Below are 121579 nucleotides of genomic sequence, written 5' to 3'. Positions count from 1 at the left end.
ATGAGGACGATGAGCATGCAGATGAGCTTCCTTGAGATGGTTTCTGACAGTTTGTGCAGAAACGCTTTGGTTATGCAAACTAGGGATCGCCCGATTATCGGCAAGGCCGATATATCGAGGGCTGATATGCACTTTCCCCGATATATCGGAATCGGCCCCAGAGGTTACCGATATTGCCGTGATACCATTGCGTATGTTTCGCCACGCGCCTCCGCGCACTGGGACAGCTTCTGCCTTCTCAGGCTGCCTCCCTCAGCCTCGTCTGGAGTCGGTGAGTCTTGAGACAGTTAATGAGTGCACACAGTGTGTTTAACACAGCCACCATACATACACCCACCCACAGCTGCCCAGTGCCAGCCAGCCAGCCACCCACAAGCCTGTACCAGCTAGCAAGACACAGGCCCTGCCTGTACCACCTAGCCAGCCACCCACCACACAGGGTTCCAGCCAGCCACCCACCAAAGGGTGCCAGCCACCCACCACAGGGTGCCAGCCAGCCACTCACCACAGGGTGCCAGCCAGCCACCCACCAAAGGGTGCCAGCCAGCCATCCACCCACCAAAGGGTGCAAGCCAGCCACCCACCACAGGGTGCCAGCCAGCCACCCACCACAGGGTGCCAGCCAGCCAGTCACCAACCACAGTGTGCCAGCCAACCAGTCATCCACCACAGGGTGCCCTCCAGCCACCCACCAAAGGGTGCCAGCCAGCCACCCACCACAGGGAGCCAGCCAGCAAGCCAGCCACCCACCCACCCACCAAAAGGTGCCAGCCAGCCACCCACAAATGGGTGCCAGCCACCCACCACAGGGGGCCAGCCAGCCACCCACCAAAGGGTGCCAGCCAGCCACCCACCCACCACAGGGTGCCAGCCAGCCACCCACCCACCAATGGGTGCCAGCCAGCCACCCACCAAAGGGTGCCAGCCACTCATCACCACAGTCAGTGCAAAACTGCTAGAAAAACGCTAGACAGTGGATTGCAGTCAGTGGACTACTGCTGCAGTAGTGCGCCACTCACTGCTGCAATAATTTTAAATCACTACTGCAGTGCATGTATAGTAGCATGTTCAGTAACAGATTTGTGTCGAAAATTGTGTTTATTTTGCAAAACATTAAATGGTCAAAATATCGGCCCCTATCGCCCGATACCGATATGCAATGCCCAAAATATCGGTATCGGTAACGAAAAAACGATATCGGTCGATCCCTAATGCAAACCTATTGTTGCAGCAGCTGTTCGGGTGGCTGGTTTCAGACGATCTTTGAGGTGAAGATGCTGGGTTGGTGTGGTTACACGTGGTCTGCGGTTGTGAGGCCGGTTGGATGTACTGTCAAATTCTCTGAAATGCCTTTGGAGACGACTTATGGTAGAGAAATGGTCATGGTCATAACACCCCAATCCTGGGATTTCCCACCATTCATTCAATTTTATGGGTTCTCATACTTGCACCACCTGGACATACTTTGATACACATTATCCTCTGATTATGTCATTACTCTTGCTACTAGCACATACAATTTTATACTCTGACATATCAGTTATATAGTTCTCAGTTGCAATGGTAGAACCCAGTGAAATACATTTCCTTCCCCTACCTTTTCATCTTTCATACATTGTTGTTGCCCCTCTTTCATTATTCGATCACATTAAGACAAGCACATTTTGTCACCTTTTTCTAGGTTTGGACTGGCTATTACTAATTGATACATTGTATCTCCCACACTCTGATACTCTTCCACACTTTGCTGTCATCCCTCTTGGATCACTCTGATCACATTCAGACAAGCACACTCTGCGATTTTAGTTTACCTTCTTTTGGGTTTGGCTTGATCTTTATACTAGCCTTGTGCTATACTTTCATATCCTTTCTGACTACTAGCCTTGTGCTATACATTCTGTGACGAGACCAATCTCGCCACTGGGCGTTGGAGAAGCCTGGATGCTCGCCTCCTGCAATGTGACTATGGACCCTTTCATCAGCCCATGCTAAACGTAAACCCCATGGCGATTTGACTGTGTTTGTGGCATCCGAGCGCTGTTTGGATATGTTGAGCGCTCAGATCCAGGCTATCTGGGGATGTGTTGAATGTGGGGGTTCTGTTCAGTAGACTGGGAGTTATGCATTTTTGTGTCTTTTTGTGTTTCTTTAACCATGTGGCTAATGGAGTCTTGCCTCTATCCTGGAAGCTAAACCTTATTCCTGTAAACTGTAAGGCACAGGAAGTACACACCTAATATGGTCATTCCAGGAAGTTCTGAGGAGACGGACTGTCTAAGGGGGCTCTTCATTCACCTATTGTCAGGTGTGCTAATGACCTCACCTGTTGTCTGCTAAGGGATGTATTGACACTCTGAGTAATGTGTATTGAGGGCTCGTTAGGGAACCATTGTTCTGTGTCTGACTATTGTGTACATTGATTGCCCCCTGGGGCTTCTGTCTCCTTGCACTTGGCAGCCCTTCTGGTCAAGCTATCTGACCAATCACTGTTGACTCATTTTCAAGTCCTCATTTGCATGGCAGTCCTTCTGGTCAAGTTATCTGACCAATCACTGCTGACTCCTTTTCAATTCCTCATTTGCATGGCTGGAGAGGACCTTATTGGGAACTGCAGGTACTGTGCAATTGACCAATGGGAAAGCGGTTGTTGGGGGAAGGATGTTCCAATTTCTGTATAAAAGTGTGCTGTGTTCTTCCAATAAATGTTGTTCCTGTCTTACCCTCAACTCGGAGCTTTGTCTCCTTATTGGGGGAATCTGCTGCAGGGATTGCTATGGTCTTCCATACTCCCTTAGAGAATCACTAAGCTCTTGTAAGAGCTTGTTCTGCTGGACTCTCTGGGGAAAGAGAGGTTCACACACAGGAACCTGGAGCCTTGTCGTTGTTCCAGGGTGGGTAGGAGATGCCAAGACCCTAACCAAGCTGCGGCGGTTCATGGAGTCTGAAGTGCTTACGGTGTCTGGTGGAGTGCTTGGAGCCCTCGGGAAGCACTAGGAGCATCTGTCAAGGGAGGTACCTGCTCAGGGGTGCCCTGTTCCGTAACAATTGGTGGCAAGCGGCGGGATCGTTCCCACAGCCAGAAGGACAGCTACAGGAGACACCATTCCGTGGATTTACAAGTTGGGGGCAACGCATGTCTCAGTACAGCAACCCTTAAAGCAACAGGATGGAACCAGCAGTGGAGTACAGATATTCTCTGAAAGAATATGACCGTATGGTGTGGTTACGGCTGAGCTTCTTCGGACCCAATCCACTGGAGAGATCCAATCGGTTCGTGAAGAACTTAGTGTTCGGGACTCTGCTAGACAGGGCAGAGAGAGGAACTCCAGCGGCAATTACAGTTAAGGGAAGAGGAGAACCCAGTCTCCATTCCCCAGCGGCATCCTGATTTATTGGGAATTGGGAGCCCAGTCTCCATTCTCCAGCGGCAGGCTGAGTTACAGGGGGCAGAGACAGTCGGTCCTGTCGCCCAGCAGCAGATTGATTTGTTGGGAAATGGGAGCCCAGTCTCCATCCCACAGCAGCAGAGTGTCCTGCGGGAAACAGAGAGCCTAGTCTCCTTTCCCCAGCAACAGGACACTGTATTGGGAGCAGAGACAGTCGGTCTCCCTCCCCAGGGGCTGGAAGTATATTTGGGAGAGGAGCTTGTTACCCCCTCTCCCCATGGACAGTTTGATTTGTTGGGAATTGGGAGCCCAGTCTCCATCCCACAGCAGCCGAGTGAAGTGCAGGGAATTGGGAGCCCAGTCTCCATTCCCCAGCGGCAGGCTGAGTTACAGGGGGCAGACACAGTTGGTCCTGTCCCCCAGCAGCAGATGGATTCATTGGGAATTTGGAGCCCAGTCTCCATTCCACAGCGGCAGAGTATTTTATTGGGAATTGGGAGCCCAGTCTCCATCCCACAGCGGCAGAATATTTCATTGGGAATTGGGAGCCCAGTCTCCATCCCACAGCAACAGGGCTGTTTAGCCAAAGGGGAGACAGTCGGTCTCTTCCTACCGCAGTATGGTGGTGTATCTAAAGGGGAGACAGTCGGTCTCCCCCTCCAACAACCAGGCTCCAACCAGGCTACTTCCGTGGTAGCGCTTGCAACAGGGCAGAGTACCGCTGGTCTCTGCCCACTCAGCAACCCACCAAGGCAGTCTACCAGTCCCCCACACAGCCAAGGTGAGGCACCTGCACATGGACAAATTTCTCTTCTATCCAGGTGTAGTAACCAGTTATTTTGGGTGGGCTGTATTGCTGTTTCTGTTTTGTGGGTGGGCTGCTGGACTAACAAGGGCACTGACCGGCAGAAGGTCAGATACCCTGTTAGTCTGTTTGGAAAAGGGGAGAAATGTGACAAGACCAATCTCGCCACTGGGCATTGGAGAAGCCTGGTTGCTCGCCTCCTGCAATGTGACTATGGACCCATGCTAAACGTAAACCCCATGGCGATTTGACTGTGTTTGTGGCATCCGAGCGCTGTTTGGATATGTTGAGCGCTCAGATCCAGGCTATCTGGGGATGGGTTGAATGTGGGGGTTCTGTTCAGTAGACAGATTTTTGTGTCTTTTTGTGTTTCTTTAACCATGTGGCTAATGGAGTCTTGCCTCTATCCTGGAAGCTAAACCTTATTCCTGTAAACTGTAAGGCACAGGAAGTACACACCTAATATGGTCATTCCAGGAAGTTCTGAGGAGACGGACTGTTTAAGGGGGCTCTTCATTCACCTATTGTCAGGTGTGCTAATGACCTCACCTGTTGTCTGCTAAGGGATGTATTGACACTCTGAGTAATGTGTATTGAGGGCTCGTTAGGGAACCATTGTTCTGTGTCTGACTATTGTGTACATTGATTGCCCCCTGGGGCTTCTGTCTCCTTGCACCTGGCAGCCCTTCTGGTCAAGCTATCTGACCAATCACTGTTGACTCATTTTCAAGTCCTCATTTGCATGGCAGTCCTTCTGGTCAAGTTATCTGACCAATCACTGCTGACTCCTTTTCAATTCCTCATTTGCATGGCTGGAGAGGACCTTATTGGGAACTGCAGGTACTGTGCAATTGACCAATGGGAAAGCGGTTGTTGGGGGAAGGATGTTCCAATTTCTGTATAAAAGTGTGCTGTGTTCTTCCAATAAATGTTGTTCCTGCTTTAACCTCAACACGGAGCTTTGTCTCGTTCTTGGGGGGATTCACTGTATGCTGTTGGAGACTGATTGCTAGGAGTGTAAGCTGATGTATGCTTTTCCTGTTCGTCTGCTAGCAGCTATTCGTGAGGTTTCCAGGATGGAGTGCTATTTTGTATCCAGTTCGGGAGTTTGGTGTTCTGCAGTAGCTGTGCCTGTCTCTCAGAAAGGGGCATATCGCCTAAACGGATTTTAACCCCTTGTCTGCTGAAACGGTCCATAACACATTCATATTATCCTTTCTGACTACTAGCATTGTGCTATACATTCATATCCTTTCTCACTACTACTAAGTGATACATTGTACTTCTTATACTCTGATACAAAATATCTACATCTTTCTATTCAGTGTTGCGTTATCAAACATGCTCAGACATTATTTACCACAAGTGTCCTCGCCTGGCTTCCCGTCTCATTGCTGTGGACTCATGTTCCTTCAGCTCCGGGTCAGACAATTCGCGCCCCCACCATATGGCAATGTCGCTTTCACCAGTGAAATATGGCTCCATGTAAGTATGGTTTCCCCACTTGGGTCATACAATTGGTTTTTGACATTACATACAAGTCTTTTATTCCTTTGACAGGTTTACCTGTACATACTCCTGATGAGTGGTCTACAGACCCACGAAACGCGTTGAGTTTTCTACTATGTTGTACATTATATTTAAGACAATTTTGTGTGTATCCTGCTCACTCCATGTTATATGATTTTTTATACTAAGATTGCTGTTGAAATCTTGCCATGCCATATTTTGTACTCCATCTGTTGGTCAATGCATGTTTTTGCTTACATGTTTTTTACTCATTAAAATCTACTTTTATGCATGTGCGACTCATGCATCCATTTCAATTAAAGTCCCATCTGGGCCATTTCTCTCCTTCCTATGGTAGAGAAATGAACGTTCAATTCATGGGCAAGAGCTCTGGTGGACGTTCCTGCAGTCAGTATGCCAATTGCACGCTCCCTGAAAATGTGCAAAATCTGTGGCATTGTGCTATGTGATAAAACTGCACATTTTAGAGTGGCCTTTTATTGTGACCAGCCTAAGGCACCTCTGTGCAATAATCATGCTGTCTAATCAGCATCTTGATATGCCACACCTGTGAGGTGGATGGATTATCTCAGCAAAGGAGAAGTGCTCACTAACACAGATTTACACAGATTTGTGAACAATATTTGAGAGAAATAGGCCTTTTGTGTACATTGAAAAAGTCTTAAATCTTTGAGTTCAGCTCATGAAAAATGGGGGCAAAAACAAGTGTTGTGCTTATAATTGTTTTCAGTTTATTTATGTGAATGTGGCACCGACTGTCTGTGGCCCCCTTAAGCCACTTGGAAAAAGGTTGCACTCTGCTCTGCTCAGCTCGTCTCTCCTCCCTGATGCAAAGCTCAGCGAGAGGAGGAACAGGAATAGATACTAACTGGCTGCTGCCACAGCCTAGCCTGCCCCTAGCAATAGGGCCAAAAAGAAATCAGATTGGCTATTATCATGGCTGTGCTGTGGATTTGCTCCCACCAACCTATTGGAAGAGGAGATCTGCCAGAACCCAAGACAACAGTGAGTGTGAGGCTCAGGGACTGCACTACAGTGAGACTTCTCGTTGCATTGGGTGAGAATGGTTGGATAAGTGCCCCACCATAAGATATTTTACATTGTTCTGTTGTACTGCCTATCCAATTTCCTTTTACAGGGCTTTCATCTGTTTAAAAAAGCTAATGAATGAAAGAATAGTAGCGCAGAAACAAAGTTGAAATGTCTCGTAAAATAAACTGCAGATATCACCCAAAATGAAGTGTGGTTACTGGTTACTGGGGGCCCCCAGTTGAATTCAGGAAGTGACGAAACGCGTCGGGGCGTGGCCAGATGACACATCCAATCAAGGCTTACGGCCGTGGAGGACTTCCGGGACTACCCAATTTGGCGTGGAGCCACATCCGTGTAGCAGTGGATGCCCACCGCAGTGGCCGCATACGAGTGTTGAGCTTACCGATGTTTTACTACAAGTGAGTGCAATGTATTTTGTTTTACTTCAATAAAATCTGTATCAGACGTATTGCACTAGTGGAGGTATATTCTTTATTTTCCACATACATGGGAGGACTAGTGAAAGATCATAACTGAATTGGACCACGGACCATCCCTTGCCGGTGCCTGTCTAATCCTGTGGCTACGTGCTACTACGGGTGGATATACATATGCGAGGTGGGCTCATTTATGAGAGTAAATGGGCATGGTGATCCGGTGAGTGGCCATTTCTTACTTTCCCCCTGCACTTGGTGGTGGAATAGAGGTGACCCTACCAGACTACACGGGACATTGGTGATCCAGTAAAGTGTATCTACATGATCATATGAGGAAGGCTTTAACCTTTTGGTGTCATCGGTGATCTGGTGGTCAATGGGACTGGTGTTATCATACCACACTGTTAATAAGCTTGTGGGATTAGTCACTTAATGTTTTGAGGACTGTTTTCAGTAACCACACTTCATTTTGGGTGATATCTGCAGTTTATTTTACGAGACATTTCAACTTTGTTTCTGCACTACTATTCTTTCATTCATTTACTATCATCAAATATATTCGTTATTTGTGCAAGTAGCAGCAATATTGGTATATACCTTCACCAGCAGTTTTCTGGTGTTTCCTAAAGCGCGGAGATAATTCTACAGTTTGGGCGTGAGGCTGAGGATTATTATTCATTGTTTAAAAAAGCTAATAGAAATAATTTCAGGTGTGTTGGCAGTTGCTCAGTGGTAGAGAGAAGGTCATCGCTGGTGCAGGACAGAGAGACCCAAACAATCTAGCAGCAGCGTAGTGCTACAAGTGGGTGCTCATCTGGGATTTCTTCTGACCCCTTTGACCACACCACTGGGTTAAAGTGTGATTAAACCCACATCATTAAAAACTATTAATAAATGCTATATTACATGCTGTTCATTCTCACTTATGGGATTCTTTTCTGTATTCTGCAAAAAAAACTGGTTGATCCTGTAGTTCTCTTATCTCCCCCTCCTCCCCACTGCATTTGGTGATTTTGCAGAGCAGTGTTGGCAGCTAGTGCACATGCTCAGTTTTCAGTGTATTTTCTACCCCGAGCATTTCCCCTGTATCACATCTGGGCAGCTCATATGACTATAGAGTCAAATATGTGGGTGTATACACAGTGGTAAATGACAGCCCACTCCCCCTTCATTCTTCATGCCCACTAAGCAGCTAAACGCAATGGAATGGGATATTACATCTTGATTGATGCAGGCTTCACCCCCCTGTTATTCTAAGACACAGCCTGGAGGAGCGTGACACAGCCCGTGACAGGCAGAAATCCGCCCACACCATGTTATTACCAACAAATAATGATTTCACTTCTATTGTATATTTGTATGACAATTTAAAATTGTTTATTGATATTCATTATTCATTTTTACTGTTTTTTTTCTTTTTTTTTTAACATGTAACCAGTAGCAGAGGACTAGAAGCTCCCCCTGCCACTGTTTCCCCACAGACAGCCTGGAAAAGAGCTGGGTTATGTGACAGCTGTGTATATTGCTTAGGAAAGAATGTACTTAGATTTTTTTTTTTATAAAATCATTACAGTGCCATCATCCACATACAGAATGAGAAGGTATAATGTAAATTAAACAGTGTGTGCTTAGTATTACTTTAAGTAACCTTCACCCCGCCCGCTCCACAAAGTGGTGGGAAGAATGAAATGGCAAGCCAGAGTTAAGCGTGATGATAGACATCCCTGGTGATTGCTTGATCCAAGAATTAGGCTCCTTTCACACAGGCGGATCGTTCAGATCCGCCTGTCCATTTTTCAGGCGGATCTGAACGGATGCCCCATGCATCTCTATGGGGCATCAGATGTCAGCGGAGACATGTCCACTGACATCCAATCCGATCCGTCAAATCTGGACGGATGGAAAATAGGGTCTGTTCCCATCCAATTCCCCCATAGAGAACAGCGGGGACACAACTGCCATCCCCCCGCTCAGCGGGGAATCGGCGTATCGATTCCCTGCTGAGAAAAACTGAGTCCGCCGACGGACTCCTATGTGTGAAAGGGGCCTTCGATTTGCAAGGCAGCATTCCTGACAGATCACCAAGTAGTCATCTTAGACATACAAACAGACTCCTAGTCTGGGATAGATACCTACCTACTATCGCAACGTAATTTGTCAAATTACTGTTGATAGATGACATTGCAGTGTACATAATCTAACTATGGCAGTCCACTCCTGACCCTGAAATAGCTTCCACAAACTTCCCATCTTCCCCAGAAAATTCTTCTGTCTCCTTTTCCATTGATGTGGAAAGATTAATTGAACATGCTTTAAAGAATCCAATTGCAATATGTGTGCAACATGTGTGCAACATGTAAATTGTGCATATGCATGGAAGTCACTGTTTACGGTACAGGGCTCTGAAAGACAGGCATGGTTCCTTCAGAGCGCATGTGCAGATGACGTCACTGGCGGCTACACAAGTAAACATTTCTTAAACAGTGCACATTTATGAGATATATACAGTACCTACATGTAAGCCTTATTATAGGCTTACCTGTAGGTAAAACATAAACAGACTTTACTACCACTTTAAAACTGTCCCTTCCCCCCTCTTAACACCTGTGCTAACCTGTGAAAGAAAGATGTATATACTTATTCATTTTCAGCCTGGTCCAGTCACATGACCCTCTGTGCCAGCTGCAGGGCAGAGAAGGGAATGCTCCAACAATGACTAGTAAAGCCTGGAGCTGTGATGTTACTCATAGGTTCCAATGGCCAATATGTTGTCGGCACTCCCTCCTCTCCCCTGTGCGCTTTTTGACACAGGGGAGTTGGATTTTGTGACCAGACCAGAGCAGCCTAAAACTAGATAAGCATAGTTGCCAACATTTAAAAAAATTTTCCAGGGACACTTTACAGCACATCTATCAATTACTTACCACACCCACTTCCCTGAAGCTCCGCCCACTCTGCATAATTAATCTCGCCTACTTATCAGATTATAGAGTCTACTCAATATAGAGAGAATTACAGGAAATTAAAAAGGGAATTTCAAATTTAAGGCCAAAGTAGCAGAGTTGGAATAATTCTCCCATTCAGCTGCACTACTCCTGTGTAACATTTATGGGCAGCCCGGTTAACGGCGCTTCCAGGGACAATATAAATTACCTGGGACAGGCTCCTATTTCCAGGGACAATATAAATTACCTGGGACAGGCTCCTATTTCCAGGGACAATATAAATTACCTGGGACAGGCATAAGTATTGTATAAGTATTGTATAATAATATACAATAAGTATTGTATAATGGAAACTCAGGATCACCAGCCAGCTGCTTGTAAAAGTGAATAGTTTTTTAATGGTCTCTCAAAACAAGCAACCAAAAACAGCTTACTTCAGCAAAAGTAAAGCAAACATTTGTGATGTCATTCTGTTAAAATGTACCATCTTTATTAAGGCCTCGTGCACACAAAATGTTTTTGCAGCTACTTTTAGGGGCGTTTGGCAATTTTCTTACTGCCTCTGAACTCTCCTTCTTGTTAGCCTTTGTTTCCATGCACACATAAACTTTTAGAGGAGTTTGGAGGCATAAGCATTTAGGGGCAGTAAAAAAAAAAAAAGACGACTGCCTGTGCGTCCTGGAGCAGAGAATATTTGGCTGTAAAAAAACACAAAACTCCTATGAACGCGGCTAAATGAGGCTAAAAGCTTGGGACATTTAGCATTTATAGGCCTTTTTACAGTACAAAATAGCAAGAGGAGTGTTTTTATGGTAAAAATAGTTAAAAATCCTAACGCTCCAAAACGTGCTTAAGTGCTCATGAATCTTATTTTAAAAATGCGCCTAAAAAGTACATTTTTAGCGCTGCTTTTTCCTGACAGCAGCGCTGGTGTTTTTTTCAAATGTCCTGTGTGCATGAAGCCCAAGTCTGAAAAAAAAGCAACAATTTCTTATTTCCAACTGTAATCATGTTGCTCTCCCTCAGAAATAGCAATCTGTTAGAAAAGGAGTAAAAACTCTGCAGTAAATGTATGAAATTTGTCATTCTTCAGTCCATGTAAACAGTACCCAATATTTTTTACATTGCAAACGCAATCTGCTTAGGCTCTCACTCATAAATTACAGCCTATCCAGTCAGGGCTTCAAAGGTGTTTTGTAAATCTGAATAATATCTATCTTTTCAGTAAAAACAAGTTTTTTTCTAATTTTATATATAAAATATTCCAACTCGTTTGCGTGGAAATTGTGTTATCTATCTTTTCAGTAAAAACAAGTTTTTTTCTAATTTTATATATAAAATATTCCAACTCGTTTGCGTGGAAATTGTGTTAAAAAGACTTAAGCTCCGTACACACGTACGGATTGTTGGCCGACCGATCGGTCGTCTTTTGTCCAGTGTTTTGTTGGTTGAAATGTGCTCTAGACTGCACACGAATTTTGTCGGCCAACAACAACCAACTTCAGAAGTGATGTCATGTTCTGGTCTACTTTCTGTGTGTTTTTTCTTCTCTGAGCATGCCCAGTCTTGCTCATCTGGCTTTTGTTGGCCGAAATCTGTACTGACTGACGAACAATCGGCCGTTCTTTGTTGGCCAACAAAAATTTTATAGCCTGCACACCAGATTTTGTTCGGCCAAAAAGTCGCAGTCGGTTGTCAGAAGCATCATACTAACAAGCCGACAATCGGCCGATCGGAAGTTGGCCGAATATTTAAGGCCGACAATCGGTACGTGTGTACGGGGCTTTAATAGCTGTGCTGAAAATGCATGACTTTTTTATTTTTTCAATTTCAAATAAAAAAAATGTGTATTTCTGGATATAAAATATCTGCTCAATAAATCTGAAATTGTGGATTGGCCCAAAAGGCCTAATGGCTGTGATGCAAATGTTTAACATTTTTTATCTTCAGTCCCACAAAAAAAGATTCAAACTGCTTCATCTCTCCCTCAAAAATTGATATCTATGCAATAATGGCTTACAATGGTGCTTCAAACCCCTACAATTGTTCGGACTTCAGTTTTATATATATTAAAAAAAAAAAACTGAATAATTGATTTTTTTTTTATACATGAAACTTGCCTGCTCTCTCCCTCTGAAATAGCAGTCTATCAAGAAGGCTTAAAAAACGGAAAATTGTATCATACTTACCGTAATTTTCCTTTCCTGACAGACTCCATGGCAGCACACGTATGGGTAGGCTCCGCCTCCTCTCCTACCCTATAGGACCCCACTCCCATAAATCTTTGCTCCATACCAGGAGCCGTGTTCCTTTTTCGTCTTCCTCCTGCGAGAAGGAAGTCTTACCTTATAGGACGTCTATCGGTTTTCAGGCGAGCTGGTGGCGTGTGGACCTTACTGATGTCGGATGCCTCCTGTTTTATGTCCAGCAATCTCGATATTTATCGGGTGGACCCGGGCAATATTATTTTAAATGCTGAAGATGCCGTAAATCCTGAATGAGAGGTGGGCTGCATTGATGGCCAATACGTCCTTGCTATTGAGCGGATAGGCCCTGATGCCCTGTCGCACACGCATGAATTCATCGTGGCCTGAGACCGTTTGGTTATCGTCATGGTGGTAAAGTATAAAACTTTCTTTGGTTTCATTGCATTTCCTGTTTGTGCGGTGGAGCGCTCCTGCGTTCCAGATCGTCGCTTAGGCTCCTCCCCCTGCCTCGCTGGACCTCCAATTGGTTGTCCAGGATGAGGCTTGGCCCTGGTGTCGTCTGCGCATGCGCGCGCATCGCTCCTGATCTCCTATGACGCTATTGCGTCGTTTGGGGCGTGGCTTTGCGGCGCCCGGGAGATTTAAGCAGCTGTCATTCCTGTTTACAATGGGATGTCTGCGGGCGTTGCGGTGGCTTCCCCGTGCTGTTTCTCTGCTCATCAGCGGGTAGTCATGCTTTGAACCAGGTGCCATTTGGGGTAAAAGGGATGGTGTGGAAACGAAAGTCAGTACATGTATGCTTACTTTCTTCCTGTGCAGGCTTTTGCTTCTATCTGCAAATGGATGCTTCACCACCCCCCGGTGGCCAGTCCCTGCGCAACAGGTGAGCTAGTTTTTCTTAACCCTTACCTGCTTGCGTTGGCTGGTGGAGTGGAGCCTAAGTGTGTTTTTCTTTCCCTATTCAGCCCTTTTAGGTCTGACCAACGCCCTATTTCTGGATCAAAGGATCGTTCTCCTTCAGCCCATCGGCATTCTTCATCAAAGTCTGGTCATAGGTCTAGCTCCAGGTCTAAACGACATGAGCACACCTCCAGTTCAGTCGCACCGCGGCAATCCCGCCATTCTGACCGAAGTTCAGGGAAATCATGCTGGGGCTGTCGAGCCCGTATCCCTGAGGATAGATCCCTATGTGATACCTGTTATTCCAGGGTTTTGAGGGAAAAGCAAGACACTGCACAACCAGTGGAGGCTATGGTCAGGCGGATTGTAAAAGAATCCCTTAGAGATTGGGATTCCAGCAGGCTTTCGGGTCACTCTTCAGAGGCTCCTGGTTTCCTCCCAAGGGATGAAGTGGAGCCAGGTACTTCACAACCAAGTCGTCTGTCAGAAGATTCTACAGACAGTGAAGATGATTTGGCAGACCAGAATGTAGGTTTTGAACTTGCTATGGTCCCACCGCTAGTTAAGGCGGTTAAGGAGGCATTAAAATGGGAGTCCCCAGCCAAACAGAAGAAATACTTCAAACATCTCAAAAAAGAGCGTTCCCATTTTCCCCTCCTAGGGGAATTGGGAGAAATTATTACAGACGAGTGGCAGGGAGTTGAAAAGAGAAACTCTTTGTCATCTAAGGTCTCCAGAATGTATCCCTTTAAGGATGATAAGGTGAAACATCTAGATTCCGCTCCCACGGTGGATGCGGCCTTGATGAGGTTGGTCAAACACGTGACCTTGCCATTGGAAGACTCAGTCTCATTCAAAGATGCTCTTGACAGGCGGATTGACACAGATCTTAAGAAGATTTATCTCTCCGCAGGTATGGCGTGTAAGCCGGCTCTGGCTTTGGCAGCCACATCCAAGGCAATGGAAGCCTGGGTAGACAGCGTGGAGGCTACACTTCAGAGTGTCTCCGAAGAGGTGGCCAGGAGTTCAGCCATTCAGGAGTTGAGACTGGCAACGGCTTTCTTGGGTGAGGCATCCATTGATATAATCCTCTTGGCGGCGCGGGTCATGCTGTCCTCTGTCGCGGCCAAACGCGCCTTGTGGTTGCGCCCCTGGTTGGCCGACCCTGCCTCTAAGCAGGCTTGGTGCAAAATTCCCTTTGAGGGTTCCTCCATCTTTGGTAATAAACTGGACAGTGCTATCACCCGTGCCACTGGTGGTAAATCGGGTTTCCTTCCCCAGGATCGCCGGTTGATAGATCAGAGAAGACCTCAGAACAGACAAAATCCTGATCGTGCCAGAGAGGCCCGTTTTTACAGGCCCGGTCGTGAGTTCAGGAAGAACTGGAAGCGCCCTCAGTCTACAGGGCAGAAGTTCTCCAAAGGAAAATCTTCAGCAAGCCGAGAGGCGACGAAGTCTTTTTGATATCGAGCCTGTCCAGACGGTGCGGGTAGGCGCATGCTTGCTTCAGTTTGCGCACGTCTGGGCAGCCTCAATCGAAAATCAATGGGCCGTCAGAACCGTATCACACGGACATGTGTGGATTTTCGACAGAAGCCCCATTCTTCGGTTCATTCCTACGGCCTTACCCGGTTCAGAAGAGAAGAAGTCAACTCTTCTTACATATGTAGAATCCCTGGTTGCCCATGGTGCGGCAGTGCCTGTCCCAACTGAGGAACGGTTACAAGGCATCTACTCTCCGCTCTTCATGGTCTTGAAGAAAAGCGGTTCTTGGAGGCCGGTTATAGACCTAACACACCTAAACACCTTCATCAAGAAAGAGAGGTTCAGGATGGAAACACTTTTTACAATTCGGCAAGTGGTACAGCCAGAGGATTGGATGATATCCATAGACTTGAAAGATGCTGCCTACTTTCACGTCCCAGTCGCAGCAGAAATGCAAAAATTTCTCCGATTCGCAGTGGGTCAGGTGCATCTTCAATTTACCTGTCTCCCTTTCGGGCTTACCACATCACCTCGAATCTTTTCCAAGATCTTACTGGCTGTAGTAGCCCTGATCAGAGCAAAAGGGATTCGTCTTTACCATTACTTGGACGACTTGCTCCTTCTGTCAGTACATCAGGATCAAATTCTGCTTCACAGAGCTCAAGTAATTTCCACCCTTCAAGAGTTCGGGTGGCTCCTGAATTTGGAAAAAAGCCATCTGGAACCCACGAAGTCGTTGGTCTTCCTAGGGGCCCTCTTCAACACTTCCAGAGGCACTATCTCCCTTCCATTAGAGAAGATTCCGACAATTCGCAACAGGATTAGTCCGGCATTATCAGCCTCTCATCTCCGGGCGTCCCAGTGCATGAAGATAATTGGGACCATGGTTTCCACGGCTCCCATGGTGAAGTGGGCACAGTGGAAGATGAGGCCCTTTCAGATGGGATTCCTCCAACAATGGAATTTCCAGAATCCAGAAGTCCTCATTTGGATAACTACGTCCATGAGAGACAGCTTAACCTGGTGGCTTCAGCGAAAGAATCTTTTAAACTGCCATTCAATCGTTCCAGCGTCCTGGTTGGTCGTGACCTCGGACGCCAGCAGGACGGGATGGGGAGCGCACTGCCTGTCGGAGGTGGCCCAGGGCAGATGGGACTTCCCTACATGCGGGGTGGTCTCGAATGTGCTGGAGCTTCGGGCAGCGTTCTGTGCTCTCCAGGCCTTTCAGCATCTGGCGACCGATGCCTCGGTCCTCCTAAGACTGGACAATACGACAGCCGTCGCCTACATCAAGAGACAAGGGGGCACCCGCAGTCCTTCTCTTCTGAAAGAAGTGAAACCAATTATGGATTGGGCTCAAAGACATCTGTCCAACTTGTCAGCCGCCTATCTTCCAGGTGCCCAGAACGTCTAGGCAGACTTCCTCTCGAGGTCTGCTCTGGACAACAACGAGTGGTCACTACATCCAGAGACCTTCTTATGGGTCATGTCTCTAGGTTACCGTCCAGAGGTAGATCTGTTCGCATCTCCAAGCAATGCCAAACTGGAGAGATTCTACACGAGGTGGCGTTATCCCCAGGCCTAAGGGGTAGATGCCCTGACGGATCATTGGAATTTTCAAACGGCTTATGCGTTTCCTCCAGTGCCAGTCATATTCAAGTTTCTTCACAGTCTCAGGACAGAGAGAGTGCAGATCATAGCGATTCTTCCCTTCTGGCCAAAGAGACCGTGGTTTCCTCTGTTGCTCCAACTGAGCTGTCGGGGCCTGGCACGAACAAGGTCTACGAAAAAATCTGGTTCAAGTTCAAGGATTATGTGGATAGCAGATATGGCTCTGTCTCTGACCCAGGAATCCAGGATATTTTGGGCTTCCTCCAGTCCGGACTGGACCTGTCATTGGCAGTAAGCTCCCTCCGAGTCCAAATCTCAGCCATTTCGGCTTTCACTGGGACTGCATGGGTGGAACACTCCTTGGTTCGCCAGTTCTTCAGAGGCGCTACTAGGTTAAGACCTCCTAGAAAGCCCAAATTCCCTAAGTGGGATCTTCCTACGGTCTTGGCACAAAATGAGGTTGAAGGATTGTAAGAGGTGCATGAAAGTCAGCCAGCCCCCAGTTTGATGTACTCACCTTCCAGTCTGTCACCAACCAAATAAGACCTGTCTCTTGGTACAAAGAACAGGGGTTTAGTTGACACACATTTGCAAACGCATGTGAAAGCTGCAGAGCCACGTCACGGCACCCTGTTTAAATCTGCAGTCCTACACTCTTAATTTAGTGTCCTCACACTGGAGGCACATGGCCGCTAATGGGTGGATGGGGAACAGGTGAGAGGGAGACAGCCCAACCTCCCCCAACCCATCCCCATGCACGACTGGCTATTGTCTCAAAAAGTTCAAATAATTAGGTTAAAATATAACCATGGTGCAAACTGGAGAAGACCAGCTGAAAAGCATTACACCTCCATCCCCTTGGTGGATGCAGTATATGGATAGGAAGGGATTTTATATATGGGGCATGGCCTGTAAAGCACACTGCCTTTGAAATCCCTTATTTCCTTTGGGACTTTATATGAGACAAGCAGGTCATGCTATTGGTCTCCATCCCTGTATACGGAAAACACTAGGGTCAAATCAAAAACTGCATCCACCAAAAACGCACGAAGATCGCACGGTGGGACTTTAGATGAGGCACCAAGCTGTAAGCAAGGCGTCTCCATCCCTGGTTGCTTTAAACATATTGGACTAGGTGGGACTTTAAATGAGACCCAAGCTGGTGTTGCCCGGCGTCTCCATCCCTATAACAAAACACAAAATGAGGTTGAAGGATTGTAAGAGGTGCATGAAAGTCAGCCAGCCCCCAGTTTGATGTACTCACCTTCCAGTCTGTCACCAACCAAATAAGACCTGTCTCTTGGTACAAAGAACAGGGGTTTAGTTGACACACATTTGCAAACGCATGTGAAAGCTGCAGAGCCACGTCACGGCACCCTGTTTAAATCTGCAGTCCTACACTCTTAATTTAGTGTCCTCACACTGGAGGCACATGGCCGCTAATGGGTGGATGGGGAACAGGTGAGAGGGAGACAGCCCAACCTCCCCCAACCCATCCCCATGCACGACTGGCTATTGTCTCAAAAAGTTCAAATAATTAGGTTAAAATATAACCATGGTGCAAACTGGAGAAGACCAGCTGAAAAGCATTACACCTCCATCCCCTTGGTGGATGCAGTATATGGATAGGAAGGGATTTTATATATGGGGCATGGCCTGTAAAGCACACTGCCTTTGAAATCCCTTATTTCCTTTGGGACTTTATATGAGACAAGCAGGTCATGCTATTGGTCTCCATCCCTGTATACGGAAAACACTAGGGTCAAATCAAAAACTGCATCCACCAAAAACGCACGAAGATCGCACGGTGGGACTTTAGATGAGGCACCAAGCTGTAAGCAAGGCGTCTCCATCCCTGGTTGCTTTAAACATATTGGACTAGGTGGGACTTTAAATGAGACCCAAGCTGGTGTTGCCCGGCGTCTCCATCCCTATAACAAAACACAAAATGAGGTTGAAGGATTGTAAGAGGTGCATGAAAGTCAGCCAGCCCCCAGTTTGATGTACTCACCTTCCAGTCTGTCACCAACCAAATAAGACCTGTCTCTTGGTACAAAGAACAGGGGTTTAGTTGACACACATTTGCAAACGCATGTGAAAGCTGCAGAGCCACGTCACGGCACCCTGTTTAAATCTGCAGTCCTACACTCTTAATTTAGTGTCCTCACACTGGAGGCACATGGCCGCTAATGGGTGGATGGGGAACAGGTGAGAGGGAGACAGCCCAACCTCCCCCAACCCATCCCCATACACGACTGGCTATTGTCTCAAGAAGTTCAAATAATTAGGTTAAAATATAACCATGGTGCAAACTGGAGAAGACCAGCTGAAAAGCATTACACCTCCATCCCCTTGGTGTTTCTTTCCTCAGTCACCTTGAATCAGAAGGATCCATTCTTCCTTAAAAATATCTCCATGAAAACAGCCTTTCTGGTGGCTATTACTTCGGCCAAACGGTTTCTGAACTCGGTGCCTTGGGTTACAAGGAACCATTCCTTACATTTTTCCCTGATCGGGTAGTATTGGTTCCGATGCTTGGCTCCAATCCGAAAGTAATGTCGGTATTCTATGTCAACCAGGAAATTGTCCTACCCACGTTCAAATCTCAAGATGAAAATTCTATCCATCCTTTGGACGTGGGGGAAACTCTTTGGCTATATCTGGAGACTACAGCTCCTTTCCGCCAGTCCGACCATCTTTTTGTCCTCATCTGTGGAAAAAACAAGGGCAAACAAGCTTCCTCAAGATCCATAGCGAGTTGGATAGTTCAGACCATCCAGTGGGCATATAAAGCCAAGGGACTGGCTCCTCCAGAGGTGGTGACAGCTCATTCCACTAGAGGGATCTCTACGTCGTGGGCAGCTTCTCTTCATGTAGCTCCTGACGTGATTTGCAGAGCGGCTTCTTGGTCATCAATTCATACCTTTATGTCGCATTACTGTGTTGAACCGGCTTCTTTATCTTCGGTCAACTTTGGTTTAAAAGTCTTGTCTGTTGACGGTACAAATTAAACCTTTTTCTGTTAAACCAGCAGTTACCCGCCCGGGTGTGTATGGCTAGTTATTTCCCATACGTGTGCTGCATGGAGTCTGTCAGGAAAACGGAAAATTTATATCAATACTTACCTTAATTTTCCTTTCCTGATGGACTACATGGCAGCAGGAGTCCCCTCCCATCTGCTGGAGTAGTTCTAGTTATGGAACACGGCTCCTGGTATGGAGCAAAGATTTATGGGAGTGGGGTCCTATAGGGTAGGAGAGGAGGCGGAGCCTACCCATACGTGTGCTGCCATGGAGTCCATCAGGAAAGGAAAATTACGGTAAGTATTGATATAAATTTTCCGTTTTCTTGGAGCCTATCCATGGCAGCATACCAGTGATAGAGCTCCGCCTCGACTCCACCTCCAGGATCAGTGAATAGCATAAATTAAAAGGCATAGCCCCCCCCCCCATCATTCTTCGTAAATAGGAAAACCGAGGGAGTTTGGATAGGCACCAGGAAAGGAAAATTACGGTAAGTATGATACAATTTTCCGTTTTTCTGGTGCCTCCATGGCAGCATACCAGTGATAAATAACTAGCTTACACGGGTGGGATAATGCTAATCAAGAACAAACTTTAATTGTATAAAGACATTGCTGCCCGAACAACTCTTCTTCCAAATTCAACGTTAGGGCCCCTGGATCAACTCGATAGTGCCTTAGGAACGTGTGTTGGGAAGACCAAGACGCCGCCCTGCATACTGTCTCTAAGGAGACGTTTGCTCTCGTTGCCCATGAAGTTGAAACTGCCCTTGTTGAATGTGTGTTCACCCGGGATGGAATATCCATGTTCTGTGCTTTATAGGCTTTCTGTATGGTCTTGACTACCCAGGATGCCAAGGTCCTCTTTGAGGCTTTCTTCCCTCTATTTTTACCCCAAGGAACAATGAACGGCTTCTCTGAATTCCTAAAGGTTGCTGTGGCCTCCAAATAGGCTCATAGTATTTTTGGAACATCTAATTCCTGACATGAATCTGAAAAGACTGGTAAGGCCCACAGCTCACTCAGGTTATCTGGAGTAGTCACCTTGGGAGTAAAACCTCATAGAGGACGTAGCTCCACTCTGTCTGGAAAAAAGGATATATGCTCCTCCCCTACTCCCAGGGAGTGCAAATCCGAAATTCTCTTACCGGATGTGATGGCCACCAGAAAGACTGACTTTAAAGTCAGGTTCCAGACTGAGATCTGCTCCACAGGCACGAATGGGTGATTGGGCAACATTTCTAGAATCAAAGGAAGGTCCCACTGAGGAAAGGGACTTCTACTTGGAGGTCGGATCTTAAGAACTCCTCTGAAAAAGGTGATTACCAGCGGGTCTTCTGCCCATCTGGTACTGGTTTCCGCTGAGATTGCCGACACCTGCACTTTAAGACAAAGTTGTATGCCCCAGTAAAATGAAAAGGTGGAAGTGAGTTGCCAACATCCCTATATACTGGACAAAAATGGACAGGGGGTCCCCCTTGGGTGCAGGATTTTAACGGCAAGTACGCTTCCACAACTGAGTAAAATTTAAATAATTTTACTAACAAAGAATGTTAAAATAGATCTCTGAGGGATCGGAGATATACAAATGTTACAATATATACAGAGAGTGTGTATGGATGTAGAACCAAAGAAATAACGATGATGATGGTACATATACTCAGTGGCATATGTTTGATTTTGAGGAAATCCTCCCACACGACGCGTTTCAGGCACGCAGGCCTTTCTTCAGGGGTCTGGATGTGGAGAGATTTGATTTCCTGCATAACATAGTAGATAATGCTTGTGTTAGTTACATAGGTTATACTGTGTTACATTCATATTCCTTTAAGGGTATGGCAAAGTGATTATTCATTACATATGTGGATATCATTTTGGATATTCAGAAATGCATACCTATGGAGTAGTCCGAGTGTGGCAAGGGAGTCACAGCTGGTAAAAACAAAGAGGAGAGAAGTCCCCTGTGTAAGGTGTCGACAGTGTACCAAGGAAACCCTAGAGGTACTGGTCCCCCCGCATGTGGCTTCAACGAGGATGCCAAATAGGAGGTCGCGGGGGCGTCTGTGTTGGCACATGTAAGGAGATATGCAGAGTGTTTGTATTATTCGAGAATACCATATAGTTTATTAGTAGGGTGGATAGTGAGGTAGGGGAAAGTATACCTTGTGGAGAGAATCAATACGTCTGTGGACAAGGGTTCCTATTTTGAGAAGGTCCAGGTGCAGGGAAGTATATTTCCGGTTTGGAATTAATTTCCTGCAACGTATATGTCTTAGGTGAGTACTAATCTGTGGATGGAGCAATTTTGCATTAAAGGTTCTGTGTTACACCGTACCTTAGTATGTCAGTAAGTACATGGAGGTAAGATCAGAGTCCTCCAGAGAAGATGATCAGAGGGTCCGGTGTCCCCCCAAAAAAGAGAGAGTAGGTGGGGATGAGGTGGTCCCAGGATAGGTACTGAAATGGGAGCAAATATTGTTATATATCGATATATGTCGTATAATGTCTGTATATGGGATTGGTTGATACAATTATACCTGATTAGAAGGGTTCAAACGTGTCCAATTCCTGATTCAGGTTGTTGGGTCATACACCTAAACAAAGCATAGTGTATATGCCAAGCTGTATAAGGATCAGTGAAGTAATGTAATCGGTGCAATATAGGGAAGAGAGAGGTACCTGGGGTGACTGAACACAGATATCCAGGGCAGTAAGTGGGATGCAGTTCCCGGTTAAATTCCTGAAATGGCAGAGTCCTCATCAGATAAGGTAATTTGTGTCATGGCAGGTGTTACTGGGTGAAAGGGTTAAAAAGTACCTTCAATTTTTCCTGGGTGTCCTGGTCCGGATAAACAGCAGCAGATCGGTATGAAGTGTCTGCTGCTGTTTAAATGGGGTAGTGAGGACGCCGGCGCATGCGCAGTGCGGGCCGTAGCTCGCTGTAGCGCAGGCGATGCGGCCAATGGGATCCCCCGCCGGTGGAACGCACGCCCCGCCCCCAGATGCGGAAGCGTGGCCTGCGTTCCAACGGCGCAGACGCACACACTGGCCCCATCAGAACAGGCGGGGCTGGGCAAGCTCAACGACGACTGTAGGAGGAGCCAAGATCGGGGGACGTGTGTGAGCTTTAAGAGAGCTCAGCCCGAGTCCCAGGTCTAGACCAGACTGAAGGAAAGCCAGCACATTCAAAACTGAAGGTGAGATGGGGTCAAAGTTTTCTCTTCCTGCGTAAGATATGAACTTATTCCAGATCTTAGCGTATATGGAATTGGTTGCTGGTTTTCTAGCTTTGAGGAGGGTATTAATGACTTGCCAGGAGCATCCGAAGGATTCAAACCTCCTCCTTTCAACAGCCATATTTGAAGGCTCAGCGTCTGAGGTCTCGGATGGAATCTCTCCCCTTGTGACAGCAGTTGAGGAAGGGGAGGAATTTTGACCGGGGGGCATATGCTCATGCGTAGTGCCAAAGGGAACCAAGGCCTCTTCGGCCAATAAGGTAGGATTGCCAGTATCTGCACTGGTTCCCTCATCAACCTCAGAAGGAACCTGGAAATTAGGGGATGTGGTGGGAAGGCGTAACCTGTCATGAACTACCATGGGCAGGAAAGGGCATCCACTTCCTCCGCTTGCGGGTAAGGGAGACGTGAGAAGAATCTCGGGAGCTTGGTGTTCTCTGGAGTTGCAAATAGATCTACCTGCGGAGGATCCCATAAGCCGAGGATCTGCTGAAAAATGTACAGATGCAGTGCCCATTTGCTGGTGTCCTCGAACTTTCTCGATAAACAATCCGCCTCCGTGTTCAATCTGCCCGGTAGATAGGCCGCTCTGAGGGCCACCAGATTCCTTTCTGCCCAGATCATAATGGGCTCTACCTCCTTCTGAGTCCTGCTGCGGGTTCCTCCCGGTTTCTGGATGTATGAGACCGCTGCCCTGTTGTCCAGATGTAGCAGAACCCTCTGCACCTTCACCTGAGGAGCCAGTGAGGTTAGGGCTAGAAATGCAGCCCTTATCTCCAGAATGTTGAAAACCAAGCCTTTCACAGGAAAAGACCATCTCCCTTGAATTTGAATTGTCTCACAATGCACTCCCCAACCCTGGCCGCTTGCATCCGATGTGATCGTGGTCCAGGAATGGGAACCCAAATGGTGAGGCTTGGCGAGATTCTCTGGATTTGCCCACCAATGAAGGCCTCTGCGCATCACCGATGTCATCTGGATTGTCTGAGAAAGATGATGTGTGCGCCATTGGGACAGGAATCCCGACTGAAAGTACCTGAGGTGCCAATGTGACCATGGTACGAGAGGGATGCAGGAGGACATTGAGCCGATCAGACTCAGACACCGTGAGGCCAACATATAGTCCATCCTTATGGCATGGAGTATACTCTGAATTATGGCCGTTGCCTTCAACGGGGGTAAAGAGACTGTGCCCCTGGATGTGTTGAATTTTGCCCCTAAGTATACCATGACCTGGGTCGGAGATAGCTGACTCTTTTCGTGATTTACTAACCAGCCTAGATCCGTCAGGGTCTGCAGTAGAATGTCTCTGTGGAGTGTCAACTTCCATGGGCTGTCAGCTAGGAGAAGGATGTCGTCCAGGTAATGATAAACTCTCAGACCTTTCTCCCTCAGGGGGGCAAGGACAGATATCAGGACTTTTGTAAAAACTCTCGGGGATGTGCACAGGCCGAAAGGTAGTGCTTGAAATTGCAGGTGGACATGACCTACCGCGAATCTTAGATATCTCTGGAAGGCGGAAAGGATAGGAATATGTAGGTAGGCATCCTGCAGATCCACGGATATCAACCAGTCCTCGGGTTGTACAGTCTGGATGATTGTTTGTAGGGACTCCATTTTGAAGCTTTCCAAACGAATATAGCGGTTTAGTCTCTTTAAGACTTGCCTCCAACCACCTGTCTTCTTTTCCACCAGGAACAGGGTTGAATATAAACCCGTGAAGTGCTCCCCATAGGGTACCGGCACTACCGCTTGTTGGAGCTGGAGTGATATTAGAAAGTCCCTTAAGGCCCGCGACTTCCGCAGGGATGATGGCAGTGTTGTTTTTTTGAAGGAAGTCTGAGGTGGTTGGTGTTGAAAAGTCCAGAAGTGACCATAACGGATGGTAGAAAGGACCCACGGGTCCTGGCATCTCGTTGCCCAGTTTGGTAGAAAATGATGGAGCCGGGCTCTCACTGGAAAAGCCGCTTCTCTTCTAGCGTCAAAAGGATTTAGTCTCTCCCTGGGGGGTAGTGAGGTTTTTATTTTTCCTGGACATCAAAAAAGAAGCCTGGGTGCCCCTCCAAGACCTCTTATTGTCCCTGAATGGACGGGACTGCCTGTAGTCTCTGGAGTTCGATTGCCGGAATCTTGAAAGGTAGCCCCTTGTTCTGCGCCCCTTCCTATCCTGCGGAAGAAGACCAGTTTTGCCCCCAGTAACCCTGGAAATGGCCTTCTCCAAAAAGCGACTTGCCATGAAATGGTATTTTACACCAATTTTGCTTTGACGCTAAGTCAGCTGTCCAAGGCTTCAACCACAGTGCCCGCTTTGCCATTACCGAGTGGAGCATCGAGCGAGAAGCACAACAAATTGTATCAATGGCGGCTTCTCCCACAAAGTCTGCCGCTAACTTCAGTTCTTCTAGTGCCTTAATAATGTCTTCCTTAGGGACTTCCTTTCGCAAGGCTGACTCGATGTTAACAGTCCAGGAATGAATAGCACTTGAGACTGATGTAAGCGCAATAGCGGGCTTACAAGCTGCCCCAGCGGTCAGATAACTCCTTTTTAGATCGAGATCAATCCGCCTGTCCAAAGGGTCTTTAAATGAGGTTGAATCCTCCATTGGTAGGGTCACATTTTTGGCCAGATGCACCACTGCTGTGTCAACTACTGGCATGGAGGATAAGGATTGTATCTCCGTCTCAGGTAACGGATATAATTTATTCAATCGATTGAAGGAGAATTTCTTGTCTGTCTTGCTCCATTTGTTATCGATAACTTCCCTAATCTCTCCCATTAAAGGGAAGACAACCTGTTTTCTTTTGAGGAAAGGGAAGTACGATTTTGATTTCGGCAGGGGTTCTGTCGTCTCATCCCAGGCGATGGCATGCTTAACCGCCTGAATAAATGGCTGCACTAGAGCGAAGTTGAAACCGGAAGGATCTCTAGTTGCTGGAACTGAGCTTGGTAAAGGTGCATTGATGGAAGAAGGGCCTGCAATCGCAGGTTCTGACTCTTGGGGCTGAGAAACCTGCGGCATTGGTCGAGCTGGGATAGGGACACCAATTCTGAGAGGGAGTCCTTCATAGTTTTCTTAAGAAGATCTACCACTTGGCGGCTTTCCAAATCTCGACTGGCCGCATAATCCCTGAGACAGTCTTTACAGATCAGCTTTTTCGGGAGGGAAACCGCGCCACAAGCCCAGCACTTTTTCCTCGAAGAGTAAGGTGGTGGTGAAGGAGAACGATAATGCCTTCCAGATCTTGACCTCTCTGGGGACCTACGTCGTGATGAATGTGATCTGCGGTCCGGACTGTAGTCATCGTGCCTTCTTGACGACTTTCGAGACCTCTTCGAGGGTACTGGGCTAGGACAAACCAAGAATAATGGAAGTCAGTGGCGCACTCTTTTTTTTTTTTTTTTTATACTCACGAAAAGGTGGTCCCATACCTATTGCGACCAGGTGGATCTTGGGTTTGAGAGGAATGACTCATGGCAAGGGCAGGAGGATCAGCTGAAAAAAGAGATTATGACAGGAAGATATATATATATATATATATATATGTTCATAAGAAGCCAGCCTTAAATACTCCAGGCCGCGTCTCCCACCAAGAAAATGGCCGGAGCGGGAGTTAGTGCGCATGCGCCGACCGCCGAGTCATCACAGAGCACCCCGGGGCGACCAAGGAGCCAGAGGACACTGCTGCAACCGCGGCCATGTGCAGGCGTGCCTCCCTATGTCAGCTTGGTAAGAAAAAACAAAAGGCACAAAAACAAAAGGCACAAAACCTGAAACAAAAAAGAAAGGGGGGAAATAATACCAATCTAAAATGTATTAACATTCCTGTCGTTACTGTCATTACACAAATCTAGGAAGAAAAGGAAAGTAAAGAAGCTGATCCAACTGCAGCCATCAACCTCCAAACATATACAGTATATATATATATATATATATATATATATATAATGTGGGGATTTGCTCTTGTAGGTAGGGTTTGCGGGTGCAGTATAGAGGCAAAACAGATGATTCTTCAAGTAAATCAGGAGTGTTTTATTTACACTTCAGGAACATAAAAGTAACAGTCTTTTTTGGTGTTAACTCACACCCAACAAAAAAGGAAAACGACAGTCTTTTAAGGCAGGTTTAAACACAGCAACAAGTCCATTCACCTGTGTCTCTTTGGTGCTGTTCACACACAGCAACAGATCAGTTTACCCGCTTGTAACCTTTCCAGCCTCAGCACTCACTTCCACAGCCTTCTGGTGCATGGAGATAATTCTCCCTCACCTGTTAGGCAGTCTGCCTTATAAACCCCAGGCGAGACCTGCCCTGGAGCGTGGGGAGCAGCCACCCACCCATACCTTAACTGCTCCCAATAAGAGCCGGCCCGGATTCGGCTTTGCAGCCATACTAAAAATAAAAATTGTCAAGCAGCACTAGCTGCTGCTGACACAGAATTACCGGCTCTTATCTCACCGAGGCCAGGAACCCCGGTGACACGTACCTTCCATCGATCACGGATCCATGTGCCCTGCCACAATATATATATATATATATATATATATATATATATATATATATATATATAATAAAAATGGCAGATTTGTTCCAATGAGGAAACTCCGCCACTCACAGACCCCAGAAGATCCACAGAAGGGGTTCCTAGTCTTATCACGGGAGAGGCTGAACCCGGTGGAAGCTGCCCAAGGCAGAGGTAGGGACATGCTGCTGCATCTTCACTGTTCAAGAGGTATGAGGAAAAAAAGGAGTATGATGGGGAGGGGGCTATGCCTTTTAATTTATGCTATTCACTGATCCTGGAGGTGGAGTTGAGGCGGAGCTCTATCACTGGTATGCTGCCATGGATAGGCACCAGGAAAACTCAACTGCAAAATTGTAAACATTTTTGGTCTTCAGTCTAAGAAAAAAAGACACTGTGGGAGATTTACTAAAACGTGAGAGTGCAAAATCTGGTGCAGTTTTGCATACAAACTTGTCCGCTTCCAGGATTTATTGTCAAAGCTTAATTGAACAAGTTAGAAGCTGATTGGCCACAATGCACAGCTGCACCAGATTCTGAGTATGCCAGTTTTAGTAAATCCTGCCCCCCCCCCCACCCCCCACTGTTATTTGTTTATTCCAGATTAAATCTGCCTGCTCTCATAACATGACCTAATAGTTATGACTTTTTTTTTTTTGCACAATAAAATACACCTCATTTCTTCCTCTAACATAATGGCAAAGTACAAATGCATGCATAGTGTACGGTAAGCCTGTATAATATTTATAACTGCTGTATTTGAAATATCATACTCTGTTTTCCTTGAAAAGTAATAACATTTCTCTCCTGCTTACATTGCTGTCTTAAACCCCAAACAAACTGCTTACATACTCTCCAGCCACTGAGCCATATGTTTGGCTGTTGCCTCTGAAACATGGCACTGTATTTTTTATTTTGCCTAAACAACTGCCTAATATCTGAAATGTAGGTTTGTGGTTTTGAGGTGTTTTAGTGTACTTTGTTAAATGTTGTACACAATTCGGTGTTGTACAGATCACAAAAAATGCGACTTGTTTTGACACTGTTTGGCAATTAGTATGAAGTTGATAGCATTAGCTTTATTTTTAGACTTCAGCTAGATTCTTTCTACCACATCCAGCACCCAATTATGGTCTATTGCTACTACACAAAAAATTCATTATCTTTGAAAATGCTACCTAATAAAGATTTTTTTCTTGAGTGAAAACCAATTATTTTGTGTTGCTGTGGCTGTATGTAAGCCAATGAATAATTTAAAAGTAAACTAAATTACTACACATGCAATTTATTTTATACCGCAACACAGTGTCACTGATGCTGTCCATAAGCATGGCAATGTCAGTCAAATCAAGTACAGCTTTGAGGCATCCCCCATGCATGTAATTTAAAGGAATTGTGTTTTCTTAAATGTTGAACTTCAAGCCACCTATAAAGACCCCCCTTCCCCGTGCTAAATTATAATATTTTACATTTGCTTTTGCATTTCTCTATGTCCCCCAGAACACCACAGCTCAACATACCTTTTATTTGACAATCACTTGCTATTGGCCCAGAAAATGGCCATTACTTAGTTCAAAGATTCGGTACCCAAACATTTTTTATTGGAGTTTGGATTCGGCAGCAAACTTACCCTGAATCTTACCCCATGGCATTCAGCTCATCACTATGTTTATTAAGTCATTGTTAACCTTCATACTTCATTTATTTAATCTTAATAAGTTTTGCTTATATACATGCAATTTTCTAAAAGTGCCTTTGAGTGCTATATGCAAACTTTCCACTTGACTTCTACATATTAAAAAATGGTTCACTTTCAAAAAGGATAAAAACCAGTCCATAATTATTATTCATGTATTTATTACCAGTTCATTTTAATTACGAGGGATTGCACAGATCTCATGCTTCAGTGGAGGAGTTGTGAAGCCAACAGCACCTGTGAGGTCCAATTTTGCTCCAGGTGGAGCCTGAAAGGTAAAGTTTTGCAGCAGTGTTGTAAAGAAGAGGAACAGTTCCATTTTAGCCAGAGTCTCTCCAGCACAACTTCTTTTACCTTGGAAAATAAACAAAGTAAAAAATAATTATGGAATTATTGACTAAGGAAGAATATTACCTTCTACAGCTGTAGTTCAAACATGTTTCCATCTCTGTGTCTGTCTAGATGAAGTGGGGGGCACATGTTGAAGTTTGCTTAGAAAACTCTACGTGAATCATCTCTATACCCTTTCCAACATTGTAGGGGTTTGTGCACTGCACTGTTAGAGCCCCAATGGGGCCCTGTGCTCCTCCATCCAATATTGACAGATCTTTTTTGTCACCACAAATAAAAAAAAAGTACTGTTAGAACAATCTCCTCTAGTTTATGCTTGCCAAATACAAGCAGATGTGAGACTGAAATGCAGTTAGGATGACTACTAATAGAATGTGGCTGACCTGGTTTGGCCACAGCACAGGACATGCAGTGAAAATGGATCACCCAAAACCTATCTAGTGGAGTATCCAAAAACCATGCTCTCCAGGTATGGTCAAATATTACTTTGGGGTAGACTGACCTTCAACTTTTTTTTAACCTATAAGTTGCTCATTTTTCCATTTCAGAAAACTGGGCAGTATGAAATTATTAATTGTGGCCCCATTTGTAATCTTTTCATTGGTGACCTTTGCTGACTTGGTCTTTCTCTGTTTTGGTCACTATCATAGAGGGACCCTTGACACAATTGGGGCAATGTAGAGTTCCTCCCTTTGGTTTACTCACCTGCAGAAAATGGTATAAAAGCTTCATTATTAACAAAGTTTCCCTCTGAGCCAAGAAAATTCTGAGGGTAAAACTCTTCCGGCTTCTCAAAATGATCTTTGTCTCGTAGGACAGAATATAGTAATGGAATTATGTGAGTTCCCTGCAAAGTATAGATGAGAGATATATTTTAACAGATCATAATTAACAGTTGTTTTTAGTTGCTTGATCTCTTCAAGGTGAACTCTAGTCAAAGCAAAAATTAAGCATAGACATTTGATGAGCATTTGGAAAAGGACAGGGTACCTACTCATACATCAGTCTTTTTATCCAGACATTAATTTAGTATCCTACTCCACCTACTCCCATTTGTAGGTAATCTGGTGACCAGGGAACCCTTTTTTCCTCACCTATTTACAATGAAGGCCCCTTGAACCGCCTTTAGGGAAAGGGAGCCTTGACTGCTGGAAGCATGGCATCACTGTGGGTGTGAACCTAAAAGAGAAATTAAGTAGCTCCCTTGGGATTGGCTACAAAGACCTGAGGTGACTGGATGGAGCCTGAACTCTAGGAAAAGGCTACACTGGGGCACATCCAACTGCTCTGAGGAGATTCAGCTGTTACAAGAGTTGCTAGGTGAGTATCCCTCCTCTGTTCACAGGCCCCTCACTACCAAATTTCACAGGAGTTATCCTTCCCTAGTGTTCCTCTACCATCATGGACACAGAACTTTTATCCGGGCTGACTGGCTGCTTCTCTTCTTATGGTGAGACTGTCCCCTCAGCTCCTACACCTGCTGACCATCCCCCGCTGCCAAGCCACCCTCCTCCACGGTCATTCAATCCATCCAGCCTCTCCAGGGTCACTACTAATACAGCCAAACACAGGACCCCCTCTGGAGCTACTGGCACTGAGGATGCTAGCTCCTCTCCTTCTCTGTTCTCTGCTAGCTCTTTACTCTGCCTTCCTTCCCCTGAGCTCATCCCAGCACAGCCATGCCTCCAATACAGCATCAGCCTCTGTTAACCACTTGCCGACCGCCGCAAGTACATATACTGCGGCGGTCAGCCCTGGCTAGGCAAAGTGACGTATATATACGTCACTAGCCTGTCACCGGCTTGTGAGCCAATAGCGGGCGAGCGTGCGCCTGCTGAGGCGCGCGCCCGCCCCGGCTCGTTCACTAAGGAGTCAGTGCGTGTGACCAGCGGACCCAATGTCCGCCGGTCACTCAGCAATCGTCGGTAGAGAGGGAGAAAGGCAGGCGCCTTTTGTAAACAAGCCGCCTGTCATTCTCCCCTGTGTAAAAATGAAGATCAGACGGTTCTACTATGTAGGACCGTTGATCTCTGTTTTTACAATAGTAGACATGTCCAATCACAGTTAGAAACACGCCCCTAGGACACACTTAACCCCTCCCTCTCCAATACAGTTAACCCCTTCACTGCCAGTGTCATTTTTACAGTAACAGTGCATATGTATAGCACTGATTACTGCAGCAATGTCACTGGTAACCCCAAAAGTGTCAAAAATGTCAGTCAAGGGTCCGATCTGTCCGCCGCAATGTCGCAGTCCCGCAAAAAAAATCGCAGATCGCCGCCATTACTCGTTAAAAAAAAACCACCAAAAATGACAAAAATCTTTCCCTTTGTTAGTAAACGAGATAACTTTTGCGCAAACCAATCAAAATACGCTTTTTGCGATTTTTTTCTACCAAACATATGTAGCATAAAACAAATTGGCTGAAAATGTTAAAAAATTTTGATTTTTACATTTTTTTTGGGAATTTCATATAAAAAAATGTGAAAAATATTGTTATTTTTGCAAAATTCACGCAGTTTTTTTTGTTTATAGCGCATGATCAAAAAATCACACAGGTGATCAAACACCACCAAAAGAAAGCTCTGTTTGTGGGAAAAAAAGGACGTCAAATTCTTTTAGGTACAGCGTCGCACGACCGCGCAATTGTCCGTTAAAATCACGCAGTAAAAAATCGCAAAAAAGCCCCTGGTCAGGAAGGGGGTAAAATCTTCCGGGGCTTAAGTGGTTAATGGACACCGCCTGCCCCATTCTAGGATTTCCAGAGCTTCACATGTGAACAGACCTCATATGCTCCTTCCCTGGATTCTGCTTCACTCAGCTCCCTGTGCTCTGCAGAGCAGGATCTGATTTACACTGTCAGCTCTCATCTCCTCCAGTATATCACTCATCTCCTCTCCCTGCTTCATTCAGCTCCTTGTGCCCTACATGGCAGGAACTGATTAACACTATCAGCTCTCCTCTCCAGCATATCACTCATCTCCTCTCACTACTTCACTCAGCTCCCTGTGCCCTGCAGGGCAGGAACTGACTTACTGTATCAGCTCTCATCTCTTCCAGCATGTCACTCATTTCCTCTCACTGCCTGTGTGAGGGATCAGGTTTCCATACAGCAGGAGGCACTGATCATTAACTCTTGCATCCCTGCCTCAGCCTGCATACCAGACAGCATTTCAGTTACAGCCTCCCCAAGTGACACATGCCTCAGATTATCTGACAAGGTTTTCTGTGTCACTTAAGGCTGGAGGCTCCTTCCTATTAACCCTGCATGTCCCAGCGCAACCTCTGACACACAGGGTCAACTTCTGGACTCCAGACTCTCCCTCCAGATCTTTCTGAAGGCAATCATCAATCTTCCTACTTAAACTCTGCTGGGTAAGTATGATTATAGGGTGGTCTGGGATAAGTCAGGTGTAACTGTTTCAGAGCCACTGATGCATTTTTGAAGCAGTCCAATCAGTTTTTATTTTTACTATAGTTGAGTGTCATACCAGGGTCTGGTTCTCACCTAGGTGACCTACTATAATTAATTGCCCTGTCGATTTGCACAAGTGATTAAATAATTATATTTTAAATATGGCACCGTGAGTTCACGGATGCGCTGACGCGGGTGCTTTTTGATACACAGACAGTTGACAAATAAACACATATTGATGTTAATACTGAGGGTGAAAAATCAAAGCAGCTTCCTTTGAATTTTGGGAACTGGCTGCATGGTTTTCTGTGCCTATGCATTGCTCTAGAAAAAAAAAAAAAATTCTGGAACTAGCATTTTCCCTATTCAATTATGTGGATCTCATTTGGGAGGTCTACAAAACATATGGAAGGCAATGCTGTTTAATTTTGATACCCAGTTTTGCCTAAATGGCTGCCGGAAAGAACTGTGTTTTGACTGCCGAAATGTTAGTCTATGGTATTTGTATATTGACCTGCGTTGCTAGCTTCTAACATTATTTACTCTTGCGCTGACTTTTACTCTGCATATGGTTATTACTCATGTGCCTACACAGGCCAGCTTCTTTCCAGTCACCCGCACAGAATGTCAGCAGTATACCAATTGCCATCTGCTGGCTGTTTATTGAGAGCCACTGTGTGCGGCACACCGCATGTCACTTTAAACACAACTTTTCCCTTGGCGGTGACGCCCACCCAGCAGTCAACTCCTTCTGAATAGGGAATATACCACCTGCCAAACCAAGTCCAAGTTTGACCCTTCTAAGACAGAGGATGCCAGTGAATGTTTCCCAAATGTTGCACTGGCTAGACCAGTACCCTCTCAGTGGGGAGGCTTGAATCCTCCAATCGGGATTTATTCAGGGATTTTGGATCTCTTTCATGCGACCCATAATGCTCCTTGCGGGTTTCCTCACTTGGTGTGGTACCTGAAAAAATACCAAAAAAAAAATTCCAACTGATACATAATTTTTCTATCCCTACAGGCTTGTCAGTTAATGGGGGTATTATCAGGAGAAATCCCAGTACTAATACTCCACTTTTGATACCACAATTTCTTTGCTAAATATGCTGGTGCTTCTACCCTTCTGATGAAGGCTGACATCAGGTCTGCCTTTCTCCTCCTGCCTATACACTGTGACTGTTCCATCTCAACAACGCTGAAGGTCATGCCCATCTTCTATCCTTTTGGGCATTGAGATTGACATTGTAGAAATGGTCTGCCAACTTCTTAGGGTTAATTAGTTTCTGTCCTTAGTTAACCACTTAAGCCCCGGAGGATTTTCCTGCTAAAAGACCAGGGGGTATTTTGCGATTCGGCACTGCGTGACTTTAACGGACAATTGCGCGGTCATGCGACGCTGTACCTAAACGAATTTGACGTCCTTTTTTTCCCACAAACAGAGCTTTCTTTTGGTGGTATTTGATCACCTGTGCGATTTGATCACGCGCTATAAACAAAAAAAGAGCGACAATTTTGCAAAAATAGCAATATTTTTCACATTTTTTTATATGAAATTCCCCAAAAAAAAAATGTAAAAATCAAAATTTTTTAACATTTTTGGCCAATTTGTTTTACGCTACCTATGTTTGGTAAAAAAAATCGCAAAAAAGCGTATTTTGATTGGTTTGCGCAAAAGTTATCGCGTTTACTAACAAAGGGAAAGATTTTTGTAATTTTTGTTGTTTTTTTTTTTAACACGTAATGGCGGCGATCTGCGATTTTTTTTGCGGTACTGCGACATTGCGGCGGACAGATCGGACCCTTGACTGACATTTTTGACACTTTTGGGGTTACCAGTGACATTTCTACAGTAATCAGTGCTATACATATGCACTGTTACTGTAAAAATACACTGGCAGTGAAGGGGTTAACTTTATTTGGGAGGGAGGGGCTGTGTGTGTCCCTAGGGGCGTGATTCTTACTGTGATTGGCTCTGGCTCTAGCTGTAAGGACACTGATCAACGGATCTACATAGTAGATCCATGTGATCAGTGTCTTTACAGCGAGGAGAATGACAGGCAGCTTGTTTACACAAGCTGCCTGACATTCTCCCTCTCCCCCGACGATCGCCGAGTGGCCGGCGGACATCGGGTCCGCTGGTCACACGCGCGGGGGGGTCCGTGACCGCGCGGGAGCGGGAGCGCGCCTCCGCGGCCGCGCGCTCACTCCCCAGACCCTCCCAGGCTAGTGACGTTAATTAACGTCACTCTGCCTGGCAGGGGCTGACCGCCGCAGTAAATCTACTTGCGGCGGTCGGCAAGCGGTTACATTTCCAAGTGACTCTAGGAAGCCCTGGCTGTGGCAACTTCAATACTTTTGGGCCATCTTGTTTTCACATTCTGCGTACTTCTGATGGGTAGTCTATGAAATGTATATCAGATACGCGTCTTTACGTAAAAATGATCAGACCTATGTGTGATGACTTTGAAGCACAGTTGTCCTTCTTGCACTCTAAGGCTATGTTTCCACTAATGCGCCTACAGATTCGCGCAATTTCAAGTGCGACTTGTTTGCGACTACTTCTGGGGACTTCGGCACGACTACTTTCTATGAGGGACAAGTCGCACTGAAGTCTTCCAAAAGCAGTGCAAAAACCTTTTCTCAAGTCACTGCATCTTGAGTCGCAGCAGTTAGAACGGTCCTAATTGAAATTAATAGGTTTTGACTTGTCATGCGAATTGACATGTGTTGAGACGCACAACAAGTCACACTAGTGGAAAGGGGGCCTTATGGTCATTCTTTTATAAATGGAGGATTTACTGTACTCCCATCTGGAGTTTTACAGGGCTGCATTCAGCTCCAGTAGCTTTGGCATTTCTTCCAGGGCGACTGATCTGCTGAACCTTTGCTGGCCTCATGGGCCCAACTCTATCTGTTGTGTAACATGATGCCGTTAGCTCTTTCCCGATTTGGTGACAGTGGAATTATTGGTGTAAATTTTGCAGATTAGGCGAGTGGTTTTATAAACAAATGAATGTGGTACAAGTGGTTAACTGCCCCTCTGCACACTCTCTAGTCTTGTTTTTGACTCCTATTGGACCCTGTCTGTTTTCCCTCCCAGAACTCTTGGGTAACCTGCCAGTGAATTTGGGACGAATTGGTGCTGTCACCTGGTGAGGAATTCTCCCTTTCCCCATGCGGGACAGGCATCTGGCTTTTCCTCCTACCTCTTTACCTGCAGGATATAGTTGTGGTTGGTTTGATGGTGGGTACTGCTCTCCCTGTGGTATTGTTTGTTTCAGACTATTCAGCCAAGGGGATATCTCCAGAATTTTCTTATCCAGAGGGTTTTAAAGGGTTGGAAATATCTGACGTGCTTCCCTGATTCGCGGCACCTGTCTACTATGCACAACTTAAGCGACATCTTCTCCATTTGGCCCTTCGTCGTTTTTTTTTGCATTTAGGGTTCTTTTTTCTAAATGCCTTTTCTTTAGCATTCTTTGGCACCTTTAAGAAAAGTGAACGCGTTGCCAAGGATAAACACTCAGTTGGTAGTAACTCAGAGAATGTGCTAATCACGGAATTCTTTGTTTTTATTTCACGCTGATTCCTCCAACCTCAGCTAATTCCAATATTTTCGGGTCTTCCGACTTTTCCTTTCTCAGCTGATCTTGCCTCCTACTGATTTTTCCTACACACTCTTTCCTCTTTGGCACAGCCATTGCTGCCCATGGTATGGGTTTTTCGGATGTGCGAGATGGCTTTTAGGTAGAAGGGAATAATTAAAAAAATGTTGCTACATGTTCGTCCTCACCTTTTGTTCTGATTTAAAGTTTCTCTCCAGCATTAGTTTAGATCATTGCTGACTCCTTCGTTTATTGGTCCTCTTGCCACGCAGAAATTTGACACTGTTGGGAGAATTTTCCTTTGCAGTTGGAAAAATTTGTTGTTGCAATTTTCATGGCCTTCCCTGGGTTGCTGGTATTACCTGAGACAATTGGTTTTAGGTCCCTTCATTCTTATTATTCATGTATAGGGAACAAATGTGGGCATTACCGGTCTGTAGGTTCAATCTCCCCAGTTAAGCATGTTTTTGCTCGATGTTGTGACACTTTTACCGATCTTTCGCTTGGTCCAACATTGTCCCCTTTTTCTGGTTTTGGCCTGTCATACTTTGTTCTTGTTTCTAGTTCTTGTTTGGAGCTTTTTTTTTTTTTTGCCGCAAGGTGAATACCTAGGTTTTTAGAAATTGTCCACAGGATTGGTGGCATTGTTGTTCGCCACAGGGGTCTTGGTGGAGATAAGAGTATTTATTGAGACCTTATGGGGTTCATTTAAACGATTATTCTAAATATGGTAATCTCGGCCTACAATCTGGTGTCGAGAAGGTGCTAGCTGCGGTGGGGCGCTCGTCAGTGTACCGCTGACTTGCGTGTGGCGGTTTTGACCTTGCCAGCAATTGATGTTGCTTTATGGGCTATGCCCTCAAGTTAAATTCTGGGGTCAGTCTAATGTCTGTCTGGCACTGATGGTAAGGACAGGCCTCTTAGACTATGTAAGTTTATGTTTTATGGGTGCTCACGGTAGAACTGTGGCTGGCATTGTCGGGTGCTCACAGTATAACCGTGACTGGCACTGTTGTTAGAGTACATTTGGAAAGTTGTTACTTTTGCAAAGTTCAATAAAGCTGTGGCCTTGCCCTATTTCTAACTTAATCAGCTTCTGTGTCTTTTTGGGGGGCAAGGTATTGGTTTATTAGCTGCTCATAAATGAGCCTATGCTTCTCAGCAGTCATGTTCCTGCATTTCACTTATCCCCAGACACACCCAACATAAACTCTTAGCTGTCTCTCATACACAGAATGTTTGTTGCATTAAAATTTTCTATTGTAAGACATTATTCACAGCCACCAACAGCAAGAGAATATAGTAATGGAATTATGTGAGTTCCCTGCAAAGTATAGATGAGAGAGATATTTTAACAGATCATAATTAACAGTTGTTTTTAGTTGCTGGATCTCTTCAAGGTGAACTCTAGTCAAAGCAAAAATTAAGCATAGACATTTGATGAGCATTTGGAAAGGACAGGCTACTTACTCAATACATCAGTCTTTTTATCCAGACATTCATTTATTATCCTACTCCACCTACTCCCATTTGTAGGTAATCTGGTGACCAGGGAACCCTTTTTCCTCACCTGTTTACAATGTTCCTGCATTTCACTTATCCCCAGACACACCCAACATAAACTCCTAGCTGTCTCTCATACACAGAATGTTTGTTGCATTAAAATGTCTATTGTAACACATTATTCACAGCCACCAACAGCAAGAGTAAAATTCAAAACTGCCTTGAAAGTTTCAGTCTAATTGGCGATTTAGCATAAAAAGAAAGGAAGCTGCATAGCACATGGTACAGGAAGCTCCTTCCCAATAAATATGAGAGTCCTGGTGAACCCCTGAGTGAACTGTAATGGAGGAAGTGGACCCTCTGTAAAGCCAGGGAAATATAGGCACTAAAGAGTTTCCAAAAAACTGCACAGTGTTCACCAGATCACTCCACAAGGAATGATGACCATTGCTGTGGATGGCTTCCAGGTCACAGCCTCTCGTTTACACTTGGAGAGGCAAAGGATGACAGCAAGCAGAAACAAAAGGCACAAAACTGTCAGGAGGCAAAAGATAAGGACAGGTGGATAACAAAGATCATAGAGAAACAAGCAAAAGGTCTGGACTGATGGGAAACAGAAAGAAGTAAAAAATGTGTGTCATAGCTGGAACAGAGATCATGATTGCAGGAGTTCGGGAACAGATAAACAGAGAAGTCTTTGCTTAGACAATTTCCAAACGCACTAAGCAGGTTAAAATTGTTTTCCTGGACATGACTCCAGTGGAAGTATCTGACAGCACCTCTTAGTAAGAATCAGCAGCGGGAGTGTAAAAAAGTATAAATATGCAGAGTAGGAAAACCTTAGATTTTGTTTTTGGGAAATTCAAAAGTGCTTGCACTAATGAAGAAGAATCAAGCATGGGCAGATACGAAACTTCTTCATGGGTTCCAGGCTTGCCCTGCTTCTGGGGACCCAATTCTGCCACTGTTTCCCTGATTTCCCTTGATTTGTGCAGTGATGGGAGCTACTAAAGTGGAGTAATCCTTAATGGATTGGTGGTAATTAGTGAAGCCTAGGAATCCCTAAATGGCAGTTCATGATTGCAGACACTTTGCCTATATCCATCCTTAGACCCTGGGCAGAGACTAAATAACCCAGGAGTCGAACCTTGAGCTCAATGAGACATTTATGAAGTTTGAAGCCAGATCTGGAGAGAAAATTAGTATGTCATGTCATGCAGATTTCATCTTGGGAAGATATCTGGAACATTGCAGAGACCAAACAGCATGACTAAATACTCCTAACGGCCACCTTAATACTGAAGGCAGATTTCAATTCATCACTTTTAATGCAGAATAATGTGGTTATAATATTTTCTTTTTAACCTAAAATAATAAAAATGTTATACTTACCTGTTCTGTGCAATATTTTTGCACAGAGCTGCCTCTCCCCTCCTCTTCTGGTGTTCTCCACTGGCGATGTCTGCTGCTCCTTTTCTGAGTGTGCCCCCATAGCAAGCCGTGTGCTATGGAAGCACACATGCCGGTAAGGTCCCGAACTTGGCTGTGTGCATTCATAGCCACACACAGAGTGGCTTGACCCTGCCCCTGACTCTCTGTTCATGGGATTGGATTGACAGCAGCAGAAGCCAATCTCTCCTGCTGCTGCCTCTGTCTTTCCTGGCTGCACCAGAGTCCAAGAACGTTAGAGTTGAGAAACTGTTTTCTTGAAATGTAAAATAATGCACCTAAGAAAAAGAATAGTACAACATTGGGGGTAAAGTGTTGGCCAGCGCTTCAGAAGAAAAAGATCTGGGGTACTTATTTCGGATGATTGCAAAATGAGCAAACAGTGTGACCAGACAGTGGGAAAAGTAAATAGAAATCTAGGATGAATCACTAGAGGGATCACCAGCAGGAGGAAGGAGGTTCTGATTCCCCTATATAAATATTTAGTTTTATCTCATTTCGAATACTGTGTCCAGTTCTGGAGACCTCACTTACAAAAATACATTTATAAGATAGAATGAGTCCAGAGACAGGTAACAAAAATGGTGAAAGGTCTGGGGAATAAAACATATCGAGAGCGACCTCAGGAGCATAATATGTACAGTCTGGAGGAAAGAAGGGAAAGAGGATACATGATTGAAACCTTTAAATACATCAAGGGGGTGAATAAGGTTCAGGAGAGCAGTTTTTTTTCCATATAAAAAAACAAAATTCAACCCCCCCCCCCCCAAAAAAAAAGAAAGTAACAAAAAAACAGGCAGACTCGATGGACTACTCATTCTTTTCCTGCCATCACTTTTCTATGTTTCTATGAAGTAGAAGGTACAATACAAAAATATTTTAGTGTGCAGCTAGGAGGCTGCAAATCTTAGAGATCCCTCTTCCTAAAACCATAGTAACTGGAATTTGGGCGCTTCAAAGGATACGTGTTTGCATAATGTCCCTCTTCTGCGCAACGTAAGCAAAACTTGTTTTCATCTTGCTGAAATCACCCATTGGAAGAGATCTGGAAAAATTCTACCCATATAGGCTCCTCAGTTAAAATCAGAGGGTTCTGGAATAACTGCAGTCAGGTTGAGGCCCCGACGAGGACGACAAGCATCCAGATGAGCTTCCCTGAGACGATTTCTGACAGTTTGTGCAGAAATTCTTTGGTTATCCAAACCGATTGTTGCAGCAGCTGTCTGGGTGGCTGGTCTCAGACGATCTTGGAGGTGAAGATGCTGATGTGGAGGTCCTGGGCTGGTGTGGTTACACGTGGTCTGCGGTTGTGAGGCCGGTTGGATGTACTGCCAAATTCTCTGAAACACCTTTGGAGATGGCTTATGTTAGAGAAATGAACATTCAATTCATGGGCAACAGCTCTGGTGGACATTACTGCAGTCAGCATGCCAATTGCACGCTCCCTCAAAACTTGGGTCATCTGTGACATTGTGCTGTGTGATAAAACTGCACATTTTAGAGTGGCTTTTTATTGTGGCCAGCCTAAGGGCTCTTTCACACGGCCGCTCCGTGTGAGAGCTCCGCTGCGGTCCTTTTTTTTTTTTTCACGGAGCGGATGACATTTCTGTCATCCGCTCCGTAGGTCCGCATATCATCCCATCCGTTTGCGGATGATATGCGGACCTAATGTAAGTATATGGGGATTGCGGATGACACCGCTGACATCCGATTTTCCTTCCTTTCCGTTTTTTGAACGGAGGAAAAATAGGGTTCTGTTCCGTTCGAAAAAACGGAACAGAACTGAAAGGAAACTGAAGGAAATCGGATGTCAGCGGATGGTATTCCGCTGACATCCGCAATGCCATAGACTTACATTATGTCCGCAAATCATCCGCAAAAAAATAGGATGATTTGCGGACATACGGAACGCCCATGTGAAAGAGCCCTAAGGCAGATCTGTACAATAATCATGCTGTCTAATCAGCATCTTGATTTGCCACACCTGTGAGGTGGATGGATTATCTTGGCAAAGTAGAAGTGCTCACTAACACAGATTTAGACAGATTTGTGAACAATATTTGAGAGAAATAGGCCTTTTGTGCACACAGAAAAAGTCTTAGATCTTTGAGTTCAGCACATGAAAAATGGGGGTCAGGGCCGGTGCTTCCACTAGGCAAACTAGGCAGCCGCCTAGGGCGCACTGCCACCTAGGGGCGCAGCCACGAGTCAGCACTCACTCTCCGTCATGAATGATCCTTGTGAGCTGAGGGGGGGGGGGCAGCAGTGGGGGAGGAAGAAGGGACAGAGGAAGATGCCAGGTGTCTGGGGCAGTGGCAGAACTACCAGGCCCTGTCTTTCCACCATTGTTGGGGGAGCCCTAAGGGGCAGGAAAGGAGCCCACCGGAGTGCTACCTGCATAATGATCCTCTTCGTCTGGAGCGGAGCAGCCTAATCCCTGGGCGGGAAGTGACTCTCTACACTGAGCTGGTGGGCAGCCGTTCATTTCCCTGGATCGGTATTAAGCAGGGATTGGAGGAGAGCTGAACCTGAGCTCGGCACTGTAGGGCGGCACCTTTTACTGGAGCTAAAGCGACAATGGTCTGGAATGGTCTAAGGATGTTGGTGATGAAGGAGGTGCGGAGCCCTCTGACTGCTGCTTCTCCCTCCACCAGGAGCCAGTTGGAGCTGTGGTGAGCACTGTGGTCCAGGAGAGGAGCGTCCTGGGAGAAGGAATAAGCAGGATCACGGTGAAGGAGGGCAGAGTACAGGCCACACTCTTCATACTGCAGGGGATCAGGGTCCCTGGGTGTGACATGGAGGATCCCTGGTGTGAAAGAGAATTGGGGTCACCAGGTGTGCCATGGGGAATCTGAGTCACCAGGTGTGACATGGGGGAGAGGGGTCACAAGTGTAACAGGAGTTCGGGGTCACCAGGTGTGCCATGAGGAATTGGTATCCCTGGGTGTGTCATGGGGGATTGAGGTCGCCAGGTGTGACATGGAGAAACATCAGGGTCCCCAGGTGTGACAGAGAGACACATCAGGGTCCCCATATGTGAAATGGAAAAACATCAGGGTCTCCGGGTATGACATGGAGGAATATCAGGGACCCCCTGATGTGACATAGAGGAACATTGGGGTAACTGGGTATGACAGCATGACATGGAGGAACACAGGGGTCCCTGGGTATGACATGGAGGAACATCAGGGTCAGTGGGTATGACAGCAATATATGGAGGAATATTGGGGTCCCAGGATGGGACATGGAAAAACATCAGGGTCCCTGGGTGTGAAATAGGGGGACATCAGGGTCCCCAGGTGTGACATGGGGGTCACTGGGTATGACAGAATTACATGGAGGAACCATCAGATCAGGGTCACTGGATATGACATAGAGCAGTTTTTAACCCCTTCCCTTTTTATTTTTTTTTGTTTTGGGGGCGTAAGTAGCTGATTTTGCCTAGGGCGCAAAACAATCTAGCACCGGCCCTGATGGGGGTAAAAAGAAAAGTATTGCATTTATAATTTTGTTCAGTGTAATAATGATTGAAAGAGAAAATGTTTTACTTACTTTGGGTATAAAGAATCCTTTGAAAGTCACGTCCTGGGTAGTGGCACGTGGAATACTTGTTGGAATGATATTGGCAAATCTTTGGATTTCATGAATAACCGCATCAGTATATGGCATTTCTTTTCGGTGTATCAGTCGAGGTTCTCCAGAACCGATTACTTTTTCAATTTCCTTCTGAACATTTTCTGGTATTGAAAGAAAAGCACACTGGCTTACCTAAAGGTTTTTCTATTTCCCTTAAAAGGGAAAGTCCACCCAAACACTAAAATCGCTAAATCTACAGGCATCCACGATCTAAGACTAACCTATCTAGCCATGTAAAGAAGAAATCTTTTTTGAAGCCGATCCGGTCCAATCTCCAGTGTTGGAAGCTCTGCAGAGTTGATAGCTGACAACGGCTGTGAACTGAATGGGAAATGAAGTCACCCATAGACTTACTATAGGGCTTCCGTTGTCGGCTGCCTCCTCTGCACCCTCCACAGCGAAGCTGCCGCTGACAGCTCAGCATGGGACAGGACTGGAGAAGCTTTAGAAAAGGTATGTATACTGATTTCTTCATTACAGGGCTAGATAGATTAGTCTTAGATCGTGGATACCTGTAGATGTAGCGATTTTAGTGTTAGGCTGGACTTCCCCTTTATGATATATTCAGTTAGTCCCAATCTTCTTGTTAGTTAAAATATAACCAAGCAGTTTTAGCAGACAGATACCATAAATGGATTCCTCTGTCTCCTGTAGTTACAACCTGTCCAGATAACAAAATAGAGGCTATTCCTCTTGATTTGTGTTTACAAGTATTAGCTGTAGAACTGCTGGCATTATGTAACAGAAATGTTCCATATTTATGATTGGGTGGCATGCCTCATGGACAAATGGTCTTTAAACCTGTTATATGGTCCCAGCAGTTATTAGGGAGTTGTCATGTAACCAGTAAGATTGAGGCAAATCGATAATACCATAGCGATGCACAAAGAAAACAGGGCACACAATAAATCACTCACTTTGTATTTCTGGATATTTCATCATCAGCAGGAAGCCCCATCGGAGAGTGGTGGAGGTTGTCTCCATTCCAGCAGCGAACAAGTCTGTTGCCAGAATTGTTAGGTTTGTATCATTGAAGTATAGCTCTGGATTTGGATTTTCCTGAAATTCAGAATATATCATATTTGCTTTAGCTTTTATATGTAAGGCTATATTTCCATAACTAGGTCCTGTATGTGCCAAATCTCCCAGTCAAACCATCCTTACAGCTTATATGAATGGCACAGGATCACTGAATGCTGGGTAGGAGCTATCAATCATCTGCCTATCCCCCATTCACAAATCCTGTGTTAATTATAGAAGGTGTAGCATGGCTTCTATTTATACATGGTGATCATATGCCTCAATACTTTCCTTTTCCCAAGAAATAATCCAGTTTAGCTAATCTTTTCCTTATAGCAGAGATCCTCATCCTCAATGCTTCTTATAAGCTTGGTTGCCCTTCTCTGCTTTTTATCCTCTTCTCCGATATCCTTTTTTGTGAACTGGTACCCAAAACTGAACCACATATTCTAGATAATGTCTTCCTAATGTGTTGTTTGCTTGTTTTTAATACAAGAACTATTGTGCTTACTTTAGAAACTGAAGCTTGGCACTGCAAGCTATTATTAAGTCTTTGATCTACCAGAACCCCCATATCCTTCTCGACCATTGACTCCCCCAGTTGTACTCTGAGAATTTAAAATGCATACATGTTTTTAGCCCTAAGTGCATAACTTTACATTTATCAACTTTAAGCCTAATTTGCCACATTGTTGCCCTATCAAACAGTGCATTAGTGTCTGCTTGTAAGGACATTATTTTACCATAGCTTGATGTCATCTGCAAACACAAAAATTATATTTTTATTCCCAAGCTCTATATCATTTATACAGTAAATTATTTAAAAATGATGATGTTATGTGAGTTATCCTGCTTATTCAACTCCATGAGTTTAATAGTTACTACTTTACCATTACTGGGGTTGGAGCCCAGTCAAAGTAAAGGGTTTCAACTGCAAACGGTTTCTTTTGGGCTCAACATTATTATTTATTAAACATACATTTTATATTAGCCATAGCAGTTTGATGCAATTATTGGTATTATGTACAGTAAGTAAATCATCTTTTGTTCTTGAGAGGATGGGTTCAGTGGAAGTTAATGGGTAAAAGTATTTTGAAATAAAATAAATTGCACCAAGTTCACAAAGACTGGAAAAAGGGAAAACTATTTGTGTTGCCGTATTAATCGATCATTGTGTTTTCTTGGGTCCTTTTAAAAATGTAATCTGATTGGTTACCATGGGCAAGAAGTACAGTTTTTCCTTCCTCTGGGTTTTAGGAATGTGGCCCAGTACAGAAAACATAAAGTATGAGGATAGTACAGCAGTATGTGTGAACAGTGCCTAAAACGTGATAACAGCCAAGTCATCCTTATTATGCAGCCTTAACTAAGCATTGCAAAGACCACTATATTGTGGTAGGCAGCGCACTCACAGCTTTTTAAAAAAACATTCAGATTAAAGCCTCCTTCACATGGCTGTCTAGATACAGCCATTGAATCCAGCAGTAAGAATCAGTGGATTCTTGCAGAAGAAAAGGATGGGACATGCAAATAACAAGGGCTGCTCAGCCTTTTAAAAATAACGATAAGCTGATAGTGGCCGAAGCTGTTCGCATTTAGCCACACACAAAGCGGATATCTGTAGATGTCTGAGCCTGGACAAGGCTGATAAAAATGTTGCACTTGTTGCGGCTGAGTGCATGAGCCCTGAGAGAAGTGGTACTGTGCAGAGTCCATACATACAGAATGAGAAGATATACTGAGAATTACACCCAGCATACAGGACAAGAGAAGTGGTACTGTGCAGAGTCCATACATACAGAATAAGAACAGATACTGAGAATTACAGCAGGCACAGAGGACAAGAAAAGTGGTACTGTGCAGTGTCCATACATACAGATTAGGAACAGATACTTGAGAATTACACCTGGCATACAGGACAAGAAAGTGGTGCTGTGCAGAGAGTGTGGCTCCCTTTAGCAGCTGTAGTCTGTGTCTCTGTATGGTGCTGATCTCCTCTGATGTCTGTTTCAAGCCCAGGGTTGGGCTCCCCTGGGCTGTGATGTCTCTGAGGAGAGTCCCAGGCTTCTCAGGCTACACAAGGACTTTCAGGTGAAGCTGTGGTTGGTGGTGAAGCGGGAGGACAGAGTTCTTAGAATGGAAAGCAATCTGCAGAGACTGTAAGTAGACGTGGAAATGCTTGTGGAGGAAAGTTCAATATGAAAAGTACTGATAGTACAAATAATAAGAAGTCTTTTTAGCAGTGTGATAATGTTACTCAGCAAAATCTGAGTTCTGAAAGTATAACCCAAGGCAGCCAGCCACAGCAAGCCCAGCAGAGTGGGGCTCACCCAGTTCAGAGTGGAGCTCAAATGGCCCAGTCTGCTCAGCAATGTAATAATATCGCTCAGCACAGTCCAAGTTCTGGAAGCATAATTCAATGCAGTCAGCTATTGCAAGTCCAGCAGAGTGTGGCTCATTTAGTTCAGAGTGGAACTCATTCTGCTCAGTCTGTTCAGCAACATAATATTGTTGCTCAGCACAGTCAAAGTTCTGGAAGTGCAACCCAAGGCAGCCAGCCATTGCAACCACAGCAAGCCCAGCAGAGTAAAGTTCATCCAGTTCAGAGTGGAGCTTATTCAGCTCAGAATGGAGTAGAGACATCTGTTGCTCCCAGTACTCCTCTCAAATATTGGGTAACTTCTTTAGAACAAAAAAAACATTAAAGAGAACTTACAATGCATAATGGTGGGCAGTGGCCAGAAACGTTCATCCCGCTCTAAACTGTAACAGAATAAAGGGGAGGGTGGTAATAATTCTCCACAATCAGCCCCAGGGAAACATTCTACACCCAGCTGAGTCCCTCGGCCCATGACTGGTGATGGAAAGCTGGATCAGGATTTCAAACTTCCTGCAGACATAAAGCAGAGGGGGTTAAAACCAGATCCTGTGCTGCACCTGGCTGATAAGATTCCATTTCTGATAAAGAGAATGGAGGCTCTGAGAAAAACCAAGGCTAAAATCCAGAAACAGATTGATTCTGTCTATAGACTTAAAGCTGCCAACCCCAAAAAGAGATCTTATATGACAGTAAATTAAATTCCCTGGGCATTGAGCTGGGCAGTGTATCAAAGGACATTGATTCTGTTCTGGAAGAACTGGGACCAGTGGCGGAGGTGTACCGGAATTGTGACCAATTTAAAACAAGATTGAGTGGAAGGACTGAGTCTTCTACGGAGTCAGACTTTGGGGACCTGGTCCAATGCACGCTGCCACCAATTGTGTCTCCTGAAGGGAAGACTCGTCAGCCCCTGGAGTACAGTGAGGGGCAACACCAGGTTGGAGCTGGTTTTCCTGGTGGACTTCCAGCTTTGGGGGATAGCAGGAACATCAGTTTAACCCAGCTGACATTCACAGTATAGGAGACTTAGAGGAGTGACATGGTGGACTCCCAGCTTATTGGCTGTGAAAACAGCGCTACTGCCACTAATACTCATGGTGGAAGCAACCCTGGGAAGACTGGTGTTCATGATGGAAGTAACACTGGGTTAACTGGTAATGATGCTGCTAGAAATGATGTGATGTGTAATGCTGATGTCAGTAATATTGATGTGGTGAATAATTCTGATGTCATTAATACTGATGCCAGTTTTCCTGAATGGGGTCATCAACAGTCATAGAGCTCTGAGAAAGTGGCGATGGAGGAGTCAGTTTAGAATAACCCCCATGACTTCCCCCTTTGGTTGATTCACCGCCTGCTCCACAAGGCAATGCTGGTCCATGTGGTCATGTCTTGGAATGCCTGGAGCCGTGAGGCCCCTTCCTTTTCTACCAGTAACAGTGATTCTGGTCAGGCATTTAAGAGGAGAAACGTGGTCAGATTTAAGCATAGGGGTTCCAGAGAGAAGCTCCCCGATAGGAAGTTTGTAGTAAGGTAGTTGTTGTGTCAGCAGATAGGGTTTGTGCCCGAAGAGTGGCAGTCATCAATCTCCCTTATAGACAAGGTTATGATGTCAGCTTTAAGCTCATGTCTGACTTTCATAGATTGTGGGCCAGCTTCAGTAGGTTTTGGGACAAAGAGGCTTGGAAGAATTTCATTTTCATTCCCATCTCCAAACCTGACACAGCAAATGTTAATATCATTATCTGGAATGAGTCCATGCCCCCTTTGGATATTGTCTTCTGGCTTTGTTAATTGGTTTCTTATTTGACAAAAGCTAAAGACAGTGATGGCATCTGGACTGGTGGTTGGAGGGTGTTGCTAAGTTGAGGCAAACCAACAATGTTACCCATCACCTGCCAAACTTCTTTTTCATTGGGCGGGGGGAGGAGTTTGCTTCTATGCAGGTCAGCCCAGGTTATGTTTTAAATGTGGTAAAAGTGGAGCTTTTGTATGATCTTGAAGTGTAATCCTTGTGGGGAGGATGGCCATATCAGCTCTACCTGTGAGAAATTCCAGTGCAATCTATGTGGTAGGCGTGGCGATTTCCACAGAGATTGCCCAGAGGCCTTCCATTACATGGGTGAGGAATATGCAGATGATGAACTGTTGGCTGCAGCAGAATGTCTAGAGGAAGAGGCCTAATGAATGGGGCTATATCAACTAGGAAGGAAGTGGACCCAGTGATCCGGGAGACTACTCTCGGACAGGCTGTGCACTCTTCATCTGTTTCAGTTCCTGTCTCTGTGAAGAACATTTCCAGTCATAAGAGAAGGAATACAAAATATAAGTCTACCCGTAAACCTGGAAGTGACAGGACGTTAGTGCAAAATTTAGAAGAAAATGTGAAAGGGGCATCAGAAGTGGGGAAGGCAGCTTCCACCAACAGGTAGGATTTCTTATCAGAGTCAGATGCCGACTGCTGTTTTCTAGAGGCACAGGAACTGGAGCAACAGTTAAAAAGAGTGGAAAGGGAATATGCGGCTGACTCAGGATGACCCGCCCACTAAAAGGAGTACGCCCCCTGCTCCTGTAACCGCAGAATCTGATATAGAAACTGGTAGTCGGCAGAGTGACTCTGATTCTGACTTATAATGATAGGAGCCTTATTTTTACTCCTCTTTGCTGTGATGGCAGGATTTTCTCTAAACATTGTCTCCAGCAATGTGAACAGCACGGCATAAAAAAACAGGAGGACAAGGTATGCGGTTTTTGAACATCTTACGTCACTAATGTCTATTTTTTTGCAAGAGACGCATCTAACATCTGTTGGACTTTTACGGGAGGCAGAGATGGGAAGATGTCTTAAGTTGGAAGTACCAATTCATGGCAGGAGACTCAGATTAATTAACATGAATGGGCCCCAAACAATATCAAGAAGAATCAGGTTTTTTTATTGATGTGAAACCATATCTTTTTACATTCGTCCCTGTGATTATGGTAGGTAAGGTAATGTCTCTAGAACATTAAGTGACTGTTCTTCTGGTAGAGTGGTAGGTAGGAACTCCAATGTTCTTAATAACATTATTTTGCAAACCAGTTTTAAGTGATGTTTTTGCACAACATGGCAGGAAACTGGGCTTTACCTTTTCTCGTGCTAATTTTAAGAGTGGACTCGATATTGCATTAGTAAGTCCTAAGTAATTGGTTACCAATATTAGAGAGAAGCTGGTACCTTATTCAGATCATGCGGCCCTGTACAATTGCCTAGGAACCTGTAAGCGTCCTGATATGGGCAGGGGGCTATGGAGGCTCAACTCTAATCTTTTAAAAGATGAATGAATTGGTTCAGCAACAAGTACAGACCCTCCGTGCAGAGAGACTAAACTTCTATGATTGTACCGCAGATTGGTAGGAGGATGTTAAAAAGGACATCTCTTCTCTCTTGAAGAAGTTGTCAAATAAAATGGGGATACATAAATATATCCATTATCTCAGGCTGTGGAAAGAACTGGAGTTGCTTTATTTACGTGGGTAGGAGACAGGGAAGAAAATGAATTAAGTAAAATCTGAGATAAGTCAGTATCAGTATAGCAGATAATATTTGAACGAGATCCCCAGGGACAACTGATAGCCTTTGAGAATTGTCAGGATAAGGTGACTAATAAGTTAATAACAAGGCTGAAATATTCTCAGGGGAATTTGCAGGAGTCTCAGGAGGGTATTCTGGGAGTGGTAAGATCATACTATGCTTACTTGTTTTGGTAAAAGGGTTTGGATAAGGTGAAAATGGCACAATTCTTAGAGGCGGTTCCAAGTCCTGATGTTGAGAATTTGGACTTTTCCCCTTTGACAGCAGACATAACAGTGGAGGAGGTTAGGGAGGCTATTGATAAATTACGTCAAAAGAAGGCACCAGGACCTGATGGCATTACAGCTGAATTTTATAGGAAATTTAAAGAACTCCTAGCTCAGATTCTGGTGGATGGGTTTCTCTAAGCAACCAGCTTTAGAAATGCATGTTCAGGGTGTGCCCCCCAGCTCTTTGTTTGTTATGTATTCGGTCTGACCAGACTTCTGGGGTTGAGCACCCCACCCTCCCACACCTGTACTCTATCAGTGTCCACTAGCAAATAGATATAGGAGGAGTCCCTTATAGTGCAGTTGCACATTTCTCCCAGTAAGGAGTAAGTATCTCCAATGGTATAGAGAGGCTGGATTCATCCTTCTTTTTATGGATAGTGTAGGACCCACTGACAATAGGGTACTTTGAGGTAGTGGTGGGCTTGAGCACGATATGGCCATATGGTGGGACTAAATCCCCATTTTTATTTATTGATTGCCTTTATATTTGATATTCATTTATTTTGCATGTGTACGCTATTCTCTGTAAATATGCATGTTGCTTGGTTCATAGCTGCACCAGCTTTAGAAATGCATGTTCAGGGTGTGCCCCCCAGCTCTTTGTTTGCTGTATATGATCATTACCGTAGTCAAATACTATCATTGACACCCAAGGACTAAAATTGTCATGCATAATGAACAGTTTATCTCTAGTAAAATTGCAGGTTTAGTGTTATCTGAGGTTTTCTTAAACTGCTAAGTTTTTGACCTACACAATATGTCAGTAATTGTTGTATTTGTGTTATTTTCAGACAGTTACAGTCTGTTATCATAGATTGTTTGTTTTTACAAATAAAAATTCCCATCCATACAGAATGAGAAGATAATTGGGTTTTTGTAAGAACTTACCGTAAAATCCTTTTCTCTAAGTCCTCTGACAGACGCAGCTCTCAATGCTTCTTCACTAATGGGCCATGCGCCATCCATAGGAGTAGACTAGGCAGTGAAAAGTTTTCACTGCACACGCCCATAGGGGCTGTCCTTCACACATAACCCCAGACACACTGTGCTGTAAAATCAGTTTCGTAGCAAGCAGTGAAAGAAGACACAACCAACCCCAAAATAGAGGGGCGGGAGCTGCGTCTGTCAGAGGACTCAGAGAAAAGGATTTTACGGTAAGTTCTTACAAAAATCTAATTTTCGCTTACATCCTCTGACAGACGCAGCTCTCAATGCTTCTTCACTAATGGGACGTCCCAAAGCAGTGTAGGCATGAGGGGTGGGAAGAATGCAACCAAAAAACTGTTAACGCATTTCCAAGGCTAAAAATGTAGCCAACAGGGCAACAAAAGCTCAACTTAACACCAACAGGAGCTTACCCCAAGACAAAAATTCACCCCCAAAAGAGAAAACCACGTCTCTTCGTCAAACAGCAGCCTGCAATACTTTGCGGCCAAAGGAAGCATCCAAGGATGCCATCAAATCAATCTTGTAGAATTTTGTAAAAATGTGTACAGACGACCAGGTCGCCGCTTTACACACCTGAGCCACAGAAGCCTGATGGCAAAAAGCCCAAGAGGCACTCAGCGCTCTCGTAGAACGTGCCCTCACATGGAAAGGAGGAACCTGTCCATTTAATGAATAGGCCTGAACAATAGTCTGTCTGATCAATTTTGATATGGTTGTGTAACGCTCCTGCGTTTTACGTATGATGTGGATTTTCAGCTGCAGAAATATTCCACTTCAGTAGTCATGTAGAGAAACGCTGAGACACCATTCCCAACTCTCAATGACTCATCATGTGTGGATGATCTCAATTCAGCAAGTAAATACACACACTCAATAAGATGTTTCCTAGAGTGACTTATGTATATAGTAACACAGTGATGATAGGCTGAAGAGACAGGTTGGGTAGAGATGGTAGATGACAGACTCTTGAAAGGAAATGTTCTTGAAAGTAAGATAGTAGCAGATGGGATGCAGATAGGTTTAGCAATCATGTATGGTAGTAGATGACAGAGTAGCATCTACATACAAGAGAGATCAACCCAGTGCAAGAACAGGTGGTAGTAGGCTCAAGAGCTAGCAATCTTAGATAATGCAGATGTAGTAATAGTCCTTAGTATGCAGAGCTAGATAGTGTAAGCTTTAGTATAAAGGTTATAGAGGTTTCCCCTGTGGGGTACTTATCACTAATAGCAATGTAGCAGAGGAGAGGTTCGGCAAGAGCGGATGATCCGGTAGCGGGATACAGGGATCAGCGCAGCGTGGTTCCGACAGCGAGGTATGCTTGCAAGCATGTGAGCTTCAAGACAGGTTAGCATCAAGGCACAAAGCAGTTTGAACGAACACATGTGAGTGAGAGCCGGCGATCTAAATAGCCATCCAGTCCGGCGCTCAGTGATGACAGCATCAGTCTTAAAGGTGTATGCGCACCTTACCAAAAGAGAATGGTGGGGCGCATACACTTATGAAAGAGTAATTAGGGTACCCAAAGGTACCAGAACATTACAGCCGAACCCTTACGAGATCCCTCAGGAAGGACAAACAGCGAATCAGATGTCCGAAAGGATTCCGTGGCTGACAGGTAAACCCTAATCGCCCGAACTACATCCAGCAAATTCAAGGCAAATTCCTTGGGATGCTTGGGCTTAGCACAGAGCGAAGGTAAAACAATATCTTCATTAAGGTGGAAAGTCGACACCACCTTAGGGAGAAAAGATTGACTAGGTCGAAGAACAACCTTATCTCTATGAACGACCGGATAAGGCGAACGGCAAGACAGAGCAGCCAACTCAGACACCCTGCAAGCAGAGGTGATAGCCACCAAAAAGGCAACCTTCTGAGACAACAAAGGCAAAGAGATATCTCTGATATTTTCAGAGGGAGGTTGTTGAAGAACAGATAAAACCAAATTCAGATCCCACAGAGGTAAAGGAGATCACCCCGGCGGAGCCAGATGGCGTACCCCTTGAATAAAGGTGCGAATCAAGGAATTAATTGCCAAGAGACGTTGGAAGTAAATAGCTAAGGCCGACACCTGACCTTTAATCCTGCCTAAGGCCAAACGTTGTTCCACTCCCTTCTGCAAGAAGGCTAAGACCCTCGCCACCGAAAAGGAGCGAGGATGAAACCCTTGCGACTCACACCAGGCAATATACGTCCTCCAAGTACGATGATAAATCTTCCTGGAAGTCACCTTCCTAGCTCTCAGCAAGGTAGGAATCACAGAATCAGAGAGACCCCCCGTCTCTCAACACCTGGCCTTCAACAGCCATGCCGTTAAAGCCAGCGACTGTAAAACAGGATGGAAGATCGGCCCTTGAGACAGCAGATCCTCTCTCAGAGGCAGGGAGGCTCGATGAACATCTTTACCAGATCTGTGTACCACAACTGGCAATCACAGTAGATTTATTCAACAGGGAAACAGTGTGATCCACCTTAGGTGACACTGTCCAATGATTGGATACTGAGTCTGCAAAGGGGTAACAGCATTGAAAGCGCTTGGGCACCACCAGCATGTGCTTAATACGCCGCCATTGCTCATTCACAATCTCATGAAAATGCTCGGGGCAGGGGAAAGCCTGACCCGACTTCTGGGCTTTGCGGGAGCCGAAGACAACCCGCTTTCCTGACTGTGTGGGCTCCTCATCCAATTGCAACGTTTCCCTTACTGAACGAATCAGTGCTTCCACCAGAGCGCGTTCCCGTGCTGCAGCTGAGGAGGACTCATCCTCCTCACTGTCAGACTGTGAGGACAGGGATCCCTCAGGGAGGGTATTGTCCGTGGCAACCACATCAGGCTCCGAATCAGAGGACTGAGAGGGCATCAGCCGTTTTTGGGAAGTAACTTGTTTCATCACAAGATCCACCTTAGAGTTTCTAAGGCTGCAGACAGAGATACCAGAGATGGTGATCCGGATGGTCAAAATGCACAAATAAAATCAGAGGGGAAAGTTTCACCTTGGGACTCCACTTTGCAGCTAAGAAAATAATTAGTACACTGCACCTTTAAATGTGATCACGGTCCGCACCTCTTTAAGGTTACAACATGCCCTGACAGGAGCCAAGATTGTCCGAGGAATGCCCGAAGGACTAAAAAAAAAACCTTACTGTACCAGCAACCTGAGAAGCAGCCGCTCTGCAGTCAGTCTTTCAGCATGTGAAAATTCAGAGAGGAAGTGACCAAACATCACTAGAGGCCGAGGCCGCCTGTGTAGTCTCAAGCTACAACCAAATAGAAAAGCATAGGAAGCACAGGGTATAATGGCCGCCGCCCATACAGCGTGGCCTATGCCCACACTTAAAATGGCGGCCGAAAACTGCGCCAAGCACTCAGGAAGCTAAGGGAAAATGGCTGCTGCCCTTACACAGAGTTGCCTATGCCCACACCTAAAATGGCGGCCGAAAACGGCGCCAAATGCTCAGGAACCCAGGCAATGAGGCAACCGCAGGAATCCACCTAAAGGGACCCCCAGGACAAGGTAACATCTCTTATACCCCCCCCAGGCATTAGACGCCGCTATAGCGCCCCCAGCGGGAGCGGGGAGGGCAGGACCTGTCTTGACAGGCCTGGGGGATCTTTCAGAGAGACACAGCCCTGTTATCCCCAGGAGTGGGCCCACATCTCCCCCACAGATATCTGTCCTAGGGACACGGGGGGACGTTGCATCACTCACCATACCATGGACTGTGGGGCTCCGCTCCGAAACAGCTCGCCTCTCACCCTGAGTGGGGGTGCTGCCAGCCAAGAGGGGTACGCTACAACTCAGGGCATTCCAGGTTGATGCTTCCCGGCGAAGAATCCGTTCGCAGGCTCCCCACTGTCCACTGGGGCTCTGTCCTGGCGAGGCCTGGGCGGACCACATCCTGCTCACGCTCGTTGGCCAGGCTGGGAGACCGTAAGGATCTAGATAATCCAGTGCAAAACGTCAACCCGGCTGTCGCTTGTAGTTCCCCAGGAGGATCCCCCTGACACTAGCTAGTGGTAGTGAGTAAAGATAAATAAACATAAACATTTTTCAAAATAAAATAAAAACTGAGACCGAAGTCCCAGCAGGAAACCTAGGTCCTACTCCTAAACTAGGCACCAAGAAACTGATTTTACAGCACAATGTGTCTGGGGTTATGTGTGAATGACAACCCCTATGGGCGTGTAGAGTGAAAGCTTTTCACTGTCTAGTCTACTCCTGTGGACGCATGGCCCATGGCCCATTAGTGAAGAAGCATTGAGAGCTGCGTCTGTCAGAGGACATAAGAGAAATACTGATACAGTACTTACACCCAGAATTCAGGACAAGAGAAGTAGTACTGTGCAGTAGACATACATAAAGAATAGGAACAGATACCGAGAATTACATCTGGCATAAAGGACAAGAGAAGTGGCACTGTGCAGAGTCCATACATACAGAATAAGAACAGATATTGAGAAATACACTATTCAACAAAACCTGAGTTCTGGAAGTCAGTCATTGCAAGCTCAGCAGAGTGGGGCTCACTCAGTTCAGAGTGGAGCTCAATAAATCCAGTCTGTTTAGCAATGTAATAATGCTCAGCACTGTCCATGCTCTGGAAGCATGATTCAAGGCAGCCAGCCATTGCAAGCCCAGCAGAGTAAAGCTCACTCAGCTCAGTCTGTTCAGCAAAGTAATACTGTCACTCAGCACACTCCAAGTTCTGGAAGTCCAACTCAAGGCAGCCAGCCGTTGCAGCCACGGCAAGCCCAGCAGAGTGGGGCTCACTCAGTTGAAAGTGGAGCACATACAGCTCAGTCTGTTCAGCAAACTAACATTGTCACTCAGCACACTCCAAGTTCTGGAAGTGCAACTCAAGGCAGCCAGCAATTGCAACCACAGCAAGCCAAGCAAAGTAAAGCTCATTCAGTTCAGAGTGGAGCTCATTCAGCTCAGAGTGGAGCAGAGACATCTGTAGCTCTTAGTACTCCTTGCAAATATACAAGGACTTCTCTAGAACAATCAGTCCAGTCTGTTCAGCAATGTAATAATAACGTTCAGCACAGTCCAAGTTCTGGAAGCATGATTCAAGGCAGTCAGCCATTGCAAGCCCAGCAGAGTGGAGTTCACTCAGCTCAGTCTGTTCAGCAAAGTAATACTGTCACTCAGCACACTCCAAGTTCTGGAAGTGCAACTCAAAGCCGCCAGCCATTGCAACCACAGCAAGCCAAGCAAAGTAAAGCTCATCCAGTTCAGAGTGGAGCAGAGACATTGGTTGCTCCCAGTACTCCTTGCAAATATACAATGACTTCTCTAGAACAAAAAAACATTAAAGAGAACTCACAACAGTGCATAATGGCGGGCAGCAGCCAGGAACGTTCATCACGCTCTAACTGGCAGCAGAATAAAGGTGAGGGTGATAATAATTCTCTACAATCTGCCCCATGGAAACATTCTTTACCCGGCGGAGACCCTCAGCCCAGTACTGATGATAGAAAGGTGGATCAAGATTTCAAACGTCCTGCAGAAATGAAGCAGAAAGGGTTAAAGCCGGAACCTGTGCTTCACCTGGCTGATAAGATTCCTTTCCTGGTAAAGAGAATGGAGACTGAGGAAAACCAAAGCTAAAATACAGAAGCAGATTGACTCTGTCTATAGACTCAAAGCTGCCAACCCTAAAAAAGGAAATCTTATATGACAGTAAACTAAACTCCCTGGGCATTGAACCGGCCAGTGTATCAAAGGACATTGATGCTGTTCTGGAAGAATTGGGACCAGTGGCAGAGGTGTACTGGAATCGTGACCGATTTGATGCAAGATTGAGTGGAAGGACTGAGTCTGGTCCAATGCACGCTGCCACCAAATGTGTCTCCTGAAGGGAACACTCTGCTGCATCTGGAAGACAGTGAAGTGCAACACCAGGTTGGAGCTGGTTTTCCTGCTTGGCTTACAGCTCTGGGGGATAGCGGGAACATCAGTGTAACCCAGCAGATATTCACACTACAGGAGACTCAGAGGAGTGACATGGTGGACTCCGAGCATATGGACTGTGAGAACAGTGCGGCTGCCACTAATACTCATGGTGGAAGCAATGCTAGGGAGACTGGTGTTCATGATGGGGGTAACCCTGGGTTAACTGGTAAGGATGCTGCTAGTATGGATGTGATGTGCAATGCTGCTGTCACTAATATCGATGTGGTGAATAATTCTGATGCCAGTATATCCGAATAGGGTCATCAACAGTCAGAGAGCTCTGAGAATGTGGCGATGGAAGAGTCAGTTCAGAATAACCCCCATGACTTCCCCCACTTTTGGTTGATCCACCACCTGCTCCACAGGGCAATGCTGCTCCATGTGGTCATGTCCCTTCTCAGAATGCCTAGAGCCATGGGGCCCCTTCTTTTTCCACCAGTAACAGTTATTCTAGTCAGGCATTTAAGAGGAGAAACAAGGTCAGATTTAAGCATAGGTGTTCTAGAGAGGAGCTCCCTGATAGGAGGTTTGTAGTAACGGAGTTGTTGTGTCAGCTGATGGGGTTTGTGCCTGCAAACATACTGGCAATCATCAGTCTCCCTGATAGACAAGGGTATGATGCCAGCTTCATTTTCATCTCCAAACCTGACACAACAAATGTTAATATAATTTTCTGAAATTAGTCCGTGCCCCCCCCCCCCCATGTCATCTGGCTTAGAAGACATTGTGAAATGGTTTCTGATTTGACAAAAACAGATGGGATCTGGACTGGTGGTTGGAGGGTGCTGGTTAAGTTGAGGCAAACTAACAATGTTACCCCTCACCTGCCAAACTCCTTTTTTATTGGGCAGGAGAGAGGAGTTTACTTCTATGCAGGTCAGCCCAGGTTATGTTTTAAATGCGGTAAATCTGGCCATGTGTCGAGCATTTGTATGATCTTGAAGTGTAATCTTTGTGGGGAGGTTGGCCATATCAGCTCTACCTGTGAAAAAGTTAAGTGCAATCTATGTGGTAGGCTTGGCCATTTCCACAGAGATTACCAAGAGGCCTTTCATAACATGGGTGAGGAATCTGCAGACTATGAACTGTTGGCTGCAGCAGAATGTCTAGAGGAGGAGTCCTCAATGAATGGGGCTATATTGACTAGGAATGAGGTGGACCCAGTGGCCCTGGAGACTACCCCTGGATGGCCGGACAGTGTTCAGCAGGCTGATGAGCAGCTGCCGGCTGTGCACTCTTCATCTGTTTCAGTTCCTGTCTCTGTGAAGAACATTCCCAGTTAGTGATGGGCTTTATTTTTGAGTCAAACATCGAGTTTCTTGTGTTCGCTGAACACCCGAACACCCGGGGTGCTCAGCAGTAAGTTAGCTCGCCAACGAGTGCCTCATAATGCACAGCACATTTGCAATGCATTAAGTGCTTGTGATTGGCCAAAGCATGCACCTGACCTGTATGCTTTGGCCAAATACAGCACAATATCCTGTCAGAGCCATGATTGGCCAAAGGCAGGGTGCCACACCCCACACTATATAAGGCTGCTTACACGGCAGCCCTGTGTAGTGTTTTGGGAGTGGAGATTAGGCAGGTAGTTAGTGGATTGTGCTTTCACTCAGTTTAAGGCAGCCAGTGTAGTGTAGTGTAGTTGTGTGCTCATTCTTGTGTACCACAGTGTAGTACAGTCAGTGCAGTGTAGTGTAGGGCTGATTCTCGTGTAGCACAGTTTAATGCAGTAAGTGTAGTGTAGTGCTGTGCTGATTATTGTTTAACAAAGTGTATTGGTGCCACTGAAGTGTTTTTGTATACAACACATCTGTGTCACCCCACTGATCCCATTTTTTTTTCATGAATATATATATTTTTTTCTTTTTTTTTTTTTGCAGCATCAGGTCCTGTTTCTGCAATATTAGTACTCCCCCTTCTGTGTTGCAGGTGCTATTCCTTCTGCGTCAGCAGTGATTTTTTTTGTGGCATAGCAGCACTAATAATGTTTAGGGCATAATCGATGTCCCCCCTTCTGCGTCGTAGGTGCTATTCCTTCTGCATTATAAAACATTACAAAACCCCTCACAAAATCCCCATCATGTCTGAAAGGCCAAAAAGGAGAGGCAGACGCTCACAGGCCACTAAAAGAGGGCAAGCAGCCTCTGTGTCCACAGTGAAAAGAGTTGGTCTCGGACATGGTGCATCCGTTGCAGGCGGGGCACGCTTATCCTTTCTTTCCGGTGTTGGCCGCGTTATTGAGCCACAACATGCAGAAGAGTTGTTGGAGTGGATAACTAAGCTGTCCTCATCCTCCTCATCCACTGTCACCCAGGCTCATACTAGTTTGCCTTCTACTGCAGCTGCCAAAATGGCCTTTTCCACAAGCTCCTTGTCCACAGCTACCCACCAATCCACCCCTGAATCAATGCAGACCTTCCTTCACTAAATATGACTTCTCACATTATCCCCATCCCAAATTCAAACTTTATCTCACTCATTCTCATCCGCAGAAAAATAGAAAAAAAAATATTAAAACTATCCCATCAAACAAAGCCCCAGGGGGTGATGGTTACATTAATGAGTATTGCAAACAATTTGCCACAATTCTTTCCCCCCACCTAACTGACCTCTTCAATTATGTTGCGACCTCTGGCTCCATCCCTAAAGTAATGTTACAATCTGTGATAACAACTATATCCAAACCAGGTAAGGACCCAGAGCATGTACAAAACTACAGACCTATATCTCTTATAAACACCAATATTAAACTCTATGCCAAAGTAATTGCTCAAGGGTTAATTCCTTCCATTCCTGATACACCCTGATCTATCTCTAGACAGGGGGTTTCTACACTCGGGGTTTCTACAGGCAGTTTTACAAAAGTTTGGTATTACAGACTGACTCCAGAAAGCCATTCTTTCCCTCTACTCTTCTCCTTCAGCAAAAGTCCTTTCAGAAGGTGCAATGCCGAAACCCTTCGACATTATCAATGGTACATGACAAAGATGCCTACTTTCCCCCATCATTTTTGCACTCCTTGTAGAACCATTAGCTACTAAAATTAGAGAGAATTCCTTAATTGCAGGTATCCCTTTTGAGGACACTGAACACAAAATCAGACTGTTCGCAGACGATATTATATTAATAATTACCAACCCAACCCAGTCTCTCACCGCCATACGCTCCATCCTAACCCAATATGTTAAAGTCTCCTACTACAAATTATACAAAACGAAATCGCTGATCTTAAACCTCCGCACACCTCTTCAGACCCAACAGAACCTCACTCAAGCCCCGTACACACGTACCGATCGTCGTCATACAAACGTTCGTCTTTTCTCCCCGGGATGTCGATGTCTGTTGAAAAGTGCAAAGACAGCACAAGAATTTTGTCCGCCGACTTCAGCTGACTGCAGAAGTGATGTCATGTAATGGTTAACTTTCCCTGTGTTTTTTCTTTTCTGAGCATGCCCAGTCTTGCAAATCTGCGGTCTGTCGGCTGATTTCTGTACTGACTGGCGAACAATCGTCCGTTCTGGTGTCGGCATACAAAAATTTTTATGTTTGCAAGAAAGACTCTTGTCCGCAGAATGTGCGCAGACAGCTGTCGGAGGCACCATACTAACAAGCGTACAATCGGCAGATCTTTCGTCCGCCGACGTTTGTATGACGACGATCGGTACGTGTGTACGGGCCTTAAGACTTTCCCTTTCATATGGGCCAATCATTCAATTCCATATTTAGGAATCAACCTAACCCCCAACACCACTCAGCTTTTTGATTATAACTTTAAACCTCTCTTACAATCCTTGCCTAAAGATCTATCATCTTTTAGATCAACTGGTTTATCTAAAATAGGCCGTATTGCAGTACTGAAAATGTTTATTTTACCCAAACTACTCTACCTATTTAGAACCCTCTCCATACCTCTATCCTCCAAACTTCTTCATGATATCCAAAAAATATTCAACCAATATGTATGGGAATTCAAAACACCTAGATGCGTCACCCACTTATTACTATGCCCCTCAACCAATGGAGGTGCGAGCTTTCCCCATATTCGCTATTACCACCAAGCTACTCTTTTAGACCAACTTTACTTTTGGTGGCATCCTACTAAAGAAAAAATTTGGACCACAATGGAACCGTTACTTTTTAAACCTCTCTCACCCCCAAGAAACCCTGCTCCTTAACTCTCTAAACATTAATCCCGCCAATATAAACCACCCGTGCATTAAAGCATCTCTTGAAGCCTGGTCTAACCTTCTTTCTTATAATACTCCAGAACATAGATCAATACCATTAACCATTGACATCTTCCATGGAATGACAAAATTCCTAAATGGAAAACCAAAGGAATACAACTCATACGAGACCTCTATACAAATGACAACCTAGCACTGTTTCCCTATCTCCAAACCAAATTTAAACTCCTTAAGTCCGATTACTTTACTTATCTAAGAATCCATCATTGCCTTAAACACCATAAACTATCCCCTGAGACCACTCATACATTACTACCTTACCAATTCTTTCACGCAAGTAAATACCCAGGTAAAGGAATATCCCAGTTTGATTCCAACTTTTCCCATAAAAAACACTCCCGATTAACCACTTTAGGACCGCTCACATTGCTGCTACTGCGGCAATGTGGCACGATCCCGTCCAGCGACGTAGACCTATGTCGCTGGACTCCTCCCCCTGTAGGCGGCGCCTGCGCGCCGCAGGAGGCACGCTCCCGCTGTTTTCATTCACAGCGGTAGTCGGGCCAGGGGAGGAGCGGCGGCGATCGCCGCTGCTCTTCCCCCATCGTCGGGGAATCTAGTTTGGAGATCCGCCCGCCTGTGTAAACAGAGCGGGCGGATCTCCTCAGTGACAGGGAGTGACAGATCGCAGTGTTCAGCATAGCTGAACATCCGATCTGTCCCTGACTCACTCAGTCACCTCCCCCCACACACGTCAGTAAGCACTAGGCATACATTAACCCCTCCCTCTCCAATAAAATTAACCCCTTCCCTGCCAGTGTCATTTTTACAGTAACAGTGCATATATATAGCACTGATTACTGCAGTAATGTCACTGGTAACCCCAAAAGTGTCAAAAATGTCAGTCAGGGGTCCGATCTGTCCGCCGCAATGTCACAGTCCCGTTAAAAAAAAAAAACACCAAAAATGACAGAAATCTTTCCCTTAGTTAGTAAACGCAATAACTTTTGCGCAAACCAATCAAAATACGCTTATTGTGATTTTTTTTTTACCAAACATAGGTAGCAGAAAACAAATTGGCCAAAAATTAAAAAAAAATGTGTTTTTTACATTTTTTTTGGGGGGGGGGGGGAATTTCATACAAAAAAATGTTAAAAATATTGTTGTTTTTTCAAAATAAACGCTCTTTTTTTGTTTATAGCGCAAAAAGTAAAAATCGCACAGGTGATCAAATACCACCAAAAGAAAGCTCTGTTTGTGGGAAAAAAAGGACATAAATTTCATTTGGGTACGGCATCGCATGACCGCGCAATTGTCAGTTAAAGTCACACAGTGCCGAATCGCAAAAAGTGGCCTGGACGTAAGACAGCAAAATCCTCCGGTGGTAAAGTGGTTAAAACCCCCTCCCTCTTCAAATGGGACTTAGTCCTAGAACAGACCATCCCAGAATCAGCGTGGCAAAAGGCCTTTATATCTTCATTTAAAGCATCCCACTGTGCCAATCATTGGGAGGCATACTTATACATTTTTCACAAAATGGTATCTAACCCCTCCTAAACTTTCTAAAATATACCCTACTCATCCATCACGCTGTTAAAGATCCTGCGATGAAACAGGCTCCTTATTTTACATCATTTGGTCATGTAAATCAATCAAATCTTTTTGGAATAAAATCTTTACATTAATCCCTGAAATCACAGGCAAAATTACTCAGGCAGATCCCAGGCTAGCATTACTTCACCTAGATGAGGAACAATTCCCTCCCAACTCCAGAACAATTATTATACACCTACTATACACAGCAAAATTCAACATCACTAAACTCTGGAAATCCAACTCGATTCCTTCATTCTCAAATATAATCTCAGATCTTAAATACCAATGTGAGATGGAAATACACTTTGCTATAAGATCCTCTTCTCTTTCCAAGTTTACTAAAACATGGGCTGTATGGTTCCAAAATCCTAACTGTACGGTTTTAGTATGATAACTTATTAGAAAACAGAAAAGTTATGATAATTGGTACTGGTTTTGTTACATATAAACTACTTATGTTATAATAACTGTTCACTCCGTTAACCCCCCATCTTCTTCCTTCCCAACCATCTCAATCGAGCTTACAATGTTGAATGTACACCATGTAATATGCATAAGTACTTATATACCCTTTACAAGAAACTCAGTATAATTTTTGATTTAACAAGCAATTATTCTCCTACATTGTATAATTGTGAGCTTGTTGATTTATTGATTTGTTATGTTTAAACTTCAATAAAAACTATTGAAATAAATGCTAGCTTGGCCAAATTTCTAGCACTACAACTGCTGCCTTTTCATCTGGAAGATTCAGCAGCCTTTCATGAATTTGCAGAATGTGCTGTACCCCAGTGGCAGGCTCCAAAAAGAAAATTATTTTCACATAAGGCGATTCCAGCTCTGTACCATCATGTGAAAGGCAATGTTTTGGCCTTGTTTGACAGAGCAGTCAGCATGAAGGTTCACATTACTGCTGATTCATGGTTCAGCCGGCATGGTCAGGGACATTACATTTCCTTCACGGCACACCGGGTTACTCTGCTGACAGCTGGGAAGGATGTAGGACAGGGTTCAGTGCTGGAGCTTGTTCCGCCACCACGCCTCCAAAAAGCTGGTGGTGATTCTACCACCCCCTCGTCTTCTTCTTCCTCTATGGCCTCTTCTGCTAAATTGTCCTCTGAACCAGCAGTGCTCCTTAAGAGTTCAAGGGGCTACGCAAGCAGTCAGGCTAAAAGATGCCATGCAGGGCTTCAGTTGATGTGTCTAGGGGACAGGAGCCACAAGGAGCCAGAGGTTCTGTCAGCTCTGCAGGGGCAGGCTCAGATGGTGGTTGACGCCATGGCAGCTTGAGCCAGGAATGGTTGTATGTGACAATTACACAACCTTCTCTCTGCCTTTGACAGGGACACTTGACACATGTTCCATGTTTGGCACGTGTCCTGAATTTGGTGGTGCAGCCTTTCTTGAACAGGTACCCGGGCTTACAAGATCTTCTGAGACAGGCCAGAAAAGTCTTTGGCCATTTTCGGCAGTCATACAATGCCAGTGCTCAGGTGGCTGACATTCAACCTGCCCACCAACCGCCTCATTTGTAACATGCTTACCAGGTGGAACTCAACATTGACAATGCTGTAGCAGTTGCACACCCAGCAGAGGGCTATCAATGAGTATCTGTGTGGTTATAGTACAAGGACAGGTTCAGGGGAGCTTGGCTTCCTTTCGTCCAGCCAGTGGCTGCTGATAAAAGATGCATGCACTGTTCTGTCACCATTTGAGGAGGCCACAAGAATGGTGAGACGTGACGATGCATGCATCAGTGATACTATCCCTCTAGTCTTCCTGCTGGAGCACACAATTTTTGGAATCATGGACAGGGCACTTGAGGCAGAACAGCGAGTGGAAGAGGAGGACTTCCTTTCCTCACAAGGCCCCCTTTATTCAGATACCATTTCTACAGGGCCACAAAACACACAGGAGGAAAAGGAGGAGGAGGAAGAGGAGGAGGATTGTGGCAGCATGGATGTAGAGGATAACATACAGAGTTGTACGTGGCTGGGGAGAGGTTGCTCATGACATTGTCAGAGGACCCTCATGCCTCCTCAAACTTATGTTGCATGGGCTCCCTCATTATGCAAAGCCTGTGAAAGGACCCAAGGATTCGTGGTATCAAGGAGAGGGATCATTACTGGTTGGCAACCCTTTTTGAGCCATGTTACAAGAGTAAAGTTGCAGAGTTCATCCTGTCTTCACAGAGGGAGCAAAGGGTGAAATATCTTGAGGACGCCTTGAAGAAAAATTTGCGTAACACCTTTCTAGACACTGGACAACGTGTTTCTGAGGCTTCGTTCGGTCAAAGGAGGAGCGGTGGAGAAGGCGGCCGGCTGACCAATGCCTTTAAACAATTCTTTAGTCCTCAGTACCCAGGGCTGTAAGGTTTAAGCAACCATCAGCAGCGTCTGCATCATATGGTGCAGGATTATCTAGGGGCAGAAGCAGAGTTGGAGACCTTTCCAACTGAGCATCCACTGGATTACTGGGTCTTTAGGATGGACCACTTGCTCAATATGAAATGGAACTACTGGCCTATCCTGCTTCCAGCATGCTTTCCGAATGGACATTCAGTGCTGCTGGAGGTTTTGTGACAGATAATGAGTGCATCTGTCCACAGACTCCATTGACCAGCTGACATTTATCAAAATGAATCAGTCCTGGATCAACAGCAGCTGTCAAGCCCCTGATGTTGATGTAACTGATTGAATTTTCTAGGAATCTGGGATCCCTTGAAGACTGCCTATGCTATGTCTGAATCTTGATCATGCTAGCTTCCAACAATGTTTTTGGTTTAGGGCACCACCAACACCCAAGGCCCAATTTTTCTGCACCTGTTTGACAGGTGCATGTAATTTATTATTATTATTATACATGATTTACATAGCGCCAACAGTTTGCGCAGCGCTTTACAATTTAATTTTTTTTATAAATTTTATACAGCAGGGCCCGTTCCTGCACCCAGAAAAAGTAACTGAGGGGTTACAGTGTTCAAGGACCGCCAACACCCCAGGCCCAATTTTTCTGCACCTGTACAGCGATGCATGTGATTTCAATTTTTTTTTCAATTTTTTTAACAGCAGGGCCCATTCCTGCATCCAGCAAGAGTAACTGTGAGGGGTTTCAGTGTACAGGCACCACTAGGGATAGGTGAACGGTTTGGGCCGAGCATAAGTTTGGCCTAAACATCGCCCATTCAGGTACTCGCCTAACACCTGAACTTTCTCGACACTTAGCGGGATGTTTGCCCCCCAACCGCACAGTCAATAGGTTGTTATAATAAGGGGTGGGGGATACTGCGCTTCTGGGAAGTATTATGGCTAGTCTTCCAATAAGTACTTGATCAAATTCAGGTGTGCAATACAAAAATTATGGATTAAAGTGTAAAATTTATAATGAAATCCCTCTACAAGTGGGGAAAATTATAAAATAATATTGTTTCAATCAAGTGTATTAGTGTAAACAGTACATGAATAAATAAATAAGATTAAGTGCTATAATTAACATATAAAACCATCAAGTGTAAAATAGATAAGTGTAATTTGTGGTTGAAAAGATGATAAATTATACAACACCACTCTACTCTAAAAAAACATAAATACATCAAGTGACAGGTAAAAGTGCTCAGTGCATAAAAAAATGTGCATAAATTCATTCAGTATATTAAAAGCAATGTCCTAGTTGCTCAGAAGAAAATTCAACAAATAGTCCAGTGGTGTATCCAAATAGGGAAATCCTAAAGGTGTTGACCCTTCACCTAACACCGTGCCTAAATAGTGGGGTGCTTCTTCTCTCTTATGTACCCCTCTGGGTGTGCTAGTCGCTCACCTCAAAATCTCATAACATGTGCCTTGTCAGAAATCCAAGGGGCTCCTTTCCACTCCTGCTCTGTTATCCAGTGGGTAATGGTGTATAGACTGCCTATGATGGATCAGCTTCCTGTCCTTTCCCAGTGCCCAGCGAATCTCAAAATCTCATAACATGTGCCTTGTCATAAATCCAAGTGGCTCCTTTCCACTCCTGCTCTGTTATCCAGTGGGTAATGGTGTATATGAATGGGGTTATCTTGGCTGGGAAGGAGGTGGACCCAGTGGTCTAGGAAACTACCCCCGAGCGGACGGATAGTGTTCAGAGGGTTGAGGATCAGCGGCCAGCTGTGCACTCTTCGTCTGTTTCGGTTCCTGTCCCTGTGAAGGACATTCCGAGTCAAAAGAGAAGGAAGAAAAAAGATAAGTCTACCCGTAAACCTGAAAGTGACTGAACCTTAGTGCAGAAGCCAGCAAAGAAAGTGAAAGGGGCACCAGAAGCGGGGAAGGCAGTTTCCACCAACAGGTAGGATGTCTTATCAGAGTCAGATGCCGACTGCTGTTTTCTAGAAGCACAGGAACTGGAGCAAGAGTTAAAAAGAGTGTAAAGGGAAAATGCGGCTGACTCAGAGGATGACCTGCCCACTAAAAGGCATACACCCCCTGCTCCTGTAGCTGCAGAATCTGATATGGAAACTGGTAGTCGGCAGAGCGACTCTGGTCCTAGATTATAACGATGGGAGCCTTATAATGATGGGAGCCTTATTTTTACTCCTCTTTGCTGTGATGGCAGGACTTTCTCTAAACATTGTCTCCAGCCACAGTTTGCAAAAGCTTCAAGTTATTTTAAGATCTTAGGGGTTACCTTTGGAAGGGAGGATAATGCCAGGCTAAACTGGGAGGAGAAATTGGATGCTGGAAATGCAAAGGTTCAGTGATGTGATGGAAGACTTGCAAGATGACCTACAGAGAAAGGGTCACAATGTTGAAGACTTATTTGGTTCCTTTCTTTCTTTATGTCTCTATGGCTTTTTCCATTGCCAGAATATTTCCCCACTAGGCTCTATAGTATGTTTTTTCAGCTCTTCTGGGGTAATAGACTAAATCCAATAAAAAGGGGTGTTATTTACCTGCAGAAGAAAGCAGGTGGGTTGAAAATTATTGTCACGGCACTGCCGCGTACTCACCTGCGTCTGGGCGCCTGCGGCGTTCTCGCAACAGAGTCTCGGTGCTTGCCGGTCGCAGAGACACCCCCTCTGGGTCTGCGGTGGCTCCTTCTCCTCCCCTCACCTCTGAGGCCTGCAGCGGCACACTGTCATGGCAAGATGGCGGTCGCCATGCGGTTACAGTGTTTTACACAGAGGGAGAGAGGAGAGTTGAAGATCTGGTAAGCTCAGGTTCTATGAAGCAAACCAAGATGGCGCTGGGTCTCTGACCTCCCTTTATAGCCCCTGGCAGCCCCACCTACTGGTGAGAGGTGGCTCCCTATATAAACCAAGCACACCTTCCAGTCAGTGCTTGGTTATTTTCCTTGCTCCTGTGTGTCTTCTAATTGCATTGCCTGTGTTCCTGGTTCCTGATCCTTTCTCCCTCAGGTGGATACTCCTTGATTGCCTGCCAGACCTGACTCCAGAGTTGTCGACCTTACCTCCTTCTCTTCATTAAAGGCCTCCGTGCCACCACAGACCCTACGGGGCCCTGTTCCCACTTCCAGGGACTCCTGAGGGTCGTGATTGTAAGGGAGTGCTGTTCCACTGCAACTGGGTTCCCTCTCCACTGCAAGACCCCAGGTGGGTTGTGACATAATAACCAAGCCGCAAAAATGGAACCCGCAGGAACAGCCGAAGCTATTACTGCTCTCACCCAACAGATGACAGCCTTGGCTCAAGCCGTCCAAGATCTACAAGCCAGTAACGCTATGCTTCTTCAACATGAACAAAGAAGGGCTCAGTCTGTACCCCTTCCAGACTCACCCCCAGCCACTGGTCCAGTACTAACTGCATTCCCAGAACCAGCCATTCCTATGCCTGACAAGTTTACTGGAAAGAAGTCTGAACTGCGATCATTCATCACAGCTTGTGAACTACTCTTCGTCCTAAAACCACGCACCTACCCCAATGATTACGTGAAGGTCCGCACAACCATTGCCTTGCTGTCAGGTCAACCACAAACCTGGGCACACCAACTCCTGCACTCAAAGAGTCCAATACTGGAGACCTGGGACTCTTTTGCCGCAGCTATGCGTACATTATATGATGACCCTTTGAGACCCTCCGCTGCTCGCTCAGCCCTCCGTTCCCTCCGGCAAGGAAGAAGACCTGTGGAGGATTACACCACGGATTTCCGGGAGTTGGCGTCTGACACTGGTTATAATAAAACTGGCCTGATAGAACAGTACCGACTAGGACTATCCGAGGCCTTAAAAGATGAATTAGCCAGAGTTGGGGTACCCCCTTCCTTGGAGGATCTGATCCTCCTAGTCACCCAATTAGACCGACGCTTCCGTGAACGAAGAAGTGAGAGACAGGCTCCAGCTAATCTCCGGTCCTTGGATTCCCCAGGCCCTATGCCTTCTGCTTCTCTGTCCTCTTCCTCATCCGAGGAACCTATGCAAATAGGCATGGTTCGCCGTCCACTAACGGAAGAAGAACGCAAGAGACGCCGTTCTCAAGGACTTTGTCTCTATTGTGGGAAAGCCGATCACCAACTCCGGTCATGCCCCGTCCGACCCACAACCTCACCTGGTAAGGGTTCCTTAGCCCCTTCTTCCTGGACTTCTACTGTTCCAGCCACCTCTTCTTACTTGTCTGTTTCTCTTTCTCTCCAGTGGGGAAGTAGAGATCTCCAGATTACGGCCTTCATCGACTCCGGAGCCAGCGGGTGTTTCATAGACCAGACCTTGGTCCGATCACATCATCTGCCTATGCAACTTAAGTCACGGCCGTTATCCCTATTCGTGGTAGATGGGACTCCTATCAAAACTGGACCCGTACTACATGAAACCGGTCCCATCTGTCTCCTACTTGGTCACCATAAAGAGACTATCAATTTGGATATTGTACCCTCACCAATATTCCCACTCATCCTCGGCCTTCCCTGGCTTCGCGCCCACAATCCAGCGATAGACTGGATTAAGGGTACTCTCACCTTCTCTTCCACCTTTTGCACCACCACTTGCTTAAAAGAGGCACCCACGCATCTACTCACGATAAACCTTGACCCTCCAGTTATCTTGCCAGACAAATACAAAGAATTCCAGGATGTCTTCAACAAACAGAATGCAGATCAGTTGCCCCCAAGACGTCCATATGATTGTCCAATCGATTTGCTCCCAGGTGCCCCTATCCCCTATGGACGTGTATTCCCTCTGTCGGAAACTGAACTCGCGCACCTCAAAGGGTACATTTCTGACAGCCTCGCCAAAGGTTTCATCAGACCTTCCACGTCACCAGCAGGAGCAGGTATATTTTTTGTTGGTAAGAAAGATGGAGGTCTTCGCCCATGTATTGACTACCGTGCCTTGAATAACATCACTATTAAAAATCGATATCCTTTACCTCTGATACCTGAGCTCCTAGATCGATTAAGGAAAGCAAAGATTTTCTCGAAACTAGACCTAAGAGGGGCATATAACCTGGTCCGCATACGCAAGGGGGATGAGTGGAAGACAGCATTCAGGACACGCTACGGACATTTTGAATATCTCGTCATGCCCTTCGGGCTCTGCAATGCCCCGGCCACATTCCAGCACTTTCTGAATGATGTCTTCCGTGATATACTGGATTCTTTTGTCGTAATATATCTAGACGACATCCTGATCTTCTCCTATTCTTCTGCTGAACATAATGAGCATATGAGAAGGGTACTTCTCCGTCTCCGTGAGCACAGACTCTATGCCAAGTTGGAGAAATGTGTTTTTGATACAGAATCTGTGCAATTCCTGGGGTACTTGATCTCTCCGGGGCAAATACAAATGGACCCTCGTAAGATCACAGCTATCCTGGAGTGGCCTATCCCTAAGGACAAGAAGTCTGTACAGCGCTTCATTGGGTTTGCCAATTTCTATAGACGTTTTATCAGAGGTTTTTCCCAGGTATGCTCCCCCATTACAGCCCTGACAAAAAGCCACAACCTGTTCACATGGACCAACCAAGCTCAAGAGGCCTTTGAGAAACTAAAAGAACTGTTTACCCAGGCTCCTATTCTCATCCAGCCCGATTCTACAAAGGCCTTCTTCCTTGAAGTTGATGCCTCCGATATTGCCATTGGGGGTATCCTGTCCCAAAGAGGTGAGAGGGATGATCGACTTCACCCCGTGGCATTCTACTCACGAAAACTCCTACCCGCTGAAATAAACTATGACGTGGGCGAAAGGGAACTTCTTGCTGTCAAAAACACTCTAGAGGAATGGCGCCATCTCCTTGAAGGAGCACCCTTACCTGTAACTGTATATACAGACCACCGTAATCTAGAGTACCTACGTACTGCTAAGAGACTGCGCCCCCGTCAAGCCCGCTGGGCTTTATTCTTTTCCAGATTTAATTTGCAGATCACCTACCGCCCTGGGTCAAAAAATCAAAAGGCAGATGCTCTATCACACATGTATGAAAAGACAAACCCAACAGGTCAAACCCAAGACACCATCCTACCTCCAAACCAATTCCTAGCAATACAGGTATCACTCCTAGACCGTATACGCAATTCATCGGTCCAACCACCGGTGATGATACCTCCTCTGATCCAGAAACAAGGATTATGGTACCATGGTGAACAACTGTATATACCACCTTCACTCCAGTCTGAGGTAATTGGCCAGTTCCATGATACCCTTTCAGCAGGTCACGGAGGAATTACCCAGACATTTGAAAACATTAGCCGTTATTATTGGTGGCCTTCTATTAAATCGGACGTCAGGGATTATGTCCTTTCTTGTGATATATGTGCTCGATCAATGACCCCAAAGATAAAACCTGTGGGTCTTCTCCAACCTCCTGCAGTTCCTCGAGGACCATGGACCGACATAGCCATGGACTTTATTGTGGATCTACCCTTATCACACAAACACAACACCATCATGGTGGTAGTGGATAGATTCACAAAAATGGCACATTTCATTCCTTCTGTAGGACTTCCATCTGCTTCAAAGACTGCCTCCTTGTTCCTGCAAAACATCTTTCGGATACATGGATTACCCCAAACCATCATCACTGACCGTGGGTCCCAGTTCACCTCCCATTTCTGGTCCCATTTTTGTCGTCATCTAAGGATCCAACGATGTTTATCCTCGGCTTACCATCCTCAGACCAACGGCCAGACAGAACGTACCAACCAGATTCTGGAACAGTATCTTCGTTGTTTCACTGCACATCTGCAGGACGACTGGTTGTCTCTGCTTCCCACAGCAGAGTTCTCCTACAACAACCACATGCACCACTCCAGCAAGATGACACCTTTTTATGCCAACTATGGTTTCCATCCATGTGCCCTTCCAGAGCTACCTTGTCCAAACACAGTGCCCGATGTAGCCTCACAACTGAACAAACTTAGACATCTTAAGCCTATGTTGTACCAGACCCTGAAAATAGCACAACAATGCTACAAAGGATATGCAGACAAGAAAAGGTCCCCAGCACCCACCTATGTGCCAGGGGACAAAGTCTGGCTGTCCACACAACATATGCATTTGTCTTGCCCCTCACGGAAGTTGGGACCACGTTACATAGGACCTTTCACTATCACCGAGATCCTATCTACTGTGGCCGTCCGCCTGGATCTCCCTTCCACCTACAGGTTACATCCGGTTTTTCATGTATCCCTCCTAAAACCTTGGAAACCCAACAGATTTCCTTCCCGTATTGTGGCTCCACCCTCTCCAGTGGTTGTGGATGGCTCTGAAGAGTTTGAAGTCCAAGAGATTCTTGATTCCAGACGTCGTAGGGGAAATCTGGAGTATCTCATCCACTGGAAAGGGTATGGCCCAGAGGAAAGATCCTGGGAGCCAGCTAAGAATGTTCATGCACCTGCCAAGGTTAGAGCTTTCCACAGAAGACACCCTGGCCGACCAACCCTATTTTGCGCCCTGAGGTCGCGTTTAGGAAGGGGGCTCTGTCACGGCACTGCCGCGTACTCACCTGCGTCTGGGCGCCTGCGGCGTTCTCGCAACAGAGTCTCGGTGCTTGCCGGTCGCAGAGACACCCCCTCTGGGTCTGCGGTGGCTCCTTCTCCTCCCCTCACCTCTGAGGCCTGCAGCGGCACACTGTCATGGCAAGATGGCGGTCGCCATGCGGTTACAGTGTTTTACACAGAGGGAGAGAGGAGAGTTGAAGATCTGGTAAGCTCAGGTTCTATGAAGCAAACCAAGATGGCGCTGGGTCTCTGACCTCCCTTTATAGCCCCTGGCAGCCCCACCTACTGGTGGGAGGTGGTCGGGTCATGTGATCCTGGCTCCCTATATAAACCAAGCACACCTTCCAGTCAGTGCTTGGTTATTTTCCTTGCTCCTGTGTGTCTGCTAATTGCATTGCCTGTGTTCCTGGTTCCTGATCCTTTCTCCCTCAGGTGGATACTCCTTGATTGCCTGCCAGACCTGACTCCAGAGTTGTCGACCTTACCTCCTTCTCTTCATTAAAGGCCTCCGTGCCACCACAGACCCTACGGGGCCCTGTTCCCACTTCCAGGGACTCCTGAGGGTCGTGATTGTAAGGGAGTGCTGTTCCACTGCAACTGGGTTCCCTCTCCACTGCAAGACCCCAGGTGGATTGTGACATATATACCCTAAGGTGTTTTTGATTCTTTGTTTCTTAAAGTTAATTTTGGGTGCTTGGACTCCAGTGTTGCTCTCCATGGGTAAGCAGTGTTAAGGCCTGGATATTACCTCATGTAGAGTCCTGGATGCAGGGCGGTTCACTCAAGAGGAAGAGATGAGCTCAGGGTTATCTCCCAGCATATCGGGACTCAGCTCTGAAGTCTCTGAAGAGGGATTGAGAAGTCTTACCTTGAAAGTAGCTCAAGGAAATTGTTATATGAGAGGATCCGTAGGCCCCTTTTCTGTTCTCCACTTGTACTCAGGGACTGTACTACAGCTGCTTTGGAGGAAAGCTTAAAGTTGCTGAATAGCCCCAGATTACCCTTAAAGTTTCATGACATTACCTGGCTGTCTCTCCATGGGAAGATGTATGTGAGGGGGAACATGAAAGGTCTGTCCGCATCTGATAGAAGCCTTTGGGTTGTAATAGGGAGGAGTCCATGGAGCATTTCTTGGTGGATTGTTGGGGAAGCCATGAAGTCTGAAAGGAAGTAGCTGCCAGAGTTAGGATCCAAAGGTTGGGAAACCTGAGTTGCTTAGACAGGCTTTACGGTGTTCCCCCAACAATACACAGTGTAGACAGAGGGACAATGTATATAATCATTACCGTAGTCAAATACTATCATTGGCACGCAAGGACTAAAGTTGCCATGCATAATGAACAGTTTATCTCTATTAAAATTGCAGGTTTAGTGTTACCTCAGTTAGGATGGATAAAGTGTTTGGAAATTAGGAAATGTAGGAGAGGTATAGAATTATGGAAAGGAGTTATATTGCAACATTACATTTTTGACTTTTTTTTCTTAAACTGCTATGTTTTTGACCTGGACAATATGTCAGTAATTGTTGTATTTGTGCTAATTTCAGACAGTTACAGTCTGTTATTATACAGGTCCCTCTCAAAAAATTAGCATATTGTGATAAAGTTCATTATTTTCTGTAATGTACTGATAAACATTAGACTTTCATATATTTTAGATTCATTACACACAATTGAAGTAGTGCAAGCCTTTTATTGTTTTAATATTGATGATTTTGGCATACAGCTCATGAAAACCCAAAATTCCTATCTCAAAAAATTAGCATATCATGAAAAGGTTCTCTAAACAAGCTATTAACCTAATCATCTGAATCAACTAATTAACTCTAAACACCTGCAAAAGATTCCTGAGGCTTTTAAAAACTCCCTGCCTGGTTCATTACTCAAAACCGCAATCATGGGTAAGACTGCCGACCTGACTGCTGTCCAGAAGGCCATCATTGACACCCTCAAGCAAGAGGGTAAGACACAGAAAGAAATTTCTGAACGAATAGGCTGTTCCCAGAGTGCTGTATCAAGGCACCTCAGTGGGAAGTCTGTAGGAAGGAAAAAGTGTGGCAGAAAACGCTGCACAACGAGAAGAGGTGACCGGACCCTGAGGAAGATTGTGGAGAAGGACCGATTCCAGACCTTGGGGGACCTGCGGAAGCAGTGGACTGAGTCTGGAGGAAGACTGGGGAGAGGGAAATGCCAAAATGCCTGAAGTCCAGTGTCAAGTACCCACAGTCAGTGATGGTCTGGGGTGCCATGTCAGCTGCTGGTGTTGGTCCACTGTGTTTTATCAAGGGCAGGGTCAATGCAGCTAGCTATCAGGAGATTTTGGAGCACTTCATGTTTCCATCTGCTGAAAAGCTTTATGGAGATGAAGATTTCATTTTTCAGCACGACCTGGCACCTGCTCACAGTGCCAAAACCACTGGTAAATGGTTTACTGACCATGGTATTACTGTGCTCAATTGGCCTGCCAACTCTCCTGACCTGAACCCCATAGAGAATCTGTGGGATGTTGTGAAGAGAAAGTTGAGAGACGCAAGACCCAACACTCTGGATGAGCTCAAGGCCGCTAATGAAGCATCCCGGGCCTCCATAACACCTCAGCAGTGCCACAGGCTGATTGCCTCCATGCCATGCCGCATTGAAGAAGTCATTTCTGCAAAAGGATTCCCGACCAAGTATTGAGTGCATAACTGAACATAATTATTTGAAGGTTGACTTTTTTTTGTATTAAAAACACTTTTCTTTTATTGGTCGGATGAAATATGCTAATTTTTTGAGATAGGAATTTTGGGTTTTCATGAGCTGTATGCCAAAATCATCAATATTAAAACAATAAAAGGCTTGCACTTCTTCAGTTGTGTGTAATGAATCTAAAATATATGAAAGTCTAATGTTTATCAGTACATTACAGAAAATAATGAACTTTATCACAATATGCTATTTTTTTTTAGAGGGACCTGTATATTCTAAATTAAAATTTCCAAACATACAGAATAAGAACAGATACCGAGAATTACGCTCAGCATACAGGACAAGAGAAGTGGTACTGTGCACAGTCCATACATCCAGAATAGGAACAGATACTGAGAATTGCGCTCAGCATACAGGACAAAAGAAGTGTTACTGTGTAGAGACCATACATCCATACATACAGAATAAGAACAGATACTGAGAATTACACCGGTATACAGGACAAGAAAAGTGGTACTGTGCAGAGCCCATAAATACAGAATAAGAACAGATACTGAGAATTACACTCAGCATACAGGACAAGAGAAGTAGTACTGTGCGGAGCCCATACATACAGAATAAGAACAGATACATAGAATTTCACCTGGCATACAGGACAAAAGAAGTGGTACTGTGCAGAACCCATACATACAGAATAAGAACAGATACTGAGAATTATACTCAGCATACAGGACAAGAGAAGTGGTACTGTGTAGAGCTCATACATACAGAATAAGAACAGATACTGAGAATTACACCCAGCATACAGGACAACAGAACCGGTACTGTGCAGAGACCATACATACAGAATAAGAACAGATACTGGGAATTACACTCAGCATACAGGACAAGAGAAGTGGTGCTGTGTAGAGGGTGTGGCTGCTTGTGAAGCAGCTGTAGTCTGTGTGGTGCTGAGCTCCTCTGATGTCTGGTACAAGCCCAGGGTTGGGCTCCCCTGGGCTGGGATGTCTCCCAGGAGAGTCCCAAGCTTCTTGGTTTACACAAGGACTGTCATGTGAAGCTGTGGTTGGTGGGGAAGCAGGAGGACGGAGTTCTGGGAATGCAAAGCAATCTGCAGAGACTGTAAGTAGATGTGGAAATGTTTGTGAAGGAAAGTCCAGTATGCAAAGTACCGATAATACAGATAAGAGGAAGCATGTTCAGAAGTGTGATAATGTTACTCAGCAAAACCTGAGTTCTGGAAGTCAGTCACTGCATGCCCAGCAGAGTGCAGCTCAAGCAGTTCAGAGTGCAGCTCAAGCAGTCCAGTCTGTTCAGCACAGTCCAAGCTCTGGAAGCGTGGTTCAAGAAAGCCAGCCATTGCAGTCACGGCAAGCCCAGCAGAGTGGAGCTCACTCAGCTCAGAGTGGAGCCCATACAGTTCAGGCTGTTCAGCAAAGTAACATTGTTGATCAGCACGCTTCAAGTTCTGGAAGTGCAATTCAGTGCAGCCAGCCATTGCAAACACAGCAGAGTAAAGCTCATTCAGCTCAGAGTGGAGCAGAGACATTGGTTGCTCCCAGTACTCCCCGCAAATATACAACGACTTCTCTAGAATGAAATATCATTACAGAGAACTTACAGCAGTGCATAATGGTGGGCAGTGACCAGGAACGTTCATCACGCTCTAAACTGCAGCAGAATAAAGGTGAGGGTGGTAATAATTCTCCACAATCTGCACCAGGGAAACATTCTACACCCAGTGGAGACCCTCAGCCCAGTACTAGTGATGGGAAGGTGGATCAGAAGTTTAAACGTCCTGCAGACATGAAGCAGAAGGGGTTAAAGCGGGAACCTGTGCTGCACCTGGCTGATAATAGTCCTTTCCTGGTTAAGAAAATGGATACCCTAAGGAAAACCAAGGGTAAAATCCAGAAGCAGATTGACTCTGTCTATAGACTCAAAGCTGCCATCCCCAAGAGGGAAATCTTATATGACAGTAAATTATACTCCCTGGGCATTGAACTGGCCAGTGTATCAAAGGACATTGATGCTGTTTTGGAAGAACTGGGACCAGTGGCGGAGGTGTACCGGAATTGTGACCGATTTGAGGCGAGGTTGAGTGGAAGCACTGAGTTTTCTTCACAGTCAGACTCTGGGGATCTGGTCCAAAGCTCCTTGCCACCAAATGTGTCTCCTGAAGGGAAGACTCTGCAGCCTCTGGAGGACAGTGAGAAGCAACACCAGGATGGAGCAGATTATGCGGCTGGACTTTCAGCTCTGGGGAATGGTGAGATCGTAAGTTTAACCCAGCAGACATTCACAGTACAGGAGACTCAAAGAAGTGACATGGGGGACTCCCAGCATATGAATTGTGAGAACAGTGCTGCTGCTGCCATTAATACTCATGGTGGGAGCCATGGTGGGGTAACCGGTGTTCATGATGGAAGTAATAATGGGGGAACTAGTAAAGATGTGGATAAGGCCAGTGCTGCTAGCAGTAATGTAATGAGCAATGCTGATGTCACTAATACTGATGCCAGTAATTCTGAATGTGGTCATCAACAGTCAGAGAGCGCTAAGAATGTGGCGATGGAGGAGTCAGTTCAGAATAACCCCCAAGACTTCCCCCCTTTGGTTGATCCACTGCCTGCTCCACAGGGCAATGCTGGTCCATCTGGTCATGTTCCTCCTCGGAATGCCTGGAGCCATGGGGCCCCTTCTTTTTCCACCAGTAACAGTTATTCTAGTCAGGCATTTAGGAGGAGGAATGTGGTTGGATTTAAGCATAGGGGTTCCAGAGAGGGGCTTCCTGATAGAAGGTTTGTAGTAAGGGAATTGCTGTGTCTTCAGACATACTGGATAGAAAAGGTTATGATGTCAGCTTTAAGCTCATGTCTGACTTAGACAGATTCTGGGCCGACTTCACCAGGTTTCGGGACAACAAGGATTGAAAAAATTTCATCTTCATTCCCATCTCCAAACCTGACACAGCAAATGTTAATATAATTTTCTGGAATGAGTCTGTACCCCCCCAGGATATCGACATCTTAGAAGACATTGTGAAATGGTTTCTGGTTTGACAAAAACTAAAGACAGTGATTGGATCTGGACTGGTGGTTGGAGGGTTCTGGTTAAGTTGAGGCAAACTAACAAGGCTACCCATCACCTGCCAAACTCCTTTTTCATTGAGTGGGAGAGAGGAGTTTGTTTCTATGCAGGTCAGCCCAGGGTATGTTTAAAATGCGGTAAATCTGGCCATGTGGTGAGTGTTTGTACAATCCTAAAGTGTAATCTTTGTGGAGAGGTTGGCCACGTCAGTTCTACCTATGAGAGAGTTAAGTGCAATCTATGTGATAGGCTTGGCCATTTCCGCAGAGATTGCCCGGAGGCCTTTCATAATATGGGTGGGGAATCTGCAGACGAACTGTTGGCTGCAGCAGAGCATCTAGAGGAGGAAGCCTTCATGAATGGGGTTATCTTAACAAGGGAAAAGGTAGACCCAGAGGTCCAGGAGACTACCCCCAGACCGACAGGCAGTGTTCAGCAGGCTGAGGATCAGCGGCCGGCTGTACACACTTCATCTGTTTCAATTCCTGTCTCTATGGAGAACATTCCCGGTCACAAGAGAAGGAAAAAAAAGGATAGGTCTACCCGTAAACCTGAAATTGAGTGAAGCTTAGTGCAGAAGCCAGCTAAGAAAGTGAAAGGGGCACCGGAAGTGACAACAGCAGTTTCTACCAATAGGTATGAGGTCTTATCAGAGTCAGATGCCGACTCCTGTTTCCTAGAGGCCCAGGAACTGGAGCAGGAATTACGAAGAGTGGAAAGAGAATATGCGGCTGGCCCAGAAGATGACCCGCCCAGTAAAAGGCGTCCGCTGTTGGAGATACAACAGCTTTCAGCTTAGCAGATTAACTGCAGTTCACAAATAGGACACTAGATGTCCCTAATGCTCAGTGATATGCTATGCATTTCTATGATGTGTTGTAATATCCTGTACACTGTACTGAACTTGTTGGTTATCTCTTCCTGTCTGTTGTTCTTATTACAATGAGGTGACATCTTTGATTTCTGTGTTATGTTCCAATAAAGAAGCCAGTTCCTGTTTACTCCACAATGTCTGATCTGAATGGACTCCGCTGCACCCAGTGATCACACTCTGCAACAGGTTATGGGCCCAGGATCCGGATAAAGATCGACATAAGGAAGGTTTCCAGTGACATCTCCTATAGACAAGTAAGACTGTTTATATATAAAGGAGGGAAAAATGGCCGGAAACTCAGAACTTAAACTCTCAGTGGCCAAGCTGAACAATGACAATTATCAGCTATGGAAGTTTAAAGTGGAAATGCTATTATCTAGAGATGACTTGTGGGAGGTTACCACTACAGAGAGGCCACAGGACAATAATCAGGACTGGGACAAGAAGAACAGACAGGCACGGGCCACCATAAGCTTACTAGTGGAAGATGATCAGCTCATAAATATACGCCATGAGGACACAGCGAAAGGCATGTGGGATGTGCTGAATAGACTGCATGAAAGATCCAGTTTAAACAGCAAGCTGTTTCTACTGCGGAAACTTTACAGAATGAGCAGAGAACAGGACATGCAGGAGCACATAAACGCAATGCTGGAAGTGATTGCGCAACTCAGATCAATCGGGGAGAATATAACAGACAGCCATGCAGCAGCCATGTTGTTATGCAGTTTGCCCGATACATATACTGCACTGATCAATGCACTGGAGACACGTCCTGAGACAGATCTGACGCTAGCATTTGTAAAAACTAGGCTCATAGATGAGTATCAGAGAAGAAAGGAATTAGTGCATGACTCCACAGAATCCGACACCAGAACCGCTCTTAAAGCTACAGATGCAAGGTTACGCAGGAAAGAGACCAGGGTGTGTTTCAGATGTCACAAACAGGGACACATAAAGAAAGACTTTACTATATGGAAAGAAGAGCAAATAAGACGGTGTCCCTCTTATGCTAAACAAAAGGTCAAAGCCACAATCAATGATCCATGGGAAAGAACTGGAATGCCTCATTTAAAGCGACAGGCAACCATAAATGTCAAGGCTGGTGCATCGATTCGGGGGCAACCAGTCACATGACAAGTGATAGAAGTTTTTTCACAGAACTTGATCTGAACAACAAAGAAACTATTTATCTTGCAGATGGAAGCAAAATACATGCAGAAGGATATGGGCATGGAACCCTTGTATGCCCTGATGATGCGGGACACAACCTAGCCATACCAGTGAAAAATGTGCTTTATGTTCCTAATCTAGAAGGAGGACTCCTATCTGTGAAGCGTCTAACAGCCAGAGGACTCACTGTAACATTCCAAGGTGACAAGTGTTCAATCCTAAACGGCAACCAGACAGTAGCAAGTGCCAAGCAGGATGATCATCTAGATCACCTCGACATAGTGAAGGAAAAGGTGAGACTATGTACACACAAGCACAATGACTGTATACATATATGGCACAGACGTCTAGGTCACAGACACCCAGAATGCATACAGGAACTACAGAGGAGAAATCTGACAAGGGATCTAACAATATCCCCTTGCCCAGTTACTGTTAAATGTGAAAGTTGCATTAAATCCAAAGCTACAAGAGCAACGCTTCCCAAAGTCAGTCAGAAGAGAGCTTCAAGACCACTTGACTTAGTTCACTGTGACGTGTGTGGTCCCCTAAACCCACCCACACCTGGAGGCAAAAGGTACATAGTGACTTTCATAGATGACTATTCAAGATACACAGTCACCTACCTAATGCAACACAAGAGTGAAGTTTTTGACAAATTACAAGACTATATAATAAAGACCAGTAACAAGTTTCAGAGGAAGCCTCTCATACTTCGGAGCGATAATGGAGGTGAATTCACAGGATATAAGATACAAGAGTACTTAAAACAGAATGGAATAGAACATCAAAAGACAGTCCCATATACACCAGAACAAAATGGAGTAGCTGAAAGAAAGAACAGAACTCTGACTGAAATGATCAGATGTATGCTGACAGACTCTGGACTACCACAAAAATACTGGGGTGAAGCAGCTATGACAGCTACATATTTGCAGAACAGACTTCTTTCCAGAACAATAGAGAAAACTCCATATGAACTATGGCACAATGAGAAGCCGAATGTAAAACACCTAAGAGTTTTTGGATGCAAAGCATTTATCTACATACCTGAAGAAAAACGCACCAAACTCCAAAACAGAGCATTTGAAGGTATCTTCGTTGGATATAGTGACAATGTCAAAGGTTACAGAATCCTTGATCCCAAAACAGACAAGGCTACCATTAGCAACAGCATAACTTTTGTTGAAGATTTCAGAGACAATGTAATCACAACAGTAGAAGCAAGAATAGAAGAGAAAACTGACATTGACCAGCCCATCTCTGTAACTTCTGAACAAACAGTTGAAGTGAGTGCAGACTCTGCCAGTACTGAAGAGCAGACACAAGAAGGCTCAGACACAAAACAGAGACGTTCAACAAGAGAAAACAAAGGTAAACCACCTGTACGTCTCTCATACAAAGCAAGTACTGCCAGTATCAATGAACCTGCAACCTGGGAAGACGTATCTCAGCTTTCAGAATAAGAAGCACGTAAATGGATAAATGCTGCTGATGAAGAGATAAAATTCATGCATGACACTAAAACATGGACACTTACAGAACTACCACCCGGAAGGAAAGCCATAGGCTGTGAATGGACTTTTAAAGTGAAATAAAATGCAGATGGCACAATTGAGCCATACAAAGCAAGGCTAGTAGCCAAGGGCTATTCTCAAAAATACGGAGAGGACTATGACGAGACATTTGCAACAGTAGTCAAGCACACTACAATACGGACTTTACTGACAGTAGCCGTCACAAGGAAAATGCAAGTGAAACATTTTGATGTGAAAACCGCATTTCTACATGGTGAGCTAACAGAAGAGATTTACACGGAACAGCCCCAAGGGTTCAAAGATGAACAAAGGCCAAGTTTGCAAACTTCGCAGGAGTATATATGGAGTATATATGGTCTAAAGCAAGCAGCCAGAGCGTGGAATATAAAAATAAATGAAGTGCTTACACATCAAAACTTTCTGAGGAGTAAAGCCCCCTGCTTATATACAAAGAAATTGGGAGACAGATGGGTCTATATGCTTATTTATGTGGATGATATCCTGATTTGCTTTGAGCAAGAAGGGGATGAAGCAGAAAACTAGAAAAATTAAATCAGAACTTCAACACCTAAGATCTTGGCAATATAAAGAATTACCTCAGCATCCAGATCGAGAGAGAGGAAGATGGCAGCTTTCTTCTGAACCAAAGGCACAAAATACAAGAAATAATTGAAACATTTGGAATGGAAGACGCCAAACCAGTAAAGTCTCCAATGGAAACCAACTAACTAAAGGAGATGAATTGCCAAGATAACCCATTACCTACTAATACTCAATACAGGAAGGCAATAGGGAAATTGCTGTATCTTACCACTGCTACAAGGCCGGACATTGCAGCAACTGTTGGAATCCTATGCAGAAAGGTTTCAATGCCAAGTCAAAAGGACTGCAATGCTGTAAAGCGAATCATTCGCTATCTTAAAGGGACTTCGCACTACAAGTTAAAGTTACCAGCAAGTGATGAAAGCACCTTAACAGGATATGTGGCTGCTGACTGGGCAGGAGACACCAGCGACAGGAAATCTACCAGTGGATACTTATTTTTTCTGTCAGGAGGTGCCATCAGTTGGACTAGTAAAGAGCCACTCTCTGTTTCACTGTCGTCTACTGAAGCAGAATATGTTGCTGCAGAGCAGGCAAGTCAAGAAGTTATATGGCTGAGACAGCTATTAACAGATTTGGGTCAACCACAGTTGGGACCAACAGAAATCTATGAGGACAATCAAGGATGTCTTGCACTTGCACGCATGGAAGGAGTTAATTCAAGAACCAAGCACATTGATGTGAAGTTCCACTTTCTTAGGGATCTTCAAGAGCAAGGTCTTCTTGAGTTACTTTATTGCTTAACCGAGGATATGACAGCAGATATCCTTACAAAGCCTCTTACCGCTGAAAGACACGAAAAGCTTACAAAGAAGATGGGTTTAATAGACTAAGCCTTAGCTGTTGATAAGGAGTGTTGGAGATACAACAGCTTTCAGTTTAGCAGATTAACTGCAGTTCACAAATAGGACACTAGATGTCGCTAATGCTCAGTGATATGCTATGCATTTCTATGATGTGTTGTAATATCCTGTACACTGTACTGAACTTGTTGATTATCTCTTCCTGTCTGTTGTTCTTATTACAATGAGGTGACATCTTTGATTTCTGTGTTATGTTCCAATAAAGAAGCCAGTTCCTGTTTACTCCACAATGTCTGATCTGAATGGACTCCGCTGCACCCAGTGATCACACTCTGCAACATCCGCCCCCTGATCCTGTATCTGCAGAATCTGATATGGAAGCTGGTAGTCGGCAGAGTGACTCTGATTCTGACTTATCATGATGGGGGTTTTACTTTTACTCATCTTTACTGTGATAGCAGTAATGAGGAACATTTTCTTGGTGGATTGTTGGGGAAGCCGTGAAGTCTGTGAGGAAGTAGCTGCCAAAGTTGGGATCCAAAGGTTGGGAAACCTAGGCTACTCAGACAGGCTTTACGGTGTTCTCCCAACAATGCATGGTGTGGACAGAGGGACAACGTATATGGTCATTACCGGACTCACATACTACCATTGGCACGCAAGGGCGATAGTTGCCTTACATAATGAACAGATTATCTCCAGTAACATTGCAGGTTTACTGTTATCTGACTTAAGATGGATAAAGTGTTTAGAAATTAGGAGATGTAGAAGAAGTATAGAATTATGGAAAGGAGTTTTATTGTAACATGAAATTTACTTTTTATTTTTTTTTACCATTTTTCCTAAACTGCTAAGTTTTTGACATAGACAATTTGTCAGGAATTGTTATATTTGTGTTGTTTTCAGACAGTTAGGCTCCATTCACACTACCGCGACTTGTCAGGTGACTTGTCAGCCTGACAAGTCGCGGTCCCTCGCTGTCCATGCAGTGCTACAGGACCCGTTCTAATAGGAGCGACACAAGTTGCTCCGACTTAGAAAAAGGGTCCTGTACTATTTCGGGCGACCGCGGAGCGACTTGCATAGACATTCATTATATGAAGTCCGTGCAAGTCGCGCCGAAGTCGCGGTGCATGGGACTTCACAGGTCCCCCCCGAAGTCGTGCAGAAGTCGTGCCACTGCAGTGTGAATGCGGTCTTACAGTCTGTTATTATGTATTCTTTTTGTTTTTACAAATAAAAATCTCCATACATACAGAATAAGAACAGATACTGAGAATTACACCCAGCATACAGGACAAGAAAAGTGGTACTGTGCAGAGACCATACATATAGAATAAGAACAGATACTGGGCATTACACTCAGCATACAGGACAAGAGAAGTGGTACTGTGTAGAGACCACACATACAAAATAAGAACAGATACTGGGAATTACACTCAGCATACAGGACAAGAGAAGTGGTACTGTGCAGAGACCATGCATACAGAACAAAGTACAATACTTAGAATTAAACCCAGAATACAGGGAAAGAGAAGTGGTACTGTGCAGAGTCCATACATACAGAATAGGAACAGATACTGAGAATTACAGTCAGCATACAGGACACAAGAAGTGGTACGGTGCAGAGACCATACATACAGAAAAAGAACAGATACTGAGAATTACACCTAGCATACAGGAGAAGAGAAGTGGTATTGTGCAGAACCCATACATACAGAATAGGAACAGATACTATTATACCCAGCATACAGGACAAGAGAAGTGGTACTGTGCAGAACCCATACATACAGAATAAGGACAGATACTGAGAATTACACCTAGCATACAGGAGAAGAGAAGTGGTATTGTGCAGAACCCATACATACAGAATAGGAACAGATACTATTATACCCAGCATACAGGACAAGAGAAGTGGTACTGTGCAGAACCCATACATACAGAATAAGGACAGATATTGAGAATTACACCCAGCATACAGGACAAGAGAAGTGGTTCTGTGCAGAGCCCATATATACAGAATAAGGACAGATATTGAGAATTACACCCAGCATACAGGGCAAGAGAAGTGGTACTGTACAGACTACAGAGCCCATACATACAGAATAAGGACAGATTTTACACTCAATGTACAGAACTATACCCAGCACACAAACTTGCATACTACTGTGCAGTGTTTATACATGCCTAATTTCAAGGTTATCACAGAATTTTAAAAAAAAATCAACAGAAAGTTTACCAGGCATCCATTGGTTTTTCTTAAATTTGAACAGAAAATGTATTTAGAGATTATAACTGCCACTGTTGTGCTGTATGGCCTGTATTACTGGATCAGTCACTCTTCCCTAGACAATTCTACTTTTAGGGTAGATTTATACAAGGTACAGTGGGACTGCGTTGGGCAGTTATTTCAGTGCAGTCTGTTAAGTGGCACCGCGCGTGGCAGCAGGACAGCGACGCTTGCCATTTTGGAAGGATGCTCTGAGGGGGGGGGGGGTTGACCCCCCTGCCTCCCCCTTATTTACTCCCCTGCTGCTGACATCACCAGTTGGGTCTGTTCCCATTACAAGTTTAATAAAAATTAAGTCAATTCTGTATGAAATTACATATACCTCCTTTTGTTTCACAAGGAAGACATCAATGAAATTCCTCTGATCATTGACATCCAGTTGATTCCTCTGATTGGTGAAGGTTTCTCTGATAAAAGTGTGCATTTCATCTGCATAGATTTTGACTTTTCTGTGACTCCCAGGCAGCCATCGGATTAGAGATGGAAATGCATTATACAACTAAAATAGGAAATATACAGTAAATTTTCTGATAATGATAAGTGACCATATTATGTGAACAGAATAAACACAAATGATAGTCCTATAAAAGATATATAGTTGTTTTTTGAAGCAGTGTAAGCAGACAGCAATTAGGGGGGTACAGGCCCTCCCGTACAGATCCCATCTACTAACCCGCTGGTTCCCAAGGATGTCTTTTGGAAGCCTCAGCACAGCATTATACAGTACAAGACCATGGCCTCATAATTTCTATTGGGATCCTGCTTGAAACTTTGGAGGCAAATGAGATACTCCAGGCCTCTTACACCAGGAAGTGTGTATAGGTGTTTGTTTGTCCCCTGGAGAGCTGGGGCCTTAGCTGACACCAGCGCCTATTCTGTCTGTATTACTTACCCCTACTTGATCTATGGATCCTGCTGCTGGCCCTCATCTGTTGGGGCCCTGAAAGGTATGCCTCATCACATCACAGGAGGTGCTGTGCACTTGCTGTATAAGCTTTGTAGATCTGCACTATGTACATTACCCTTTCTATATCCCTTTTCCTGTATGTTACCTACACCTATTCCCTTTACTCTGTTCATTAGCCACTACCGGCCCCTCCACTCTTTATGTTACGTACACCCGACTCCTGCCTTCTTTGTGTTGCCCAATCCTGACATCTGCACACTGTACATTACATATACCTGACCTCTGCTTTCTGTTCTTACCTAATCCTGACCCCTGTGCATTAACCATTCCTAGCCCCATGCACTCTGAACATTACCCACTCCTGACCCCAGCATTCTGTATGTAGACTCATATTTTAAGCCCCTCTCACAATTTTACCACCACATAATTTGCCATATATGCTGTAGATGCCGTATCGTTCTCTCCCCTGGCCATCTTAAACATTTTATACCGTGTACATGTGCAGGAGCCTGCCAGGTAAGCTGTACAGGGCCAAATTATTTCCAATGGCAGTTCTAAGTTTTTATGTCTGAGAATTCCATGTGATCATGGCCGGATCATGCTAAACAGCTGCCTTTCTCTTGTTCTGTTTCCGGGTGGTATTCTTAGTATCTGCTCTTATTCTGTTTGTATGAACGATGCACAGAAGCACTTCTTTTGTTCTGACACAGCTTCCTTGTCAATAAGTGGCACCTCCCTTTTGGCCAGTAAGGCCAATTTTGGCAACCAAAAGGTGGATAGAGCTGGGCCAGAAAGTTATTTGGTTAATAATCACCTAATATTCTGCAGTTTCTGGTGCTATGAAAGGAATACAGAGCTATAAAAAGACACGTCAAACTAAGTGCTTTATGTAGTGTTTTATATACCTTAGGGCCGCCTTTAAAAGGAAAGGTTAGTCAACAGTATCATGTTAAGATGTTGCAGTAAAATTAGCCTTACCAAAACCATTGGAGAACCTACAATTCTGACATTATCGCTGATTATTGTCAAAAGCCTCTGAAGTTTTGGATCATCATAGTCAAAGCGATGACCAAGCAAAATGGACACAATTATATTGGCCACAGCGGCATTCATGATCATGGTATTTTCAAATGGTTTTGCTGGAATACAAGTAAAGATAATATTAAAGTAGAATTCCAGCCTAAACGCAATTAGTCTTAAAATGTCCCCTCCTCAGTCCCCAAATCTTATGCTGACTAACCTATGTAAGAAAGATGTATATACAGTATTTACCTATTTTAAGCACGCCCCAGTCTGGTGTATGTGTCAGCCAGCAGCAGCTGCAGTGGAGAGGAGGGAGTGCCGACAAGACAATGACTGTGACATGGGAGCCTATGAATGAATCCACTGTTGCTGAATTTCCCAGCCATTGTTGTGCGCTCCCTCCTCTCCCCTGCAGCCACAACTAGAGACACAGGGGATCACTTGACCAGACTGGCGCAGACTGCAAATAGGTAAATATATGCAGCAAATCTTTTTTACAGAGGTTAGTCAGTATAGTCATATATATTATGAGGGGATAGGAACATTTTTAAGACTAGTTAGGTTAAAGCTGGAATTCTAATTTAAGAATGCATAGATTAGTAATAAATGCAAATCAGAACATGACCAATGCAAACTGTCAACCACACTATTCTACAACTGACCTTTGTAGGATTTAAAAACTTTAATCAAACTTTGGCACTCTTCAATAATCCTATCTTCTATTGTTCTCTTCCCCATCCCGAAATCTCGCAGTGTAGAAAGAGTGAAACGTCTCATGGTTTTCCAGTTATCACCATTAGAAAATATAAGACCTAAAAAATAAAATAAAATAACACATACATTCTATCGGTCTAAAGCTTCTTTCACATGGAGTCTGCACACTTAGATCAGGAGGAAATCCACGAGCATTTCCTTGCTGAATTGGAGCTGAATAGGACAGATGCCAGTTTTTTTTTTACATCCGTGCACATTAAGTATGTGCCTGGTGACAGATGGACCTATGATCGCTCTATGGACTGCAAAAATGGACTCCAATGTCTGTGTACATATTCCCTTTAAAAAAGTCTCAGTGGCATGACGAAACGCATCAGTGGCGTGGCCGCATCATGCCATAACAGAGGAAAAAAACTGGAAGTGAGACATTCTGTGCATGTATCCGATACTAAGGTTTTCCCTAAAGCGATTGTAAAGTCTCGTTTTTTTTTTCCTTTAAAAATAACAAAACATGTTATACTTATCTGCTCTGTTGCGGGGAACTTTACAGGGCAGCCCAGATCCTCCTCTTCTCGGGTCCCTCTTCTGTGATCCTGGCCCTCCCTCCTGTTCAGTGCCCCCACGGTAAGCAGCTTGCTATGGGAGAACCCGAACAGAGTCACAGCTCCCTTTGTCCATTCAGACCGGGAGCCCCTACCTGGCCCCACCTCCTCTCTCCCCTGGTTGACTTTGATAGACAGCAGTGGCAGCCAATTGGGGAGAGGGAGAATCTCGGACAGCTGAGACACTTGTGGACATTGCTGGAAAGAGAGGGACCTCAGGTAAGTATTAGGAGGGCTGCTGCAAACAGAAGGCTTTTATCTTAATGCATAGAATGCATTAAGATAAAAACCTTCTGATTTTACAATCCCTTTAGGGGACAACTAATCTATTAGGAAGGTGATTGTTCTATTTGAGTTGGGTGTTTTTGTCTTGGTCTTTTATTAAATTATTGGTGATTTCACTATATGCTGCAAAATGAGAGCTATTTTATATCTCTGAGCTAATGGTGCTGGTGGAGCAAGTGGCAGCATAACAAGAAAAAAAGACAGTTGCAACTGGCACAGCAGGGTACAGAGGCCCTATTTAAGTGGAAAGGCACATTTATACCTTACTGCTAATTGGGTCCATATTATACTATTATACACAGAAGATATATGATGCTGGGACTCTTAATAAATAGCAACATGGACTTTTTGAATGTAATTGTTTATTCGATTTTTATGCAGTCAATATTGATGTTTTCAAGATATATGCATATACTGGATAATTAGGTGGTAATAAGGGGTTGCATTGCACTTTATTTATGTTTTAGATTTTGATCGATCTGGAAACACATAACAGTGACATAGCTACATATATTTGCTAGTATTTCGGTTGGTAAGTGCGGAGGATATGGTTTGTATTTTTTACATCCAAAACATCATGTTTAGGTAAAAAAAAAGTAAAAAGATGCAGTCCCCTTTTTTATTTTTCCGGATCTGGATGGACTCGGAGATAAGCGGGTAAAAACAAACATAAAGTCTTTTTAGATTCACTTGTCCACAGAGCTGCATTGAGATTCTGAACAAGGTCCACCTGAAAAACTGATAGATGGAACTGATCGGAAAGCCCATCTGAAAGAGCCCCAAAGAGCAATTCCAAACAATTGAGCTGCTTAAAGTGGTAATAAACCGCCCCAATTTTTCTCAGCCCTGCAGGGTAAAGGCATAATGTGCTAGTATGCATTGCATACTAGCACATTATGAAATACTTACCTTAGAACTAAGCCCTCACGCAGGACGCTGTCACTGCTGTGAGGGCTTCTATCTTCATTCGGTCTTCTATCTGGGTTCATGTGCTCCGGCCATCTGATTGGTCGCACCGCGATAGTCACAGATGGGTATCATGTTCCTTCAGAATGCATGCTCTGGTGACATCACCGGCTGCATGCAGTGTGAATATCTCCTAAAGTTTAGTGCAGGTTTAGGAGATATTCACAGTAACTACAGGTAAACCTTATTATAGGCTTACCTGTAGGTACAATTGCAAAAAAAGAGTTTACTTCCACTTTAAGGCCCATCTTAAACTTTGCTTGTTACTGCAAGGCAGCTAGGCTGTGTTCTTTTTTTTTTTTTTACTGTAGTATATCTCCAACATATTGTCAGCACAGTGCATTTTAGCCTTTGCTGCAGCACAATAGTATAATGAAAAAAAGGCATATTTCTGCCCGCATTACAGTAATAAAACCAAAACAAAGCTTCAGTTGTGCTTTAAACTGTACAGCAAACTAATCCAGTTTACTCTAATCTGTGGTTCTGACTTTTGAAGCCCCTGCTGTGGTAATTGCTTATATCTATGCATTTCTATGCGTTTGTGTTTGAATTTGATTTTCTGCCCAAGTTAATAAATGGATTTTTGTAAGAACTTACCGTAAAATCCTTTTCTCTTAAGCTCATTGACAGACGTAGTCTTCTTGATTCTCAAGAGCTGGGTTATGTTGTCTCCGCAGGAGTAGGACTAGGCAGAATGACAAAACGTTCTGGCTCCACCCTAGGGGGCAGTCCCTGAGGGTATATCCTCCCTCTCTCTGCTACAGGGAATCAGTTCTGTTTAAAGCAGTACAGAGAAATTAACCCAACCCAACTCAATGATAGAGGGGCGGGTACTACGTCTGTCAATGAGCTTAAGAGAAAAGGATTTTACGGTAAGTTCTTACAAAAATCCATTTTTCTCTATCGCTCATTGACAGACGTAGTCTTCTTGATTCTCAAGAGCTGGGACATCCAGAAGCAGTGCCACAAATGAGGGGTGGGATTGACAAAATCAAATCCAATCTAGTAGGCCCAACCGGTGCCAAACTAGAAGTTTTAAAGGCTCATTATAAACAAAGAATGAGACTAAAGAAAAATTTTCCAACGGAAAAAACCCTCGAGGTAGACCACTGGTCTCCTCAAATTGCGGCCTGCAAAACCTTGCGACCAAATGAGGCATCAGACGATGCCATTACATCAACTTTATAATGTTTAGAGAAGGTATGCACCGACGACCAGGTAGCCGCCTTGCACACCTGGACCACTGACGCCTGATGGCGAAAGGCCCATGACGCACTAAGTGCCCGAGTGGAGTGCGCCTTAACAGGGAACGGGGGCTCCCGACCCTTAATAGAATAAGCCTGCACTACCGTCTGTCTGATCCATCTGGAAATGGTCGCGGCAGATGCAGGCAACCCCTTTTTGGGTCCATCTGGGATCACAAAAAGTGAATCCGTCTTGCGAAACGAGTCTGTCGTTTTCAAGTATACCCTGATCGCCCGGACCACATCCAAGGAGTGCAAAGCAAATTCCCGAGGATGACTGGGCTTAGGACACAGGGAAGGTAATACAATTTCTTCATTCAGATGAAATTCTGAAACTACTTTTGGTAGGAAGGATGGATTCGGACGAAGAACCACCTTATCTCTATGAACCACCAGATATGGTGAACGACAAGATAATGCGGCCAGTTCTGACACCCTGCGTGCAGAAGTAATAGCCACCAAGAAGGCCACCTTCTGGGACAACGTGGGTAGAGGAATCTCCCTAATATCTTCAAAGGGAGGTTTCTGAAGAACCGACAACACTAAATTAAGATCCCAGGGGGGTAACGGCGCGTGCACTGGCGGAGCCAGATGTCGCACCCCCTGGATGAAATTCCGCACCAAGGAATGAGTAGCCAAAGGCTTCTGAAAGAAGATGGCTAATGCTGAGACCTGACCCTTGATAGTACTCAAGGCCAGTTTCTGCTCAACCCCTTGTTGCAGAAAAGCCAATATTCGACTAATCGAATAAGACCGAGGACGGAACCCCAAAGGTTCACACCATGCAATGTAGGACTTCCATGTGCGATGATAAATCTTTCTGGAAGTCGCTTTCCTTGCTTCAACTAGAGTAGGAATAACTGAAGCTGACAAACCTTTGTCCTTCAGCACCTGGGTCTCAATAGCCAGGCCGTTAAAGCCAGCGATCGTAAAGCAGGATGGAAGATCGGTCCCTGAGACAGTAGATCCTCTCTGAGAGGAAGTCTCCATGGGACGTCCGCCACCAGTCTGACCATGTCGGCGTACCAAGCTCGACGAGGCCAGTCCGGAGCTACCAGGATTACTGGGATTCCTTCCTCCTCTACCCTGCGAAGAAGTCTTGGCAGTAACGCGAGAGGAGGGAAGGCATATATTAGCTGGTATTGCCCCCACGGGGCGATCAGTGCGTCTGCGGTTTCTGCTAGAGGATCGCGGGAGCGAGCCACGAATCTCTGAACTTTCCTGTTGAATCGTGATGCCAACAGATCCACATCCGGGGTGCCCCACCGTAGGCACAACTGGTGGAAAACGTCTGGATGGAGGGACCATTCCCCCTGATCCAGGGTCTGACGGCTGAGATAATCTGCCTGCCAATTCTCCACCCCCGGAATGAACACCGCAGAGATTGCTGGAACAAATCGTTCCGCCCAGCGAAGAATGCAAGCCACTTCTTTGGCCGCTCGGACACTCTTGGTGCCCCCCTGATGATTGACATAAGCCACGGCCGTGGCACTGTCCGACTGGATCCGAACCGGGCTGCCCTGAAGCTGCTCGGTCCAGTGAATCAGACAAAGTCTGATCGCTCTCAGTTCCAATACATTTATCGGTAATCTGGATTCTTCCGGGGACCAAAGTCCCTGGACAGATAACTGACCAAGAATTCCTCCCCATCCGTGGTCACTATCGTCCAATATATTGGCAGAAATGACTTTCCCTGGCTGAGCATTGGAGACCGAAGCCACCAAACCAGAGACTCTCTGGTCTGTTTGCTCAATCGTATCTGATTGTCCAGGGATTCCGGATTCCGATTCCATCTGAGAAGAATCTCTTGCTGAAGAATTCGGGTATGGGACTGGGCAAATGGGACTGCTTCGAATGAAGCCACCATCAACCCCAGAACCCTCATGCAAGTCCGAAGGGAAGACCAGCTGTTGGACAGTAACAACTGGACTGCTGATTGAATCTTTCGAAGTTTCCCTACCGGAAGAAACACTCTTGTCCTGACTGTGTCTAGAATTAGACCCAGATATTCGAGCCTCTGGGTGGGAACCAGAAAAGACTTTTGCTGGTTCACCAGCCACCCGAATTCCTGTAAAGAAATCATAGTAATTTCTATGTTTTGTAGCAAGGTCTGAGGAGACTCTGCATGAAGCAGAAGATCGTCTAGGTAACCTAGAATCGATATACCTCTTTGGCGCAGAAGTGCCAACATTGGGGCCAACACTTTTGTGAAGACCCGCGGAGCCGTGGCGAGACCGAAAGGTAACGCCACAGACTGATAGTGGTTCTCCTCTACGGAAAAGCGTAGAAAACGCTGATGTCCTGCGAAAATGGGAATGTGAAGATAGGCGTCCTTGATGTCTATGGACGCTAGGACATCCCCTGGATGCAGGAAGGCTGCTACCGTGCGAATGGACTCCATTCTGAATCTTCTTATGTTGACGAAAGAATTGAGTGCTCTTAAGTCCAGAATTGGATGCACTTTGCCCTCTTTCCTGGGTATTGTAAACAGGTTTGAATAAAACCCTTGAAACCGTTCTGTCCAAGGAACGTGGACTACCACTCCTGGTTGTAGTAGATCTGTGACTGCTTTCCGCAGATCTTCTAGACGATCCGGAGATAGTCGGATATTGGAAGGGAAGAATCGCGCCGGTGGGAGAGATCGAAACTCGATCTTGTACCCTGACTTTATGACTTCGCAAACCCATTTGTCCGGGATTCTGGAAAGCCATGGATCCGGGAACCGGCGAAGACGTCCCCCCACCCCAGTTATGGGTGGGGGCGCACCTTCAGGCTTTGGATGGTTTATCTTCAGGTCTGGAGGGGGCGGGCTTTTGCTTGCCCGACCAACGACCCCTGACGCCTCCTGTAGGAACCTTGGAGGACTTAGTTTTTTCACCCGCTGGACGAAAAAACCTCTTGTGAGCAGAAAAAGAAGGCCCTCGTCTTTGACGAGTTCCTCTACCTTTAAAATTTTGCGGTAAAAAGGTGCTTTTTCCACCGGTGAGATCCTTAATGATCTCATCTAAGTTGGCTCCAAATAGACGTTCTCCTGAAAAGGGGATATTAGCCAATGCTTTTTTGGAACCTTGGTCGGCTATCCAACCTTTTAGCCACAGTGTACGCCTGAGAACCACTGCTGAGACTGATGCTCGCGCCATTAATGGAGTGGCGTCTAACGCCGCATCACATACAAACTGTAACCCCTGTATCATTTGTTCCAACAAATCTGATACCGCCTGAGGGACTTCTTCTAAGTCCCGGCGTAACCACTTGGTCCATTCAGTTACAGCCTGCGAAACCAGACCAATAGCAATTATTGGCCTGAAAGCTGATCCAATCAAGGAAAACATGGTGCGAGACATAGCTTCTATCTTGCGATCCACTGGATCTTTAAAAGACGGAGCGTCTTCTAAAGGAATAACCGTGGCTTTATTCAATCTAGCAATTGGTGAATCCACCACAGGTGGTTCTGTCCATTTCTTAATAAGGGTTTCCTCAAACGGATAACGCCTGTCAATGCGTTTGGAAATATTAAAAGTGCGTTTTGGCAGACGCCATTCTTCTTCGATTGGATTGCCAAAACATTTGGGCAATGGAAAAACCTTTGCCACTTTGATGCGCTTTTTAGTCCCAAAAGGGATCTCAGTTTCAGCTATTTCTGATGGAATACCCTGTAACCTTAAAGTCTCTTGAACAGATACAATGAGTGCGTTTACCAACGCTTCCTCTCGGGCTATGGCAGATGCCGAAACATCCTCCTCACTGTCTGAAGAGACAGGACCCGAGACACCAATACCAGATGAAGTACCTGCAACTGCAGAAATAGTCTCAGAGTCTGAATCCGAGGTTTCAGATAATAAGGGGTTAGGCGGGGGTCGCTTTCTTGCGCCCTGTCCCTGACAAGCCACTTCCACCCGGGACACAAAAGTTTCCATAATGGCTGACAAAGATTCAATTGTCAATGGGGTGCTGGAGGATCCCGCAGACCCCTCGAGGGGATCCGGAGGAGATACATGAGTGGCAGGGTCCATGTTAATACAGGACACTTTTGCCAGCAATAAACAAAAAAAAAACTTTTTTTTTTTTTTTTTTTTGTGTGTCTCCCCCTAGCGCAATAGCGCCCCTCAGAGTACCTGCTTCTCGATCCCAGAGAGAGAGAGAGGGACCCCCAAGGCTCACCAACCGATGCAGTGCAGTTTCCAACAAACTGCAGCCAGCGTCTGTCTTACACAGACTGGAAGGAGCTGTTTGCTTTTTCCCGGGCAGAAGGCGTGGCTCCGCCCCCTGTGTACGCCTTCCGGCGTTCCCAGCCCTCCACGAGGAAGCTGGGCTCACAAAACATGGCCGCCCCCATAGAAGAGACATAAGACTCCAAAAACATGGCGGCCGGCGTGACCTGAGGACATACATGCATACGGTCTACGGCAAAATGGCGGCGGACCGCCGATATCGTCTTCCCAGCACATCCACCTGCACTCTGCTGAGAGGTGACATATGGATCTACAGAGATACACTGCACATAAGGTAGGATTATACCTCCTATGTTTGCTGTAATGTTACAGTCTGCTGGGTAGAGTGTTAGCTCTTGAACCAAGTCCACTTCCCACAAACACATGCTGTATTACAAGGGGGACTTGTAAGTGTCAGATATATACTGACCATATATGGAGGGGCCCATAATATATACTGCCTCATAAATGAGGAAAAAAGGGAACGTTTTACTCACCATACCGACCGACAGGCACCCTCTCTTCATAATACCCTCTCCACCGAGGTGGGGGTTTGTGGACGCCTCGACTCTCTGGTCCTGGCGTCCAAGCGAGCTTTTAACTCGCAAAGTCAGTCCCTTTACTGGGACTCCGTCGCGGCCGACTCAGCGCACTGGTCTGCACGCGCTTTTAGGCAGAAACCGGGGTGACCACTGGATCTCACATCCAGCCCGTCGCCCGGCCCCGCATACTTACTTGAATATGTCGCGGCCGACCAAGCGCAATGCCTGGTCTGCACGCGCTCGTAGGCCGGCTGGGGTGACCACAAGTGTCGCCCAGTCCGGCATTTTTGCTTGAAGATCTCACAGGAAAAAAACACTGGAGAAAACTACCTAAAAAATGTCTTTTTCTTAAAGAAAAAAAGTCTTGCCAGGACCAAAAGATCCCAGCAAGGAACTTAGGTCCTTACTCCTGACTAGACAGAAAAAAACTGATTCCCTGTAGCAGAGAGAGGGAGGATATACCCTCAGGGACTGCCCCCTAGGGTGGAGCCAGAACGTTTTGTCATTCTGCCTAGTCCTACTCCTGCGGAGACAACATAACCCAGCTCTTGAGAATCAAGAAGACTACGTCTGTCAATGAGCGATAGAGAAAAATGGATTTGTTCCCACCTTAAAGCAGATGTGGGGTATATGGATTTCTGACTGCGGAAGCTATGGTGGGCTTTATATAAAGGTATTTAGGTCATTTTCATCCTAGGATGTCTTTTCACAGCCAGGGCCAGACTGGGAATAAAATTCAGCCCTGGAAATAATTTCATACCAGCCCCATAGCATTATTATACTGGCCCTACAGCATAACATCATTAATTTCTTGTTCATAAAAGGGAAAACCATGCATTTCAAAGTACATTTGAAGAGTGTATTATATATAGATAAGACAGATATGAAAGCATACAGGGCTTTATATATATATAAGAGCAAATTCCGGTTAAAAGTGTAGACATGGTACAGGAGGTGGTCAAAGGCTGTGTGGGCATGGTACAGGAGATGTCAGAGGCTGTGGACATGGTGCAGGAGATGCAGAGGCTGCGGGCATGGTACAAGAGAGGGAGAGGCTGCGGGCATAGCACAAGAGATGCAGTGGCTGTAGGCATGGTGCAGGAGATTCAGGGGCTGTGGGCATGGTGCAGAAGTTGCAGAAGCTGCATTTGTGCAATAGTTCTCTTTTTGTTAATCTAGTTATAAAAGAAAACACATAAAAATAATAAATTAAAAATATATATATATTATATACAGTATATATATATATAAATATATATATACCATGTTCTTTGGCCATGTCCACAAAAACTGGCACATATGGTCTTCCAGAAAACTCCTCAGCATAGTTGACCAGGGCACTTTTTACTGTCTCATAGCTGCACAGCACAACAATCTTCTGAGCTCCTATCTGTAGGCTATACACTGAGCCATATTTCTTAGCAAGCTGAAAAAAGAAAAAAAAAATCAATGCTTATAAATCTTAAAATCAGAACTATGTAGTACATATTGCCACAAAGCGTTAATTCATTAAAAACTAAGTATTTCAAGCCTAATTCCAGACAACTTTTTTAACTGTATAATTAGTGAGCACCTGAGTTGTTGAAGCCAGCCACAGAGCAAGATGAGATCAGAAGCGCCAGTTCCAGGGACATACAGTCCGGTCCATAAATATTGGGAACTCAGCACAATTCTAATATTTTTGGCTCTATACACAACCACAATGGATTTGAAATGAAACAAACAAGATGGGTTTTAACTGCAGACGTTCAGTTTTAATTTGAGGGTATTTACATCCAAATCAGGTGAACAGTGTAGGAGTTACAACAGTTTGTATATGTGCCTCCCACTTTTTAAGGGACCAAAAGTAATGGGACAATTGGCTGTTCCATGGCGTGTTATTCCCTCATTATCCCATTTACAAGGAGCAGATAAAAGGTCCAGAGTTCATTTCAAGTGTGCTATTTGCATTTGGAATCTGTTGCTGTCATTTCTCAATATGAGATCCAAAGAGCTGCCACTATCATTGAAGCAAGCCAATATTAGGCTGAAAAAACAAAACAAACCCATCAGAGAGATAGCAAAAACATTAGATGTGGCCAAATCAACTGTTTGGAACATCCTTAAAAAGAAAGAAGCAACACCAAAAGACCTGGAAGACCGTGGAAAACAACTGTGGTGGATGACCGAAGAATTCTTTCCCTGGTGAAGAAAACACCCTTCACAACAGGTAGCCAGATCAAGAACACTCTCCAGGAGGTAGGTGTATGTGTGTCAAAGTCAACAATCAAGAGAAGACTTCACCAGAGTCAATACAGAGGGTTCACCACAAGATGTAAACCATTGGTGAGCCTCAAAAACAGGAAGGCCAGATTAGAGTTTGACAAACAACATCTAAAAAAGCCTTCACAGTTCTGGAGCAACATCCTATGGACAGATGAGACCAAGATCAACTTGTACCAGAGTGATGGGAAGAGAAGAGTATGGAGAAGGAAAGGAACTGCTCATGATCCAAAGCATACCACCTCATCAGTGAAGCATGGTAGTGGTAGTGTCATGGCGTGGGCGTGTATGGCTGCCAATGGAACTGGTTCTCTTGTATTTATTGATGATGTGACTGCTGACAAAAGCAGCAGGATGAATTCTGAAGTTTTTCGGGCATTATCATCTGCTCATATTCAGCCAAATGCTTCAGAACTCATTGGACAGCGCTTCACAGTGCAGATGGACAATGACCTGAAGCATACTGCGAAAGCAACCAAAGAGTTTTTTAAGGGAAAGAAGTGGAATGTTATGCAATGGCCAAGTCAATCATCTGATCTGAATCCAATTGAGCATGCATTTCACTTGCTGAAGACAAAACTGAAGAAAAAATGCCCCAAGAACAAGCAGGAACTGAAGACAGTTGCAGTAGAGGCCTGACAGAGCATCACCAGGGATGAAACCCAAAGTCTGGTGATGTCTATTCCAGACTTCAAAGGATTTGCAACCAAGTATTAAAAAGTGAAAGTTTGATTTATGATTGTTAATCTTTCCCATTACTTTTGGTCCCTTAAAAAGTGGGAGGCACATATAAAAACTGTTGTAATTCCTACACCGTTCACCTGATTTGGATGTAAATACCCTCAAATTAAAGCTGAAAGTATGCAGTTAAAGCACATCTTGTCTGTTTCATTTCAAATCCATTGTGGTGGTGTATAGAGCCAAAAAGATTAGAATTGTGTCGATGTCCCAATATTTATGGACCTGACTGTAACTAGAAACCATGATCCGCATAGTAAAATTAAGACTTGTTAGCATGTTGTCTATACAGACCGAGGAGCAACAACCATTCTCATATAGTACTGTATATACTGTTGTTTAGCAATTCTGCCACTAGCTGGTAGTATTTTTTTATGCTTGCTTAATGTAATGTACTTTCTAGTGGCACTACAGGGGTGTAATGTTGCCTACCACCTCTGTGTTCCTGTAGTTTTCCAATAAAAAAAAAAAAAAAATAAAGGCTCAGACATGTGTCCAGCATTATCTAAATTGTAAGAGTCAAATCTCCAGCAGGTTTCCAATAGGTCCCAACAGACATACATTAAATTATGGCTACTAGTGCTTTATCAAAGTTTCCAGTTGCTCACATTCAAGGAAGTATAGGCCCTAGAGAACGAAAACTTTTACTTTACTTTCTCTGTTCTGTGCATAAAATTTACAGATTTAATTTGAAGACAGCTCTACCTAATACATTGTTCGTTTACCAGGGGAGGCACCGTACTCCTTATACTATCCTACTTTGAATGGGAGGGGGGAAATGTGTGGTTTGTGACATTTCTCACTTAACAGGTATTTTTTGTTTATTAAATTTGAACTCCATGCAATTATAAAAGACACAAATGAATGAAGCCCTAAAATCCCCAAAACATCAATAAATATATTTTTTAATATAAGCTGTGTAGGTACCTGGATTTGACTTGATATCAGTCTCTTGTAGTCCTCTACAGCAGATCTCAGACAGGAGTTTTTTTTTTTCTCCCCCTGGGGGGGACTGAGAGATTTATGGAATCATATGTATACCAAGGGGCATCTAATTGTTTTACAGTATGTATAATCTAGGAATATTATTTCTATATGTGATTTTGTTTTATATGTGATTTTGAATGATATGTAATGTTGCGTCTTTTAAAGTAAAATTAATAAAAAGATTTCAAACAGGTGGAAGGAGCAGCACAAGGAGCCAATGAGGTGTGTTTCAGTGCAAGGTGCATGTTGACAGGAGGAGAGAACAGAGTGACAGAGAGATGAGATCATCAGTCTGCTGCTTCTACTTTCACTGTCCAGTCAAAGGGTAGGGGTGGGGAGGTGACCTGTATAGAAAACGAAACTGCTGCAGAAAAAATCAGGTCCCCTCCCCTGCTACTTAGGACTGTGGGAAAGTTTTGTGTAACTCTCAAAACTGAACAGAGAAACGATCAAAAATCCTTTGGTAGGTAAATCTGCCCTCAAATATATATTTAATCAGTGTACTCAGCTGTTTGCCCGGAGTTCAGCTTTAAACATCTTTAATAGATAGGGACCTAGAAAACAGTCAGACTGAGTTTGAAAAAACCCTAGAATTCAGATCCACGGAACCTGGTTTAGGAGGAGGGGCTTAAAGATCAATTATGATAAAAAGACAGTATCTTCTGATAACCAACAAATGCAGACAGTTTTACCAATTGTAGCTGCGCTCCCACACTGTATCCTTACACTGTTTGAGTCCTCACTAACAGAACAAGGATGCTGGGTATGAGGGTGCTCACGACCAACCCATGTGACAGGGCTTGGGTTTAGGCAGTCATTTAACAAGCTCAAATACTGTCACATGGGCAGTCCACAATGTCAACTCCCTGTTTAAATGCCAATAGAAGATGACACTGAAACCAGATGACACACCAAGATGGCACATCAATACCAGAAGGTATGCTATGTCTATGTCTCCCAACGCAGTCTCAAGAGCATGGAGGAGATTCCAGGAGACAGGCAGTCACACTAGGAGAAATTGGCAAGGCCATAGAAGGTCCTTAACCCATCAGCAGGACCAGTATCTGCTCCTTTGTGGAAGGAGGAACAGGATGAGCACTGCCAGAGCCCAACAAAATTACATCCAGCAGGCCACTGATGTGAATGTCTCTGACCAAACAATCAGAAACAGACTTCATGAGGGTGGCCTGAGGACCTGGAGTCCTCTAGTAGGCCCTGTGCTCACTGCCCGGATCAGTAGAGCTCGATTGGCATTTACTATTAAACACCAGAATTGGCAGGTCAGCCACTAACACCCTGTGCTTATCACAGATGAGAGCAGGTACACCCTGAGCACATGTGACAGAGGTGAAAGGGTCTGGAGGAGCCGTGCAGAACGTTTTTGCTGCCTGTAACATCGTACAGCATGACCGGTTTGGTGGTGGGTCAGTGATGATCTGGGGAGCAATATCCATAGAGAGACGCACTGACCTCTACAGGCTACACAATGGCACCCTGACTGCCATTAGGTATCGAGATGAAATCCTTGGACCCATTGTCAGACTCTACGCTTGTGCAGTGGGTCCTGAGTTCCTCCTGGTGCATAACAATGACCGGCCTTATATGGCAAGCGTATGCAGCCAGTTCCTGGAGGATGAAGTAATTGATACCATTGAATGGCCCCACACTCGCTTGACCTGAATCCAATAGAACATCTCTGGGACATTATTTTTCAGTCCATCCGATGCCGCCAGGTTGCACCTCAGTCTGTTCAGGAGTTTAGTGATGCCCTGGTCTAGATCTAGGATGAAATACCCCAGGACACCATCTCTCATCTCATTAGGAGCATGCCCCGACGTTGACAGGCATGCATACAAGCACGTGTGGGCCATACAAACTACTGTGTACCGTTTTGAGTTGCTGCAATGAAATTTCAGCAAAATGTGCCTGCTGCATCATTTTTTCACTTTGATTTTCGGAGTGTCTTTGAATTCAGCCCTCTGTAGGTTGATCATTTTAATTTCCATCAAACAATGTGGCATCTTTTCGTTCCTAACACATTGCCCAATCCATATCAGTATAGATATCCAGCATGACATTTTTCCCCATTGAGATCAGATGTGTTTCCAAATTGTTCCTTTAATTTTTTTAAGCATTGTATAATAGCCTGGGCGTCTGGGTTTTTATATTCTCTAAAACTGGAAAAATTTGTTTAGTTTCATTTCGGATTTGTTTGTTTAGTTAATAATTTTGTTTCCTCATATTCATTATGCTAGAATAATTTGTTTTCAGAATTTGGTTTGTATATTCAGATTAATTTTGTATATTCGTTATTTTCAAATAAAATACGAATTTCGACTGTATTCATTTTATTTTATTCTTTTCTATTAATTTATTTTCTATTCTATTTTTTTTCTATTCAATTGTTTACTATCCTATTCTATTCCTTTACTTTCAATGCTATTCTGTTTTGTTCTATTCTATTTGGCAGCTAAAGTAGAAATTTCCATCTTATTTCACTATTACACCCTATGGAATTTATTGTGATACAGTATGTTTTCATTTTGAATTCAAATTCATTTTAGAATTCAAATTCATTTTTAAATTTTAACTTAAATTCTTTTAGTTAGGAATTTTCCCCAAGTTGGGAATTTAAATGGCACGTTAGAAATAGTGCATATGATACCAATTCTTTAAAAGATAAAAATTAGTTTATTAACACAATATTAAAAAATTGATAAAAATTGTACATAGAAACTATGGTATGGTGAAACTATGGTATGGCGGACTTCGTTTTGCTCAGCGGGGATTGATCCGCTGATCCCCGCTGAGCAGGCGGATGACAGGTCCGTCTCTGCTTACTTTGCAGGGACAGACCTATCAGATCCCCTCTCTCTTCTATGGGAGATCAGATGAAAACGGACTGCCTGTTCATTTTCATTCGATCCAATCAGATCCGATTCGATCCTCCAGACAGAGGAAAATAGGGTAACCATCCTTCTGGATTTCATGGATCTGCTCAGATAGTAGCGGGTGTCAGCGGACATGACACCGCTGACATCCGCTGCTCCATAGGGGTGCATGGTGCATCTGATCAGGTCCGCCTGAAAAACTGACAGGCGGACCTGACCAGAAAGCCCATGTGAAAGGGCCCTATGAATGGTCAATGACCGTCCTGCAATGACGTTGCGTTTCAGAGAGAACAAATCTCTTTCGTCGGGTAAAGACAGGATCACATTTATTATTTTGGACAGTGAGAAACAAAGCATAGCCGTATACATATAAAAACATGCATTGTTTCTTGGTCCTGCCCGGTTGCCCAATGTAAGACAAGTGCAAGATATTCAAATATCCCGCCCTGTGTCACCAGCCAGTTTCCTGAAAGTGGATACCAATACTTATACATCGGGGGGGGGGGGGGGTTACCTTTGTTGAGTAAATATCACCCCTGACATTCGAAAAAGGGCCTTTTTACCTCTTACGATATAACCTCAACCCCCTGGGACTCACAGCCTTGGCAACAGTGGCCACTGTGACACTTCTTCCCCTTTAATGTATCTTACACTGGGCAACCTGGCAGGACCAAGAACCAATGCATGTTTTTAAGTGTATACGTCTATGCTTTGTTCCCCACTGTCCAACTGAATAAATGTGATCCCGTCTCTACCCCTGATGAGGGAGATTTGTTTTTTCTGAAACGCATTGGATGACATTAAACACTGCACCACAGGACAGGCATTGACAATTCTAATGCATACCATATTTTATATGTTTTTTAAAAATGTCTATATGTTTTATATAAGAATACACAAAAAGGGCTTATTCTTGTATCTAAAAGTCCAAGATCTTACCTCATAAAACGTTATGTAAGGTTTATTCATATTTATAATGTGCATATTTCCAATAACAGGCAAACGTGGTGGTCCAGGAGGATAATTTGGATGAATTGTTTTCTTCTCACTGAACCAAAAAATGGCCAGGACAACACAAGTGACAGCAGAGAGGACAACTGTAACTGGATCTGTTAAAAACATGTCTGCAGCAAGACCTAAAGACAAAAACAGAAAGAAAAGGAGAAACTGAGCACAGAAGGAGCTAAGAGAGGATGGAGAGAGGAGCTTTGTATAAGTAATAATAGTAGACATTCTCCTTGGCATACAAATGACAAGTAACATGCTGGCGAAAAGTCCAAGGGTGGTACAGCATTACTTTTTCTCTACACCTTTCTGTGTGCCATCATTGACATGCATTAGGAAAAGCCCCCTTCTGTAACTTTATTGTTGTGGATGTGTGAGGTAGTGTCGGACCTTGTAGGAAATGGTTCTCTGTAGGTACTTGTGGAGGAACACTAGTGTGGTTGGTCCCTTTAAGGTGTGAGGGCTGTTACAGCGGATGAGGGCTTTAAAGATTAAAGAGTTAAAGATTAGCTCCATTTTTGTTAAGAAAAAAAAAATCCACTCTGGGTGATGAATGTATATTGCAGAGATTTTAACAATTCCTACCTATTGTTTCTCTGAAGAAATTGCTTGTAGGCAGGTGCCGTCTGTATTCCCCATTGTGAGTGATGCTTGACCTATGCGGCAATGCAGAAGGAGAAGAAAGTTGTGAGGAACTTGGTTCCTCTTTGACTTTTTGCGGTCACAGAGAAACAGCTGTCCGATTGGACGTTGGAGCCCCACGTGACTTTGGTGGCCATCTTGAGTCTATTTAAGACTCAGGCTCACGGGTTTAGTGCAGTTTTATGCGAGTGGCTAGTATAGGGACAATTTCCCTGTCTGGCAGGGACAGTGCTTAGTGGCAGGGAAAGGTTCCTGAAGAGTAGAGGAAGTGCAGGGACTACTATCTCATGTTAGGAAGCCTCCTGTTTGGCCGCATTCCCAATCCTCACTTCAGAAGCTGTCAGCATCTTTTCAAGATCTGGATCCTCTACTACTGTTTGTAAGTAGCTCTGGTCGGTTGTGCCTACTTGCTGGGTCTGTTAGTAGGTTTGTGGAACTCTCACAATATGCTGTTCATATCCACCTTGGCCTCTTAGTGTATTATTGCTAACAACACACCACGTTGCACCCTACCCACATACTTGTTTACCAATTTTCTTTTGCAGACTGATTCTGAATGGGAGTGTTTGGTTCATTATAATCAGCTGTTGCACTTTCAGTGTTTTGATGAGAAACGCTACCTGCATTTCTTTAGAGGTATTTAACCTTTGGGGAATAGTTTATAAAAACTGATTTCCTATTGCAGGAAGTGCTTAAAATCTGACTTGTAGCTGAGAAAATCAGTGAGCCAATCACACAATCAGGAAATTACATTTCTGAGGCATTCTGTACATTGTGACATACAAAATGCCTCCAGGTTTCAATATTGCATTGAATTTTGCAGACAATTATAGCCGCTACAGATTCATTTTTAATACCTGTATATGGAACTCATCTCAACTCATTAGGACTGCACGCTTTAGCTCACAATATTGTTTACATTAACCTTTTTTGCATGTGCAACTTGGTTTTCTTTGGTTTATTTTTTAAAGTATACCTAAAACCAGTTATTTTTTAGCTTTGGATAGAGGAGTAATGGGTTAAAAGTTCTGACTTTTTGCCATATGCATCCCATTGGAGCTATTGCCTTTTTGTCCGGTCATATAGACACAACAGGGAAGAAGAAAAAAATCCCTTCTGTCATTTGTCATTAGACAAGGTGACAAGTCACACCACTGTGATGTTTCAAACCAACGTGAGACCCCCACCTCTTAAACTTACGTTCGCTCAATTGTTATAACCACCTAATAAAGGTTAAAGTAGAACGATAGGCAATTTTTTTTTTTCGGATAGAGCAAGCGAGGGTTATAGCCCCTATCAGATTTTTTTCACCATTTGTGTCCCATGGCGGAGATTTCCCTTCACTTTTGTCCCATAGCCAAGTGAGAGGAAATCCTTGTAAATAAAGGAAATTCCTTGGGGACCCCCGGATCACCAGAACTAGTGTCCCTATTGGAAGATTTCCCCTCTGTTACTTTTCTAGGGAACAACCCAAAAGTTGGATTTTTCTTTTACTTTCACTTTCAATGATAATGGTAAACAGGACAAATAGAGAGGGTGAATATCCTAATGGGGACACAGACAGCAATAACAACTAACAAGTGTTCTAATCTCTCTCCACCCTATCCAAAATGGAAAAAAAAAAGTTTTGCGCTTAGTTATACTTCAAAAAGTGATCAATCATCTCCTTACTTATAATACAGTACAGGACCATAGGTGGTCCCAGTCATCAAAGATAGCTTTTCTCAATGTTTCTAAAATGGTATTATACAATAGCTCCCAATTGTCCCTGATTTTGAGGGACTGTCCTCGATTTGGAGCAAGGCTCCTCTGTCCCTCTTTTGTCCTCATTTATCCCTCATTTATCCCTCATTTTGGTCTGATCTATATAGTTGTATATAAAATGAACTATTTTTCTATCAAAAAGTGTTTTCCAGTGCTAAACCTTTCATCCAATTTCCAAATTGCTGCATTTATAAATTCCAAAAGCCAATATAAAGGAATAGCAGTGGTAAAAAAAAGCACTTGTAGGTTTAACCAATCATTTTTTTTTTGTACAATTTTAATTTAACAATGGGTCCGGGGGTGTGTCCTATGTCTACATACTTTTTCTAATAGGTGTCCCTCATTCCCATCTTAAAAAGTTGGGAGGTATGTAAAACCTCCCTCAAAAAATGTACAACTTGCAGCATACCAATGTATAGATGTGGCAACTGCATTTGTTTTCTTTTTCTAGGCTTTTTCCCTTTATTTCACCTGGTGATCTCTGATCTGGCCAGTAACACACTTCCTGTCTTAGGGTATATGCCTTCGGGATGAAGTAGTATAAGTAGAGGTCGGTGTTAAGCCCCGTACACGATCAGATTATCGAACGATCTGTCGTCCGTTTTTTGTGGCATGCTAGTCTGATGTGGAAAGTGAAGAGGTTTTTTTCCATACGAATTTTCCCGTACGACAGAATTCTACTTCAGAAGTGATGTCATGTGTTGGATTGCTTTGTATGTGTTCTTTCATCTCTGAGCATGCCTAGTCTTGCTCTTAAGATTTTCTTCCGTCAAAATCTGTACTAATGAGACGAAAATCGGACGTTGTATTACGGATGACAAAAAATTTTTATAGCCTGCACATCAGGATTTTGTCAGCTGAAAAGTCGGAGTTGGCTGTCGAAAGCACCATACTAACAATCCGAAAATCGGCAGATCGGTCATCGGACCAATTTTCCCTTCAGATTTTCTTATCGTGTGTACAGGCCTTTAGACTAGCAGATTTATACGGACTTGACTAACAATTTGAAACTGAACTCCAACTAACATTTTATAGGCAGTTACAGCAAGCAGTTTTTTTTCCTTTTTGGATAATGTTTTTGCCTAAATAAATATAATCCGACCATTGTAAGCACTCCTGCCAGTGATAAATGGTTTGTTCCAACCAAACCACTACTTTGTCTGGAAACAGTGGGCTGTTAAAGAAAGTTAAAAAATAACAGACTTACTGGCAGGATCACCAGGTGAAATAAAGGAAAAAAGCCTAAAAAAAAAAAATGAATGCAGCCACCACATCTAAGAGTCAGTAAGCTGCAATACAATACATTTTTGGTATTGGATTTAATACTGTTTTAAGTATCAAGTGTACTACAGAAAATGAAAAGTTTGCAACAATGCAGTGTTTAACTGGCATTGTTGATGATGAAGCAGTGCAATCAGAAGATAACAATGACAGCTACTGTAGCTAATGTTTCAAAATAGGAAAATAAGGGGGGGGGGGGGCAGGACAAGTGTTATACTCATGACAGGTTCAGGGCATTTCGGAAAATCTTGCTTTTTCGGTTCCTAGGACATAAAAGAAGCCAATAGCTAATTTAGGATCCTTCTATCACTATAATATTGATTTTGAGTTTATGTAAAACAAAACATTTTATTCTGACTTTGTTCTACTGAGGAGATGTCTTTCCTGCTGACCCCCCCCCCCCCCCATTGGGGTACCCTTGGGCAACCAGAGGAGAAAAATGAGGTGTTGCAACATTGTGGGAACTGGAGGTGCTTAAAACTTGAGTCTATATACAGAGCACAGAGGTCAGGTGAATGTAATGTATGTAGTGCAGGGATCACGTGCATGTAATATACACAATGCAGGGGTCAGATGTATGTAATGCACATAATGCAGGGGTCAGGGGTCCAAAGTATGTAATGTATGTAGTGCAGGGGTCATGTTTATGCAATGCACATAATGCAGGGGTCAGGTGTATGTAGTGTACATAATGTAGGGGTCAGATGTATGTAATGTACAAATTGCAGAAGTCCAAATTTGCAATCACACAAAGTGCAGGGGGCAGGTGTGTAATGTATATAGTGCAGGGGTCTGATTATGTAATGTACATAATGTAGGAGTCAGAGGAGTCAGGGGTAGGTCATGAACAAAGTGCAGGGGTCAGGTATGTGTAAAATACAGTGTGCAGTGGTCAGGTGTATGTAATGTATGTAGTGCTGGGGTCAGGTTAATGTAGTATCCATAGCATCCACAATATTGTCAGGATCCATCAAGCTGCCTGGTTGTCTGCTGGCTCTCCCTTTCAGCGTGCGGCTAAGAGCTGGAGCCATCCATGCTCTCTACCTCCCAGCCTGGCACTTCAGCTCTCAGTCTTAAAGCCAGAGTGGAACAGTTGGGGATGCAGCAGCATGGAGGTGAGTATGTATGTCTGTTTTTTTAACCCCAAACTTCCCCTTTAAATGCTACAGCCAACATTTCTGAAGAACTCTATTCAGCACAAGAACTTTGGAGCTGAAGGGGGCTTTAGGGGCATCAAGAAAGCTATCAAAAAAAGCCTATGCTGGGAGAAGTAGGTTGCCGGATGCCATTGCTGGGCTCTTTATTTGGAAATATAAGCTTTAGGTAGTACTGAATAATACTTAAGCCTGCCAAAATCTTGTTGAATGCTAAATCCAGCATTCTTAGTAAGGAACTTTGGGGAAGCTGATTAAATCTTGTTAACGAAAACTTGGTGTGAAAAAATAGAGTCCGCAATGTCCTGGCAGTCATTTTAATCCAATAACATGAATGCTTTATATTGCCATTTCATTTTGTATTTATAATCCACATCATCAGAAAAAGTATTAAAGCCAAAGAGACAGACAGATGAACTATGTTTTTATAAGGGGAAGCCCCCTCATACTGAATACCCCTGTTTTTAGCAATGCTGATGTCTGATTAATGGGATTCAAGACTTTCAGGAGTTCTCACTTCACATATATAATCCACATCATCAGAGACCTTAATTACTAGTCAAAAGTTCTGTAATTTTCTAACACTCTCTCCATCAATTATGCACCTTGGATAAAACATTCACAGTCATTTTATCACTAATAAACTGCGTACCTTGTTTTGAGGCAACCTCTTACCTTTTACAGTACGATTGTACTGCAGCCTTTGTTCTCGATCAGCCTTCAGCTGAAATAATGGACAATGCCCTTCGGAATGGATTTATATATCTTACAGTGCAGCTAAAACCCTCAATCCAGGAAAGCCCTGCCCACGTGTTTTGAAAAATAGTCAAAAGCATTTTCGAATGATTTTTAACTAGTCTAATGTGAAGCTGTATAAACACACATAAATTGCACACCTTTCACATATATTCACAGCAAGGTTTGCTATGACCGCATAAAAATACCCACAGCTTGCCAAGTTTGTATGGTGACCCAAAATACAAAAGGCTGAACACAAAGAAATACAGTACATCTCCAAAACTACATGACATCCAATCTGCAATCAGAAAACAAAATATGTATTTATTGGAAGGTTGCCAATCTTCCAGCAACCTATATTAGTAGAGTGTTTATTAAACTAAAGTCCTAACTAGTGTTGAGCGAACACGGACTGTATTATTCGTGTTCGTACCGAATAATTGGATTTTTTTTACCCGAACACGGACACGGACACTTTACTGTATGTTCGGGTAAAAATCCGTGTTCGGTCGTTTTATTTCCGGGTTTTGCATGCTTTGGCGCTCTTTTCATGGCGGGCTTTCAACAGCCAATCAACAATCGTTTAACTGGTGTGCCTTAAGCCATCCCAGCCATGCCTGCAAATGTCTTAGTAGCTGTGATTGGCCGTCTGAAGCATGTGACCAAGTCTTTATAAGTTCGAGGCAGCCGCCGCAGCAGCGTCATTCTGCTGCTTAGCTAAGGGACAGAGCACACATCAATGTGCTGGCTGCTGATTAGGGAAAGATAGGCAGGAAAAAACCATTTGTGTCCGGATAGAATTGAGGGACAGGTCGGAGTGTTTAGGCAGGGCGAGTTGTAGGCATTTTAGGGATAGAGTCTGCTGAATTATAGGGTCAGTGTCTTCTACAAACTACAATCGATATTGCTGTGTGGGGGGTGGGGTGAATCTGCACTCAATCCTGATCTACGATCTCTTCTCAATCCTGTTAGGGACAGAGTCTGCTGAATTTTAGGGAAACTGTGTTCTACAAACTACAATCGATATTGCTGTGTGGTGTGGGATTGGAGATAGGCAGGTGTCAGTGATCCACATCCATTTTTCTGTGTGTGAGCTGCAGTGAACACAATCTTTTTGGGCTGCAGTGAACACAATCTTTTTGGGCTGCAGTGAACACAATCTTTTTGGGGTGCAGTGAACAAAATCTTTTTGGGGTGCAGTGAACACAATCCTTTTTGGTGTGCAGTGAACACAATCTTTGTGGGGTGCAGTGAACAAAATCCTTTGTGGGGTGCAGTGAACACAATCTTTTTGGGGTGCAGTGAACAAAATCCTTTTTGGGGTGCAGTGAACAACATCCTTTTTGGGGTGCAGTGAACACAATCTTTTTGGGGTGCAGTGAACAAAATCCTTTGTGGGGTGCAGTGAACACAATCTTTTTGGGGTGCAGTGAACACAATCTTTTTGGGGTGGAGTGAACAACATCCTTTTTGGGGTGCAGTGAACAAAATCCTTTTTGGGGTGCAGTGAACAAAATCATTTTTGGGGTGCAGTGAACACAATCTTTTTGGGGTGCAGTGAACACAATCTTTGTGGGGTGCAGTGAACACAATCTTTTTGGGGTGGAGTGAACAACATCCTTTTTGGGGTGCAGTGAACAACATCCTTTTTGGGGTGCAGTGAACACAATCTTTTTGGGGTGCAGTGAACACAATCTTTGTGGGGTACAGTGAACAGAATCTTTGTGGGGTGCAGTGAACACAATCTTTGGGGGGTACAGTGAACACAATCTTTTTGGGGTGCAGTGAACACAATCTTTGTGGGGTGCAGTGAACACAATCTTTTTGGGGTGGAGTGAACAAAATCATTTTTGGGGTGCAGTGAACAACATCCTTTTTGGGGTGCAGTGATCAAAATCCTTTTTGGGGTGCAGTGAACACAATCTTTTTGGGGTGCAGTGAACAAAATCCTTTGTGGGGTGCAGTGAACAGAATCTTTGTGGGGTGCAGTGAACACAATCTTTGGGGGGGTACAGTGAACACAATCTTTTTGGGGTGCAGTGAACACAATCTTTGTGGGGTACAGTGAACAGAATCTTTGTGGGGTGCAGTGAACACAATCTTTGGGGGGTACAGTGAACACAATCTTTTTGGGGTGCAGTGAACACAATCTTTGGGGGGTACAGTGAACACAATCTTTTTGGGGTGCAGTGAACACAATCTTTGTGGGGTGCAGTGAACACAATCTTTGGGGGGGTACAGTGAACACAATCTTTTTGGGGTGCAGTGAACAACATTCTTTTAGGGTGCAGTGAACACAATCTTTGTGGGGTGCAGTGAACAACATCCTTTTAGGGTGCAGTGAACACAATCTTTGTGGGGTACAGTGAACAGAATCTTTGTGGGGTGCAGTGAACACAATCTTTGGGGGGTACAGTGAACACAATCTTTGTGAGGTGCAGTGAACACAATCTTTGTGGGGTGCAGTGAACACAATCATTGTGGGGTGCAGTGAACTCAATCTTTGTGGGGTACAGTGAACACAATCTCATACTTCTGAAGATTTGAGGGTGCTGCCTGTTCCATACTCCCCCTACTCCTCATCTAGCCTTTTAGGGGTACAAACAATAGTAATTGGGGCCTAGTGTGGTTGTGTACGTGTGATATACATACACTTTTTTTGGATCATATTTTCTATTCCGCTATTTAATCAAAAACCTTTGGGGATCAGTTAAATTGGGGGATAGTCTGTGTTGGTACGTGTGAGAGAGATCCACCTTTCCAAGTTGTTGGGGTTCATCTCATACTTCTGAAGGTTTGAGGGTGCTGCCTGTTCCATACCCCCCCTACTCCTCATCTAGCCTTTTAGGGGTACAAACAATAGTAATTGGGGCCAGGTGTGGTTGTGTACGTGTGATATACATACACTTTTTTTGGATCATATTTTCTATTCCGCTATTTAATCAAAAACCTTTGGGGATCAGTTAAATTGGGGGATAGTCTGTGTTGGTACGTGTGAGAGAGATCCACCTTTCCAAGTTGTTGGGGTTCATCTCATACTTCTGAAGGTTTGAGGGTGCTGCCTGTTCCATACTCCCCCTACTCCTCATCTAGCCTTTTAGGGGTACAAACAATAGTAATTGGGGCCCAGTGTGGTTGTGTACGTGTGATATACATACACTTTTTTTGGATCATATTTTCTATTCCGCTATTTAATCAAAAACCTTTGGGGATCAGTTAAATTGGGGGATAGTCTGTGTTGGTACGTGTGAGAGAGATCCACCTTTCCAAGTTGTTGGGGTTCATCTCATACTTCTGAAGGTTTGAGGGTGCTGCCTGTTCCATACTCCCCCTACTCCTCATCTAGCCTTTTAGGGGTACAAACAATAGTAATTGGGGCCCAGTGTGGTTGTGTACGTGTGATATACATACACTTTTTTTGGATCATATTTTCTATTCCGCTATTTAATCAAAAACCTTTGGGGATCAGTTAAATTGGGGGATAGTCTGTGTTGGTACGTGTGAGAGAGATCCACCTTTCCAAGTTGTTGGGGTTCATCTCATACTTCTGAAGGTTTGAGGGTGCTGCCTGTTCCATACCCCCCCTACTCCTCATCTAGCCTTTTAGGGGTACAAACAATAGTAATTGGGGCCTAGTGTGGTTGTGTACGTGTGATATACATACACTTTTTTTGGATCATATTTTCTATTCCGCTATTTAATCAAAAACCTTTGGGGATCAGTTAAATTGGGGGATAGTCTGTGTTGGTACGTGTGAGAGAGATCCACCTTTCCAAGTTGTTGGGGTTCATCTCATACTTCTGAAGGTTTGAGGGTGCTGCCTGTTCCATACCCCCCCTACTCCTCATCTAGCCTTTTAGGGGTACAAACAATAGTAATTGGGGCCTAGTGTGGTTGTGTACGTGTGATATACATACACTTTTTTTGGATCATATTTTCTATTCCGCTATTTAATCAAAAACCTTTGGGGATCAGTTAAATTGGGGGATAGTCTGTGTTGGTACGTGTGAGAGAGATCCACCTTTCCAAGTTTTTGGGGTTCATCTCATACTTCTGAAGATTTGAGGGTGCTGCCTGTTCCATACCCCCCCTACTCCTCATCTAGCCTTTTAGGGGTACAAACAATAGTAATTGGGGCCTAGTGTGGTTGTGTACGTGTGATATACATACACTTTTTTTGGATCATATTTTCTATTCCGCTATTTAATCAAAAACCTTTGGGGATCAGTTAAATTGGGGGATAGTCTGTGTTGGTACGTGTGAGAGAGATCCACCTTTCCAAGTTGTTGGGGTTCATCTCATACTTCTGAAGGTTTGAGGGTGCTGCCTGTTCCATACCCCCCCTACTCCTCATCTAGCCTTTTAGGGGTACAAACAATAGTAATTGGGGCCTAGTGTGGTTGTGTAAGTGTGATATACATACACTTTTTTTGGATCATATTTTCTATTCCGCTATTTAATCAAAAACCTTTGGGGATCAGTTAAATTGGGGGATAGTCTGTGTTGGTACGTGTGAGAGAGATCCACCTTTCCAAGTTGTTGGGGTTCATCTCATACTTCTGAAGGTTTGAGGGTTTTGCCTGTTCCATACTCCCCCTACTCCTCATCTAGCCTTTTAGGGGTACAAACAATAGTAATTGGGGCCTAGTGTGGTTGTGTACGTGTGATATACATACACTTTTTTTGGATCATATTTTCTATTCCGCTATTTAATCAAAAACCTTTGGGGATCAGTTAAATTGGGGGATAGTCTGTGTTGGTACGTGTGAGAGAGATCCACCTTTCCAAGTTGTTGGGGTTCATCTCATACTTCTGAAGGTTTGAGGGTGCTGCCTGTTCCATACTCCCCCTACTCCTAGCCTTTTAGGGGTACAAACAATAGTAATTGGGGCCTAGTGTGGTTGTGTACGTGTGATATACATACACTTTTTTTGGATCATATTTTCTATTCCGCTATTTAATCAAAAACCTTTGGGGATCAGTTAAATTGGGGGATAGTCTGTGTTGGTACGTGTGAGAGAGATCCACCTTTCCAAGTTGTTGGGGTTCATCTCATACTTCTGAAGGTTTGAGGGTGCTGCCTGTTCCATACTCCCCCTACTCCTCATCTAGCCTTTTAGGGGTACAAACAATAGTAATTGGGGCCTAGTGTGGTTGTGTACGTGTGATATACATACACTTTTTTTGGATCATATTTTCTATTCCGCTATTTAATCAAAAACCTTTGGGGATCAGTTAAATTGGGGGATAGTCTGTGTTGGTACGTGTGAGAGAGATCCACCTTTCCAAGTTGTTGGGGTTCATCTCATACTTCTGAAGGTTTGAGGGTGCTGCCTGTTCCATACTCCCCCTACTCCTAGCCTTTTAGGGGTACAAACAATAGTAATTGGGGCCTAGTGTGGTTGTGTACGTGTGATATACATACACTTTTTTTGGATCATATTTTCTATTCCGCTATTTAATCAAAAACCTTTGGGGATCAGTTAAATTGGGGGATAGTCTGTGTTGGTACGTGTGAGAGAGATCCACCTTTCCAAGTTGTTGGGGTTCATCTCATACTTCTGAAGGTTTGAGGGTGCTGCCTGTTCCATACCCCCCCTACTCCTCATCTAGCCTTTTAGGGGTACAAACAATAGTAATTGGGGCCTAGTGTGGTTGTGTACGTGTGATATACGTACACTTTTTTTGGATCATATTTTCTATTCCGCTATTTAATCAAAAACCTTTGGGGATCAGTTAAATTGGGGGATAGTCTGTGTTGGTACGTGTGAGAGAGATCCACCTTTCCAAGTTGTTGGGGTTCATCTCATACTTCTGAAGGTTTGAGGGTGCTGCCTGTTCCATACTCCCCCTACTCCTCATCTAGCCTTTTAGGGGTACAAACAATAGTAATTGGGGCCCAGTGTGGTTGTGTACGTGTGATATACATACACTTTTTTTGGATCATATTTTCTATTCCGCTATTTAATCAAAAACCTTTGGGGATCAGTTAAATTGGGGGATAGTCTGTGTTGGTACGTGTGAGAGAGATCCACCTTTCCAAGTTGTTGGGGTTCATCTCATACTTCTGAAGGTTTGAGGGTGCTGCCTGTTCCATACTCCCCCTACTCCTAGCCTTTTAGGGGTACAAACAATAGTAATTGGGGCCTAGTGTGGTTGTGTACGTGTGATATACATACACTTTTTTTGGATCATATTTTCTATTCCGCTATTTAATCAAAAACCTTTGGGGATCAGTTAAATTGGGGGATAGTCTGTGTTGGTACGTGTGAGAGAGATCCACCTTTCCAAGTTGTTGGGGTTCATCTCATACTTCTGAAGGTTTGAGGGTGCTGCCTGTTCCATACTCCCCCTACTCCTAGCCTTTTAGGGGTACAAACAATAGTAATTGGGGCCTAGTGTGGTTGTGTACGTGTGATATACATACACTTTTTTTGGATCATATTTTCTATTCCGCTATTTAATCAAAAACCTTTGGGGATCAGTTAAATTGGGGGATAGTCTGTGTTGGTACGTGTGAGAGAGATCCACCTTTCCAAGTTGTTGGGGTTCATCTCATACTTCTGAAGGTTTGAGGGTGCTGCCTGTTCCATACCCCCCCTACTCCTCATCTAGCCTTTTAGGGGTACAAACAATAGTAATTGGGGCCTAGTGTGGTTGTGTACGTGTGATATACATACACTTTTTTTGGATCATATTTTCTATTCCGCTATTTAATCAAAAACCTTTGGGGATCAGTTAAATTGGGGGATAGTCTGTGTTGGTACGTGTGAGAGAGATCCACCTTTCCAAGTTGTTGGGGTTCATCTCATACTTCTGAAGGTTTGAGGGTGCTGCCTGTTCCATACTCCCCCTACTCCTCATCTAGCCTTTTAGGGGTACAAACAATAGTAATTGGGGCCCAGTGTGGTTGTGTACGTGTGATATACATACACTTTTTTTGGATCATATTTTCTATTCCGCTATTTAATCAAAAACCTTTGGGGATCAGTTAAATTGGGGGATAGTCTGTGTTGGTACGTGTGAGAGAGATCCACCTTTCCAAGTTGTTGGGGTTCATCTCATACTTCTGAAGGTTTGAGGGTGCTGCCTGTTCCATACTCCCCCTACTCCTCATCTAGCCTTTTAGGGGTACAAACAATAGTAATTGGGGCCTAGTGTGGTTGTGTACGTGTGATATACATACACTTTTTTTGGATCATATTTTCTATTCCGCTATTTAATCAAAAACCTTTGGGGATCAGTTAAATTGGGGGATAGTCTGTGTTGGTACGTGTGACCTTTCCAAGTTGTTGGGGTTCATCTCATACTTCTGAAGGTTTGAGGGTGCTGCCTGTTCCATACCCCCCCTACTCCTCATCTAGCCTTTTAGGGGTACAAACAATAGTAATTGGGGCCTAGTGTGGTTGTGTACGTGTGATATACATACACTTTTTTTGGATCATATTTTCTATTCCGCTATTTAATCAAAAACCTTTGGGGATCAGTTAAATTGGGGGATAGTCTGTGTTGGTACGTGTGAGAGAGATCCACCTTTCCAAGTTGTTGGGGTTCATCTCATACTTCTGAAGGTTTGAGGGTGCTGCCTGTTCCATACCCCCCCTACTCCTCATCTAGCCTTTTAGGGGTACAAACAATAGTAATTGGGGCCTAGTGTGGTTGTGTACGTGTGATATACATACACTTTTTTTGGATCATATTTTCTATTCCGCTATTTAATCAAAAACCTTTGGGGATCAGTTAAATTGGGGGATAGTCTGTGTTGGTACGTGTGAGAGAGATCCACCTTTCCAAGTTTTTGGGGTTCATCTCATACTTCTGAAGATTTGAGGGTGCTGCCTGTTCCATACTCCTCCTCCTACTGCTCAACCATCCTTTTAGGGGTACAAACAATAGTAGTTGGGGCCTAGTGTGGTGGTGTACGTGCGAGATACATACACTTTCTTTTTGATCATATTTTCTATTCCGCTATTCAATTAAAACCTTTGGGGATCAATTCAATTGCGAGATAGTCTGTGTCGGTACGTGTGAGATCCACCTTTCCAAGTTGTTGGGGTTCATCTCATACTTCTGAAGATTTGAGGGTGCTGCCTGTTCCATACTCCTGCTCCTACTGCTCAACCATCCTTTTAGGGGTACAAACAATAGTAATTGGGGCCTAGTGTGGTTGTGTACGTGCGAGATACATACACTTTTTTTGATCATATTTCCTATTCCGCTATTCAATAAAAACCTTTGAGGATCAATTGAATTGCGGGATAGTCTGTGTCGGTACGTGTGAGATCCACCTTTCCAAGTTTTTGGGGTTCATCTCATACTTCTGAAGATTTGAGGGTGCTGCCTGTTCCATACTCCTCCTCCTACTCCTCATCCATCCTTTTAGGGGTACAAACAATAGTAATTGGGGCCTAGTGTGGTTGTGTACGTGCGAGATACATACACTTTTTTTGATCATATTTCCTATTCCGCTATTCAATAAAAACCTTTGAGGATCAATTGAATTGCGGGATAGTCTGTGTCGGTACGTGTGAGATCCACCTTTCCAAGTTTTTGGGGTTCATCTCATACTTCTGAAGATTTGAGGGTGCTGTCTGTTCCATACTCCTCCTACTCCTCATCCATCCTTTTAGGGGTAGAAACAATAGTAATTGGGGCCTAGTGTGGTTTTGTACGTGCGAGATACATACACTTTTTTGGATCATATTTCCTATTCCGCTATTCAATAAAAACCTTTCTAGGGCAAGATCTTAAATTACAGAAATATGAGGAGACCGTCAAATAAGGGCCGTGGCCTGGGTCGTGGTGCTGCTGGTAGAGCTCCTGTTGCAAGGAGAGGACGTGGTCGATCTGTGCCAGCTACACGCACAAGTGAAACACCTTCCTCAAGTGTGAGTAGGCGACAGAACCTGCATCAGTATTTGGTAGGGCATCAAACGCCCCTAGAAGTGATGAGGCCAGAACAAGTTGAGGCGATAGTAGATTGGTTTGCTGCTGACAGTGCCTCCAGTTCCTTCACATTGTCTCCCACCCAGTCTACTGCAGAAAGGTCAGAGTTGGCACCTGCAGCCAATGTCCAACCGTCTTTCACCTCACCCCCTTGCAAATCAGGCCAGCAGTCTGAGCCCCAAGCCATACAGCAGTCTCTTATTCTTTTTGAGGACTCTGTCAGCAGGGTTTCCCAGGGCCATCCACCTAGCCCTGCCCCAGAAGTGGAAGAGATTGAGTGCAGCGATGCCCAACCACTTATTTCTCAAGATGAGTACATGCAAGGATCATCGCAGCACGTCTCCGATGATGACGAAACGCAGGTGCCAACTGCTGCGGCGTTCAGCATTGTGGAGACCGACAAGGAGGGCAGGGGTGAAGACTGGGTGGAAGATGATGTGGAGGACGATGAGGTCCTCGACCCCACATGGAATGAACGTCATGCAGGTGACCTGAGTAGTTTGGAGGAAGAGGCGGTGGTCGCACAGAGCCACCAGCACAGCAGAAGAGGGAGCAGGGTGCAGAAGCGGAGCGGCCGTGCCCTAGACACTACGCCCGCTACTGCCCAACGCAGCAAGGGAACGAGCGCACCAAAGTCAGCTCAAAGGAGTTCTCTAGCGTGGAAGTTCTTTAGAAAATGTGCTGATGACAGGACACGAGTGGTTTGCACCCTGTGCAATCAGAGCTTGAAGCGAGGCATAAACCTTCTCAACCTGAGCACAACCTGCATGATCAGGCATCTAAGTGCAAAGCACGAGCTGCAGTGGAGTACACACCTTCAAAACCAAGAAACGTCTCTGGCTCATCCTGCTTCCTCTTCTGCTGCAGTCTCGGCCGCTCCAGCCACATCTGTAGTGATACCGGCACCTGCCACCCCGCAAACAGACGATCTGTCAGCAACACCACCACCTGGGTCACCAACAACCATCTCCACAATGTCCCGTGGAAGCGTTCAGCTTTCCATCTCCCAAACACTTGAGAGGAAGAGGAAGTACCCCCCTACCCACCCGCGATCCCTGGCCCTGAATGCCAGCATTTCAAAATTATTGGCCTTTGAAATGCTGTCATTCCGTCTGGTGGAGACGCACAGTTTTAAAAACCTTATGTCGGTGGCTGTCCCACAGTACGTCGTGCCCAGCCGCCACTACTTTTCCAGGCAAGCCATCCCTTCCCTGCACAACCAAGTGGGGGAAAATATCAGGTGTGCACTGCGCAACGCCATCTGTGCCAAGGTCCACCTAACTACGGATACGTGGACCAGTAAGCACGGTCAGGGGCGTTATATCTCCCTAACGGCACACTGGGTAAATGCAGTGGCGGATGGGCCTGAGGCGGATAGCAATTTGGCGCATGTCCTTCCACCACCGAGGATTGCAGGGCGCTTCAGTTTGCCTCCTGTTCCTAACTCCTCCTACTCCGCTTCCTCATCCTCTACCGCCTCCTCATCCGGACAGCGTAACACCTTCACCACCAACTTCAGCACGGCCAGGGGTAAACGACAGCAGGCAGTTTTACAACTTGCCTGTTTGGGGGACAAACCACACACCGCGCAGGAGTTGTGGAGGAGCATGGAACAGCAGACAAATGAGTGGTTGCTGCCAGCGAGCCTCAAGCCCGGCCTGGTGGTGTGCGATAACGGGCGAAATCTCATAGCAGCTCTGGGCCTAGCCGGTTTGACGCACATCCCTTGCCTGGCGCATGTGCTGAATTTGGTGGTGCAGAGGTTCCTTAAAAACTACCCCGATATGTCAGAGCTGCTGCAGAAAGTGCGGGCCGTTTGTGCGCACTTTCGGCGTTCTCACCCTGCTGCTGCTCGCCTGGCAGCGCTGCAGCGTAACTTCGGCCTTCCCGCTCACCGCCTCATATGTGACGTGCCCACAAGGTGGAACTCCACCTTGCACATGCTGGAAAGACTGTGCGAGCAGCAGCAGGCCATAGTGGAGTTTCAGCTGCAGCACGCACGCGTTAGTCGCTCTGCGGAACAGCACCACTTCACCACCAATAACTGGGCCTCCATGCGAGACCTGTGTGCCTTGTTGCGCTGTTTTGAGTACTCCACCAACATGGCCAGTGGCAATGACGCCGTTCTCAGCTTAACTATCCCACTTCTATGCCTCCTTGAAAAAACAATTCGGGCGATGATGGAAGAGGATGTGGCACAGGATGAGGAGGAGGAGGAGGATGAAGAGGTAACATTTCCAAGGCTTTCAGGGCAGTCATTCGCAAGGGGCTCCGAGGGTGGGTTCCTGCACACGCAAACGCCAGGGACACAATTGTCCAGCAGGGGCACAGTTCTGGAGGATGAGGAGGATGAGGAGGAGGAGGAGCTGGAGGAGGAGATGGAACCATGTTCACAGCAGGGTGGCACCCAGGCCAGCTCATGGCCATCACTGGTGCGTGGCTGGGGGGATACAGAGGACACGGACGATACACCTCCCACAGAGGACAGCCTTTCGTTGCCTCTGGGCAGCCTGGCACACATGAGCGATTACATGCTGCAGTGTCTCCACAACGACCGCCGAGTTGCCCACATTCTAACTTGTGCTGATTACTGGGTGGCCACGCTGCTGGATCCCCGTTACAAGGACAACGTACCGTCCTTAATTCACTCACTGGAGCGCGATCGCAAGATGCGCGAGTACAAGCGCACGCTGGTAGACGCCATGCTGCTGGCATTCCCATCTGACAGCGGGGCCACAGTGGAAGCACAAGGCAGAGGAGGAGGAGGAGGAGGTCGCCAACGCAACCAGGGCACCGCCAGCACCTCAGAAGGCAGGGTTAGCATGGCCGAAATGTGGAAAAGCTTTGTCAGCACGCCACAACAAACAGCAGCACCAGCAGCTCAGATGGAACGTCTTAGCAGGAGGCAGCATTTTACCAACATGGTGGAGCAGTATGTGTGCACACGCCTACATGTAGTGAATGACGGGTCTGCCCCCTTCAACTTCTGGGTC

At 44.8% G+C, this 121579-nt stretch overlaps 1 protein-coding gene and 1 pseudogene across 2 annotated transcripts; one reads left to right on the top strand and one right to left on the bottom strand.

Moving 5' to 3' along the window:
* Positions 1–28952: 28952 nt before the first annotated feature.
* LOC309549025 (cytochrome P450 2K1-like) lies at positions 28953–104191 on the bottom strand. The gene is made up of 9 exons (XM_082248967.1): positions 103996–104191; positions 97442–97604; positions 88277–88426; positions 87570–87730; positions 86007–86183; positions 43693–43834; positions 42692–42876; positions 29870–30011; positions 28953–29167 (listed from the first exon to the last, which is right to left on the bottom strand). Exons 1-9 carry the CDS (start codon positions 104176–104178, stop codon positions 28989–28991), a joined length of 1482 nt encoding a protein of 493 aa, XP_082105093.1. The 5' UTR covers positions 104179–104191; the 3' UTR covers positions 28953–28988.
* On the top strand, positions 56975–78968 carry LOC309550102 (annotated as a pseudogene). The gene is made up of 3 exons: positions 56975–57148; positions 57334–57536; positions 78159–78968. The product of its transcript is annotated as an uncharacterized misc_RNA (transcript).
* Positions 104192–121579: the final 17388 nt, after the last annotated feature.

Source organism: Pelophylax lessonae (genome assembly GCF_965119305.1).
Source record: "Pelophylax lessonae genome assembly, chromosome: 3".
Lineage (NCBI taxonomy): Eukaryota > Metazoa > Chordata > Amphibia > Anura > Ranidae > Pelophylax > Pelophylax lessonae.
Note: the sequence above shows the minus strand (reverse complement) of the source record. Positions and strands in the feature narration are given on the sequence as shown.

Coding starts and splice junctions, on each gene's coding strand:
- LOC309549025 (XM_082248967.1), bottom strand. CDS start 104,178: ATGTTTTTAACAGATCCAGTTACAGTTGTCCTCTCTGCTGTCACTTGT. Junction 43,835..86,006: donor TCCTTGTGAAACAAAAGGAG/GTATATGTAATT, acceptor TCTGAATTTCAG/GAAAATCCAAATCCAGAGCT. Junction 30,012..42,691: donor AAGGATTCTTTATACCCAAA/GTAAGTAAAACA, acceptor TATACTTTGCAG/GGAACTCACATAATTCCATT.